This window comes from Tasmannia lanceolata, unplaced genomic scaffold (genome assembly GCF_043159265.1).
Source record: "Tasmannia lanceolata isolate RefF3 unplaced genomic scaffold, GAP_Taslan_0.1 ptg000023l, whole genome shotgun sequence".
NCBI lineage: Eukaryota > Viridiplantae > Streptophyta > Magnoliopsida > Canellales > Winteraceae > Tasmannia > Tasmannia lanceolata.
In genome coordinates this window covers 12,633,237-12,777,415 of record NW_027518700.1, presented here as the reverse complement: position 1 = coordinate 12,777,415, position 144,179 = coordinate 12,633,237, and the positions used below count along the sequence as shown (strand labels likewise).

At 39.3% G+C, this 144,179-nt stretch overlaps 5 protein-coding genes and 1 long non-coding RNA gene across 12 annotated transcripts in view; 2 read left to right on the top strand and 4 right to left on the bottom strand.

Annotated features, from left to right (window-relative positions):
• The window catches only part of LOC143856386 (putative membrane protein At1g16860), a 6,741-nt gene extending 6,577 nt beyond the window's left edge, over positions 1-164 (top strand). For all 3 annotated transcript variants that reach the window (XM_077366590.1, XM_077366591.1, XM_077366589.1), the window contains one exon: positions 1-164. This exon is cut by the window's left edge and continues 285 nt beyond it. The gene's annotated coding sequence lies outside the window, so the exon portion shown is untranslated.
• A 2,731-nt stretch (positions 165-2,895) lies between these two features.
• LOC143856321 (Tautomerase/MIF superfamily protein) lies at positions 2,896-9,698 on the top strand. The gene is made up of 3 exons (XM_077366515.1): positions 2,896-3,118; positions 4,632-4,832; positions 9,350-9,698. Exons 1-3 carry the CDS (start codon positions 3,008-3,010, stop codon positions 9,383-9,385), a joined length of 348 nt encoding a protein of 115 aa, XP_077222630.1. The 5' UTR covers positions 2,896-3,007; the 3' UTR covers positions 9,386-9,698.
• A 3,871-nt stretch (positions 9,699-13,569) lies between these two features.
• Positions 13,570-35,556, bottom strand: LOC143856174 (F-box/kelch-repeat protein At1g51550-like). 5 transcript variants are annotated; one of them, XM_077366280.1, is made up of 6 exons: positions 35,086-35,556; positions 30,136-30,162; positions 29,893-29,934; positions 14,878-16,669; positions 14,584-14,735; positions 13,570-14,257 (listed from the first exon to the last, which is right to left on the bottom strand). In XM_077366280.1, exons 1-4 carry the CDS (start codon positions 35,462-35,464, stop codon positions 15,705-15,707), a joined length of 1,413 nt encoding a protein of 470 aa, XP_077222395.1. In that variant the 5' UTR covers positions 35,465-35,556; the 3' UTR covers positions 13,570-14,257; positions 14,584-14,735; positions 14,878-15,704. The 5 variants fall into 5 exon arrangements, with proteins under 5 accessions (XP_077222395.1, XP_077222397.1, XP_077222396.1 ...); XM_077366282.1 differs by having other exon boundaries at positions 29,893-29,931; XM_077366281.1 differs by lacking the exon at positions 14,584-14,735.
• Positions 35,557-40,274: 4,718 nt separating this feature from the next.
• On the bottom strand, positions 40,275-44,043 carry LOC143855717 (uncharacterized). The gene is made up of 4 exons (XR_013238072.1): positions 43,559-44,043; positions 42,909-42,982; positions 42,732-42,774; positions 40,275-40,472 (listed from the first exon to the last, which is right to left on the bottom strand). It is a non-coding gene; the product is annotated as an uncharacterized LOC143855717 (long non-coding RNA).
• A 19,027-nt stretch (positions 44,044-63,070) lies between these two features.
• Positions 63,071-124,701, bottom strand: LOC143855674 (MAG2-interacting protein 2-like). Its single transcript, XM_077365740.1, has 11 exons — positions 124,362-124,701; positions 124,201-124,249; positions 123,828-124,001; positions 121,667-121,871; positions 120,922-121,145; positions 119,781-120,735; positions 108,397-109,969; positions 103,758-104,406; positions 102,874-103,473; positions 67,359-67,624; positions 63,071-65,707 (listed from the first exon to the last, which is right to left on the bottom strand). The coding sequence occupies exons 1-11, from the start codon at positions 124,443-124,445 to the stop codon at positions 63,632-63,634; spliced, it is 6,855 nt and encodes a 2,284-aa protein (XP_077221855.1). The 5' UTR covers positions 124,446-124,701; the 3' UTR covers positions 63,071-63,631.
• Positions 124,702-132,427: 7,726 nt separating this feature from the next.
• On the bottom strand, positions 132,428-133,376 carry LOC143855796 (uncharacterized). Its single transcript, XM_077365859.1, has 2 exons — positions 133,026-133,376; positions 132,428-132,907 (listed from the first exon to the last, which is right to left on the bottom strand). The coding sequence occupies exons 1-2, from the start codon at positions 133,374-133,376 to the stop codon at positions 132,428-132,430; spliced, it is 831 nt and encodes a 276-aa protein (XP_077221974.1).
• Positions 133,377-144,179: the final 10,803 nt, after the last annotated feature.

The window sequence follows — 144,179 nt, the reverse complement described above, 5'->3', positions numbered from 1 at the left end:
ACTTGGGTGTATAGCTTTCTGTGTTTTCTTTTTTTTCTTTTCAAATTTTAAGGTTTGAAAGCTTTTGTAACGAGGATGGCTTGATTGTTATAGTGGAGGGGATCTTTTTGTGTTTGAAGAGAAGTGGGGGTTGGGTTTATGTTGAGAAATGTTTTGGGTTGCTCTCTCTCTCTCTCTCTCTCTCTCTCTCTCTCTCTCACACACACACACACACACACACACACACACAGTAAACTGGGTGTTTGTCTGTGTCTTTGTCTGTGTGTGAGTAGAAATCTCTTCAATTTAGTAGAAATATGGGTTGATTAAGCTTTCATCGAGTTTGGGTAAAGTCCACCAAGCTGAGTAAGGTCGAGTCATACAAGAACTTACTAGAATTTTAGCTCAGTTGAGTCAACTCGATCGAGTCCTTGAGTCAGCACATAAATTTATTTCAGTTGTAGTGTCTATAATCCTTATCTTACCCATTAAACAATGTAAGTATATAATGGGGTTTTTGGCTTTCATGAATAAGACTTTTATGCTGAGTTGCCCTGTATTTTGGGTTGCCCTCTATTCTGGGATAGGTTGTTCAAGATATGTTTTATCTCATGTGCTTTTTATCCCTTAAAAGACTCTTCTTGAGAAAACGAGAATAATTGGAATTCCATTTTTTTTAGTTAGAATGATACTTATTCTCATTTTTTAAAGGCACCCAGTATTTTATCACGCGTCTGCTTCAGTCCTCGGAACAAAAACACCCAAGTTGCAGCCCTAGCTGCCTACACCTGTATTTGGCTTGCAGTCTAGTCAGGCATTGCCCAAACTCGACTAAATTAGTAAGGCTCCTTTTGGTTGCCTTCCCTACCCTTGGTGGAAAGGAAAGTGAAATTGATATACCTGTTTCCTTGTGACCATTCAATCTGGCCTTTTCCACTTTCCACCGAGGGAAAGCAACCGAACAGAAGGAAAAGGATAAATGAATGCAAGGAGATCAGGACTAATACGGTCATTCTATATGCGTTAGGAGTGCAACTCGGGTCGGGTTGAAGGCGACGCTAACCCATCCCAATCCAACCCGAGCCTTGGGTTTAGGATAGTCAACCCTAACCCAACCTGCCTCCAAATCAGGTCGGGTTGGTTTCAGGTTGAGTCGGGTTAGGTCTGGGTCAATCAGGGGCCAAACAGAAAATACAAGAAAAAAGCACATAATCCAAAGAAAATCATTGATAAAATTAGACGGAGGTTGGGGTCGGGTCGGGTTGCATTGGCCTCAACCCTAACCCAACCCGAAATTAAATCGGGTTGGCTTTTACCAACCCAACCCAAGCCAAAATCAGGTTGAACCATCGGGTTCGGGTTGAGCCCGACCCAAGTTGCACCCCTAATATGCGTCCCATGCTATGTTCACTCAAAATGCAGACCAAAGATGCGGACCATGGAGTAGCTATTTTGGTCCTAATGGCCTCACTATGCATCTCATAGCTAAGTGGCCTTAAAAGCCCAAGGACATAGCCCTACCTAGGTTCATTTGGAAGCTTAGTCCACCCATTCGAAACATAGAGGTGGGTTAAAATACGGCCAAAGTAAATCCTTGTACACTAAGCATGGAGTGGTCAAATACTCAATTGATGCAGCTTAGTAATTTGGTTGAAGCCGACTATCGGACACAGGAGAAGATCAGCAAATGAGAGGGCGGATCTGCTCACATAAGCCGGTGTTTTACGGGGATGCGATGTCCATTTTTGTTGCACCTGGTCCTTTGGTGATGCTAAATGCAGCGTCATTGTAATCTTGTTATTTTCTAGAATTATGCAGTGGTCTTGTAATTTCTGGGTAAGGGGACCTCTTGTCCCTGTTACACCTTTCAATAAAGTCATCTTTCAAAACAAAAGAAGTAATTAGTTGATGCGGTCATAACTCGGGAGAGTCACGAAAGAGTTTTTGATTGAATTTGTAGGCAAAACCCCAAAGTTGACTCAGATTAGTCAACCATGGCAAGAGGGAGTTTTGAGACCCCGATCGCCATAATTAGGGAGTTTTGAAACTCCTTATCTCCAAAAATGGACCTTCTCTACACAAAAAAATCAAAGATGAAGACATCATAGCCATATTATAAATAGGGAAATGATTTCAGCGCTCAGCTCTAGTGTTTTGATAAACATGCGCTCACTTGTTCGTCGTGAGCTCCGTTTGGTTGCCAGTAAAATTTTTATCCTTAGGAGCCTTTTAATCCCAACAGTGAAGTCAATGGGATTTGCTAGGTTTTTTTTCCCTACAATTTCTAAAATTCCCACCAAAATTTAGGGGTGTTACTACCAAATATGGGAATGGAGGAGAGAGAGAAAGGGAAGAGAGAGGACATCATTCCCTAGGAAAGAAAAAGAGGGGACAAGGAGTCCATGTCATACTCATAAGCAATCATTACAATAGTGGGATTAAAAAAATTCTAGTGCTAAAAGGCAACCAAACATGGGATGGGACGAAAATTTTACTAAAAACTTCATAAGTTATAAATTTTACCGGCAACCAAACAGACCGAGTTTTTTGAGAACCGTAAATACTACACGACAAACAAGTGGAGCGCATGTTTAGCAAAACACTGGCGCGCAAAAATCATTTCCCTATAAATAGTCTGTAATTTAGCACAAAATTACCAACGGTTGTGATTCAATGGGCAAACTTCGTGATTCAATGGGCAAACTTCTATTGATCAGATGATTACTATCATCAGGTTGGTGGGCCGTCCATTGTAGTGATCACAGAATGAAACGTTCTAACAACCGTACACATGGCAAGAGGTTAATGGAGATTCATGCGGACTACCAATTTTAGTAGTTTTGATGACCACTAAACCGACCCAACCCAACCCAATCTATGAATCTATCCATATCCATTCCCACTCAGTATTCACTTCAAATTCATTGTGAAGAACGCCTCGTTGGGATTTTGAAGCCTATCTTCTTTATCCTTCTTCACAGTTCCATTGCAAAACTAAAGACAAATAACAAATTGAAAGGTGGCCAAAATGCCCACTTTAAATTTGTTCACCAACGTTCCTGTGGATGCCGTTGTGACATCTGACATCCTCAAAGATGCAACCAAAACTGTTGCAAAGATCATAGGCAAGCCTGAATCTGTAAGTAACCCTAAATCTTCTCCTCATTTTTTTTTTTTTTTCATTATCCCCCTTTTCTTCTCTGTCTAGTAATATTGTGGTGTTTTTTGTTCTTTAGAGGTGAGTTTTGTTTGTGGGTCTTTTTCATCTTTCTTTTAGTTCGTGGGAAGTTGAGTTATGTGATGATTTTACTCTGCAGAACTGGGTTTCTGTTACTTATTTATCCATTTGTTTTGGGTCATTTTAGAAATGTGGAGATGGGTTCTCTTTTTTGTTGTTTATTTTTATAGCTGATTGTGAATTTAGTGTTATGTTTTTAGCTAATGTGTTCTGGTTTTTTAAATATGGTGATTGAATTTATTATGGTTTTAGTATGTGGGGATTTTCCCCGCTCTTTCTATATATTTGGTAAGGATTATTCTTAGTTGGAATGAGATTATACTTTGCAGAGATAGGTTCTTTTCCCTTTTTTTTCCGCGTGTTCAGTTTGTGAAATGGAAATGGTTGGTTTTTTTTTTCCTTTTTTTTTTTTTTTCCTTTTGGTGATTGTGGTCTTTATTCAGGTTAACATGTTACTCATTGGATGTGGTCTTTTTTTTTCTTTGAATGGTATTGGATGTGATCTTTTCTTTCTATTTCTTCTTCCTATATGGATTACTCCTAGTATATGATGGTTTTACTCAGTGAAGATTGTTACTGTCCTGAGAGGGGGCCCACCTAGGTATGGAACTGGGTGGGACATATCCTGGTATGAGACAGGTTTAAAGGGCCTTTCCTAACATGTTCCATAAGCTCTCTAGAGCTTTTAGAGGTACCTAACAGAAGATGGATGAGTTTTCACTTCTAATTGGGTAATGGTGATTCAGTTTTCTTTAGCTTCAGTAAGAGGTTGGTTTTTCTCTCATCTTTATTTTTGTCATGGGAATTCAGTCCCTGTCAGTTTCACTCTGACAAGGTGGATTTTTCTTCCATTTTTGCTTTTTTCAGGGTAATTCATTTTTATTTATTTTGTTTTAGTATGGTGGCTCCGTAGTGTTTTTCTTGCAGATGTGGGCATTGTTTCCATTTCCTTGTATGCAACTATTTGCATAAAAGAAATGGGCATATAATCCTCTGTTTTTGGACTCATTTGGGTTCTTTGTTTGGGGCATGTTGATTCAATACAGTATGATTGTACTCAGAATCAGATGGGAGTTATTCCTCCTTTTTTATGGTATTTGTGTGTATGGTCATTGTGAAACGACCAATTACTCCAAAAGCTTAAGCCATTGGAGATGGCATTATTTAATCTTTTATGCTTTAACACCCCCTCACGTGTGGCCCCTCTTTTTATGGTTGGCCTACACATGGCACATGTGGCCCCTCTTTTTGGGTTGGCCATTGCGTGTGGATTTTTAATATGAAGGAGTTTTGAACCCAGTAATACCATGTGAAACTACCAATTACTTCCAAAGCTTTAGCCGTTGGAGATGGCGTTGTTTAATCTTTTATACTTTAACAGTCATTATTTTTTTACTTTTGGGTGATGATTCAGTATGTGATGATTTTACTGAATGGAGGAGTGCCAATTGCATTTGCTGGAACTGAAGAACCAGCTGCATATGGAGAACTGATATCCATCGGGGGGCTCAGTCCAAGTGTGAATGGGAAGCTTAGTTCAGCCATTGCAGATATTCTTGAAACCAAGCTCTCAGTAGATAGCTCCAGATTTTATATTAAGTTCTACGATGTCAAGGTAAAGTAGTGCATGTGGGTGATTTCTGCATTTCATTTTCTATTTCCACTTTGTTTCATATTATTTCTGGTTGTAATCATCTTAGTTCCTCAAGGTTTGGTCAGTTTGAGATCATTAAATAGGGATAGTAGTTGAAAAGTTGCACTTAAAACTGCCCTAAATTATGTTCACTTGATATCTTTTGATGATCTGTCTAGTTTACTTCTAAAATGCCATGGTTTTTCATCTTTATTTTTAAAGGGCTTTACTCTCTTCCTGTACCAGTCTTGAACACCTACACCTCATGGCAATGATGAGTACTTATTGCCTCTTACCACTAGAGCATGTAGGAGATTGGTGGGTTTTCCATCTTTATTAAGTACAAATTGTGGGAATTTTGAACTCTACCATCTATTTCTATGATGTGAATATTTGTTTGTGTTAGTTCCACAAGTTCTGTTAGTGATTCAACATTTCAACCACTCCTGTTTCTATCCCACAAAATGATGGGTTATCACCAAAGGACCTAAAATGTAATTTTATTAGCCATCATTTCCATGACTTATTTTGGAACAACAATTTATCACAGTTAACAGGAACCATTTGTCTCTGAAAGTTTCCAGACCTTTAGAAAATAATAGGAAGATACTTGAAATTGAAAAGGTGAAATGCATGATATTATTCTCTTAACTAGATCTAGCTGGGTATGTTAATCATTATTTGTAAGTGGATACTTTTCATATTTTTTTTGAAGTGGATACTTCTTGTTAGCACAGAACTGTCTAAAATTGAATCCTTCTTATGGTGTCAGTGATGGACTTCTTTCATGCTATTAGAATTTAATTTGTTGGCTAGAAAATTGATCGCATGAGTACTAGTAAGCCATTCTATTTTCAGATCTTTGTTGTAGACTTACTTTCTCTGGATGTAATTGCTTCAATCCAATCAGTTCCATGGAGTAGTACTCCAAATTGAATTTGAATGTTTTCCTAACTATAAGGTTTTATGATAGCACGGTTTTTCCCTGCATCTTTGAGTATCACTTTCTTGAATGGACTGGGTTGATGGGAGGAGAATGTTCATTTTGGGACAGGGTAGTAATTTTGGCATTATTTCCAAATTCTATTGGGGATGCACGATCATCTCTGAAAAGGTTGATGATTTGTTTGTAAGGTGGAAGAGTTAACCTTTCACAGTCAGAGTCGGTGCATATTTTTTGGATATTTTTTCATTAGTGATGCTTTGGAGAATTCGGAAAGAGAGAGAACTGGTATTTCAACATGCATCAACTAGAAAGAAATTTTAGGATCTCAAGCAAGGTTTTAAATTTTGGTTTTCGTTTTAGTCATCACGGAAACAGAAATGATTTGGTTTCAGTTGGAAATTTCGATAGAAATCTTTTAAAATCACGGAAACTTACAGAAAGATGTGCAAATGACTTAAAGAAATGCTAGGACAAGAACTAATACATACTTAGAAACCATCACATAAGCAGAACAGCCATCCATATTGGTTTGATAACATCAAACACATACTGAAATGCACTGTCATACATATCGGATAATTTGCTACATGTCACATTACATGTAATTCATATAAATATTTACATATAATATATACACCACATATCATATGCGATTTCATATAATTATAAGGGATTTGCTAGGAATCATTGCAGAAGGCATTTCATGGGCCGGCTGTTGCATGAGAGAGCAGCCACCTCCGATGAATTAAATGAATATGACAAAATCTAAGCCTATGTGGGCTCAGATGTGGCTGCTCTTTCATGCAACAGCTGGTCCGCGAAATGCCTTGTGCGATGGTCCCTAGCAAATCTCTAATTATAATTATGCAACGCATTCTGATATAGTATGCCTCTAATACACTAATGATATTTTCAGTATGCGTTTCGAGTTCAGTATGCATTTCGGTGGGGATGGAAACGGGAAAATGTTGGTCGTTTCGTGTTGGTTTCTGTGGAAATTTAAAACAATAATCTCAAGTACCAAGATCTTTATCATAATTGGAATGAATGGTTGAAGCCTTAAAATTATTTGGTGGTTGTATAGTGGAGAGCATCTTTGGATCTTCAATCCCAACTTGATGGTAATTTAAAGGCTGATTGGAGGCCTACAGTGATTGAAAAAGAGACTATGGAGGAGAGGTTGTGCATGAATTTTGGGTTCATAAGTGCAAGAAACTGAAATAAATCCACTATTGTGGGGTTAAGGCTCTTTATCTCAAGATTTAGTGGAAGTTGTTGTTGAAGGCCACTCTTCAAATGCAATTACTAGACGTTGAATGGATGTAGGTGTCTATGGGCCTGTTGAGATTGCGATGCATAGTTAATGAGGTGAGGGATTTTATAATGGATATCAATATGTCTTTCATCCATGTATTTCATTTGGCCAATGTGGTTGTAGATGTTTTAGCCAGAGGAGGTGTAACTGATAATTAATGTACTGTACAATTTGGTTGTTCACTGTAACTTGTCACTTTTTCTTTCTTCACTAGTGTTATGTATCGAAGTACAGTAATAGTAGTAATAATAATATGAGTTGATCTAGGCTCCATTGCGTCGGAGTGACGTTGGACAAAAATCAGCCATTCACTGTGTGGGAATGGATGAGATTAATAACAAGAAAGGGAAAGGTTGTGTGACCAAGTTCATTTCGACGGAGGTTCAATCACCTCTAATAATAATCTTTGAGCATCATTCAGTACTAAACTAGTTGGAACTAATTGAATATTTGTATGAGAAAATTTCAACAGAAGATATATTTTACAAAATAAAAACGGAAGGGAAATGAGTCAGAAAGTGGACAAGGTGACTCACTATAGTCACACATAGGTTTGATGGAGCATGGCAATAACCAAAGCGCATGAAATTATAATTGGGCAACCTCTAGTGAGGAGATGTCACGGGCTTTAGTCCCATTCTTGTTGAGTTTTGGTCTCCCTGAACCCACTTATGTAACAATAATGGGGGAAAAATTCTACAAACAGCCCTTATATATGATAGTTTTGCTTCCTCATAGCATTCTATCTATGTCAGGTCAAGCCATAGCTTAGTAGGATGATGCTTTGTATCATAACCTTGAGGTCATGAGTTTGATCCCAAATTATGTAACAAGAGAAAAAAAAAATATAAAACCATAATAGGAAACATAAATTAGGATTATTCCCAATTGCAAACCTCATTGTTGATTCAAGACGGGTATACCATGTGCCCAATAGGCTGGGTGCATCGTAAACCTTTGGAGGCCCGACATCCACAAAGTAATTGCTTCTTAGTCCTCAGCGCCGGTGCGTTTGGAAATGGGCCCGGCCCCATTTCCTTTGCTCTAAGCATTCATTTTCTTTTCAGTAGTATCAGAACCATACCAAAACTTGAGGGATGATTCTAGGCAAGAGCTGATCTTTATGGCTCAGACATACTTGCATACTGAGGATATTGGACTGGAATACAAGTGGTTTTGTGCTTCATCTATGCATATATGTTGTTTGGTTAATGCTGAGTTACTTCTATACGGGTCCAGTACTTCCTTGATGGATGGCTAACCTTCGAGATCCCGAAAGGGAAGAGGCGGGGGGGGGGGGGGGGAGGGGGAGATGGGGTCCAATATTCTTCCTTGCCTCCTCCTTTTTTCTTTTTCTTTTTCTTTTTATCGACTATTTTTGCCTGAGTATCACCAGCAGTCATTTTACTTGGCCACAGAATGATCTGCATCAAACAAAGGACCTGATCTGTATCTTTAGGAATGAATTTGTTGGTTCAGATGTCCAAGCTAGTTAAAAGCCACATTACCTGATCCATATAAATTGAAGGGTTCATCAGTGTCTTCACTCTGATGACACATAATTGTTATACCAGAATAAGTCACACCATGAATAGGTTTGCTTTAGATTTTATTCTTGATCATTATTTTTCATTCAAGTTTTGAGAGCCAATACTTGGTGGACATTTGTCAATAAAACCTGGGGAGGAACTTTTCAACTCAAAAAACTGAAATGGAACTATGATCAGAGTTCATTCTTCTACTGAAAAGTGAGACATGAGATCTGGTGTGGCATGAGTATAGCTGTTCAAGATGCTCTTCATGATTGCTTATAGAGCTCGGTGTGCTTTGCTGTGGAATGTAATGGAGTGAGATAGATTCCAAGTTTCCATATGAAATATTAAGATTGATGTGGCGACCTTGATTAGTTTTATGTTCAATCTTCTCAATGCAAAGTTTAAGGATGTGATAACATTAAAGTTTCCCATATGCATTTCTTGACGTGTCTTTTTTATGATTAGTTGGGAGGAATAACATGCATTATATTTCTATACAGACTTATCATTGACTGTACCACATACTAATTGTAACCTTAGTGTGTCTGCATATGATCTTTTGCTGATTAACATCTTTTTCTCCTTAATCCTTTGATAGTAGTGACTGTTGACTTGGTATCATCTCTAGTGAATGATTGTTCTACAGCTTCAAAACTGCATACATTAATCTCACTATTGATTATTTTCATCTTTTCTTATGAAGGGCTCCTTTTTTGGGTTCAATGGCTCCACATTTTGAATGTGGGGTTAGTTTTCTGAAAATTAGTCTTCTGTTGAAGATGCTAGATGTACCCAAAGCTATTGGACGAATTAGTGCAACTTGAATTGCAATCTGCCATTCAGACAGGACAGACTTCTCGTAGTAATCTGCAGTGCATGAATTCATTTGTGGTTATTCCTTTGTTAGCTTTAATATGGGTTCTTTTTAAATGAAAAATGAAGGAATTCATTGTATTGTTATTGAATTTGGAAGAGTTCCTCTTAGTCGATCTTCCATGTAATCTCTTTAAATCTTCTTGAAGGTCTTATAAATTTGTCTCTGTTTCTTGTCACTGGAATAGTAATTTTCAGCTTGGTTTTGACTATTGAGGTTGGAACTTGAATGTAACACTGATATAAGTTAAGATGACTGAAAAATGTGTGCCCAAACATGTAGAGAGACTGCAACTGAGACTGATAAGAGAAAAAAAAGAGAATTAAAACCAAAATCAGACAAAGACCTGAGGTATTTTGTAAGAGATCCACTTGCAAGGCGATCTCATCTTGATGAATGAAAATGACCATGACTTGATGGTCACCGTACATGTGGCAGTGGATCCATGTGTTAGTGTGTCCCCGCCGTAGGATGATTGTTTTCCTTAGAGAAAACAATAAGGGCCCAATTGGATACCTCATATTTTGTATTTGGATTTGAAATTCAAAATTAATAGATATGCCAGCTCATGTAAAGGGAGACAGAGGGAAAAGGGGGGTACTTCCTACTGGAGTGGAGAGGTTGGGAGCAAAGAGGGTGAAGGAAACTGTCAGATCTGTGGATTTCCATTTACTTATTTCCACAGCATATTTGGAAATCTGATTTTTTCCAATGTCTAATCGCTGATTTGGAAATCAAAGGATTTGATTCCGATCCAAATCACAACACAAAAAGGGCTGCAAATGTGAGAAATCCAAATCTAAATCTTCTCGGCATCCAAATGGGCTTTAATAGTTGTAAAAGTTTCTCATTTTTCAATCTCAAGATATGGAAGAGATTGGTTTTGTTGGTCTTGGAATTGTGTACATGGGCTCCATTAACTGAGTTTATGACTGCTTGTGTTATTTTTATCCCCAATCCTACTGTCCAAACCCCTTTATGAAATGATATTTCCAGTCCCTTGTTCAGCATTTCTACCTCTTTTTGAGGAAAAGAAAAGCAGAAGCGGTGAAAATGCAATCATTTTTAGGAAAAGACAAGCAAAGGGGGTTGGAAATATTAAGGGTACAACTTGGGCCAGGTGGAGGCCAATCCTAACCCAACCCGTGGTAGCATTACCTTAACCCTAACCCAAGCCAATCCGAACCTCAGATTTAGGGGGATCAACCCTAACCCAACCCGCCTTTAAATCTCTTAACATTATCCAATCCCTCTATCCCCTTTTTTCAAGTCAGGTTAGGTTAGGTTGGGTTGGGTTTGTCTTGGTTGGGTTAGAAAAGAATAAGAAGAAAAAACACAACCATATTTTGATATTTTCACAAACCCAAGCTGTCATTTCTTCTGTATTTGGGTTGTGAGAGCTTTTTGGGAAATGTAATAACCTTTTGAGAGCTCTTCTAACACTAAAAGACAAGATAGTTTGTGCAAATATCAAAATATGGTTGTGCTGATAACATTTCCCAAAAGAATATCGGGTTTGGCATTAGGTCAGATCAGGTTCGGGTTGCCCATGGCCTAAACCCTAACCCAGTCCAGAATTAAATCGGGTTGCCTTTTACCAACCATAACCCAACCCAACCCAACCCAACCCAAGGGAATTCCAACCCAACTCAATCTGAAACCGGGGTTTAAACCCGTTGGGCTCGGTTTAGGCCCGACCCAATTTGCACCACTAGGAAATGTCATTGCCTCTTTATTAAATTAAATTCATCATTCTCATTTAATAACATTGGTAGTCACCCACGCATAGACAATTTCAATGAATGTTCAGAAATATCCCCTCTCATAATAACCAAGAGGATGTCAAGATTAAAACCCTTCATTTGACAATCAATATCAAAGTTTAAGGGTGTCATAGGCACCCATAAAATTTGGAATGACACCCATGCCAATTTGTCTTGTATAAAAAAACAAATGAGACAAATTGACATGGTGCAAAATCCCTAAACTTACAGGTATCAATTATCAATTCAAGTGGATTTTAGAAGACTCTCTCTCTCTCTCTCTCTCTCAAATTTTCATTATTTTTTCAATTTCAACTTGGGACATGTTAATCAGCACTACTGTATTTTGATGATCCTCAGTCCATCTACAGATCGGAGGGTTAGGATCAACCCATAGAAATGGTTCTAGGGGCACAACCTATTTAGGGTGTGGCCCATCTAATGGATGGTTTGGATCATCCTATGGTGCAGGGCCATACCGTACTTTTAATAAAGTGAGGAGTGCAATCATCAAAATACAGTAGTGCTGATAACATTTCCCTTTCAACTTATGGATCCTTTAGGGCCGGTTTGGATACCTCATATGTTGTATTTGGATTTGGAATTGGGTTTTGAATACAAAATGAATAGATCCGGCAGCTCATGCTGAGGGAGGGAGAGAGGGAAGTGGGTACTTCCTAGTGGAGGGGAAAGGTTGAGGAGCAAAGAGGGTGAAGGAAACTGCCAGATCTGTGGATTTCCAATTTCTTATTTCCACAGCATATTTGGAAATCTGATTTTTTTCACCGAGTTGCTGAATTGGAAATCCAAGAATTTGCTCCGGATCCAAATTACAATGCAAAAGAGCTGCAAATGTGAGAAATCCAAATCAAAATCTTCTCTACATCCAAAGAGGCCCAATGTTTTTTTATAATGAGGGACTGATTTTGGACGGCTTAAATGATTTTAAGAGTTGTTACACTTCTAGAACGGGATCGCGTGTTCGGAAAAAAAGAGGTGAGAATGACCATTCGACAAGCGTTATCTTTTTTGTTTGTTTGCACACATGCCACAATACAAGATCCCGTGCTTCGTTTTTTTTTCCGCACGGGATCCCGATTTGCTAGCAACCTTCTTTTCTTTAGTAAATCTATAGAAATGACTTTTGGGGAACAACCTATTTACGTAGTGGCCCATCACATGGACGGTTTGGATCATCCTATAGTGTGGTCCATACAGTACTTCTTGGAAAATACAGGACTGTAAGGGCTTACACCATATAAAATATCCTTTCTCCTTGTGGGAGAAAGTATATGGTGACCAACCGTCAAGTCCCATGAAGGTGGTACGATGGAAGTACAACCCCTGATATATTTGATCCAATAGTAGCCTCTTAAAAAGTGCGCTGCTGTTGAATCAAATATCATGGTGGTACCACTTTGATGGTCGGGGCACAATATAAAAACTCTTCTTGAGATGGTTCATTGCTTTACTAATGACACTACTCACTCTTCCTTTATGCTATTTTTTGGTAGCTAAGCTGGGATTGAACCTCCGACCTCAAGGTTGAAGAACAAAGCTTTAACCAATTAATCTAGAGGCTAAATCCCTAAAAAATACAATCATGGTTGGGCTCGAACGAAAAGATGACTCGAACTCTTCTTTTTTTTTTCTTTGGAAGAGAAGGCCGGGGGGGGGGGGGGGGGGGGGGGGGATGTTGAAGAACCAAGCCTTGACCATTGAGCTAGAGGCTCAATCCCAATATACATTTCTACGCAAAGATCAACTCCTCCTCACCTAAATTCAAGAGAAACGGTAGCAAAGAGGGACTACCGTGATTAAGTGTTAGAAAACCCTACACTTCACCAAGATGTTATAAGAGGAAAAACCTTCACTTCACTAGGATGCCGCGTCAGTTCACTTGGCTTTCTGTCTTTTTCTTTACTTTCACGATCAATGGTAAAAGGCAATTTTTGGGTCCCAAAAGAGCTTGGATCAAGGGCCAAGATCATCCGATCAAGGTGTTCCCAATGGCATTTGTTTGGACTTTACACGACGTAAAGGGGCCCAATAAGTGTCTTTTAGGAAGGAGCATAACATTGATTTTCTTTTTACCATTTTCCTCGTCTAAATGCGAGGGATGAAACTATACTTTCTTTCACAAGGGTGGGTCCTATAGAAATGCACCAATCATGATGAGTCTTCTATGGGTCTCGTGAATCGGCCTCTTACTCTTATCATTTCCCATTCTATTCTTATTATCACTATCTGTGCAACTGGTCCGATTGGATGCACATAATATAGAAGTAGAACGAACGGAATATAGATTCTCATTTCTTTACTTTCCTTCAAACAGTACGAAACAGCATGCATTTGGAAATTTTACAACCGATAAGAGCTGTGTTGTCAATGGTAAATGGCAACCAAACAATGCTGGGAAACGGAAAATTGTCCTACTTTGATTTTCCTATTTTTTGTGCACCCAAATGGACCCAAATGAAAAAGAAAGAGAAAAACAAGTTTTTCGGAGATAAGGATTAGTTCTTACCAAGTTTTTAAATTTCGGTTTTGGGTATCATTTCGGTCCACAGCAAAACTGAAATTTCAGCCGAAATTCAGTAGAAGCGCTCGAAATGTCAGTTTTTAGGCCGAAATTTGGTAAAAAAATAAAATTTTAATATTTTATCGAAAATTTTGCCGAAATTGCCACGTAAATTCCGTTTGCGGAACGTTTTGGTTTTGGTCCCGGCGAAATCCGAAATTTAAAACCATGGTTCTATGCTTCTTACTAGATCACTATTTACCATTCTTATAAGGCAAATAAGAGGGGCCCACCCTTGAAATGCTGGGATATATCTATGCTTTATGTGGCCCTTCGACTTCCCACCCACGAAATGGATCGCTCCATGGAGTATCAAACTGCTCTTCAAAATTTGTTCAATAGATGTCCGAGGGCTAGTGTCCACACATGTCCGAGAGCTAGTGTCCACGCATCCTGCACATGCTACTAGAGATAAGAAACTTATGCCCAGTTTGTATTGGATTTTGAGAACTGATTGTGAGTTCAAAACTGATTATTGAACCTAGGGCTGGCAATTTCACCCGTAAAAATGGGGATCCGCCCTGCCCCGCCCCACGCAGGGAGGGGATTCCCCGATTTGAGCGGGGAGGGGGACGAGGATTTGGAAATATCCCCGCAGCGGGGACGGGGATTGCTCTGAGGCCAGCCCGCCCCGATTCAATACCTTCCATTATGCCATTATAGTACATAATCTGCAATATAAAAGAAATAAATTTTAATTCCAAATCTGCCCTTTTGACCTTTTGTCTTTTAGTGTGCAGGTGGGGATGGGGGCTAGATATTCCCCGCGGGACGGGGATTTTTCCTTGAGGCAGGGACGAGGACGGGGAATGCAACATCTGGCCCCGCCCCGTTGCCAGCCCAGATAACAAAGTGCTCAATGTTTCCTTCCCTATAATCAAAGCACCATTACAATGAAAGGAACAGGTGTTTTGATCAGCCTATATGAAAATGCAGAGCAAATAACAACAGAATTTACGAGGGTTTGGGTCTCATTTTTTGGGGATGAGGTCAAAAGTTCAATTCCAGCTTACCCCATTAGAATTGTTATCACATCTCCATGTCACTGCAAATCCAAGAATATAATGAACAACGCATGGTGAATCTGTCACAAAAACAGATGAAATGACCCAACTCCCATATACAAGTTCTCCTAGAAAAGACCCAACTCCAATATTTTCTTAGATGGCACTGCAATTCTGCAAATAGAACAGTTATGTCTGATGTTATAATCAGTTTCAGAACGCAAATGCAGGTCAGAACGCGGCCAAAGCAAATCCCAGTCAACTCGGCACGACGTGGTTGAGTACTCGGCTGACGCGGTTGAGTACTCAGCTGACGCGGTCATAACTCAAAAGAGTCAAAGAAGTTTTTATTGACTTTGCAAGGCAAAATGCAGACTAAGACAAGAACGCAGCCAAGGTAAAACGGAGTCGACTCAGGGGAATCCAAGATGATGCTGGAGAGTTTTGAAACTATGGATATAAGTATGTCAAAGTATAAAGCTCCAGCGCCAAAATCTGTTAAAGATTTCAACCATTCAAGCAGTGGGTCTCATCTGAACAGTAGATTACACAGGAAAAGCTATTCTCATTTCTGATAATTTCCATTCATTGGGGAGGGGGCAGGAATTTGGCTAACCACTTCAACTATATCAAATAATACATGACATTGAGCCACACAGCATGGCTCAACTCAATTCAACTCAACTAAGCCTTTGTCCCAAACTAGTTGGGGAATGGCTATAATTTACAAAAGACTAAACCCACCGAGGTAACATTCTTAGCAGACAAAAATCCATCAAAATATCCACTCAAAAATAGAGCTCCCCCTTCTCTACATAACAGTTTTCTCTGTACAACTAAAGCACAACCTCCACAAGATAGAGCTCCCCATCAAACCTCAACCCAGAAGGTTCGGCCGGCTGAACCACACCATCCACCATACCGCCAAATATGTACACACGACATCCAGATCGATCGGCACATGCACTATGGAATGACCTACAATCCAGTTGATGCCCCTCGGCCTTGAGTCTCTTCCACACTTTCCCTGATAATCTCATCGGGTTTAGTGTTTGGGACCGCATCTTAATAGCCGGTACAACACTAGGATCAAACACCCAAAAGTCATTTTTCCTATGCCTATACGAATCTTCCCCTCCATAGATTAGCACTCTCCCCCCTAAGATAAGGGTTGCCGAGTGACCTACCCGTGGGAGGGGCACATCGTTGGGCAAGTTAGACGAGTCACATTTTAGCTCAACCCATTCGGGACAATCACCTCCCATGTCTAAGAGCCATATGTCATTGAGCACCTCATAACCCGTTCCCCTCCCTCCAAAAAGAATCATCTGGGTATCCCCAATCCATGTTAGGCTGTGCCCTGACCGAGCCGGGGGAGATGAAAGAGTTACAATCTCATGCCATGATGGAGATCTCCCACTATCCGAGAGATCCAACAGCCATGTGTCATTCAATCTGAGGCCATCTAGTCCAATCCCTCCATGGATCACCATCCTCTTATTGTCAATGCAACATCCAGCATGGGCTCCACGTGGTGGCGGTGCAATGCGACCCATATCCAACAGTCTCCATGAGAGTTTGATTTCGATCTTTTCATCACGAGTGACATGACCAACCCATGTATCATTTTGGCGAATTCCAATATCATTTATCCCTCCAAAGAGAACAAGAGCATCATCGATAACAGTACAGGACTGTCCAAAGCGTCCCGTGGGGGTGCCCGAATTGATCTGGTGCCACCTTAAAGCCCTCCTAATGTCATTTCCACAGTATGCTACCCACGTGTCATCCAGATGGCGTCCTACAGAAGAAAATTAGTCAGGTTTCAGAAAGATTAAACACAATAAATAGAAAAAAAAGGTATATGACAAGTTCAAAACAAGCAGCTTAGTTATATTGTCTTCACATAAAGTTTATCGAGTTAACGAGAAAGTTATGAAATCTGACTATGAACGGGTCAATTCAGGCAGTTAAAGTGGACCTGCGTGAGCAAATGTCTGCTTAGGTATTGGACATTCTCTCATTGAGTTAGAACTATGCGGGCTTTAGCTGCTATTTTATAAGCATATTTTCAGATATATTCACCTATCAAAAAAATATTTTAAGATATATTTGGATAATTATTTAAATATTCTTGTACTTATGTTAAGGAAATTATGTTTTTGGATAAGTCACGAAATAATATATATCACAATATCTAAAAACAACAATATCTTTCTATTAGTGTATAAAAATCTGTTTGAAAAAACCATTTAAATGGACAAAAATATTTCGTCTATAGAAATGGAAATAATTATGTACTAAATTTTATTATCTAATTTTACAATGTTATGCCATACAATGTAAAGAACTGCCAGAAAAAAATTGTAACTAGAGTAAATGACAATGAATTGGAAGTTAGAAAAAAATCATAAGTTTAGCAACACTACTATAAACCACTTTGGTGGTGGGGGCAAGCACCTTATAGGTAGGGGTGAAACTTGGGTCGGGTTGAACCCGAATTTGGGTTGGGTTTTTTTTATAAATCGGGTTGGGTTGGGTTGGGAAAAACCAACCCGAATTGGAAACCGGGTTGGGTCGGGTTGGGGTGTCGGGCAACCCGACCCGACCCGAAACCCGATTTCCAAATCTAATATGTATAAAATCTTTACTTCTATGTTTGTTTTGTCATTATATAACTCAAATCTAGAAAGAAATAAAAAATTTGGTGAAATTTGTCCTAATTAACCCTCTTGTTGGGGACTAGGATGAGATGGAAATACAAAAATAAAATGGACAAATCAAACAAATGGTGAAATCGGGTTGGGTCGGGTTGAGAAAATTACAAATCGGGTTGGGTCTGGTTGGGTCGGGTCGGGTTGGCCTCAACCCGACCCAACCCGACCCGAGTTGCACCCCTACTTATAGGAACCCTAGGAACCCATATGCTTCACCAAACAAACATGATCCTTACATTATTTCATCATTCATAATCCTTAAGGTGAGTTCTACCCAGGTCCCAACAAGTGGTATCAGATCCGGGGCGCGGTAACTCCCGTGTGTCCCCGAGGATGGGAAAAAAAATCCTCGTGGAAGATTTCGGTAACCCCAGTGTACCCTTGAGGACGGAGAAAATCCCTCGGGGAAGATCTCGTAAGTTCCCACATTGCTCCCGCGTGGAGGGGAAAGATTGTCCACGTTGCTTCCGTGCGGAAGAGGGGATTGCTGAGGGTTCAACGAGAAAGCAAAGATCCCACATCGGAAAAGTGAATGGATGTGGATGGGCTTATAAGGACTTGGGCACCCTCCCGTTAACGGCTAGCTTTTAAGGGTGAGTTCTAACCCCCAAAAACTCATCCAACAAAACCCCATGATCTTCGTCCAGCCGTCGGTACCCAAGCCATATACCATCCCTTCTTCCTCTCTCAGACCCAAACACCAACACAAAGCATGGCTTATTCTTTTTCTTTCTCCACTACATCTGGCGACCGGCCTTCCATCTCGTTGTATCCACTAAGAGCAGATATGCCGCTTGATCATCGACACGAGGCTTGCTCGCCGCCACCATACCTTCAGGTGCTCGTGGCCACAAAACCGTCAAACCGTCCTCAACCTTGCCCTCTAGCCCAGTCTTCAGCAACGCTCCTCATCGGCAAGGAATGCTGTAAAACCTACACCAGTTATCGGATCATTTTACCTTCTGAGGATTTCCTCTACAATTGCATATTTAGATCCTCGTGCCCTGCTTGGCCTTCTTGACACAAAATACCCAAACCCAGGTAGAAATCTCACACCAACAACCCTCCATCGATTGTGTTTGGTTCCAACGGAACCCGTTTTGTGAAAAGACATTAATAAGGGTTGGAAAAGTACCCCCAACGTTTGGAATAGAAGGGGGTGTGGTTATAACAATAGAAAAAAGCATTGACATTTTCCTCTTGAATCATGACATTTGGTTCTTGTTGAATAATGGTGTAGGGTAGTTTAGTCATTACTTAGTATTAGGGGTATTGTAGTCTTTGTACACCGTTGCCCTATATGGGGCCTATATATACATCATATGCATGAGGAGCTCCCTAGTGGAGACTCTCCATCGTCTCCATTCCTCTTCTTCTTCCTCACTTCTATCCCTAGACTCCATTTCTAAAGATCTTAAGGGAAGAAGTAAAGACGAAGAGTCTATCCTCCTCCTCACGCCATTTCCACCCTCTCTATCTCTCTCTCTCTCTCTCTCTCTCTCTCTCTCTCTCTCTCTCTCTTTCCGTATGTGTTTTGCACAAATGCGCAAAATCCTTTTTTTCCCTTTTCTTTTTGTTTTTTGCTGTATTTCTCCTCCTAAAATCTTCTTCCCAAATTCCTTTTGGCATCCACCAAAACCCTAGATCTACTCCCCAAAACCCCAAACCTAAACTCCAAATCCATTATTTTCTATTTTCTATATTTCCAGCAACTGGTACAGAGATGGTACAAGCATACAAGTAGGGTTGGCAAAATTGGCCGAACTGAACCGAAACCGAGCCAAAACCGAACCGAAAATTCAGTTTCGGTTTGGTTAAACCAAACCGATTCAAATTTCGGTTCGGTTTGACCCCTTGATGAACCGAAACCGAGCCGAAAATATATACTTGTTCAAAGTTAAAATTTGAAGCAATGGAAGAGAATCGTTGGATCAAAAGGAAAACAGGAGTTAGGATCAATTCTATTCTAACCCTAGCTATAAGAATCAAGAAAGATAGCTATTAAAGCTCTCTTTCACCATCTCTCATCTTCTTCCTCTCTTCCCTTAGCTATTAGGGTTGCTGCAAAACAAAAAGAGAGTGTAAGTGAGAGAGAGAGCAGAGAGAGAAGAAAGTGAGAAAGGGTGTGGAGCTCGAACTCCACTTGCGTCGGTCACGACGCCACCACCATCGCACAAGCGCCGCCACCGCAAGCCGCACCTATGGCCGCCGGATCCCTCACCCCTCCACTCCATTTCGCCGCTGTTAACCATCAACCAAAATCCACACCACTACCTACACTTCACCAAACTCAAGCCCACCGACCTCCATTAAACCTGTTCCAAAACCCCCTACTACCTCCTACCTCAAACCGCCAACTCCCTTCTCTAAACCCTAATCTTTCACACCCTTTGCAACTCAATCCTCTCCGAGCCAACACCATTGCCAACCACTCCCACAACCATGGCCACCACCACCGCGGCCACAGCCACCATCCCCTACGTCCATCAACAGCACCATTTTTCTGAACCCTTAAACCCACACCCTAACTAGCCACTAACTCCGGCAACCCCTACTTCCACCATCATTCTCGCGCCAAACAACTACCTCCCTCGGCGAGCCGCTACCACCATCCGCATCTCCCGCAGCCGCCGTGTCACTCCGGTGAAGCCGATCCAGCTCTCTCTCTCTCTCCCTCTCTCTCTCTCCCTCTCTCCTATTGATTCGGGTCACCACATGTAACCCTTTCTTCTTTTTTTCCCTTCTTCATATGCATTTGGGTCTTTTCCATTTCACTCTCAAGGTGTTCCTCTATCTCCTTGCCTTTTTATTTTCTTTATCTTTGACCTCTGGTATCATGGTTCATTTGCTTCATTTTATTTGATTTATGTGTTGTTTTCTGCTTGCCTATGAGTTCCTAGCTCAATTCTTGGATTTCTATTAATTTGTAGCCTCTTTACTATTTTTTTTTCCTATAATGTATCTTGGGTTTCCAATGGATTTATGGTTTCTTTTTACACTTGATAATTCATAAACGACGCATGGGTATTGATTTGCAGCGTCTGCTCTTTGCACTTTAGTGCTCTGCAATATCCTTGCAACTTTTCTTTCTTGTGAATCTCAGGATTGTTGTCCATGGATTTTTATTTAGAGCCTTTTACCTAACTTATGGTATTACACTTTCGTAAACTTAGCTTCCCCTTTGAATCTGATTCATCATCCCATGCTGGTGTTTGTGTGCACATTTGATCTGTTGGTTTGGTTTCAGCTCCCATGGAATCGGATTTATGCACGAATAGCTTGCATTATTTAATTAGATCCAATATAAATAAGACTTTCAGTAAATGGCTCTATAGAGATCCTTCTCTTGCAGTTCTGTTTTGTAGACTACATGAGGTTTATTAACCTTCACTAACTTTGCAGGAAGATGAGTTCGCAAAGTCCTCCCATTGCGACTAGGCTACATCAGAAAGCTGTTCGTAGCCCACGTCGTGCCTGTATCCCCGCCCCAAAAAAAGGGATCGATCTTCAAGCCAAGTATCTCCCTGGCAAAAAGAGAAAGATCAAGTATCTTCAAGCCAACCAGTGGCTAGGTATATAATCTCATTTTTTATAACCTTATCTTGCTGTTTTAGAAGTAGAATGACCCAAGAGTTCTTAGATATATTTGAAGAATCACATACATTTTCTCTTATTCCGGTCATTCTGGTTCTGTGGAAATAAATGTGCCTGTTAATGTTTTCGATGTTGATGAAGATGATATTCCAATATCTGATAATGTTGTCTCTGATAATGATCGAATTGGAGATCAAAACGGTGGATCGATTTTCGAAAAAAAAGGACAGATGGGTCTAAATGAGCTTATTGCAATAAAAAATACGCAGGGAGTAGTAAAGTTGCAACTAGTAGTATGAGTAATCATTTGAAGAAATGCATTGCTTATAGAAGATGCAAGAGACAATAGCTTGATGTGGGTCAACAGATTCTTAAAATGGGAAAGAAAAAGATTGATGGGACTGTTGATATTAATTGTTTTGAGTTCAATCGACAAATAAGCAGGATAATTTAACTAGGATGGTTATTTATCATGAGTATCCCTTTTCCACTACTGATCATGTTTTTTTAGAGTTTTTTCTCAGAAATCTTCAGCAGATGTTTAAGTTGATTACTCAGAATACTATAAAAGCAGATTGCTTGAAAATGTAGGAGATTGAAAAGAAGAACATTTATGAGAAACTTGAGAACCTTCCTTGTAAAGTAAGTCTAACATCGAATATGTGGACTTCAAGAACCATGGAAGGTTACTTATGCTTAACTTGTAATTACATTGATAATGATTGGAAGCTTCAAAAGAAAATTTTAAACTTCATAAATGTTAAAACTCCTCACAGGTGAAGAGATCTCTAAGGCAATTATTGCTAGACTTTATGATTGTAAGATGTAACATCGATAATAGTCTTTAGTATCACCTTGGATAATTGTACTACTAATGATGTCATTCGAGAGATGTTGAAAGTGTTCCACCCGAAGAAATCTCTAATCTTGAATGGAAAGTTTCTTCATGTTAGGTGTTGTGCACATATCCTAAACCACATTGTTCAAGATGGTTTAGAATATCTTCGTGACAACGTCCACAATATTCATAAAAGTATCAAGTTTGTTATATCTTCACAAGCTAGACTGGAGAAGTTCAAAAAAATTGCAAAACAAGTTCGGTATCCTAAAAGCTCTTTTTTTTATCATGTGCCTACTAGATGGAATTCTACATACTTGATGCTTGTTAACACTCTTAAATTCAAGAAAGCCTTTACTCGTATGCCAGAATGTGATACGAAGTACACTTATGCACCATCAGAATATGAATGTAATCTTGCAGAGATGATTGTTGGTTGATTGAAATTATTTTATGATGTTACCGAATGGATTTCTAGTTGTAGATATCCCACATCAAATCTCTATTTCAATGATATTTGTGATATATATCTTGCTTTGAAGAAATGTGATACTAGTGAAGTTACTTGTATTAAAGAAATAGTCGCGTCAATGCTTGAAAATTTTGAGAAGTATTGGGGAATTACTAGCATTATATTGGGGATTGCTTCCATTTTAGATCCTCGATATAAAATGAAATCGATTCAATACTTCTTTCGAGAAATTTATTCACATGAAGAGGAAAGAAAGATGAATATTGTGAATTTGAAAAATACATTATATCGTCTTTATGATGCATACGTGGAAAAATATGCAAGACGTGATATAATTCCACATTCACATGTTTCCACATCGATTGCATCTTCCTTGACATCAAATTCTGACTTGGCAAAACTTGCCTTTTTGTTATGGAAACTACCGAGGAGACACCACAAAAATCTGAATTAGAACTCTACTTAGACGAAAAAGTGTCCTTGGCAGAGATTGAAGATGGTACCTTCTATATTTTGTCTAGGTGGAAGTTAAATGGTCGAAAGTATCCAATGGTTGCTCAAATTACTTGTGATGTTCTAGCCATCCCGATCTCTACCGTTGCTTTTCAAAGTGCATTTGGCACGGGAGGTCGAGTTCTCGATGAGTATATGAATAGTTTGAAACCAAGAATTGTAGAAGCTTTAATTTGTACTCAAGTTTGGTTGAAGGCTAAAAGAATGGTAATGTTTTTTCTTTAGTTAAGAAGTTTTGATATGATTTATCTTTCTTTGACTATGTAAATTCTTTTGATATATTTATGCTTTATTTTTCATAGGGACAGCGCCCCTCGAGTCGATTGATGCATATTCAATTATTACCTCGGCTTCTACAATTGATAGTGAATATGATAGTCATGTAATCGAATCATTGGAAGATAAAGCAACGATTGGATGATGGTAGGTAATTTTAAGTAGAAGTAATATTGCATCTTTTCAACACGGAATGAAATGAAGACCTTTCTCTTATACTTTCCTCCATTGTTTGTAATACTTTTACAGGTATTTTGGAGGAAAGGAAGTTGCTGCCATGGATCAAGAATGCGTATAAATTTGGATTTGACCGATGGAATGTGTTAAGGGTGGGATGGAAGTGTTTATTAGTATAACTACTTCTTCTGAGGGAATGGAACATGTTCTTGCTTGACAGGTTGTTTGTCTAGTTATGAGAATGAAACTTTTTATGAGAATGAAAGACTTAACATGTTTTTTGCTATTAACAGGTTGTCCTCTTGTTTATTTAGTATTGTTTCATTCTCATATTGTTATGCTCTTAACAAGTTGTATTGTTCATTTGTTTGTCTTTAAGTGGTACTTTGCTTGAAGTTGACAAGTTATTGTGAGTGGCATTTTGGCATCTACAATTTCTTGAATCAGTTCAGCTATGGAGAAAGTGTTAACAAGTTTCTCCACATTTTGGACAAGTCATTTTGCTTATACTGTTTGGCATGATAGGTTTAGTTACTAGTGCGAAACCGAAAACCGAACAGAAACCGAAAGTCTTGAATCAGTTCGGTTTGGACATATATATGTTCGGTTCGGTTTGGTTTGGAATGTAAGCATGTTCGGTTCGGGGGTCAAACTGAACCAAAACCAAACCGTTGTCACCCCCAAACCGAACCGAACATGCTTACATTCCAAACCGAAACCGAACCGAACATATATGTGTCCAAACCGAATTGATTCAAAAATTTCGGTTTCAGTTCGATTTTCGGTTCCGTACGAGTAAATAAACCTGTCATGCCAAACACTGTAAGCAAAATGACTTGTCCAGATTGTGGAGAAACTTGTTAATACTTTCTCCATAGCTGAACTGATTCAAGAAATTGTGGATGCCAAAATGCCACTCACAATTACTTGTCAACTTCAAGCAAAGTACCACTTAAATATAAACAAATGAACAATACAACCCGTTAAGAGCATAACAATATGAGAATGAAACAATACTAAATAAACAAGAGGACAACCTGTTAATAGCAAACAACCTGTTAAGTGTTTCATTCTCATAAAAAGTTCCATTCTCATAACTGTTTCATTCTCAGAACTAGACAAACAACCTGTCAAGCAAGAACATGATTCATTCCTCATAAAAAGCAGGTATACTAATAAACACTTCCATCCCACCCATAACACATTCCATCGATCAAATTTATATGCATTCTTGATCTAAGGCAGCAACTTCCTTTCCTCCAAAATACCTGTAAAAGTACTACAAACAAGGGAGGAAAGTATAAGAGAAAGGTCTTCATTTCATTCCATGTTGAAAAGACGCAATATTACTTCTGCTTAAAATTACCTACCGTCATCCAATCGTTGCTTCATCATCCAATGATTCGATTACATGACTATCATATTCACTATCAATTGTCGAAGCCGAGTTAATAGTTGAATATGCATCAGTCGACTCAAGAGGTGTGGTCCCTATGAAAAATAAAGTATAAATATATAGAAAGAATTTACATAGTCAAAGAAAGATAAATCATACAAAAAACTTATTAACTAAAGAAAAAACATTACCATTTCTTTTAGCCTTCAACCAATCTCGAGTACAAATTAAAGCTTCTACAGTACTTGGTTTCAAGCTACTCCTACTATACTCATAAAGAACACAACCTCCCATGCTAAATGCACTTTCAAAAGCAACGGTAGAGATCTGAATGGCTATAACGTGACGAGCAAATTGAGCAACCATTGGATTCTTTCAACCATTTAACTTCTATCAAGAACATCACGAGCAAATTGAACAACCATTGGATATTTTCAAGCATTTAACTTCCACCAAGACAATATATCAAAGGCCCTGCCGGAGGACACTTTTTCGTCCAAATAGAGTTCTAATTCAAATTTTTGTAGTCTCGTCCGTAGTTTCCATAATAAAAACAAGTTTTGCCAAGTTAGAATTTGATGTCGAGGAAGATGCAATCGATGTGGAAACATGCGAATGTAGAATTATATCACATCTTGCATATTTTTCCACGTATGCATTCTCAATATTCAGCTTTCTTTTCTCTTCATAAGAATAAATTTGTCGAAAGAAGTATTGAATCGATTTAATTTTATATCGAGGATCTAAAATGGAAGCAATCCCCAATATAATGCTAGTAATTCTCCAATACTTCTCAAAATTTTCAAGCATTGACGCGGCCATTTCCTTAATGCTAGTAAATTCACTAGTATTCCATTTCGTCAAAGCAAGATATATATCATAATTATCATTGAAATAGAGATTTGATGTGGGATATCTACAAACAAAAATCCTTTCGGTAACATCATAAAATAATTTTAAACAACCAATAATCATCTCTGTAAGATTCCATTCATATTCTCATCTTGCACAAGTGTACTTCGTATCATATTCAGTCATACGAGTACAGGCTTCCTTGAATTTAAGAGTGTTAACAAGCATCAAGTATGTGGAATTCGTAACATATTTAGCCATACGAGTAAAGGCTTCTTTGAATTGAAGAGTGTTAACAAGCATCAAGTATGTGGAATTCCATCTAGTTGGCATATCATAAAAAAGAGAGCTTTTAGGAGACCGAACTTGTTTTGTAATTTTTTTGAACCTCTCCAATCTAGCTTGTGAAGATTTAACAAACTTGATACTTTCACGAAAGTGAGGATGTTTTCACGAAGATATCCTAAACCATCTTGAACAATGAGGTTTAAGATATGTGCACAACACCTAACATAAAGAAACTCTCCATTCAAGATAAGAGATTTCTTCGGGTGGAACACTTTCAACATCTCCCGAATGACATCATTAGTAGTACAATTATCTAAGGTGATACCAAAGACTTTATTATCTATGTTACAATTATAAAGTCTAGCAATAATTGTCTTAAAGATCTCTTCACCTGTGTGAGGAGTTTCAACATTTATAAAGTTTAAAATTTTATTTTGAAGCTTCCAATTATTATCAAAGTAATGACAAGTTAAGCATAAGTAACCTTCCATGGTTCTTAAAGTCCACATATCCGATGCTAGACTTACTTTACAAGGAAGGCTCTCAAGTTCCTCATTAATGTTCTTCTTTTCAATCTTTTACATTTTCAGGCAATCTGCTTTCACAGTATTCCGAAGAATCAACTTAAACATCGGTTGAAGATTTATGAGAAAAACTCTAAAAAAACATGATCGGCAATGGAAAAGGGATACTCATGATAAATAACCATCCGAGTAAAATCATCCCGGCTTATTTATTGATTGAACTCAAAACAACTAATATCAACAACCCCATCAATCATTTTGTCCCCCACTTTAAGAACATGTTGACCCACATCAAGTTGAGGTCTCTTGCATCTTATATAAGCAACGCTTTTCTTTAAATGATTACTTATACTACTAGTTCCAACTTTACTACGTCCAGCGTATTATTTATTGCAATGTTTGCAATAAGCACATTCAGACCAATCTGCCCTCTTTTCTTTCCTAAAATCGATCCACACTTTTGATCTCAAATTCGATGCATTATCAAAGACAACATTATCAGATATTGGAATATCATCTTCATCAACATTGAAAACATTAATAGGCACATTCATTTCCACAGAATCAAAATGACTGGAACAAGAGAAAATATATGAGATTCTTCAAATATATCTAAGAACTCTTAAGTCATTCTACTTCTAAAACAGCAAGATAAGGTTATAAAAAGTGAGATTATATTCCTAGCCACTGGTTGGCTTGAAGATCCTTGATCTTTCTCTCTTTGCAAGGAGGATACTTGGCTTGAAGATCGAATCATTTTCTCGGGCGGGGAATGCAACCACAATGTGGGCTACGAACAGCTTTCTGTTGTAGCCTAGTCGCAATGTGAGGACTTTGCGAACTCATCTTCCTGCAAAGTTAGTGAAGGTTAATAAACCTCGGGTAATCTACTAAACAGAACTGCAAGAGAATGATCTCTATAGAGTCATTTATTGAAAGTCTTATTTATATTGGATTTGATCAAATAATGCAAGCTATTCATGCATTAATCCGATTCCATAGGAGCTGAAACCAAACCAACAGATCAAATGTGTACATAAACACGAGCATGTGATGATGAATCAGATTCAAAGGGGAAGCTAAGTTCATGAAAGTGTAATACCATAAGTTAGGTAAAAAGCTCTAAATAAAAATCCATGGACAACAATGCTGAAATTCAAAAGAAAGAAAAGTTGCAAGGATAATGAAGAGCACTAAATACTGAAACCTATGGCCTATGCAAAGAGCAGATGTTGCAAATCAATACCCATGCATCGTTTATGAAATATCATGTGTAAAAGGAAACCATAAATCCATTGGAAACCCAAGATCCATTATAGGAAAAAAATAGTAAAGATGCAGCAAATTAATAGAAATCCAAGCATGGAGCTAGGAACTCAAAGGCAAGCAGAAAATAACACAGGAATGAAATAAAATGAAGCAAATGAACCACAATACCAAAGGTCAAAGATACTCAACTCAACAAAGCCTTTGTCCCAAACTAGTTGGGGTTTGCTAAATGAATCCTTTAGAAAAAATTCATGAAAAGATAAAAGGAATCTGCCCATCTCTAATCTTGGTTCTACTTGGGTTCTTCTACGTGGATCATTTTCTTCCATTCTATCCTATCCAAGGTCATGTTCTCTATTATGTTCCTAGCTATCAAGTCTTTCCTCACTGTTTCTACCCAAGTTGTTTTCGGTCTGCACCTACCTCTTTTTACTCCATCAATTTAGCACGAGTCACCTCTTCTCACCGGAGCATCCAAAGGCCTACGTTGGATATGTCCAAACGATCTTAAGCGGTGCTCTCTTATCTTCTCCTCAGTTGGTGCCACCCCCATCTTTTTACAAATGTCTTCATTTTTAATTCTTTCTAACCTTGTGTGGCCACACATCCATCTAAGCATTCGCATCTTCGCTACACTCATCTTATTCACCTTGAGAGTGAATTGGAAACGGTAAGGACATAAGAGGAACACCTTGAGAGTGAAATGGAAAAGGCCCAAATGCATATGAAGAAGGAAAAAAGAAGAAGAAAGTTACATGTACTGACCCGAATCAATAGGAGAGAGAGAGAGAGAGAGAGAGAGAGAGAGAGCTGGATCGGCGTCGCCGGAGTGACGCGGCGGCTAGGGAAGATGTAGATGATGGTAGCTAGGTGGTGGCCGCGGCTCACCGGGGGAGGTAGTGGTTTAGCGCGGGAATTATGGTGGAAGTGGGGGTTGCCGGAGTTAGTGGCTGGTTCGGGTGTGTGTTTAAGGGTTTAGAAAAAATGGTGTTGTTGATGGAGGTAGGGGATGGTGGATGCGGCCGCGGTGGTGGTGTTAGAGCAAGGGAGATGGTGGTTTGGGGTAGGAGGGGGTTTTGGAGCAGGTTTAATGGAGGTCGGTGGGCTAGGGTTTGGTGAAGTGCAGGAAGTGGTGTTGATTTGGGTTGATGGTTGACGGCAGCAAAATGGAGTGGAGGGGTGAGGGATCCGGCGGCAATAGGTGCGACTAGTTGTGGCGGCACTGGTGCGATGATGGTGGCGCCGTGACCGGCGCGGGTTGAGTTCGAGCTCCACACCCTCTCTCACTTTCTAATCTCTATGCTCTCTCTCATTTTCACTCTATTTTTGTTTTGCAGCAACCCTAATAGCTAAGGGAAGAGAGGAAGAAGACGAGAGATGGTGCTCTCTTTCTTGATTCTTATAGCTAGGGTTAGAATATAATTGATCCTAACCCCTATTTTCCTTTTGATCCAACGATTCTCTTCCATTGCTTCCAATGTTAATTTTGAACAAGTATATATTTTCGGTTCGGTTTTGGTTCGGCAAGGGTTCAAACCAAAACCAAACCGAGCCGATCATCGGTTTGGTTCCACCGAACTGAAACTGCACCGAAATTTGAATCGGTTTGGTTTAACCAAAACGAAACCGAATTTTCGGTTCGGTTTCGGTTCAATGCGGCCAATTTTGCCACTCCTAATTTTCCCAAAGGTTTAGGGTATGGAGCATGAGGTAATTAAAGAAAAGAAGAGCTCTTAGAGGAGATTGAAGATGAAAAAGTTAAGGACAAATAAGGATTCTTAAACCATTAAAAAAAACAAATAAGGATTCTAAAGCAGAGAGAAAAGTTAAGACTTACTTGAGAATGTGTTGTGAAGAAACCCCACAATAGCAATATGCAATTTCAATGGCAAAAAAATGAAAAAAAATAGCCAAAAAAATGAATTTTCAATAAAAATGAAACAAATGCTTTGTTGAGTTGAAAAAAAAATGAAACAAGAAAACACAAGCAAACACATGAAGACACAAAGATTTATGTGGTTCGGAGTCAAGTCTACATCCACGGCAGAGGCAATGAGAAAATCCACTATAAGAACAGCAGATTACAAGAGAAAATCGGTATTTCTCACCCAAACCCACCAGGACAACACCCCCCCTCTTCAAGCTCTCTGCTGAAAAAGACAAGAATATGCAATAAGCCCCAATGCCCCTTATACAAAGTGGGCCGAAACAAACCGAACTCACTCAAATAACAGGCCGCTTCCGGGTCACACACAATATTTCGGACCCAGGTTGAATTCAAGACACCCAACTCAACAGCATGAAATTGAAGAAAAGAGATCAAGGATTTTGGAAGATGAGAGGAAGAATACCTGTATAGGGTAAGGTCCAATCCTTATCTGCTCAAAACAAGATTTAATAATAAAAAGAAGAATAAGAAATGTCAAAGAAGAAGAGAACAATATTCAAGAGGTAGTAAAAAGTAGTACTCTTTTTGGGGGTGGACCATGTCAGTCTTCCCTATCTTTAATGAAATTTTTATTATTCAAAAAAAGAGGTAGTAAAAAGAAAATGGATTTGATCAATTAACTCATCATGAGGACAGACATAGAATATGTAAATATGTGAAGATGAAAGAATATATGCAAGACTTTATAACAATAACAGTCAACCCTTTTGAAACAAAACTTGTCCTCCAGTTGATATCAGAGGTGAGTCCCAAGTATTCGTTGGACCTACTATATGTTCTCTGTTAAATCGTCCTTGTTTTTTATGCTTCAAACCATCCTTTTTTTTTTTTTTCACACTTACGGAACTTAGACTGAAATTTTGGTAATTTGAAATTTATACATCCATAAAAACCCTATTTTTGAATGGCAAAAAAGCGTTGCCATCATGGAGAACAATTTCCTGTTTTCTTGAATGCTTGTCCATATCAACGGGAGTCATGAGAAGGAAATGTCAAAACAGTATGAAGCGCAATGTTTGCATCATTTTAATTTCTTTGATTGGATTATTTTGGTGGAATATAGATAGAGTAAGAATCAAAGTAGCAAAAACATGGAGAAAGCTTGAAAGAAAGCATCAAGTTGAAAAAGTACTTTCATGAAAATCTTAGCTTCAATCATCGGCAAGATGCTGGGATGGGACATCCATAACATGCTATTGGCGGGGACGTAATTGTCAGAGTAGGAAGCGAATGCGAGAAGCAACACGGTAAGCAATGGGTCTAAAAAAGAGAAATTGTAGGAAGTGGAAAGAGGAAAGCGGAAAACATTAAGGAAGAAATAGTTAAGTAAAATAGGAAATGTGTGGAAGTGTTGTGGAAAGTGAACATGAAGCAAGTAATAAGCCTCATTGGAAGCCAATGAAAAGCGAATAGAAACAGATAGAATTATAGTTGGCTGGGGAGGAAGAGTTAATGCATGTTGGGGTAACAAATAGTTAAAGAGAACTTCACAGATGATTAGAATTACAAGCTTTAGGGATTCAGAGTCTTATAATGTTGATTTTTTATTTACTAAGATTTAATGTTAATTTGTTGAAAAAAGTCATAAAGTTCTTTTTGAAACTTAAGATTGAGTTTTTTTAAGTTTTAAATACACTCTTTTGGCATTAGCAATTAGGGTGCTTCCAATAACTATGGGTGGGACAAGTGATACGCCTTTCTATTTTATAGGAGAGCTGGGGGCTTTGTGCAAGGGGTTCGTTTTTGTTCCATATAATGCCAGACATTTTCCGTTGAGGAATGTGAATTTGCTCTTTTCCTTTAGGAATGTGAATTTGATTTCCTTTAGGATATAATGCCAAAATTAGAGAATTAGAGACAACCAATGCATGGGAAGTTAGACGGATGAGAATAAGAAAGTTTACTGCAAGAAAATGTCATTGAAACTTGGAAAATGTAGAGAACTCTTTTCATAGAGAGTAAAACACATGATGATGATCATGTAAGGATACAAAATTAACCTCACTGGGAGGGCTTATATATTCTGTATGCGTAAGATCCAATATCGTAAAGTGCAATAGCTATGAATTAATAGAGATTAGGAATATCCACTTTCAAATAAGCTATAAAGTCTAGTGCATCAATCATGTCTCAGTCTATGTACAGATGTAAGGGAATAAACTGATAAACAATATTAAGTTGAAACATAAATACAAAACTAGAAATTACGAAGTTTACAGTTATCACAATGAAGACCAAGACAAGAAAATTAGTTGTTTTTGATGTAGGAAGTCATGGAATTCTCAAGAGACGTTTGGAAGCAGCATGAAGACCTTGGATCTCTATAATGGATTGCAATACAAGGCTTAACATTCACAAGATGAGGAGAAAATCCAGGGTCACATGATGGATTTTACTAGGAGATTCCAAAATCTGACTTTGGCTTTGAGATTGTTTTCATTTTTTATTCTTTTTGAATGGCAACAAAAATATTAGTAAAACCAAAAAAGGTACAAAGCCTAAGATCAAGATCGTCAAGGGACAACAAAAACTATAAGGAAAACAATAAACTATGATCAAAAGCTTCTTCCAACAAGATAAGACCATAGTCAAAAGTGGAAATCCTGGGGGGGGAGCTCCAACCGTGACATATCCACTCCGGATCGAGCTAATTGGTCAGCGTCACTGTTGACCGATCTCCACAATGCTAAAACCATGCCCTATGGCCCTCTGTGCATTCCATATCTTCTTCTATTGCATTTGCAAGTCTCCACGGATAAGAATTGTTTTTCATCCATCTGATTACATTTAAAGAATCGCTGTCTACAATAACATCTCTATAAACTCTAAAATAAACCAACCAGATTCCATGCAATATTGCCTGCACCTCAGCTTCATTTGAGTCTTCCTCGGTTACTCCACCTTAGAAGGCCCACTTAGTGGCTCCGCCATCGTTGCTAGGGATTTCCCACTCTCACTAGACCCGAATTGCCTAAGCTTGAACCATTGAAATTTTGTTTTAACTTCCCTGCTTTAAGGGGGGTCCATTAGGATGAGGTGACTGAAACTTCTGAATGTTGCAAATCACGCTCCAAAAAAGCCAAAAAAGCTAGGCAGGGACACCTCTAAAGCATGTATTCACTCCCGCCCATAAAATAGTGAGAGCTTGAGCCTTTATGAAAATATGTTGAGCACTTTTAGACTTGTTGTTAAAGATGTGATCGTTCATTTCTTTCCATATCACCCAAATGTTAGCTAGGAAGGTTAATCTCCAGAAAATTTGTCCTATTCTTCGAAGTTCCATTCTTCGAAGAGCTCATCTAAATGTGTTGGGAAGACCCACGAAATACCGAAGCAGAGAGAGAGAGTGTGTGTGTGCTGCTCCAAATCTCTCTGGAAGACTTGCAATGAATAAAAAGGTGGTCCACTGGCTCCCCTGCGTCTATGCATAAGGCATGATGATCAACTCAACTCAACTCAACTAAGCCTTTGTCCCAAACTAGTTGGGGTCGGCTATAAGGCACAATGATCAATAATTAAAAAATTTCTGCTTCGAAGGTGGCCCACCATCAAGATGTTGAGGATCGCAATCCAGACAAAGGCAACTACTCTAGGCGGGGCAGGAATCTTCCAAACCCTGTTCACAGGCAAAACAGGTAGAGTCGGTACCAGATTGTGGTAGAAAGATCTCAGTAAAGACCCTGATAGAATTCCATTTCCAAATCCTTTTGTCCTCCCCTGCATTCCTAATGAAAATTGGCTACAGGATCTCTATAAACCCGGCTACCCTGTCCATCTCTTGATTAGAGAACTTGTGACGAAAACGTATGTTCCAAGGAACCTTGCCATCAATGCAGACTGATATCTTGGATGGTTGCATCCCTTTAGCAAACAACTACAAACATATCAGGGAAAAGAAGTCTCCAGAATTGGATTACACCAAGGATGTCTCCAGAATTGGATTATATTGCCTTTGTACCTATACCAGATTTCTTTGTGAAAAGAAGTCTTCTAATTCAGGATATCTCTCCACACTGTGGTTCCACTGTGTCTGTAGTTGTCGCACGATGAACACCCATACCAATGCTCTATGTCAGAGGTCTATAACTGAGATCTTTCCTCCCTGAATCTCTATAGCCAATTGCCCAACAAGGCTTTAGATATTTCCTTAAGATTTTGGGTTTTTATTCCTATTTTTCATATTTTAAAGCAGCATAAAAGTCGTTACTGAAAAAGGGAAAACCATTGCAAGATAGAAAGTGATTGGCATTGGCAGACTGCCCCACCCTGAAAACATCTCTATTTGCATTCCCTATAAGTACTTTATTTTAAGCCAAATGACTTGTGTTTCTTCACTAGAGGTCTTGGTCAGCTATCCAAAGCATGCTTTTCCAAGTTGACCATGATGGCATTTTTCAGAACAACACAATGGCAAGAGTACATGTGTTAGATTTAGATTTTAGAGTCCAAGTTCATGCACTTGGGAATTAAAAGATTGATACTAAAATTACTGACATAGAGATGGAAGAAGCAAAAGTCCAGATACATAGACAGTTCTTTTTAATTTGTTTATCATTTCAAAAACACATACAAAGTGCATATACCAATTAAGCAATCAAGCATTGACATTTTTCTGTTTTATTCATGAGCCTATGCTTCTAGGATTTATCTTGGCTATTGCAAAATATGAAAATCCAAGACAACCCATGACCTCAAGCCACTCACTCCCAAAACTGAGGCCTACACTGATGCCAGTAATTATGCATTCAAAATCCAACTTTAATAATCCAAATCCACATATCTCAGATAGACCCATGATACAAGCCCCCGTCTAAACCATCATTCCACCTGTTCCCATCAAAATCCAAATTCTATATTCTGAAGTTTGCATGATAGACAGACCCCTGACACCAAACCCCTTCATAAAAATTCCAATCTGAGAAGCTCAATATGAAGAAAAGAGTGATAACTCATTCAAACATTTTAGAATCTACAGCTCCAAGAGAGGACCAGGATGTCTAATAACTTCATAAATAACACCCCTCATATTTTCCAAGCAATTCAAGCATAGTTACACATGAAACAAGTTTAAGAAACCCATCATATGGTTAATAGAAGAACTACTCAAATACTCCTTAAACTCTCCAAGTAATTCATCCATAAACCAAGTAAGTCATCCATAAAATTACCCATAATACTAATACTAATAATAACATCTTAATCAGTAAGAGAAACAGACCCACTTAGGAAAGACACTTAAGAACCCCCAACAATCCAAAAAGGGAATCTTTTAAGTATCTTTGAACAAAGAAACACAATTAGAAACCAGTCCAAAAAGAACCAAAACCAGAGAAGGGATAAGGAACAAACTGACCTCCTTCACAACCTCCACCAAACAAAACCAAACAACCAGAGATAAAATTGAGTGAGTGAGAAGCCCTAGGCCTTGGAAAAATCCCATCTTTACCAGATAATCTGAAGCAAGAGATAGAACATATTTGAGAAACCTTCTGGTAAAGCTTTTTCCAAGAGAGTTTCCTCTCTGGATAAGAGATTAAAAGCCCATCAACAGAGGGGTTTCCCCAGTCCCTCCTGCAGAGGGATTCCCAAAGGATATCAGAGGAGGCTAGGGTTTTGAATTTCTTACAGGTCATGGCAAAAGAGAGGATTGAATCTATGGGGAGAAGGTGGAGTATGGACAAGATATGGTCACTGGCTATGTGGGTTATGAAGGACCTGTACATATCTGCCATGGGAGTTGTTTTTTGGTTCTATGTTTGTGACTTGTGTAATGAGTTCATGTAAGGAGTGACATCTTTTACTTATGAGAAGGAAGAGGATGATGACTTAGAGAGAGAGAGAGAGAGAGAGAGTTTTGTCATTTTACTAGCAATACAAGGGTGGTTTAGTCTTTTGAATTAAGAGAAATGAAAAATTGACAGAAATTTTTGGACGAAAGGGGTGCAACTTGGGTCGGGTTCAACCCGAACCTGACAGGTTGAACCCGAGAAAGGGTCGGGTCGGGTTGAGGGTTTGGCAATCTGACCCAAGTGAAACCAGGCATTTTTTATTTTTTTTTAAGCTTAAAAACTCGGGTCAAACCTCGTCGGATTCAGGTTGGAAAAATGGATTCCTCGGGTTGGCCTCAACCCGACCCGAGTTGCACCCCAGGATTGCAACTGGAGCTGGGATCAGGTGGGGTTGAGGCCAATCCTACCCTAACCCAACCTAACCCAAGCCTTGGGTTAAGAAGGTTAGCCCTAACCCAAACAGCATCTACGGACTATGGACCAGTTCTTTTTAGGCCCTATTAGTTTGAGAGTGTTACAACCGATTTGATGCCCTAAACTGATTATAGGAATCAAAATTACGTGTAATTTTAACCCCAATAATAGGTTTGGGGCTCACAATTGGTTGGCACAGTCTCAAACGAACAGGGCCTTAGATTTTGAGAACAGATTGTTTGTCCTGGACCGATTATTGGACTCAAATTATACACACAATTTATGTCTCTGTTATGAAGTAAAAATGGGGTTGAGCCTCTGGCCTAATTGATAAACACTATTCTTCAACCCTGAGGTTGGAGGTTCAATAACAGCTTGCCTACAGAAAGAAAAAAAGCAAACAAACAAACGTACCTAAATCTGTCAACCCTAACCTAGCCTGTCTAAGCCCTTTTTCAGATCAGACCAAAATGGGTTCGGGTTGACCCGGGACAATATTAGAAAAATTTTATAAAAATATTGTAACACTAAGATTTTGAAAAGGGAAATGATTTCAACGCTCCAGTGTTTTGATAGACATGCGGTCACTTGTTTGTTGTTTGGTATTTTTAGGGTTTTAAGAGCTTTTTGAGAACCGTAAAATCCTCTTACATCCCTTTAAATACTACACGACAAACAAGTGGAGCGTATGTTTATCAAAACACTGGAGCGCATAAATCATTTATAAAATTAGGCGGATATGGGTTGGGTTTAGGTCATGTCAGGTTCCTCAGGGCCATAAGCTGCCATCAATGTCATGATGTGATGGTAACTTATTTAAGAAAGTAAAAAGAAAGTATATGTTGCAAATAAGATTTGGGCAATGATAAATTCACACCCCCTGTAGGATAATTTGCACGTTAAAGTCCGCCACAATTCACATTAATATGGGTGCAAATGATCCTACAGAGGATGCGAATTTATCATCCCCTTATGTTTTTATTAAAATAGGGAATTGCTAGCGTCCATCGCAGAAGGGATTTCACGGCCGGTCTGTCGCATTTCAGACCAGTCACCTCGTGAATGGAGACAGCAACTTTTGTCTCCATTCACGAGGTGGCTGGTCTGAAATGCGACAGACCAGCCGTGAAATGCCTTCTGCGATGGACCCTAGCAAATCCCATTAAAATAAAATATAGCAGCATATAATGACCAAGTTGGTTTCAAAACTATTATCCAATTAGTGTCGACCTACCAAGGACTATCGAAAACACCTTTCTAGGTGGGATTGATATCTTCAGTACCAGATTTTGACAGTGGCACTACACACTTGTCAATGGTTCCACTTGGAGTTGAATCCACGAATTTCTTATTCACGATTTGTTTGAATTCATTATCGTTTAAATCATTGTCAGAGTGCCTTTTGGATCTACCTTCCTAGTCTAGTCTCCATCCATTTCGACTCAGACTATTCATTAGTGTCATAGTTTCTACTTATGTTGTACATAATTAGGGCTTAGGATTATGAGAGAGAGAGAGACCATGGAAACGAAAGTACAAAGATAAAATGGTTTTTGTTATTGTTACAAAAATACCACTCATGAATAGACAAAAATGATTAAAAATAAGAGGGATTTGCTAGCGTCCATTGCAAAAGGCATTTCGCAAGATTGTCTGTCGCACGTCCAAGCAGCCACCTCGTGAATAAGACAAAATATGCTGAAAAGTGAGCCTATGTGGCTGCTCTGACGTGCAACAGGCCATCTATGAAATGCCCTCTGCGTGGACGCTAAAAAATCCTAAAATGAGAAGGATATTTTCATAAATTAGCGCCCTCCATCTAGGATGCTCCATCGGAGTTTGTGGTATCTTAGTATATGGATGCAATTTACACAGTTCAGACACAACTTATTGATGTTTGGATCGTTTGGATCCAACAGACCATATGGGTTCACTGGCAATCCTATTACTAGCTTTGTTTTACACTTTTTAATTAGCTTTTAACTACTGTTAACAATACTCGAGATGCTATCAATGCTCATCATGTCTTTTTCTTCGCAAACAATATCCATTGGACGCTTTGCGCAAGGTGATATTATATGATGAAAGGTGGTAAGATAAAAATAACACCCTTGATTTTGATCCAACAGCAGCTCCACAAAAAAAATGAGCTTTTGTTGGATCAAATATCAAGGATGGGGCCACACACACATAGGGCTCACATTTTCTACCCCACCGAGTAGATAACGTTATCTACTCCGTCGGCAGAAACAGAATGGGCCCACATTATTTGGATGATCCAAAGCATTCATTTGATAGCCCTAACATAGATAGCGTGTGCACAGAAAACAAGCTCCATAGGATCATACTAACTCTTCGATTTGTGGAGGTTAAAAATGGACGGATTTGCGGAGGTTTATACTCGTCCATTTTAACCTCCACAAATCGAAGCAGTTGGATGATCTTACAGAGCTGATTTTTTGGGCACACCCTATCTATGTAATATCCCATCAAATGAATGGTTTGCATCACCCAAACAATTTGAGCCACCATTGTATTTGTGGCCGATCGAGTAGATAACATATCTACTCGATGGAGTAAAAACATTTTTCCCGTATATGGGCTCACATTTTCTACTCGATCGAGTAGATAACGTTATGTACTCCGTGACAGAAACACAATAGGCTCAAATTGTTTGAATGATCCAAAGCATTCATTTGATAGGCCCTGACATATACACATATACAAGGTGCGCCCAAAAAATCAGCTCCATAAGATCATCCTAACTCTTCGATTTGTGCATGTCAAAAATGGACAGATTTGCGGTCCATTTTAACAAGCATGGTAGACCCATTTTAGTAGGGGTGTAAACGGATCGAATTCGAATCGGATAGTGCTATATCCGAATTTGAATTCGTTTACAAAATTCAATATCCGTATCCATATCCGAATTCGACGGATGATTAAAATTTGTTACCGAATTCGCATCCGACGGATATTATTCGAATTCGGATATTATCCGTATCCGTTTATCCGGATTCAAATCCGAATTTGAATTCATAAACGGATATCCGAATTTAAATCCGAATTCGAACGTATCCGTTTATCCGGATTCAAATCCGAATTCGAATTCATAAACGGATATCCGAATTTAAATCCGAATTCGAATTCAGTGTCCAAATCCATATCCGAATGTCTGAATTCTTATCCGAATTCATATCCGGATAAATCATATCCAATGTCCGAATTTGTATCCGAATTCGAATTCGAATAACCGAATTCATATTATCTGAATCTGAACACCTATTATAAAGAAGAATTAGAAACATCCAGTTCAAGTGTTTACAGATACCACTCTGAAATCATTTAAAAGAAATTACAAACATTCAGTTCAAGAAGAAATTAATAAAAGAGGAGGATTCAACCACTCTAAAAAAAAAAGAACAGATTACACCCCTACACCCATCACTTCCTTTAGTACAACATTGCATTCTAATCCAGTAATCCTCTATGGAAATCATCAAATCAATATAACAAAAAAAAGTAGCAGTTCAAGTGTTCAACCATCAAAACTCAAAGGGTCCACTCTCAAAACACATAAAGTTGCAAAACATGCTCATGTCAAAGTACTTGGATCTTTGCCTCATGGCCCTCATCTTTCGGCGCTTCTTCTTGAGCCTCCTCATGTGCTTCTTCTTCCACTGCAAAAATTATCAGATCCCACCATTAGAGAGATCAATGGGTAAAATAAATAGAACTTTTTCAATGAATGAAGACAAATCACAATAGCCATGAAGAAGGAACAGAGTTACTTATATATGAAATGAAAAAAAGGGACAGAGCAGCTAAGTTGTGAGTGTGTGGTGTGTGTGGTGTCTGTGTGTGTGTGTGAGAGAGAGAGAGAGAGAGAGAGAGAGAGAGAGAGAGATACCATCATTGATATGAAAAGGGACTTGATTGAAAAGAAGCAATATGAATCACAAGCCCACCATCCTATCCTCCTGGAAAATAGATACAAAACCTCTTCATCCTTTAAATTTCACCTAAGAGACCAAGACCAAACAAACACCTAACACATAAAATGAATCATGTTCCAAAGTATACAATCTCTTTAATCAAGATGCAAGCGTCATGTGTTACAGTAGAATATAATACATCGTAGCAATTTTATAAAATAACAAGTAAAGGTAGAAATGTAGAATATACCTGTCCAAATTCAATTGCAAAAGCATGGACCAAAACATCAATCAAGATTGAGAGCCTGAAATTGGTTTATAAAATAGAAAAAAAATCAGTCATTGTTAAAATTATCTTATAAACTAAGAACAAAAAACTAAATTAGTATTTTACTTACTTGCCCGTCTAGTTGTGGCAACCAATCTTTCGTATAAAGTAAGCTTTCCACCGTTTCAGAATTTAATGAGGCACGTGTATCCTCAATTACTCTACTTGCTTTACTGAAAGTTGACTCCGATGCAACTGTGGAAGCTGGGATTGCCAAAACATCTCGAGCAAGCTTTGAAAGTGTTGGAATTTTTTTTCCATAGTGCCTCCACCACTGCAATATATCAAATGAAAGAGCTTCGTCCTCGTTAAATGAAAACAAAGATTCTTCTAGATATTGCTCCAATTCTGTCTTTTTAGCAAAAAGATGACAAAGTGTAACGCTCTCTAACAAACCTCCGAAAATCTTCAAAATCCAAGCTTGATTGAGTAGAAACTTCAACTATACCGGATGAACGTTCAACTTGATCCCCAACCCCACAACCAAAAGGAGCTTCAAGTGAAGAGTCCTCATATTCTGAATAAAGTTCAAGGAGGACATTACAGACTTTATTTTTGTACACTTCAAAACAACTACCATAGATTTTCTCATAAAAATATTCAACAATATGCATCTTATACCGAGGATCAAGAATGATTGCAATTGTTAGCACCAAACTACATTCATCCCAATATTTATCAAACTTATCTTGCATAAAAAATGCCATCCTGCAAATGTAGTCAACATTACTCAATTGCCACTCCTTCAATGTTAATCGAATTTTGCACACCTCAATGAAGTAAAAGTTGGCAGTTGGATATTTAGTACCAGAAAGTCTTTTAGTCACTTCATAAAAGAGTTTCAAACATTCACATATATTCTTTCCCATTTCCCATTCATCCTCAGTGGGTAGGAGCTTATACTCATTATCTAAGTCAGCTAGACGCTCAAATGCCTCTTTGAGCTCCAAAGCATCTCATAGCATCTCATATGTAGAGTTCCATCTCGTCTCAACATCCAAACCCACACGTTTTTTGGTAGTTAACCGAGTTTGACTCAATGCAAGACAAAAATTTTGATCTCTGTATGGAGAGTGATTTATATATTTGACACTTTTTTCGAATTCCCTCAATTAACCCATGAATGACCTCCATCCCCTTCTTCACAATCAAATTCACGATATGGGCCGAACACCGAATATGGAACATGTCACCATAGTGGACAAGTAATCCCTTACCATTCAACTATGTTCTAACACCATCCAACATCCCTCCATTCGCACTAGCATTATCCACTACAATGCTAAATAACTTCTTGTCAATGTTCCATTCCAAAATCCAATTCTTCAACCAATCACATAATCGGTCACCACGATGTGGGTATTCAACAACATGAATAGAAATTAATTTTTTGTGCAACTTCCATTCCTCATCAATATAATGACAAGTCACACAAAAAATACCCACGGTTTTGATGTTCATCCGTCCACCCATCAGTAGTGAGACTAACTCTGGAGGATGTGTTTTCAATCTCTTTATAAATCCTTGCCTTCTCATCATTATAAACACCCACAAAATCAGTTTTTACAGTATTTCTTGAACGAAATTTATAAGAAGGCATGCAATATGAAATCCAAAGCCGAAAGTACTCATACTCCACCATAAGAAAAGGAAAGTCATGTTTCGCAATCATCTTAGTATACAAGGCCCTCTCAACTGCTGGGTTAAATTTATGTATTGCTAATTTGGGAGATGGGTCATTACTACTGCTAGTCTTTCCAAGATAATATTGGGTAAGGTCGTTCGTTTGCTTCTTTTTAGTACACGTTTTGAGATGATTCATCAAATGAGTTGTTCCTTTTGAACTTGACCCATCAAATTTTTTCTTACAATGCATGCAAATGGCATCAATAACTCCACCACCCTTTACTTCCCTAGTAAATTCTGTCCATACAACTGATGTAGTCTTTCGACGCTTTAGTTCATTTTTAGGATTGGGATTGGAATCATCAGTGGCAGGTGGGGGAATACTTCTACTAGGGGCATCAGTACTTGTACCATGATTAGGAGGTATGGTATTAACACCAACTAAACTAGGGGTCGTAGCATCAGCACTACTAGACACAGGAGTAGCCAAATTCTGAGGTTCAGACATTGTTATGCTGGGTAAGGTCGTTCTTAGAAGCCTAAAAGGCACAGAGTTGAGCACTACCCTGTTTCAATAATTGCACTACCATCAACACAATTATTACCACTCTTAAAGATAATGAGAAACTAATTAAGATAATAGAGACAAACCATCTATGGACAGACCTAATAGACAAGGACAGGTTCATGCATTCCTTGAGTTACTATTTTCATACTCGTTGCCTTTGTTCGTTAAGTTTTAAAAAACACAACTCCAAATATGCAATCAGTTTATAAAGGAGGACATTCTATATAAACAATACATAATTCATAAAGAAGGATCACATGTTTCGATGTCTTATTCAAAATAATGAACAGGAACACAACATTTATAATAGCAAAAAGGAAAGGTTATTTATAATGGTACCTCTCCAAATTTCAAATCAGAAGGCAGGCTTGTTCCTGAATCCCTGAATCAATAGGACCAATATTAGATGCTTGGCTTACAAAATATATAATGAAAATATTAAGGATTACAAAATATATAATGAAAATATTCAGTCAGATTCAAATTAAAATACCCACTCAGTTTATTTCGACATACCTTGAATCAACACCCTTGATGAAAGTGGAAATTTTTTTGCATTTTCCATCCGTAGATGTTGTTGCTACAAGAATCTGTAAACAAAAATGAGACATGAGCATTGAGAACAAAATTAAAACATTACCGACATATGCTGCACACAGGAAGAAGTGCTGAAATTGCAACGCCGGTTAACCAATAGATTAATGCTTAAGTAGTTTGAGTTAATGAAGGATAAATCATGAAAATTTCAAAACTATAATCTTGTGAAGCAAGGAAACAATGCTTTTACTAATTCCAATCTGCAACCAATCAGATTGTGATAGAAAAATTCAGTTACAGCTGCTCTATGATGAGAACGTCCAAGTTAAAAAGACATTTTATCATTAGCATCTAATTGTAAAATTTTAAGCTTCACAAAATAATAAATAGCATGTGTACCTACACATCCAAGAACTACTTGATATCGCGTGGTCAGATACAAACTCAATCACTGCTTTGGAGCTTGGAATGGTGAAATGCAGATATAGTAGTAGATGGTTGTAAAATAAGAGCTACAATTCAGTGTCTGTCAAGATGCCATTAAAAAAAAGAAAAGATGCCACAAATTTAAGAAAACTTTCAATCATCAATGTAAAAGATGTACATGTGTCAAATGATGTCAAAATTACCTCTTGAAATTGCCCCAAAAGCTCAGATCGGTTTGGAGAAGAAGAAGATCCTTGAGATCTTGGCCCCAAAAGCTCAGATTGATGCTCAGAAATGATGGATTCGAGACTAGCTTGTCTAGATCTGGATGGAAACTAACCAAAGTTAGCTAGGGTTGAACAGGTCATGTTCTAAGGTTTTCCAGAAGGGTTTTATGAAGAGGGTTTGAAGAAGAGAAGGAGGTTTGGATCTGATGGAGTAGAAGATGGAGATGGGATCCGTCGGTTTTGGTTTAGAGATATGTTAGACTTAGATCTAGGAGGGAGTTAGGGAAAGGATGAGGTGGTGGTGCTATTCGTGAGGCCGATGGTGCCGGATTCCGGTTATTCCGACGGAGAAGAAGAAGAAAATCTTCTTTGCCCTCTGCTCTCCAACCCCTTTTTCTTCTCTCCACGATCGCTCATTTTCTTCATCTTCATTGGAAACCCTAGCAGCAGCAAAAATCCTAAATGAGGGACCAAATGAAAAGCAAACTCATTTTAGGGTTTTAACTTTTATACAACCCTAAATGAGAGAAATGATTTGAGCCATTCATTTGAGTGAAAGTGTGAAACCCTCAATGGCTATGATTAACGGTTTTGGATCATCAAAGAACCCCAGTTCAAAAGCCAAATCGGCCCTAGGATCTTCTACAAAGTTGTCATTTGGATCTAAGGAAAAAATACATGGAAAAAATAATTACATGAAAAATAAAAACTTTAGAACTTAAATAGGAATCCGGTTTTCTTAGAAAACAGGGAAATTTTTTATTTTGAAAAAAAATCCATGAAAATGAATTAGCCAAATGCAAGAAAGTCATAAAAATTATGGAAAATAATTCCATGAAGAAAATATAGAGTTTCATAGGAATGTGTTATCTTAGAAAATAAGGAAAATTTTAATTTTGAAAAAAAAATCCATGAAAATGAACTAGCCAAATTAGGAAAACTCATTTTCCAATATATTCCCACCCATCAACCAAAACTTTCTAAGTGCCAACTTAGGGTTTGCCATTGAAATTAACCAAAATGCCCCTTCACATCTAAGAAATTAGATATTATTTTACATTGTCCAATGTGATTGATTATTTTTCGTGAAATGTTATCCGCACTATTGTATTTTGATGAGGGCACTCCTCACTTTATTAGAAGTATAGTGTGGCCCACAAAATAGGATGATCCAAACTGTCCATTAGATGGGCCACAGCCTAAATAGAATATGCCCCAAAAATTATTTCCATAGGTTGATCCTAACCCTCCGATCTACAGAGGGTTAGGATCAACACTATAACATTCAGATAGGAGGGTTATAACCTATGGAAATGATTTTTGGGGCACAACCTATTTAGGCTGTGGCCCATCTAATGGACGGTTTGGATCATCCTATAGTGCTGTCCATACCATACTTCTAATAAAGTGAGGAGTGCCCTCATCAAAATACATAGTGCTGATAACATTTCCCTATTAGAAAACTGAAAAACCCATATGGTATTCCGAGTTTTTATATGATGCCCGACCGTGAAGTAACGTCAAAGCGGTGCCACCCTTGATATTTGATCCAACAACAGATCACTTTTTAAGAGGCTGCTGTTGGATCAAATATCAAGGGTGATACCTCTGGCGTACCACCTTGACGTGACATCACGGTCGGGCATCAGATAATTTCTCTGGTATTTCAAGTTGGCTTTCTCTTAAATTAATTCTAATAAAAATGAAGGAGAAAAAGAAATGTAGATTTCATCCTCTGTTATAGAGAGAAATTTTTCAAAAGTATAAGTAGACTTTTGTTCCCTGTATTAGCATGATCTAGACCCTTCAACAGGAGGCCGCCTACTTGTGAGCGTCAAATACGTGGACCCTATTTCTTCTACTCAGTTTTTAGGAGTATTTCAGGAAATGTAATACCCTTTAAAAATTATTTAAAAATAATAAATGAATCAGGATATCCGAATTTGAATACATATCGAATTTAAATTCAAATCTGGATATCCGGATACAGATACGAATTCTGATATACGGATACAGATGCGGATATTCGGAATAAACGGATATACTTCTCGGATTCGGATGTTAAACGGATCGGATGTACCATTTACCAGATTCGCATCCGCTAAGATCCGGATATCTCCTAAACGGATTCGGATAATATCCGCTTGAAACGGATTCAGATAATATCCGCTTGAAACGGATTCGGATAATATTCGCTTTAAACAGATTCGGATGCGGACGGTAATCGAATTTTCGAATATCCATTTACACCCCTACATTTTAGATTATTCAATACCCAAAAATCATTATGATCGGATTGCCTCAACTTATTTCATCAAAATATACTGAAAACAAGAGAGAGTACTATACAAAATACAGATATTTTATATGGTGTACGGCTGTATGGTCCAATATTTTTTAAAAAGTAGTGTTCGACTGTTCGCTCCCTCTGTAAGATGATGCAAAACGTTCAATTGTTGGCCCACACTAACGTAAATAGGTTGTACCCTAAAAATCATTTACATAGGATGATCCTAACGCTCAGATCTATTGACTCAATAGATCTGAGCGTTAGGATCATCCTATGGTAAAAAAAAATTGGGGCAACATCTATTTACGTTGTGGACCAAGAAATGAACGGTTTGGATCATCTTGTTGAGTGAGCCGTACAGTACTTTTTGAAATATAATGGACTATACGTTCACACACCATATAAAAACTCGAAAATAAAAGCATTCAACATTCCATATTCAATGCCTAAAAAACCCACTAAAGAAATGGTTACAAAAATAGTTGACTTTGCGGCTATGACCAATCTAAGTTAGATCACGCCATGGGTTGATGGCTCGTCGACAGGAACCTCCCCTTACTCCCTTAGCATATGCTATTTAGTAACATATGGCATGTGTCAAAACCTTTATAGATCAGACGCAATTAAAGTAGATAAGTATTGGCATACATTAACTCGTTCACTAGAGAGAGAGATGTGTAATGTGTTTGTATCTAGGGAAAATTATTAAAAAAATACAAACATTTGCTGAAATTGTGAATCAAGGGTAGAGTTGTTAAAATCATAATAGAGGGGCTGTCAGGTACTTTTAGAGTGCTTTAGGACAAGAATACCCTCCTTGCTTTTCCCTCAACCTTTTAGCTCTAATCCCCATGCACTTTTCACCTTTTACCTTCTTCTTCCCCAAGCCATCGAAACGTGAGAAACTCCATTGAAGCTTGCATTGCCATACGTTAGAAAGGCCATTGCCATTACCAGTTGAAGAAAAAACTCTATTGGTTCTCTTTAATTTGCTTTGGGTGATAAACATATGCTCCGGTTGGTCCATTCTCCTCCATGTACTTAGGTTTTACATGTTGTTTTCACGTCTTTCTGTTTTTGTGATTTGGTTTATTTTCATCCTCTTTACAGTGGTGTCTTTGTTTGGTTACATGTATGTTTTGACCTCTCTCTCTCAATGGTTCAATGGTTGTAAACATTATCAAAGATAGGTTTAAACACTCAAAGCAGCCCATGTATACAGTTGGGACCATTATGTAGACATCGGAACCACAATTTCGTGGTTTCAATTGATTAAATAGTGGTCCAAGAGTGTAAATTATGGTTCTACGAGTGTAAATAGGGGTTCATACATTGTAATAATATTTCACTAGTTGTGTGATCATGAGTGTATTAATAGTGATTTAGGTACTCATAATCAGCATGTATACAATCGGAACCATTATGTAGACCTCGGAACCACAATTTAGTAGTTTCGATTGATTAAATAGTGGTTCCAAAAGTGTAAATAGGGGCTCATACATTGTAATAATATTTCAGTGGTTCCAAAAGTGATCATAAGTGTATTAATAGTGGTTTATGTACTCAAAATCAGTATGTATACAATCGGAACCATTATGTAAATATCGGAACCACAATTTAGTGGTATCGATTGATTAAACAATGGTTCCAAGAGTGTAAATTATGGTTCCAAGTGTAAAAATAGGGGTTCATACATTAAAATAGTATTTCATTGGTTGCAAAAGTGATCATGAGTGTATTAATAGTGGTTTAGGTACTCATAATCAGTATGTATACAATCAGAACCATTATGAGACCTCAGAACCAAAATGTAGTGGTTTCGATTGATTAAATAGTGGTTCCAAGGGTGTAAATTATGGTTCCAAGAGTGTAAATTGGGATTCATACATTGTAATAGTATTTCATTGGTTGTAAAAGTGATCATGAGTGTATTAATAGTGGTTTAAGCACTCATAATCAGTATGTATACACTTGGAACCATTATGTAGACCTCAGAACCACAATTTAGCGGTTTCGATTGATTAAATAGTGGTTCCAAGAGTGTAAATTATGGTTCCAAGAGTGTAAATAGTGGTTCATACATTGTAGTAGTATTCCATTGGTTGTAAAAGTAATCATGAGTGTATCATTAGTAGTTTAAACACTCATAATCAGTAAGAAAACACTTGGAACCACTATTTATACGTCAGGACCACACTTGGAAACACTCAAAATGTTGACCTTGAATCCTTGGACAAACTCACATTGTTTCGGGGACCCTTGTTGCTGCACATGATACTTACATTGGTAGAATTTAGACCTTGTAGACACTATTTGGCCGGAGGTGTAAATGTTTTCGAACATCAATTTTGATTTTGACACTCTTTTCATACTGGAACCTGTAGACACCCCATTTTGACCGTACCTTGAGCCTCCCGTGTTTGGGCAAAAACCCCATCAAATCAACTAGGTAGGGTCCCAAACTTCACCCTAAGCTAGCTTAGTGTCCCACTAAGGTCCCTGCAAAATTTCGTCGAAATCCGAGTTCGTTTGCCTAGCTAACGAGTCGAGCAAAGTCATAATGCAAGTTCGCAAAAGGGGGTGAATTTATCCTGTGGGAGACGTGCCTGAACCGAATAAAACAAAAATGGCGCGCGCGCTTTATCAATTTTTCCGCGCGCCCATCAAATAGAGGTGCCAATATCTGCACCTTATTTTTGATAAATATCGGTTTTATCTCATTTTAAGAAAAAAAAAGAAAGAAATCCGAGAGAGAGAACGAGATCTGTGCGAAACCCTTTTCTTTTCTTCTCCTTCTCTGATCGAATATGCCGGATTTCGGCATAGCTCCGGTCAAGCTCCAGCTATTTGCTGGCTCTTTCTTCTTCCCTTCACCCAAACCTCCATCTCTATCATCCTTTTCCCCCATTTTTCTCCTCAAACCCTAACTCCCCTCCGTACACCTTCTTCTCCGGCAGATCTTCATTTTCTCCGGTGAGTTGGACCTTACTTTCGTCAAGCTTAGGAATAACCTTCGATTTGCTCATGAAACTCCAAATTCAAACCCTAAAATTCTAGATCTAAACCTTTGCTCAAGATCCCCAAACCTTAGATACGTAAGTTCGAGTTCCTAGGCAAGATCTGAGCTTAGAATCCTTGATCCGTGCTACAAAACCTTAGATCCAAGAAGTTTCTGTTTGGATCTGTCCTATTTTGATTTGGATCTTTATTGTCCAATCTCGATTCATTTTGATTCAAGGAAACTCAGAGAAGAGGAATTGCAAGAGGAAAACAGAGGAGGAAGAGAGAAATCTAGGTTTTTCTAAATTATAGAGAGAGAGGGAAAAAGAAATGCCAAGTTGAAACCCTAACCCCTCTGCAATTTTTCTTCTCCGGCAAGGCTCGCCGGTGCTCCGGCCAAGGTCTGATCATCTCCACGAGACCTATGCCATTATCATCCACAATCCACGGTTTAGGCGATGCCAAAATTGCAGAGAAAAGGAGTGAAGAAGAAGGTAAATATTGCTTGACTTTCTTTCTCTAGTTTTCTTATTATCATAGTGCTTTTAATGAGAAATTTTACTCTTTGTGATCTCTGGCGTGTTGATGGAGTGGTATGTATGTTAGGAATTTCTCACTCATTTAAAGTAGATAATCAAAAAAATTAATTTTTACATCTTTTATTCCATTTCCTCTTCAGTGTAATCTGCTTGTAATTTAAAACCTTGCTTACTAAGTCTTATGAGATTCATCTTAGAAAGCATCACAGTGGGGAGTGATTTTGATCCATTTAGCACATGTTATGTTGTTATCAATTCTAGTATAATACAGGTTTTGTCCATTTCTCACTATTCATTCAACTTTCCAAGTGTTGAAGCTCTGTACATGCCCTTCTTTATTTTTGAGTCAATGTACATGATAGGTTTTGATGCAAAATTGTTGGACTTTGGGGCAATTGTTGCTTAGAGAGGTTGTCTTGAAAATCTAATTTCATGTTTGTACTCAGTACATGGCTTTGTGATTGCTTGATAGCACGAGCTTAAATCGGTTTGGTACATCTGTGGGGATAGAGTAGTGACTGTGTTAGAATCCTTTCTTCTTTTTTTGTGATGACCGTAGTGTTTGTGAGTGGTGTGCCTATCAAAAATCTCTTCAAATATCATGAAGGAGACAGTTTTATTGAACATGAGGCACCGATCTTCTATCTCTTTTTAACTGAATCCGTTCCATTTCGTGAGGGGCAAATGAACTCAGGGGCTGGTTTCTATGATACATTACATGAATACGTGATCCTTGTACCATGCAGTTCTCATGTTTTCTATGATTCATCTTGACATGCATTTTTTCATCTCACGTTTTCCCTGAAATCTGGTGGTTTCTTCATTGGTTTGGCCTGCATATGCTATGCGTATATTTCAAAAAAATGGTTACTGTATGCTCTATTGTTTTTACTATACCATATATCTCAAGTTTTAAGGGTTAGCACAAGAAGGTTCTATTACATGTATGACCCTAACTTGTTTATTAGTTCATTAATTGGTTTGTGGGAGATGTGCAATTTAGAGATCATGAGAAATCCACAACAATTTAGGGGAAAGGGCAGGGTGTTTATTATTAGAATTTAGATGGCTACAAAGTTTTTTTTTTTTACAAGGAGATGGTTTATCCTTCTGTTTGATTGAAACAATACTCATTACCATAGAGAATAATTTTCTACGCTCAGTTAATTCTATAAGACTTTCAAAGGCGTGTGTTAGATTCAGCATTACTAGCAATTACGCAAGTACTGATCAAATCCTTCCTTTAGTTTTGTGTATTATTAGGTTCTCATTTTTTTTAAAAAAACTAGATTGAAAATCCGATGTAGGGAGGTCCCAAGTTATACTAGATTGGCAACACAATGAGGAGGGAGAATATGGTTGTTTAAGAAATAGAATCTACCAATTTTAAAACCTTTAAACCGATTTTAAAGTTAAGAGATCAAGAATCAATATTCAAGCATACAAGTTAAATCTAATGGTGCAATGCAAATAAAAGAGCAAAGAGATAGAAAGAGTGCACCCGAGATTTAAAGTGGTTCGGTCCTCAAATCCGAGGCCTACTCCACTCCACCAACCAAACCCGTTGATGGCTTCACTATTTGATCTTCTTAACCTTGGCGAAGATCGAATGCCAATTACAATAGCTTTAACTTTGGTGGCTATCCTCACCCCAATAGCTTTAACCTCGGTGGCTATCCTTACCACGGAGAATGGGCTTCGCTTCTCCGAATACTCGCCCGAATACAACACTCGAAGGTTGAAAGAAAGAAATGAAAAATCCCTCACAAGGGTTACAAAATGGATGTACAAATTTGAGCCTATGATCCAAATCCTAAAGATGGTGATGAGAGGCACAATTGAAGTTTGATTCACTCTTGGATATTCAAATGAAGTTTTAGAGTGTTAGGATTGATAGTTTGTATGTTTAGAACACCCATATTTATAGGAAAACCAAAATATGACCGTTCAATGGCATTGAGGTAATTCCAGCAAAATTCCAAACGGCTCTTTTTCAGACCGTTGGAGTGTTCTCGGAGTTCCGAGAATAATTCTCGGAGTTCCGAGAAAAAATCTCGGAGTTCCGAGAAGCCACACAGAAGTTGGAAAAAGTCTGCTGGACCATTTCTCGGAGTTCCGAGAATAATTCTCGGAGTTCCGAGAATTCTCGGAGTTCCGAGAAAAACTCTCGGAGTTCCGAGAAGCCTATGCAGAGCAGATTTTCAATTCTGTTTTGGGCTTCCAATTCTCAACCAAGATGGGATTGCTATGAGGGTTCCAAGGTGTTGGAACTCCACAAATACAATCACTTGTTTATTTAGGGTGTGTGAGATTAACTTAATTATGCCTCTAAAAACCTAATCTAGGTTTGGATCAATTACATTCTCAAAGACAAAAAATGGTCTTCAATATGAATTTCTTCATGTCTTCAAGTCTTCATGACTCCTTGCTTGATGACTTTGGCCTTCCAATTAGTGGTCCAATGTGGGCTTCTTGGCCTTCAATAAAAGCATCCTTGATCTTATTTTATCATGATCTACAACTTAGACAATCAAACACATTAGTGATAAATGATCACTTGTGTATTGGAATCATCAAAACAAGATGGGAATGCCAAGGAAAAAACCATTGGGCTTACATTATTGAAGTGTCTGACCCAATGATATGAACTTAAGGATAAACATTTCATCTTGTTTCTTGTACTGATTGTTTGAATAAAAAAGAGAGAGAGAGAAAGAGAGAATCATGTTTCAGTTCTTGTAATGCATGAGATTGAGAGTGGTAACTAAAGAAGCATGGTTATGTCCAGATCCATTTTCTCAGGGTATATGAGGCTATTATTCATATGATGTGTTGGGTGGACCCTGTTTTGATGAGAGCTCCAAATTCCTCTCATGCTACCCTTGTTTGGATAAGTTTACCAAGCCCATCTTTGGAGGGACTTACCCGGTCGTGGTGGTACCCTCTTCCCTCTTATTCCTTTTTTCTTTAGGTAGAGACCTCTCCTCCTTTCAGGTATCTTAGATTGTAAAAACCCATTCATTGCCGAGGGCAATGATAGCGCTAGCTGGAGCCTACCCCTTTTAGGAGACAAGCTATGTCTCAATAGAAAAGCCCGTCATTAGGGGACTTGCTCAGTCCAAGTAGCACTCCCCTTTTCTATTCAAAAGACTTGCCCAGTCTTTTAGATAAGTATCCCCTAGACCTCAGTAGCCTTATCATCGCCAGGGCGATGAAGGCGTTAGCCCAAGCCCATTCTTAGGGGACTTGCTCAGTCCAAGTAGCATTTCCCTCTTTCTTTTAGAAGACTAACCCAGTCTTTAGACATGTATCCTAGACATTAGAATCCCTTCTCATTGCAAGGGTAATGATAGTGTTAGTTGGAGCCTACCCCTTTTAGGGAGACAAGCTATGTCCCAACATGAATGTCAAACCCGTTTAGAGACAGACTTTGTCTCATTAGAGCGCCAACCCCTTTTAGGGAGACAAGCTATGTCTCACGAAAACATGATCAAATCCTTTGGAGACAAGCTTTGTCTCATTAGCGAGTCATACATAGGAAACTATCCAAGTCTCAAATAGAACACCTCCTTTAGGATAAGGACCGACTTGGTCTGTTAAAAACCATACCCTTCTTATCATTGCAGGGGCAATGGAGCCCATCTCTGTGTTTAGGAGACTTGCTTAGTCTCACTAGCACCCTTCTTATCTCCTCTTCTTTTAGGAGACTCGCTTAGTCTCAATGGCACTCCCCTCTTAGGTTTGTGCACTAGGAGTCAGTCCTTTAGCATAGGATATCTGTCCTTAGCTAGAGAGTCCTTCTTTCAGGATTCAGTCCTATCGTCATAGGGGTTAGATTTCTGTCCAACTTCATCAAATCAACTACTTTTCTATCCGCTCCTGCAAGGTATAGGATGCTGTCCAACCCTTGCAGAGCTGTTATTCTGTTCATTCACCCGCAAAGCATAGAATGCTATCCAACCTTTGCGGAATATCAGGAGTCTGTCCTCCTCTTATGATGATACGAATTTGTCCTCTTGAGTCAAAAACTCTTGAAAATTCAAAAAACATCTAAAAATAAAAAATCCCAAAAATCTTGAGTCATTAGGAGAGTAGTTAGGAATTCTGTTCCGAACTACGTTGGCTTGATCCCTTTCCACAGGGTACGTAGTGCAGCTTGGGATCCACATCCCAGGTCCAGCCAAACCTTTAAAAATAAACATTTCAAACATTTTCCAAGATACAAAAATCTTCAAAACCTTTTCAAAAAGATCTTCCCCTAGAGTTAGGAGTCTGTCCTAGATATTTGGGGTGTTTTAGAGTTAGGAGGCTATCCTGATTTGTATTGATATGGTGTGTCCTGTCGTGTGAGTGTCCCTAGAGCTAGGAGGCATCAAGTTGATCGGTTAGATACTTAGTCGAACCGATGGCTAGACTAGGAAGCATATAGTCAGCCCATGGTTTTCTTTAGGATGCACAGCCTAGTTACACATAGGATGTAGGGCCTACCTGCATTAGCTTAAGGCTAATCAACTTGCATTAGTTAGGGCATATAGAGAGTCCTAAAAATTACAATTCACTTGAACTTAAGTAAATTGTGCAAAAAGTTTTAAAAATCAGTTGAGTCTAGTGGATTGAGTCTAGGATAGCGGTTCTAGATGGTTAGGCATCGTAGTTTAGAATATGTCATCGAACTACGTTGACTCCGATTCTTCCCGAGGCCGGGATACGTAGAGCACCTGGGATGGACGGCCATCTTGGTCCGAGTCAAGTCGCATTAGAGTTTTAGGATTTATCTTGTCCAGTCATATATAGAGTTGATTTGTGTTGTATGTTTTGCTGTGTTTTCTTACTTTCATGTATAGATCCTATACCTTTAGATGTAGCATGCATGTGTTTGCGCACCAGAATTTAGACACCAATTAGGTGTGACACTCATAATCTAGCTATTCTTAGGCGACACTTATTTCATTTCTTTTATGTGTGCTTATTATTCATCTCCGAGACATGCATGATTAGATAGACGTCTTCTCGGAGATATTCGTTCCCATTTCATATGATTTTTGCTCAAAACTCTTTAAAATCAATAATAAATGGCATAAGAGACCAGGTGTTTGCACTTGGGCGGACGAGGTGCTCTTCGGACCTTCCAAATTCGTAACCAGGCACGAACCTTATTTTATATCTCTGGTTATCCGTGGCAACAGAGCATAGTATGGGATCCATGGCCTACTTCCTTGGATGACGACTCTTCTTTGTTTAAGGTACGCCTCGAATCTGGGCTAGTCCCCGAATCGAGAGGTATCTCACCCTTTGTATCGCCACTCATGCTGTGAGAGGCACTTCTTTCGAGAGTTCCTTGGTAGAGCTCTCCATTCACGTAGATGATCCTGAGACTTAGCGTTGGGGGCACGTCCCCCCGCCTCTCTCGGATCGGGGTCCACAGAACCACACTTTTGATTATGGAACCACTATTTCTCACATATGAACTACTCTTTTCATACTGGAACCACTCTTTTAATACTAGAAGAATGACCTTTCGGATTTTCGATAGGAGTCCAGTAGTTTGTGATGGAAGTGGTACCCAATCGGGAGTCCGACTCGAACTTCCGATTATTTCCGTTGGACTCCCGATTGGGTACCAGTTCCATCACAAACTACTGGACTCCTCCAAAAAGTCATTCGGACTCCCGAACAAAATGGTTCCAGTATGAAAAGAATGGTTCCAGTATGAAAAGAGTGGTTCCATGATGAAAAAAGTGGTTCCAATATCAAAAGAGTGGTTCCAATATCAAAAGAGTGGTTGTAGTATGAAAAGAGTGGTTCCAATATCAAAAGAGTGGTTTCAGTATGAAAAGAGTGGTTCCTAAGTCAGAAATAGTGGTTCCGTTTCCAAGATAGTGGTTCCAAGATTTAAAAAGATGCTACCGATAGTGGTTCCATTAATCCAATCGGACCGAAACTGATACACATAGTACCTTAGGGTGCTCGTAATATTCCATCAAAATTTAGGAGTGTTTCTCAAACCCTAGTGACAAAATTTGAAACCCTTTTATAGTGGAAACATAGAGAACAACAACCTACTGATCTTGGATTGTTCTAAAAATTATACCATTACGTTCGAAATGCAGAAAAACTTTAGGGTACAGTTCATAACTTTTTCTATTTTTGATCATAAACCCAAAAAAGTTGGAATATCCAGTGCCCAAGAAAAAACATAGATTCGCGGAAAAGCAACCTGTAGGTCTCAAAATTGTTACAAAACCAGTACCGTTGCGTCCGAAACGCCGAGAAAAGGTAGGGTACAGTTGAAAACTTTTCTTGAATATCAGATTTAAGGGCCCAAATTTATGCTTGTGAAAAGAATCCGAGAAAAGGACAAAATACAAAAAGCATCACCATGACTAGCGTGTCATGGTGACGCGCCCATGTGACCCCAAGTCAATAACACACCTCCCTTTTATTATTTATTTATGGGAAAATTATTAAAAAAAGTTGGAGATGAAAGGGCATTGGGATTAGAGCCCTAAAAGGTGGAGGAAAAAGCAAGAAGGGTATTCTTGTTCTTAGGGAGCTTAAAAAGTACTTGACAGCCCCTCTTTCATGATTTTAAATACTCTACCCTTGATTCACAATTTCAGCAAAAGTTGGCATTTTTTTAATAATTTTCCCTTGTATCTATTTATGACATAAGTAGATTTAAAGATGACAACCTTAATAAGTTAATATTCGATTTTGCATATCGTAGAGAATATTAAATACCCTATATTTTTATGACGTGGCTCTCTTTAAACCTTTATAAAATTTAATAAGAAAAGCTATGAATTTCCCAGTGAATATGATTTTCAAAATTTTCAAAATTAAACCTAAGATTCTTGAAATTTTCAACTGAGATATAAAAAATAAGCAGATATGATCTGTAAGACCAAGATTCCCTAGGCATGGATGGTGCCTAACACCTTCCATCCATGTAACCTAGCAAGACCTAGTTCTTTGGTTTGATCTAAGCTTTAGATAGAGTCAGTTAAGGGTAGTAGGCCCATACCTAGGTGGCGAGTCTTAAATTCTTATCATAACTGGTTCTGAGAGTCATTTTTCTTAAATTCTTAACGTGTTGGCTGGATTTTCTAAAGTTTTTCTCAAAAATTTAGGATTTTGAGTCATTTTTCAAAGGATTTTCAAAATTGCAACACGTTAAACCATTTCTGTGGGGTTCTGGGAGCTCTACATTTTGTAACCATTGTAGATTCTAAATCTTATTCCAGCATCAAACTTGAACTTCTTCCTCAGGATTTCTCGCCACAATGTTAGCCCTCTAAATATGTACTTATAGTCAAATATTCAATTTCCTTGCATCAACCAAGTTAGGTGTGACCGAAGTTATTGATAAATCCTTGATTTTTGTAGTCCAATTCTCATGCATAGGATATTGGCTCGGGATGGGACCAACATCATGTGGGCCACCTCGTGATGTTCTACAAGATCAACGGTCTTGATTTCACATACATTCTCCCCGATGACCCTATGTGATAGAAAAAAATTTGCCTTTCATAGCAAAAGTGACTTCCTGTTTTTAAATTAGTGCAGGATCTGGGTCAAGAGATTGAAGAGGTAAAATTGATTATTTTGTTTGAAGAGTTCTAGGAAGACAATCCTCCTTTTTATCCACATACCCAGAGTACATTAGTGACTACTTTTTTTATAAGAATACCCCTACTAAAATCTCCTCCTTTTATGAAGTAACAGAGTGTACATATCTTATTTTATTATAGACGGCAGTATCTAGAGGGCGGTTTGTGACCTCCATGACACAAGTATGTCTTCGCATCATTTCTATATGCTAATGGGAAATGATTTCAGCACAAACATATTTTGATACAAGCACTCACTTGCTTGTCTTTTAGTATTTAAACAGCTGTAAAAGGGTTATTATGATTCCCAAAAAAGCACTTTCAAGCCAATAAAATACTAAAACGACAACCAAGGTGAGCTCATGTATCAAAACTTGGTTGTGCTGAAATCATTTCTCTTTCCTCTACATAGTTACATACAGACACACACACTCTCTCTCTAGAAAGTCGTTTCCTTGGAATTTTATGAAGGAGACACTCTCTTTCACTATTTCCTTTATTCTTTTGGCCTGCTTCATTTATTGAAGGATTGAAGCATTTTTTGTCTTATTAGGCTTGTTTGGCTGAAGGATATGGTGCAGTGGATAATGCCTTATCTTGATTGTACAATAATTTACTTGATGCCTCTATCAAGAGCTTTGTTTGTTTGGCGTTATTATTGACTTCGCAAACCTAAATCAAAGTCAGAAAAAGTAAAGAAAATAAAACAGAAACATAAAATACAATAAAATTTGGGTGGTGATCCCCCTCCCCCTTGTAGGGTTATGCAGCCCCCTTTCAGCATGATTTGACGTCAAAAAGCATTGAAGTCTGCCCACAATTCATGTTAAAAGGGGGGCGCATAATCCTACAGGGGGCGAAAAAATCATCTCCCTAAAATTTATGTGATTCAGCTATGTGCCTACACCTAGGAAGGACGAATGCTTCAAATCCATTATTTTTTTATAGGCCATGCTATGGATCTCCTATGGCTCAAAAACCACATCAAGCATACAATCCTACCATCCTGTAATGTTTATTTTTTGTCATTGAATGTGAATGGTTGCCCATATATAGCTTTTGGCCGTCCACATTTTATTGATTTTACGGTGAGATGATTGTCATGATTTTTGTGCAGTAGGATATCCAAAGCAAGGCCTATATCATATGGATGGTTCCAATATATTCTATTTATGTTTCAAATTCTATTCCATGTATGCTCCTACAGTCCCCTAAAATTAATATATATGCCCCAAAGGCCTACATGGGGACCCTTGAAGCAAAGAATATGGATTTTTATAATGCAAAAATTGCATATAGTATTTAAAGGGAAATAATTTATGCGCTCAAAGTGTTTTGATAAATAGGCGCTCCACTTGTTTGTCATATAGTATTTAAAGGGATGTCAGGGGATATTACGGTTCTCAAAAAGCTCTTAAAACCCTTTAAATGCTACACGACAAACAAGTGGAGTGCGTGTTTATCAAAACACTTGAGTGCAGAAATCATTTCCCTTTCCAAAAACATGTAATATCTCATGATTTATTGTGTTTGAACTTGATTTTATTTTCATTTTATCAATCCTAGATGAGTCATTTTCACACAACTAAATCAACCAAAGGTGGGATTGACGCTCATTTTAGCTGTCGAGTTTTGACTACCGGGACTAAAATCCAAGGAAGCAGGATTCTTCCCTGGGAGCCTTCGATTCCCGCTTCAATTCCTGTTTCGATTCCCGCTCTGGCAACCTTGAGTAGGATTCTTCGCTGGAAGCCTTCGATTCCCGCTCTGGCAACCTTGCTAAAATCCTCTTAAAGAACAGAACTGACCAGCAAGGACCTAACATAATAACATATTTTGAGAAATGGGTGTAATGATTCCGCTAATATATAAATGGTTAAATAACTCCAACTTTAACAGCTTCAGCTTTTGGAGTAATTTGTTGTTTCACATGGTATTAGAGCTATTGCTTCAGGCAGCAAGTACTGGGTTCTAAACCCAACAATTCTTTGGTACTAAGGGCATGTTTGGGTAACTGATTTTTTTTTTTCATGATAAACTAGCGTGGTGAGAGACGAGCCGGGCAGGTGAAGTGGCTAAAAACAGGAAACAAAAATAAGGAAACTAGTGTCTTCAAGTGGCAAGCAGGGGATAAAATTTAGCGAAAAGATATCAAAAGACTTATGCGATAGTTTCTCTAAAGAAGATTAAGCCCTCATATGAGAGGGCTGCAAAAAGATATCTAATGACCTGTGCGAATCTAATCCCCCACAACCAACTCTACAGCCGGTACATCTCTCTCTCTCTCTCTCTCTCTCTCTCTCTCTCTCTCTCTCTCTCTCTCTCTCTCTTCCCGTTGGTGGGCCCAACAATTAGTTTTTTGAAATCTTTGAACAAGGGAGGCCCCGCCCACATTTTTCAAAATGAACTGTACTGACCACACCATAAGATGATCCAAACCGTCCATTTGATGGCCCAGAACGTTAATTGGTTGTGTACCAAAAAATCATTTCCATGGGATGATCGCAACCCTCTATACAGGTTTCCATAATATGCAGTTTCTCTTTTGATCAGAGGGCTAGAATCATCCCGGGGAAATGATTTTTGGCGCACAACCTATTTACTTTGTCGCCCATCAAATGGATAGTTTGGATCATACTATGGTGTGGGTTGTATAGTAACATTAATGCCCAATTGTAGGCCCCACCCGTATATTTTCAAAATGAAGTGTACGTCCACACCATAGGATGATCCAAGCCGTCCATTTGATGGGCCGCAACGTAAATAGGTTGTGCCCCAAAGTCATTTCTATAGGATGATCGCAACCCTCCGATCTATAAGGTTTCCATAACATGCAGTTTCTCTATAGATCGGGGCAATGAGAAATGATTTTTTTGGGACACAACATATTTACGATTAGGCTAATTTCCAACTGGGGATACCTTTTTAAAAGCTTCGCATTTGGGGTTTGTAATACCCAGAAAGTTAAGAAACGGACAGAAATGCCGTTGTGGTAAAAGACAAAATGTTACTTTATCTTCTATCATTTCACACCCTTTTATTTTCCTTTATTTTGAAAGCTCGGGAAAATCATGAAAAAGGATATGAAACCCTTTTTCATCCTTCAAATTTGCTTTTTCTTATGGTCCACTATTTTTTCCGGTGATTGCCGGTCTTTTTCCTGCCAAAATCACGGGCTAGACTTCATAACCCCCTGTTTAGAGTTTTTTTTTTTAATGGTAACCCCCCTGTTTAGAGTTGATAACCCCTCGTTAGAGTTGTTAACCCTTTTTAGACTATAGTTTTTAATTTTGTTCAGTCTTGATCATGGTTTTACCGAAATCGAAATTTTTGCCGAAATCCTGAAATTCGGTAAAGGCGCATGAAATGTCGTTTTTTGGTTGTTGAAGCTTTACACTAAGTGGAAACAACCCAAGAATCACCTTCAGAAGAACAAGTATTTCTTTAAAACAGTAGTTTAGAAAGGCTAGTCAAGAGAGTATAATGGCTTGAAAATCAGTAGTTTGATAGTCCCAAAATGTATTTTCGTATTCTGTAATGAATGGGCAAATTCTGCTCTATTTATAGAGTAATTGGCAACCTTTCAGTTTGATTTGCACCCTTTCAGAACATCTATTAAGAGCGGGATTGATTCTGACCGTTAGATTGCGCCCATCCATGACTCTACGGTCCAGATCATCCTGGAGTGACTGTTGGTTTGCGTAAAACCTCCCTCCAGCCCCATAACCGCTAGATCTATCATCCATGGTGTGGATCAAACCCTATGGGCTCATAACCGTTGGGACAATGGTACACAATCCAACGAACGTCATCACACCCGATCACCACTAGCCGCTACACACGATCTGATGCCTTGGATCGCACCCGCTACCACACTAGCCATTGAAGTGCACTGGGCCGAACGTTCGGTCATCCCACGGGTCCGAGCTCTCAGGCTGTTCCGACCGTGCTTCTTGACCGACCCAACCCTAAGCCAACCGACCTACCGAGGCCGATCTAATCAACGGTCCAAATCTAATATGTAAAAATTTAAGTGGTCCAACTGCTCCTTGCGAAGTGCAAAGTGCGCCACTAACGCCCTATAGCCCACGGCGCACGTGCGTGTGTGCGAACGGTGCGTTGCACCGTCCTGCGGGTCCATTCAATGGCTAAAACCCATTGTGCATTAAAGTAATAGAGAGAAGTGAGAAAAGCTATATAAACCTCTCTTACTTTTGCCTAACGGAGATGTAGGACTATCTTTTCAAAGCTACTTTACTCTTTTTTCTAAAAGCAACCACTTTTACAAAACAAAGGCAATTTTATCTGAAAACACTTTTCAAAAGCTATTTTATTTTGAAAATACACTAACAAAATGTACATAACTTCTATTCACATATCAAAACCTGATTGACCAATTCATTTACACATCACAACATCAAAACATGTTTAACGTATAGAGCTCCTTTTCTTTTTAAAAAAGGAACGAAAATTAACCTAGGGGCATTTTGGTCATCTAATTTCATCATATTCCGTATTTTGACCCTACCTTATAACGTTGAAAAATGGTGGCTCCCGTTGGAAATTCCACCTTTTTGTAGGTCCCATTTGGAAAGTTTTCCAAATTTGTTTTGTACACGGCACATTCTTGGTTTCTCCCATCGCTTATCATTTTCCTTTTGTACTCCTGGACTGCGCTAAGGCCACGTGTATAACTCATGTTTTTGTATTTGGATTTGGATTTGGATTTGAGTTTTGGATACAAAATACATCAACCATCCTAATGTGAGAGAGAGAGAGAGAGAGGTAGAGAGAGGAGTGAGAGAGAGAGAGAGGTAGAGGGAGGAGTGTCTCGTTGCTGCTGCTGCAGCAAGGTCGAGGAGCTGCGTGGGTGAAGGTAATTGCCACAAAATTGATTTACAAATAATGTCTTGCAGAATAGATTTGGAAATTGGATTTTTTTTCTGTAGCTGATTTGGAAATCTAAGGATCTGATCCAATTCCAAATCTCAAGTGCAAATGTGCGAAATCCAAATCCAAATCTTGTGGGTATCCAAACTGGCCTAATTGATCAGCCTCAATTCCTCAGAGTTAACAGATCTCCAAATATATTGAAATTTAAGAAAATGACCCCCAACTCTATAACCTTGTTTATATTAGGCAATGCTTTGTATCTAAAATTTCAAATGGGACAATATTTTATAAGTATTATTAACAATATTTTATGGCGGCCCATAAGATCAATGGTCTCGATTGCCAATCTGATGGATCCAGATATCAGAACATTAATGGACAGGATTTGCGCACAACAGCCACATCTGGATCCAACCGATGTCTATTCAATCCATATCCTGAGGTTCTAAAAATATTTCCCATTGTGAACCACACATATCTACAAACTCACTCTGATGGACCGTCCTAGATCCGAAGGGCATCAATGCATTAAAACCACCCTTCATGGGGGCATTTTCATAATATTTAAAAACCCTACTCTACAAACAACAATCTCTCTCTCTCTCTCTCTCTCTCTCTCTCATGTGTACCACATAAGTAGGACCCAATACATAGCAATGGACAGTCCAATTCAAAATGGATAGTAACCTGGATTAAAAAAAGAAGGATCCGAAAATAATAAAAATAAAAAACGGTCCGATACAAAAAAAGAAAAAAAAAAGGTAGTAACCCAGAAAGGATCCGAATGGTAAGAGATCCTAAAGGGTCCGATCAAGACATAGGCCGATCCAATCCAAAGGGGATCCATTGACACTCCGGAGTGCTAGCAGGGCACTAGCACTAGCACCAGAGGAAGATTGGCAAATGGATATTAATATCAAGCCAAAGATGAAAAGAAAAAGAATAAAAAATCATCTACTATGAACTGAAATGAAAAAAAAAACATATTACCAATGGGCAGAGCACGGCCTGGACGGGCACATACATGAGCTACTCATAATTGGCAATCCGTTTTGGGTAGTATGATTCTCTGATGGCGGGGCTGGTGTTTTATCAGCCAATTCTGATATGTACATGTAAGCTCAGAGTTCTTAAAGGTACTCTCAATGAGTTTCAATCTAAATATTGGACTATTTTCCACAAACAGCATCATCTTGCAACCAAAAGAGAATAAAGTACCACCTCATTTCCCATTAATTGGAAGGGTTGACAGAGCGGCTTGAAGCAAAGTTCCCAACTTAACTCTTAAGCTGGAAATAGTGTTTACTAAGGATCTATACGAATCCATCTCTGAAAGACCTAGCTCACCATTCTGTTGTATGCGGACCTGTCCTTCCAAGTACCTTCTAAGACTAGCCTCCGCAACATTGATGAGACTAAGAGACCCATGTGTGTGCATGAACTGGCAAACAAGAAAACCTGCTAAAAGGAAATGTCTCGCAATCAGAAGCTCAGATACGAAGCACGTAAAGAGAATTCTGCCAAAAACAATGGACCCATGTGTGTCTGTTCTACTTCCTTTAGTCTCTCCGTGCTTCAGCAAAAATAACTGACTTTCGTGGAATAGATGCGAGAGATGCCCTGCTGAATAGCTCAAATAAGAAAAAGTGGAGCTGTAGGCAGGATTAGTGGCGATGGTGGATACAACTCCTGATGATAACATAAGAGCTAAAAGCTCCTAGTCTCCGCTTATTTTATCCAAATAGCCTCCGATTTTTAATTTAGCCTCGACCGAATCTAAGCACTTGAACAAAATAGCTTCATAAGGCAATAGCAATATTATTTTCAAAGCCATGAAGGAGTCAACCCCAATAATAAGCTGACTCAAGCTCTGGGCATCATCCTCGGCCAGCAAGACGCCTTTGGACTTAGACAATGAATTGTCAAGCAATTTCATCACAACAGAAAATTGAGACAGACCCACAAGCTTTTTGATAATCTCCATCCAACATAAATGGAGGGGATGTACAGGAATGGGTCCCACTTTTTTCAGTTCATTCTCAACTGGGTCTTCTTCGTCCTTAAAGTGTTCCCATCCCTCGTCCCAATCATCACTACTAAAATTATTGCTAGCAAAAAGCTTCTTGTCTTTTGTGCTAGTAAAAAGCTCCTCCCACTCTTCTAAAATGGCTCGCAGAGAGTCAAAATGTGGTTCAGAGGTAGCAAATTCAGATAAACGCAGAAAACAAGATACTGCTGAGTCAAGGGTCATAAGATCATCAGGAGTAATTTCTATGGTGGGTGAAATAGTTGAGACCACTTGAGTTGATTTAAGGGCAACCAAAGTATTAGTAAACCTCTTAGAAGTATCTAGTTGTGTCACCCCACCCTGAGCTGTCTCACGGCTTTCGGTACATTGTGACTCATCCCAACCTTCCCATGGATGAACATCAGATAAAATATCTGTAGGAAGACCTCCAAGGTTTCTCCCTGCAATACATTGCATAAGCTCCAAGATATAGACCCGTGTGTGACTCTGCAATTGCATGTTACCAGAAAATTCACTCAACCTTCCCCAAACCGCAAACCTAACCACTTTCAAATCATCTAAATTGCCCTCCAACTTTCTAAGCGACGAGAGTAAATGATGTAAACTGTGATGGTCACTGGAATCAGCGCCCAAGTCTAACAATGCGAACTCTAGTATGCTCAAATAAAGACGAGAGAGACTCTGAGTACCAACAGGATTTCCACTGCTGTCCACTTCTTCAGAAAATACCTCAGCAATGGCTCTAAACCGACAACCAGAAAAAGCCATGGCTCTGCAGAAAGTTGAAATGTCTGCAGTAAGTCCACCCATTACCCCAAGTTTGACATAAGTAGAGACAGTAGCCCAGCCCTGATTTGCTGAGACTTGATCCTCTACTACCAACTTTCTAAAAACCTTCAGACATTTTGATAGGCTTTCTGGATTAAACAAGCTATGTTTCTCTTCGGCTTTTTCATGGCATACAAATTCCTGGATATCATCGGTTAGTCGGACACAGAAATTTAAAACCAAGAGGAGACAATCCAGCCATTCTGATTCACTTGATGGATTTCCATTACTAATGTGAGGAACACTTAATTTATAGTACTTTCCCATAGTATCCAACATATCGGCTTCTGACATGGCTCTAATATAAATCCTGCAAGAGTCATAGTTCTGCTCAAGTTCACTTACAAAGGCACTCACATTGTCAGGGTTCAAGTCATGGAGCTTTGTTTTAATTCTAGTTGCTAAAGTTGTCAACAAACTTTGAACGTGATGTTTGTAAACAGCCTGCCAAGATATAAGACCCCCGGCCTCCAAATCTTCACAAATACCAACAAGGGTCTCAACCATTTTAGCTAGGGCATCGACACAGGATTCATGGATTTGATTGTAAACTTCATCGTTGAAATGCTCAAAGTTCAAACCACCTAATCCAGCAATATTTTTGAAGTTCAATGTTTTGATAAAAGAAACTCTTCTGCACTCTTGCTCGAGAACCTTGTAAAATTGAGATGACTCTAGAGGATTGTTGGGTATTTTTAGTTCTGGCTCTTCAGCTCCTTTCAATTGAGAGTAGAAGTCAGAGAGTATGCTATATATGTAAGCAAGACGCTGTTTGTTACACCCGTCAATTGTAGGGTAGACAATTGATGAAATCATATTAATGATTCCCACAGCACAGCTTAGAATTTCCTCTTTATAATCTGAAATTTCTGCTTGTATATCGTCATTTTCCCAAAGCTCAGAAACAAGAACAGAACCAATGAAACGCAGTAGCACCTACAAAATAACAACAACGGGGGCATGTCAACTGATAGCTCAAATTTCAAATTAATTGTGTGTGCACACTACAAAATAACAACAATGGGGACATGTCAATTGATAGCTCAAATTAATTGTGTGGGTGGTGGGTTTTCTTTTTTCTTTTTTTGAAATGGTGGAAAATGTTTAGACTTTAAACTTACGGGTGTCAATAACAATCTCATAAGCATATATAAACATATAAGACTGAATCCTATATAAGTCAATAAAATGTCATTTTCCTATTGGATGCTTCTTAGCCATACATGCAACATGTTGTCACCTAAGAGCAATGAGTAGGCCACATTGTGAATGGTTCATGGTCAAAATGTCTATCCATGTACAGACTTCCATTAACTCACAACAGAACTGATGGAAACTGAAAGCTTATTGCCATGTAAGGTGTAGTAGATCCACTGTTCTGATACAACCAACAAGAAAGGTGAACAGAAGGTGAACAGCCCAATCAACCATTACACAGATGATGTGATGGCTAGAAGGAACCAACCTTTTGCGTAGGTGGTAACCTATGATTTGTGGATACGGACACGAGTGTCGCGTGTCGAAACGGACACGGGGTGTCGGACACGGCAAACCCTCAAACTTTACAAACGGGGACACGATTTGTGGATATGGATTCGTGTGTCCAGTTTCAACATGGATACGAGTTGTCTAAATGAGGTAATTAGAATAATCAATAAAAAAACAGAATGTCACACTTGACACGGTACAAAAATATGTCCACACACCCACATTAAGTCTAACACTTCCAGCAATACAAGTAAAAGTGTCCAAAGGAGTGTCGACATGTGTGGACACACGTGTGAGTCGGCAATAAATTCGAAGTGTCGGCTGAATCATAGGTGGTAACAAAATTCAACTCAACTAAGCCTTTGTCCCAAACTAGTTGGGGTCAGCCAATGAATCCTTTAGAAAATTTTCATGAAGAAGGTGAAAGAACCCAAATTTTGGGTAGGTGGTAAATGATGGACAAAACCCAATCTTCATATAGCATCTGTGGTTGTAACCAATGATTTGGAATTTCCCTTGAGCAGTTTATGGGCCAAATATACATGAACTTGGTTTTGGCAATCCTATCCTAAATTTAGACATTTTGTACAGTTTATCTTTTTTTTTTAATGGCTTTGTACAATTTATCTTATTTGATTTGTTTTTATTTTCTACATATAGAACAAACTGACAAGGGTGTCAGCCTACATAGCGACAACTATTTGTCTCGAGATTTTCACATCAAACGTATATCTCATGACATTTATTATTTTTGGGTTATATCAGGAAAAAAGTGAAAAAAAATAAAATATTAAAATATGAACTTCAGAAAAAATACAAAAACAAAAAATCACAAAATTATTACAAGGTATTTTTTTGCAATATATAATAGAAAATGAAAATGTCATGGACTCCTGATATTTCTTGAAATTTGAGAAAATCACAATATTTTGAAATATTAGGAGTTATTTGTGACAAGCCTAATATTAGTGAATGACTATACCAGCCCCTAAATACGTGTGTGTATAGCAGAATTATATGTGTGGGTGTGTGCACATTATATGTACATATGTAGGTACACAAACACATACAAAGGAGAGAGAGAGAGAGAGAGAGAGACCTCATTGCGGTTCAAGCCATAGGCATTGGCTAGATTTAGCACTTCCTTTAAAATGGACTTCTTTTCCAGCTTTGCCGAATCAATAAAGGAGGAAACGACACTTTCAATGTACCTGCGATCTCCAGATAGAAAACGTGTGGTTTCCACCCCCGGGATTATTTGCTCCAGCTCCATTGCCTGATCGGCTAACCTTTTTTGCTCTTCTAATTTTGATTTCCATTGTCTCCAGAATGTGGGTTGTACTTTGTCCATTCTTTCTATTGCATCTGACCAGTATGTGGAAAAAATAAAAGAGAATGTTAGCTCGGAAGATATCCACAATGGAAATATAAAAAAGTTGGATTCCTAGAATACTATAAGCATATACGCATTTTCATAAAAACGTACAATCATAAAATCATTAATAACATGCTTTTGGCCCTAGAGAAAATATAGGGATTTACATGCATCATTTCAATGAACTAAACGTCAATATGAAATTGATGGAGATCAAGGGCCCGTCATACCCAAAAATCTCACAAACAAGAGCTCTTATTGATGTATTATGAAATTAATGATGTGAAATTGAGCCCTATCCATCTTGGTTTTTTCTTCCATTTTTCAAGAAACAGAAAATCTGATGCGCTTCCCTAAAAAAAAGAATTCAATGAACTTATCAAACTAACCACTCATTGATGCATTGTTTCATCGTGATTCAAATCAAGATGTAATTTTCTTGTTCCTAAATGGGCCCGCCTTCCTTTCCAGGAAGATTTTCGGTTCCCTTTGCTGATAGAATCACTTGTCTCAAAAACCCTTTAGAATCTGCCAATCTACTATCTCTCCTTTAAAAAAACATGAATAATATTTTTAGGTGTAGTTGTTTCCCATGTCGAGTAGAATTTTCTCTCTAATTATATTAAGGAGTCATTAGGTCTAAGAAAGGATTTATTTAAAGGTTTAAATGGATGGGATTAAAAGACGATGAATGGCTACGGATTTGTAGTAGACTTTTTGGGTTTTTGAGTCATGTATAGTTGTTTTAAGAGAATTTTTTAGGAGGTTTAGTTTTGCTGTCTGAGAATTATTGAATTTGAAAAGTGGATCCTCTTTACAAAAATGTGAATAATATTTTTAGGTTTCCAATTTGGAGTACTACTTTGTCTCTAATTCTATTTAGGAGTCGTTACATCTGAGAAAAGATTTATTTAAAGGCTAGGATTTTATAGCAGACTTCAGGGATTTTTAGTCATGTATAGGTGTTTTAACAGTTTTCTAGGAGGTTTGGCTTTCATGTTTGAGAATTATTAAATTTGAAGAGTGGGTTCTCTTTTCTTTGGGCGTGCATTCTCCATGCTTCGGGTGGGTGGTGGGAGTGAAGGTATACCCCATCTTTAAGTTGATTTTTCCCTGTAGCTCTCTTTTGTACTTCTATATAATGTGATTGCATCTATCCTTTCTTTGTTTTCTTGCATCTCTAACGCAGTTGGAGGATTCATTCTGATCAATTTGCATCTAGTAGTTGAGCGCAAGTTCATATTCGAGAAGTTATTTGAGAAGCCGTGATGCCACCGAGGAGAATACCTAGACTGATTTTTGAACAAGATCAGCAAGTTGAGCAAGCAGTGGTAGAGATTAACCAGAAGCTTGAAAAACTCACGCAAATCGTATTGTTTGTAAGGAATTCAGCAAAAAACAATATAATTCTGGGACGATCATTGACATCAACCCTTCAACTTTGAGGAGAGTTGGAGACCCAGTCAAAATCATAAATGAGATGGAGGTCGTGATCAAGCTCAAAATGATATAAAGATTGGGATCTTATCATGATAGAGTTCGAGGTTGCGACCAGGGTAAAAACCATGATAGACTTGGAGATATGGAGTCAATCCATGAGTGGGGATGGATCAATGGTAGAATGAGCCACTAGATTCAAACGACTTGAATTTCAGGAAAATTCTCTCTAACCATGGGAGAATAATGTAGATAGTGGGCCCTATCATACTCATAATAGTACGAGATTAAGTGATGTGATCCGTCATTAGGATTTATTTGTTCATGGACAGATCTTGTGTTTTTTATTATATTTAGGCTTTATTTTGAGTCATGATTCATGTTTTATTAATCCTATTCTTAGGTGTGGCGGATGCCCGCATCAATCCCATGGCCCACTTTATTTACTTATTACCAATGACCCAGTATCACTTAACCTCACTTATTGTTCCTTTTATCCCCATTTATTCCTTTAGGGGGGTCCACCACTTTCTTTTAGCCCTTGGAGCCCTTTTCGGGCCCACCACTTATCCCTCACTTATTTTTCCTTTTATCCCCATTTATTCCTTTAGGTCCACCACTTTCTTTTAGCCCTTGGAGCCCTTTTCGGGCCCACCACTTGTCCCATCTCCCTATTCAATTTTGGAAATCATGGAAAAGCACCCTCCCTTTAGCTGCAAAGTAGCCATCTCTCTCTCTCTCTCTCTCTCTCTCTCTCATTTATAATCTTTCATTCCTTTTATTTTCTTCCTCAATAGGCATTTCACGTGGATTTATAATAATTTTCCTAAATTTAGGCACTCAACATAATTTTCTCTTTAAAAGAATATTCTATATGCTTCTTTCAAATGGATGAATTTTGATCTACTTCTAGCTGTTTGTGTTTTCCCATGGCTGAGTATTTGGATTGCATGCGTTTTCCCAAGGCCCAATTTCAATTGCAGGAATTTCCTAGAAATGTTTGGAAAGGATAAAAATTTAAAAAATTTCTTACTTTTTTACACACATAAAAAGATAACTTGAATGACCCTAATTTAATTTTTACGTAATAGCTCATTTTATTTACAAACCTATTGAGGGTTTGCCCAAAAACTTTCCCAAGGCCCGGTTTCAATTGCAGGAATTTTCCTAGAAATGTTTGGGAAGGGAAATTTTTTTAAAATTTTCTTACCTTTTAACGCATTTAAAAAGATTACTTGAACGACATAATTTAATTTTTTCTTAGAGGGTGCTTCAATTCATGATAATATCCCTCTAAGTGGTTATTGCACATTTTATTCCTGTATGTGAATCTTGCTCTAGGATGGTGATCTGGTTTTCCTGTATGAAATATAATTTTTCCTCATAGTTCATGCAAACTGCTTGAGAAATTGACGCTCAATATTGCCTGCAACGCTTTAGATCTGCTCGATTATAGCTGATAAATTAATCACTATACGATTAAACTTATGTTCAGTTTATACACATTCGAAGTGGCTGTTTACTGACTAAATTTTGTTTCGTCTCAATTCTTAGTAATGCGCAGCTTTTATCGAAACCTTATTAGCATACTGCCAAACCCAAATTATTTAAGTGGGTTGGTTTCTTTCCCATTTTTTAACATGCAGCTATAGATGGCATTAAGCTGTTCCCCAGAAAATGGGTTTGAAGGCACTAGCATTCACAAACTCTGCTTATTTGGTACTAATTATTACTTGATTTTCTTTTCATTTATGCATAGATATATGAGATTTGTTTCCTTACTGTATGTGATTTATGAAGAGGGTTGATGGAGTCACATTTGAGTGTAAAAGACAAGAGGGTTTTGTGGGATAGATGTTGGGAAAAGGAAGGGGCTCATATCTTAAATCCATGGTCATGTCAACTATCATTAACCTTTGTTTCACATCATACTTTCAACGAATTCGGTTATCCTCATAAGTGTCAGTGAAATGTAAAGAGATCTTACTTGGAATATATTTCTGGCTTATACAAATAAATTCAGTGTATAGTATTTGGAAATTCGTTGTATATTCTATACAATGTTTTTGCCATTCTATTTGTTCACATACTACATTGATCTAGACCATCTGATCTATTGGAATGTCTTTCTGACTTACACACAGAAATTTAGTATAGTGTGTCACAATTCAGTGTATATACCATAAAACTTATTTTCCATTCTATTTGTTCACATGTTCCATTGATCTAGACCAATTTGATCTAATGGGTCCATAGTATAAGAGTTCCACTGATGTGATGTTCATGACTCTGATTAATAGTGCACTTTTAGAGAGTCATGATTCCACACCTACCCTCATTTTTTGGATTGTATATGCATAATGATAGCTGTTGCGGTCAAAATTTGGTTATGGCTGAGCTGGAGGTGAAAAGCGGATGGACGGTCTCGATCTGTCCTCGCTCCTTTGTCTTGCACACGAGAGAACGGTTAAAGACAAATGCGGAGGGTATCCTCCGCGAAGACCCTTCGATACTTAAGTCAGTGACCACAACGGATAAAGAAAACCCAAATGGAATAGTAAGTTCTTGGGAATCGTGTCCTTTACCTTTTGGGTTTTACCCCTATTTATAGTGGTTGGGTGTGCTAGGGCTAATTCGTAATTTCCCTTATGGTATGATTACCACACTGCCCTTGAGCCGTAAATACCGCTTCTTATAGGGGTCTTTTGTTGAATGCGGGGAATTACTTTTTTGCCCTTTTGGCATCTGAGGGCTCTTTTACATGTGGAGCTCTCTGATTGGGTGGTTATTTTCATCCCCATCAGTTGCCCTCCACTCCTTCAGGTCGTTTTTTAAGGTCTGGGGGAGTGTAGTTTTTTTTTTTTTTTTGGTCTTTGATGACCTCCTTGGGCCGGGCTCTTTTGAAATGCCACAAATTGGGGAGCTCATCCGATTTTTTAGACGAGCTTGAGATATTAGACAACCTCCAAGTATTGGACGATCTCATTGGGCCGGGCTCTTTTGAGATGCCACAAATTGGGGAGCTCATTCGATTTTTTAGACGAGCTCATTATTTGGGCGTCCTCCAACCGTAGCTATCAGACGAGCTCTTTTGTACGAGCTACAACTTAGGATTTTTTTTGAAATCCTTTCAACATTGCAAAATACCAAGCTCGGCTGATTTTTCGGACGGGCTCCTTTTTGGGACGTCCTTCAACCGTTGTTCGTCAGACGAGCTCTTCCGTACGAGTTCTTCTGTACGGGCTCTTTTGTACGAGCTACAACTTAGGATTTTTTTGAAATCCTTTCAACGTTGCAAAATACGAGGCTCGGCTGATTTTTCCGACGAGCTCCTTTTTGGGACGTCCTTCAACCATTAGTCTTCCGTACGAGGTTTTCTGTACGGGCTCTTTTGTACGAGCTACAACTTAGGATTTTTCTGAAATCCTTTCAACGTTGCAAAATACAAGGCTCGGCTGATTTTTCCGACGAGCTCCTTTTTGGGACATCCTTCAACAGTGGCTTCATGACGAGCTCTTTTGGCCGGACTCGTCTTCGTCCCGGGGTACTTGTGATGAGAGCAGAGTTTATGGCGGTTTGGAGCCAGGGAATCCAATCGTGACACGTGGGTGGCGCCGATTTGCAGGATCGAGAGGGTGTGGTTATGGCCATGATTTTCACCCACCGCTTATATAAGGCTAAGGTGAATCAACATTTTTCACCTTTACCTTGTATTTCTACCCAAGGTTTTTCATTCGGGTGCCTTTGGGAGTTCGGCATTTTCTGTTTTCAGGATCGGAAAACCCCGTTTTTCTCCTTTTCCGAGTAGGTATTCTCCACTTGTAGGTTATCACCGTGCATGTTTTGAATTGGTTTTTCTTCCTTTTTATGTCTTCCGACCTTGGATCTCCTTCGTCCACTAGGGGGCGTGTCGCTGGTGAAGTACGGGCCGATTTCCCGGGGGAGGCCTCGGTCTTAGATGAGCGGGAGGGCCCCCATATGATAAGAGCCGAGGCCATAATAGCCGCATCTGAGGCAAATAGGGTCGTCGCTGATCTTGAGCGTAGCTTGCTGAAGTTTATTGATTTAGAGTCCATTAGGGAGGAGTTTCACATCCCTTGGGAACTCCAGCTAAGCCCTTCCCGGTCTGCGGAGCGAGCGAGTTCGCATTTGCTCGATGTTAGTGTGTACACAGAGACCTTGAAGGGTGGTTTTAGATTCCCCGTCCATCCCTTCATTATAGAGGTCTTGAATTACTATAGTCTTGCCCTAACCTAGGTAGTCCCGAACTCCTGGTGCGTGCTCGTCGGTTTCATTTTTGTTATGAAACGAAGAGGTGTAAATCCCACGATCACCTTGTTCCGCCGGTGTGTCTCTTTGAAGAGGCATAAGGAGTATGGCTGGATGTATTTTAGCCAGTGGGTCGGTGTGGGGCTCGTTTGCCGAAGAACGTGAGTGCCCATAGGCCGAGCTGTGACTTAAGAAATTTCTCTGTTTAAATTCCTTGTTTTCTTTCTCACATGGTTCTTTTTTTGTTGGCAGAGATGGATGCTGCTGATCAGGCCAGCATGAAGAGAGCTTTACAGAAAAGAAAGAGAGGCGCGGCCTCCTCGTCTGCCACGCTACCTGCGAGGCTAAATCCGCGTAACACCCCAGTCCAGATTCCTCGTATAGAGGTGCCCCCACGACCTACCACAGCTGGGAAGTCACCGGCGGCCATAAGGGCTTTGCGCGAGTCCCAGATAGGATCTGGAGCTCGAACTTCCCCTAGTAGGGGCGACACAGCCGTACTGGCTCAGCCCGCTCCTGGGGGCAAGTCGTCCCGTCCAGCTGGAGAGTTTAATGAGGTGTTCGAGCCGGACTGGAATGTCAATAAGATGGACACCGGCGTCAGGGATACTTACGTTGCCTATGAAATTGTTGCCAAGGTTCGCCTTCCGCAGTATATCGCCATGGTGAAACATCAGCCCGTGGACCTTCTTCGAAGAGGATGGGCCTCTTCTATGTACAGTGTAAGTTGTGGTTCGGTTTGCTTGTTTTTCTACGTACAGATCTTTTGCTCGGCCTTTGACCTTTTTGAACTGTTCAGGCAATGGTCTACGGTGGTTCTTTGATGGACCAATCTTTTTTGGTCGGTGAGACCATCACCGATCTAAACAACAATGTTGCTTCTTTGGAGTCAAAGAAGGAGAATCTTGAAGCCGACGTTCGGGCTCGGGATGAAATGATCAAGAAGCTTCGCGATGACCTTAAGGCAGAGACCGAGAAGGTAGTCCGCGAGAAGGAAGGACAATTCGGGAGACCTCCTGCTGCGAGCTGAAGAAGCCGAGGCAAAGTTAAAGAGCAAAGGGGACCAGGAGGCCCGGGTAGTAGCCGAGGCCTTAGACCGGTTCAAGGCATTGCAAGAGTACAAGGAAGCCATGTACAATTTAGCACCCTTGCTTATGAGCAAGGTTTTAACGATTGCAAACGGAAGGTGGAGGAGAAGTATAATGATCTTGGATTCCTTATTGACGATGTCTTCATTTCTGGGGATGAAGGTGGTGAAGAGGAGGCTGCTTTGGTAAACTCTCCGGCTCGTACTGATGGTGCCCAGGAGGTTGGCCAGGACTTGCCGATCTCTCCGACCCGCACTGGCCCTGCTCCTGTTATTCATGACCTTGATGCCTGAGTTGTACTGCCGGGCTGTAATTTTGTTTTTGTAACTTGGCCTAGAAGCCCACTATGTATCTTTTCAGATCGTCAATGAAAATGACCTGTGTCATTAATTTGGTTGATTCTTAGTTCATCCTTTCTCATGGCTGTGCATTACCAGCGATTTAGAGGGTTCAGCTAGATTTGCGGACAACCTTACGTTGGCCGTCCTCCAACCATTGATACGATGAGTTCGTCCATTGGGTGGACGAGCTGATCCATACGAGCTACAACTTGGGATTTTTTGGATTCCTCAAACGTTGCGTCATATAGGGTTCGGCTAGATTTGCAGACGACCTTACATCGGTCGTCCTCCAACCGTTTATACAATGAGTTCGTCCATTGGGTGGACAAGCTGATCCATACGAGCTACAACTTGGGATTTTTTGGATTCCCTCAAACGTTGCGTCATATAGGGTTCGGCTAGATTTGCGGACGACCTTACATCGGCCGTCCTCCAACCGTTTATACGATGAGTTCGTCCATTGGGTTGGCGAGCTGATCCATACAAGCTACAACTTGGGATTTTTTGGATTCCCTCAAACGTTGCGTCATATAGGGTCCGGCTAGATTTGCGGACGACCTTACATCAGCCGTCCTCCAACCGTTTATACGATGAGTTTGTCCGTATGTAAGTGAAGATTTGAGCGTTCATTCTCATTGTAAAAACAAAAACTGATTACACAACTGGGTCAATTACACCGACTACACAACTGGGTCAATTACACCAACTTCCTCTTCTTTCTTACTGGTGGAACCTCCTGAGGTTCTTGGAATTCCAGGCATGGGGGAGCGTTTGGCCGTCCAGTGTTTCCAGCCAGTAGGTCCCTGTCCTGATGATCCGTGCTACTTTGTACGGGCCTTCCCAATTTGGGGCGAGCTTCCCCACCTTTGTGGGCAGTGAGATAGCGGTTCTTCTTAACACCAGGTCTCCTACCCGGTGTAGCCTTTCCTTGACCATAGTATCGTGGGTCCTGGCTACCCTCTGCTGGTATGCTGCCATCCTGATTCCCGCCCTTTCTCTTGCTTCTTCCAGTAGGTCCAGATTACTCCTTAATCCTTCTGGGTTGAGATGCTCATTGAAGTGCTCGTTTCTAAGGGTGGGAGCACCGATCTCTACTGGAATCAGCGCCTCCGTTCCGAAGGTTAGATTGAAGGGTGTTTCTTCTGTCGCGGTTCTTGCTGTCGTTCGATATGCCTAGAGAACATGATACAATTCGTCGACCCATCGCCCCTCGTGGTCGTCCAATTGCTTTCTTATTCCTTGCAGTAGGATACGATTGATTACTTCGGTTTGCCCGTTAGTTTGGGGATGGGCTACCGATGTGAACCTCTGCTCTATCTCAAGGTCTGCGCAGAATTTTTTGAACTTGGCATTGTCAAACTGTCTGCCGTTATCGGTGATGAGGATTTTGGGGATACCAAATCGGCAAACTACCGCTTTCCAGAAGAAGTTCGTGATGTTCTGTTCAGTGATTTTTGCCAAGGGCTCCGCTTCGACCCACTCTGTGAAGTAATCGATTGCAACGACTACGAACCTTCTTTGCCCGCTAGCTGGAGGGAAAGGTCTCAAATTGTCCATTCCCCACATTGCGAAGGGAATTGGGCTTAGGATCGGGACTAAGGATGTTGCGGGGAGGTGGTCCGTTACGGCGAACTTCTGACATTTCTTACATTTTTTTACAAGCTCCGACGCGTCTTTTCTGAGAGTGGGCCAGTAGTATCCTTTTCGGAGTATCTTGTGAGAAAGGGTTTTTCCGCCTAAATGCTCCCCACATATGCCCTCGTGGACCTCTCGAAGTGAGCGGGTTGCGTCGGTGGGTCCCAGGCACTTTAGGTAGGGCCAAGAAAATGATCTTTTGTACAATTCGCCTCTGTGCAGAGTGAAACGAGCAGATCGTTGGATGATCTTACGAGATTCCTTTTTGTCTTCAGGCAATGTCCCGTTCCTCAAGCACTCAACAATGTCGTCTATCCACGAGGGTTCTTGGTTGATATGTAGGACCGTTTCCTCCTTGGCATCGACACTTGCCTTCTTTAATACTTTTATGTGCACTGCTCCCAGGTTTGTGTTCCCCGACGAGGCCAATCTTGAGAGGGCGTCGGATTTTGTATTCTCTGTCCGAGGCACTTTGACAACTTCGAATCTCTTGAACATCTGGGCGAGGGTCTTTACCTTCGTCGGGTATTTTGACATCCTGGATTCTCTGGCCTCATATTCTCCGAGGACTTGGTTGGTGACTAGCTGGGAATCGCTGTGAGCTCGCAGGTCGTCTGCTCCAACCTCGAGTGCTAACTTCATCCTCGCGATGAGGGCTTCGTATTCGACCTCATTGTTGGAGGCTTTAAAACAGAAACGAAGCGCGTATTCGATTGAGAGTCCGCCTGGACCGGTAAGTATTAGCCCAGCCCCAGACCCTTGTTTGTTCGAGGAGCCGTCAACGAAGAGGCTCCATTCGGGATCGCCGAGCAGTTCTGCAGAGTCCGGCCTCTGGGAGATTATTGCTTCTTTTGCCGTGGCTGGTTCGCCAAGCGCTGGTTCCTCCCCTCTGTCGGGTTCACCTGGTATGCTGCATTCAGCTAGGAAATCCGCCAATACTTGAGCTTTAATGGCGGGGCGTGGTTTGTAGCAGATATCAAATTCGCTGAGCTCTACAGACCACTTTACCAGCCTCCCGGAGCTGTCTGGCTTGTGTAGTACCTGCCTTAACGGCTGATCTGTTAAGACATCAATAGTGTGCGACTGGAAATATGGCCTCAGCTTGCGAGCTGCCAGCACCAGCGCGTAGGCTATTTTTTCAACCCGTTGATACCTGAGTTCCGCGTCATGGAGTATCCGACTGACATAGTACACCGGTTTCTATTGTCCACTGTGCTCTCGTACCAAGACAGCGGCTAAAGTGTTTGCTGTGATGGCCAGATAAAGAATGAGTTGCTCTTCGGGCTCGGGTTTACTTAGCAGAGGCGGTGAGGTGAGGTACGCTTTCAGCTGGTCAAAGGCTGTCTGGCATTCTAGGGTCCATGGGGAATTTTTAACTCCCTTCAGAGCTCTGAAGAAGGGGAGACACTTCTCCGCAGATTTCGAGATGAACCTTCCCAAGGCGGTGATCCGCCCAATGAGCCTTTGGATTTCTCTGATCGTAGTTGGGGGACTCATCTCCCGCACGGCCTGTGTCTTCTCAGGGTTTGCTTCAATGCCCCTTTGGCTGACCATGAATCCTAAGAATTTTCCCGCCTTCACTCCGAAGGCGCACTTGGTTGTATTTAACTTCATGTTGTTTTGCCTTAAAATTTTGAACGATTCCTCCAAATCGTCGACGTGCTGGCTGGCTTGAAGGCTTTTGACGAGCATGTCGTCCACATATACCTCCATGTTCCGTCTGATTTGCTTTTTGAACAGCTGGTTGACTAGCCTTTGATTCGTCGCCCCAGCATTTTTCAGACCGAAAGGCATGACTTTGTAGCAGTACAAGCCTTGGTCCGTGATAAACGCCGTTTTGGGGATGTCCTCTTCGTACATTCGGATTTGATTGTATCCTGAGAATGCATCCATGAAGCTGAGTAATTCGTGTCCTGATGTGGCATCAATGAGCTGATCAATCTTCGGGAGTGGGTAGCTGTCCTTGGGGCATGCTTCGTTAAGGTTGGTGAAGTCAATGCAGATCCTCCACTTCCCGTTTGACTTTTTGACCATGACGACGTTGGCGAGCCAGTCTGGGTAGTGTATTTCTTCGATGAATTCGGCTTGGAGTAACTTTGATTTCCTCTCTTATGGCTTTCTGCCTTTCTGGTGCGAAACTTCTTTTTTGCTTCATCGGTTTGCTGGTAGGATCGACGTTTAGCCTATGGACGCTCAATTTTGGATCAATTCCGGGCATATCTGAGGGTGACCAGGCGAACACATCCGAATTTTGTTTCAAAAACTTAATGAGGCTCGTCTTGAGGTCGCCTGGAAGTGAGGATCCGACTCTGATGACCTTCTCTCCATCTCCGTTTTCAAAGAGCGGAATGTTCTCCAAGTCTTCGAATGACTCGTTTCTCATTACCTGGGCCTCATCTCTCAGGTCGAACATCTCGATTGGGAGTGATTCGGCCGCAGGTTTTCCCCTCAGGAGCGTTGCATAGCACTCCCGGGATTCGATCTGGTTTCCTCTGACTTCTCCGATGCCCTCGGGGGTGATAAACTTCATCTTTTGGTGGTGGGTTGAAGTGATGGCTCTTAGCAAGTTTTGCCAGGGCCTCCCCAGGATCGCATTGTAAGTGGACTGGGCCTTAACCACTAAGAACTCTATCATTGCAAAGCTGTGGCGAGGGGCGTTGCCGATCCAAACAGGGAGCTTTATAAAACCTTCGACTGGTACGATGTTGCCTGAAAAACCGTATAAATGGGAGTCGAAAGGTTTTAGGCGATCTTCTGGAATCCCCATTTGCTTGAACGCATGATAGTACAAGATGTCAGCTGAGCTTCCGTTGTCGACTAACACTTTCTTCACCAGGAGGTTGGATATTATCATATTTATTACCATCGCATCGTTGTGAGGCATTAGGACCCCTTCGAGATCTGCGTCTGAGAAGGATATGATCTGGTCTGTTTTCGGCTTCTTGCTAAGGACATGGGCCGAGCTGATTTGTCTGGCATATGCTTTCTATTTTGAAGTTGAGACTCCTCTCGCCGTTAGGCCGCCCATGATCGTATTGATGACCCCAGCAGGACGAGGGGGATGGCTTTCTCTGGTGGGGCTTCTATGCTCCCGAATGTTCGACTGCTCTGGGCTCAACTGTTCTGGGGTCTTGCGAGATGGTTCTCTCTCCACTGGACGATCTTTCTTTTTCAAAAGTCTCTGAGGTGGCCTCTTTTTATCAGGTCCTCGATTTCTTCTTTGAGGTTACGACATTCGTCAGTGTCGTGCCCGTGGTCTCGATGATACCGGCAGTATTTCGATTTATCCCTTTTACTTCCCTTGGTGAATAACTTGTCAGGCCATTTGAGGTATCGCTCGTCCCTGATGGCCATGAGTATCTGACTCCTCGGCGCGTTGAGGGGGGTGTACCTGACTTCCCTCTTCTTGGGGCTTTCGTCTCTTCTCTGACTTTTGTCTTCTTTGTGGCTCCTATGGTTTGGAGTTGAGATGTCCCTCTCTTCTTCCCGAACTTTGCGCTTAACATTACTTTTAGCTTCAGGAATAAGGTTAAGCGCAGACAGCGTCTCTTCGGCCGTTATGTACTTCTCAGCCCGAGTGAGAAGGTCTGCAAGGGAGGTAGGGGCTTTTTTCACGATGGACATTCTGAAGTCCGCAGATTTCACTCCCGAGAGGAGGGCGTTCATGGCCGCAGATGGATCTAAGTTTGGTATTTGCAAAGCTTCACGATTGAATCTGGCGATGAATTCTTTTAATGATTCTTCTGTATGTTGTTTTACCGTCATTAACGACGAAGCTGTCTTTCGAGTTCGCCGACTACTGAGGAAATGTTTGACGAGTTGGTCTCCGAATTCTTCGAAGGATTTGATTGAGTTTGGCCGGAGGCTTGAGTACCAATCTCTGGCCGCTCCGACCAGCGTCCCTGGGTAAGCTCTGCAGATGAAGTCGTCCGACACGCCGTGTATCAACATCATTGTTTTGAAGGTTTCAAGGTGGTCCACGGGGTCTGTCGTGCCATCGTACTGAGGTAGTTGTGGCATTTTGAACCCCGGCGGTGCAACAGCGTGTATAACTTCCTCAGTAAACGGTGGTTTGTTACTGAAGGGCCTCCTGTATCCGGAGGAGGACTCTTTAACGAGGTCCTTTAGGCGATGATCAAACTCTTCCAGCTTCCGGTCGACGCTGTTGGGTCGGGCGTGACCTTTCTCGGTTTTTCTTAGAGGCTCTGTGCGGAGCTTGTTAGAGGTCGCCCTGACTGACTGTTCGGGGTTCTCCGAGGATAATGATTCTGAGGTCGTCCTCGAGAATGCGCCTCTTCACGAGGGTGGCGTTCTGCTGACCTTGACCGCTGTCTTTCATTTCTTTGTGAAGAAATCATGGAGCGTGCTGATCTTCTCTGTCGACGCTCCGACGTAGGGGAGCGGTGGTCCTTCGTCTGGGTTCCTCTGCTCGCGCGCGAGATGTCCTTCGCGATTGTTGAGGCCCGTCTCCCGGCCTTGTTTGGGCGGCGAGGTTCTCGGCCAGGCTCTGGTATTGACCTGCTAAGGTCGTCATTTGCTGGACCAAAGTGTTGAACTGCTCTGCCGTTGGGGTGGTCGTTGGTGGAGATTGAACTGGTAGCTGTCCGGATCGGTCCTCTGCTGGAGGTATGACGATCTGAGATGCCACACGTCTCCTGGTGTTCCTGCACCCCAGATTAGACTGTGCTCCCCGGGCAGAGCTGGAGCATGCGCCCCTCTGAGCTCCTGCCATGTCTAGACCCTTAGAGACTTTTATGCTCGGGTCCCATGGATGGCGCCAATTTGTTGCGGTCGAAATTTGGTTATGGCTGAGCTGGAGGTGAAGAGTGGATGGACGGTCTCGATCTGTCCTCGCTACTTTGTCCTGCACACGAGAGAACAGTTAAATACCAACGCAGAGGGTATCCTCCGGGAAGACCCTTCGATACTTAAGTCAGTGACCACAACGGATAAAGAAAACCCAAATGGAATAGTAAGTTCTTGGGAATCGTGTCCTTTACCTTTTGGGTTTTACCCCTATTTATAGTGGTTGGGTGTGCTAGGGCTAATTCGTAATTTCCCTTATGGTATGATTACCACACTGCCCTTGAGCGGGTGGCATTGAGCCGTAAATACCGCTTCTTATAGGGGTCTTTTGTTGAATGCGGGGAATTACTTTTTTGCCCTTTTGGCATCTGAGGGCTCTTTTACACGTGGAGCTCTCTGATTGGGTGGTTATTTTCAGCCCCATCAATAGCCATTATCCGTGTCACCTAGATGAGTAATAATAGAATACGATGCTACGAAAAGATTAGGTAAAGTATCTTATTTTCTACGCTTCTTTGTCACATTCACATATTTACTTTCTTCTACGTCATTTTTTATTAAAATTGATTCTCTGAAATCTTTTTTATGTACACTTATATTCGAACAAGCACCTGTTTTTTAGCACGGGATCCCTTTCAGAAGTGTTTTCCTTACTCTTTTAATAAATTGTTAGAAAAATGCTTTAATTTTATCTCTAACGCTACTCATCTAACACATTCTATGAATTTCTTTCTTTGCATTTGTCTTTATTCGGAGTCATTTCAATCTCCTCTTTTTTTTTTTAAGATTTTAGAGATTAAAATTTCTGATTTGATGAACTTTATGTTTTTTATCGCCCCATGCATAGCACGGGGTTTTCTACTAGTTGTTACAAAGGCCCGGTTAGAATTAGAGAAATCTTCTAGAAAAGTTCGAAAAAAGAAACACTTTATGGAATTTTCATTTTATATTGGGATATGCGAGGGATCATCGCATAATGCATTTTGCGGACGAGATGTTGCATGAGAGACAACCACGTAGGCTCAGATTTTGTCTTATTCATTTAATTCGTCTTAGGTGGCTGCTCTCATCCCCCTACCTTCTTGGTTGACATCACCCCATATCCTCTCCTCCCATCGATTCACCTCACGCCCTTTCCTCCATCTCTCTTTATTCCTCTTTTCCCCACTTCTTTTTCCTTCCCACCGCCAGCTCCCATAGTGTCACGAGTGGTGTGTACAAGACCTGAGAATGAATTCACCATTGTATGGCCGGCAGTGATTACTAGCGATTCCTGCTCCATGCAGGCGATTTGCGACCTGCAATCCGAACTGATGACGGGTTTTTGGAGTTAGCTCACCGTCATGGGATCGCGACCCTTTGTCTCGGCCATTGTAGCATGTGTGTCGCCAAGGGTATACGGAGAATGAAGACTTCATGTGATCCTCACCTTCCTTCGGCTTATCACTGAGAGTCTGTTTAGCGTTCCAAACTCAATGGTGGCAACTAAACATGACGGTTGCACTCGTTGCGGGACTTAACCCAACACCTTGCGGAACGAGCTGAAGACAACTATGCACCACACGTGTCCCCGTTTCCCGAAGGCACCCCTATATCTCTATATCTCCAATCAGCCTCTCTTCTTGGTTGACTCTCTCCCCTCTCCTCTCTCCCCAATCGACCTACCTTCTTGGTCGACATCTCCCATCTCCTCTCCTTTCATCAATTCACCTTACTCCCTTTCCTCCATCTCTCTTTATCGTTCTTTTACCTACTTTTTTTCCCTTTCCACCTTCCCCCCTCTATTACTTACTTGTCCCATTTTTCACTCTTCTTATATACTACAATGTAACGACCCGATCCAACAAGTCGCTACGAACAAGAACCAAACCTGTCCAACTTACCATGAAATCTTTTTTTTTAAAACGTAATCATTCTAACTTCAAACACTACCATCTACAAATCTTCTTTTTTTTTGAAATGGCAAATTTTATAAAAGAATCAGAAGGGACACTCGAAAGGGAATACCCAAAGATACAGAAAAAAAAAACAAAAAACTAATTACACAATGAATAGGACATCTAATAGGAAATTGATCAGACCAATTACACAATGAATAGGACATCAAATACCATCTACAAATCTTATTCCATGACTCAGAGAAAATTCCATTACAATTATTCAATGTCTAAAATAAAAGCATAATTAGAAGTTCATAAGCGTTTCTCCAAATAAAAAAACTTTAAACTGTAGAGATCGGCGTGGCTCATCTCCAAATCTTTATTCGACTCCATTTCCTTGCCCAACGAACTAAATGTCATCATCCGCAACCACTCCTCTTACTTTCTCTGACTCTGAGATGAAAACTGAGTGAGAACAACAAGATTATATGGCTATGCTCAACAAGTATTGATTATCAATGAAATGAGACAGGTTCATGAGAAATATCTATTGACAAACAAGTGCTGGAAATAAAACTTTATGAAACCAGCAACGATAATTAACTGTAAAGCTGAATCCAACAAGGATGATTAATTGTAAAGCATGAGATACTAAATATAGATTACCAAAATTTTCATTATCTCTTCATTTAAGTATCCACATTACCCCAAGGTACTCCAGCTCCCATTTGCCTGTAACCTTGGCCTACACGGTCGGTTCCGTGCGGACTTGTTACGGTAGATCCTACAACCTAGAGACTCATGGTCTTCAGAGGATTCCATCATCAACAGGGGTTGCGCATGACACCCATGTTGTCTAGTCATTTATCGGGGATAGCTCCTGGACTCCCATCATCCGTACGCATTAACGATTTTATTTATTCCTCTTCTTATATCGGTTCTAATCACATGTATTTTGGTGGCTGAAAATTTCTATCTCACATCGTAAAACCAATAAAGCACTACTTTATTTTAAACCTCATGATGGCACACAACGATAACTCTTAAAGTCTCAGAACAAAATTGCATTAGATTTGAAATGAAGTAAAAATAACAAGATACTTATCACATTCCCAATCACATGTCGGTTCTAATCACATGTATTTTCATGGCTGAAAATTTCTATTCACATCGTAAAACCAATAAAGCACTACTTTATTTTAAACCTCATGATGGCACAAAACGATAACTCTTAAAGTCTCAGAACAAAATGGCATGAGACTTGAAATGAAGTAAATATAACAAGATACTTATCACATTCCCAAGCACATTAATTGATAATTATACAAGCTGAGTCTAGATATCACCTGCCTTTTTAACTTACGAACGTGAAAGAATGGAAAGGCTCCTGTAAGGGAGTAGAGTGCAACGGCCCTGGAGTTAAGTGATAGCGTGTAAACATTGTCAAATGTTGTTTATGTTTAAGTTTTCCAAACACGCACACAACAAGTCTAGATTTTTGTCCTGAGATGGGACCCAAAATACCCACCATTTTACAATATAGTGCACTCCATTTTGGGGTTTCAAAAACAAGTATAATTAGTTTCCCCAACTGCCCTATTTTTGGGCACACAAAGCATGCACATAAGACACCACTTGCTGCCCTGGTTTGAGCACAAAAATACACATCCATAATACACTAACTGCTGTCCAGATTTGTGCATAAAAATGCACAATCACAACTACTAACTGATGCCCTGTTTTGGGGCACAAAACATGCACTCAAAAATCACTATGTTGTTGTCTAGTTTTTTGGGCATAAAATACGTACTTACACGACTAACAGATGCCCTCTTTTGAGGCATAAGAACGCACACACAGACAGCGCTACTGCTGTTCAATTTAAGAGGTTAAAAATACACACAAATTGACCCAAGTCTTGTCCAGATTTAAGAGACTAAATCACACAAAACTGATCCAAGTGCTGTCCCGGTTTGAGATGAATCAAAATACTAAGTGTATATATACTGACTGGTCAACATTTCATTCAGAATCTTATATTTATATCTTATTATATTCAAAACACTAATAACATGTATACATACTTTTGAGTCTAGGTTTTATGTAAAGTCCTTTGCATATACAATTTTTTTTCATCAATCAACTCAATTCTCAATAATAGATGCATGTACTGTTGAGTTAGAAAAAAATCGTTCAAACTTTAGATGCATGTACTGTTGAGTTAAAAAAAAATTGTTCAAACTTTAGATGCATGTACATTTGAATTTTTCTTCCTTTAAAAAAAATATATATATAGATCGGTTGAGATCTAAATCTACGAAAATTTCCTTTAAGCCACCTATAGGCACGGATTTGTCAAAAGCGAAGTTATCAAAAAAAAATTATTTATCTGATATGGCTCTACCTCTTAAAGTATCAACTGATAATATTGAAAACCATTGGTTTAAAATGCTTTTATAACTACATTTACACATGTATAATACATACATATATATATATATATATATATATATATATATATATATATATGATAGAGTGTTTACAAATCCAACATTATCACAGATCAATCTCGTTATCATGGGTTACACCCTAACACGTGTATTTTAGACCAAGAAGGAGAAAAGTATAACACTTGTGATTCCAAAAGGTTTGACAATGCCTAGGGATCTTTTCTTTCCTCCTCTTAACTTCCCCTCCCTTCTTTTCCTTCTTTTTCTCTTATTTTTATCTGGGGTGTGTAAATGAATGTGAGAGCAAGGGAAAATTAGGTGAGAGTTAGAGAGAGAGAATTGGGCGTGGGTTAGAGGGAGAGAGAGTTGGGCGTCCCACCTTTTTTGGACGTGATTTGAGGGAATCCAATATATTCTTTCTGTTTTTTTTTTAAAGATTTCAATACTAGCTAACTTTCCACTCTTGTAAATGTTTCCCTCCAAGCATATCTTTAGATTAGTTGAGTTTCCATAATGTTTTTAGGATTTATTTGCTTTAAAATTCCTTTAGTGAGCAAGGCAACTATTATCTATAAAATCTCCTTCCATGTATGTTATGTTTAGTTATTTCCTTCCATATGTATTGATATTTTCCCTTCTCAATGTTTTTATACTTATCTTTTAAGATTTGCAAATCCTTTTTGAAATATTTAAGCCACACAGTGGGGCCCACACGATTTTGGGAGGGGAGATATGCACACGTTTTCCCATGAAAGGAAACTGTGGGTCACTCCCTATTAACTCCTTATTTTATACATTTTCCTTAGTCTTGTTCTTTCCAGGAAAAATTGGCTTCCAAGGAAAATGATTAGCCATTTACATATTTGGATTAAATAAACAAGAGCCCTTCATTTCTAGATCACTTGATCCGAGATAATCAAGGAAGAAATAAAGGAATAAATTCGAGATTGGGAATCGATCTTAGGTAGATCGATGATCTCGACCATTGAATTACGATCGAGTGGTCAAATTATTAGATTTTTAAGATTAACAAGAGAAATAGTTTTCAACCAATGAATTATGATCAAGTGGTCAAATTATCAGATTTTTAAGATTAACAAGGGAAATAAAAGAGTGGTCTTTACATTCTACCCCCCTTAAATGAATTTCGTCCCTGAAATTCTGCACTTCAAGTTGAATTTGATTTTACCTTCTTTTTTTTCTACCCTTGACATAATCAGATGAGAGTTTACGAATTGTAACTACATTAATATCATAGGTCCAAATTTTTAACCAAAATACCAAAGTTTTTAAAGATACCTTCAATGCTCGAATAGTTATTGCCTACTGACTCTCCTTCAATAACCTCGATCCTTGGCCTCTTTTTCTCATTGCACTAGTGACTTCTTCATCCGAGTGAAGTGATACCTGACCTTCCCTTTTCCAAGAACTCTCGGGATCGGATGAGATAATATGGACAATCCATTCTATTGACGCTTTTCGTTCTAGTTCGGGAATTTCCTCCTCAGGTTCTTTTGGTTCCTCTTCCGGTTCTTCTTCCGGATCCTCCTCTGGTTCTTCTTCCGAATCCTTCTCTGGTTCTTCTTCCGGACCAAAAGAATCATCATCATATTTCTTTTTTAAGGGTTTAGCATTAACTGGGATTTGCATCTCTTCCTCGGGCTCTGTCTCTTCGGAAGAGAAATCTCTGAAGTGAGTCGTATTGGTAGATTTTCTTGCGGTAATCTTTGTGCGAGCCATCCTGAATTTTTAACAATTTTATGACAAGATCGTCAAATATAGCAATATATTATCTCTAAAAATACCACCATATGTAGAGGAAATCTTCACAAGTCAAAAATTCTTTCATTGATAAGATCTTGGTGTATGTTCATTCTCATCATCATCAAATTTCATAAACATACTCATATATTTTCATCAACAATCTTATAATCACGTAGAAATCAAACATCAAAAATTATCTTTCTAATATCATCGCAGCTCTTAGTACATTAATATTAACCATCCAATAGCGTGACAAATTAAAATCAGTCCCTCTACTTTGCCAGCTCCAATTATGATTAACCATAGACTTCCTATGAAATCCATTTAAATCTTCAACTCTTTCAGGTTATCTTCAAAATCCCATTATAAGGTGATCTTAGGCGCAAAGGTTTAATCCTTCTTTCTGACATTAATGAAATCATTTTTAAATTCCCTAAGCTCCACAGATCCCTCTTCCTTATGAATCCTACTACCTCAAATCCAAAATTCCGAAGTACTGATCACGGACGCAAAAACTCTACGAATTCCTATCCTAGACCAATACTCTACTCTTATGATTCCCCCAGAATCAAGATTTATCGCTACTACTCCAATGCTAAACATAGCTTGTAATTACAACAAGAATAAAATTACAAAGGAAAGCATTAATTAAAATCCTGACCTTCAGCCGCCGCATCTGATGCCTCAGCATTGTCATTAACGAGTGTAAAGAAACGCCTCTCAGCTCCCTGAGGCGCATTTTTGTCTTGGGTCAGAGGACGATACTGATTTTCCTTCCCCTGGTTTTGCTGCTAAGATGATGGGCGAGGCTGGGCATACTGCGAGGACTTTGGGCAGTCCTTCCTCCTGTGGTTAGGATCTCCACAATGGTAACATACATTTAGATGCATGTACATTGGAAATTTGATAGTATAACAAACTTCACTTTAAGAACCTTTTCTCATATTACTGTTAGAATACGAGATCTAAATCTACGATAGTATAACAAACTTCACTTTAAGATTTAACTATACAAAAATCTTCATTTTCTTCCTTTTAAAAAAAAAGAAAAAAAGATAGGGTCGAGATCTAAATCTACGAAAGTTTCATTTAAGCCACCTATAGGCACGGATTTGTCAAAAGCCAAGTTATCCAAAAAAATTATTTATCTGATATGGCTCTACCTCTTAAAGTATCAACTGATAATATTGAAAACCATTGGTTTAAAACGCTTTTATAACTACATTTACACATGTATAATACAGACACACACACATATATATATATATATATATATATATATATATATATATATATATATATATATGTATTTATACATATATGTAAATGATAGAGTGTTTACAAATCCAACATTATCACAGATCAATCTCGTTATCATGGGTTACACCCTAACACGTGTATTTTAGACCAAGGAGAAAAGTATAGCACTTGTGATTCCAAAAGCTTTGACAATGCCTAGAGATCTTTTCTTTCCTCCTCTTCACTTCCTCTCCCTTCTTTTCCTTCTTTTTTTTCTCTTATTTTCAGCTGGAGTGTGTAAATGAATGTGAGAGAAAGGGAAAATTGGGTGTGAGTTAGAGAGAATTGGGCGTCCCACCTCTTTTGGACGTGATATGAGAGAATCCAATATATTCTTTCTTCTTTTTTTAAGATTTCAATACTTGCTAACTTTCCACTCTTGTAAATCTTTCCCTCCAAGCATATCTTTAGATTAGTTGAGTTTCCATAATGTTTTTAGAATTTATTTCCTTTAAAATTCCATTATTAAAGAAGACTTGGTGAGCAGGGCAACTATTATCTATAAAATCTCCTTCCATGTATGTTATATTTAGTTATTTCCTTCCATATGTATTAATATTTTCCTTTCTCAATGTTTTTATACTAGTCTTTTTTTTGAAATGGTTGTTTTTATACTTAAATTTTAAGATTTGCAAATCCTTTTTAAAATATTTAAGCCACACAGTGGGGCCCACGCGATTTTGGGGGGGGAGATATGCACACGTTTTCCCCTGAAAGGAAAACGTGGGTCACTCCCTATTAACTCCTTATTTTATACATTTTCCTTAGTCTTGTTCTTTCTAGAAAAAAAGAGTTTCAAAGGAAAATGATTAGCCATTTACAGATTTGGATTAAATAAACAAGAGCCCTTGATTTCTAGATCACTTGATCCGAGATAATCAAGGAATAAATAAAGGAATCAATTCGAAATTGAGAATCGATCTTAGGTAGATAGATGATCTCGACCATTGAATTACGATCGAGTGGTCAGATTATCAGATTTTTAAGATAAACAAGAGAAATAGTTTTCGACCATTGAATTATGATCAAGTGGTCAAATTAACAGATTTTTAAGATTAACAAGGGAAATAAAAGGGTGGTCTTTACACTCCCTCATCTGAAAGCAGCTTGGTATTTGGATCCATGGGAACGCCAGCATATTTCATCCCCACTGAACCAGTTTCTTCCAATATATTGAGCACATACTTCCTCTGAGAGAGGAAGAGACTACTGCCAGAATAGGCTACCTCAATCCCTAGAAAATACCATAGGCGCCCAAGGTCTTTTGAGGAAAATTCTGCCTGCAAGGTCTTCAACCTCTATATGCCAAATGTATCACTGCCTGTAATGATAATGTCATCCACATAGATTATGAGAAGGACATGTCCAACATCGAAGTGTCAACTAAAAACAGAGTGATCAACTGCACATTGCCTGATTCCAAACCGCATGATAGCATTACTGAATCGCCCAAACTATACTCTAAGAGATTGTTTGAGCCCATACAAGTATTTGCGAAGTCTGCATACTAAGGAGGACATCTCCCCCTGAGCAACATATCCAGGAGGTTGCTCCATATAAACCTCCTTAGTCAAGTCACCATGAAGAAAGGCATTCTTGATATCAAGCTGATAGAGAGGCCAGCCTCGGTTAACAGCAAGTGATATAAAGATCCTGATAGAAGGGATTTTGGCAACCAGTGAGGAAGTGTCAGTGTAATCAACCCCAAAAGTCTATGTATACCCCTTGGCAACAAGCTGCGCCGTAATGCGCTCAATGGTGCCATCTGGTAAATGTTTGATGGCAAAAACCCATCTACAGCCAACAGCCTAAGCCCCATGAGGAAGAGGTATTAAATCCCAAGTGTGATTAGCCTGAAGAGCGGCCATCTCAGCCTCCATAGCAGCACGCCAACCAGAGTGAGCTAGGGCCTCAAGCACCAACTTGGGTAAAGAAATAGAAGACAAGGACGAGACAAAACTGCGAAACATAGGGGCAAGATGGTCATAAGAAACAACAGAAGACATAGGGTGAGCGGTTGTACGAGACCGAGTATGTGATGCAATCAGGGAATCTGTAACAGTATCAAGAGAGACAAGAGAAGGTAACTGAGAGGTAGAAGTCGGTAACTCCGGCTGAGAAGACGATGTCGCAGGTACCTCGGGTGCTGAGCCACTGACTCCGGCTCCCCTTCCTCCTCTAGCTCCGAGGAGCTGAGACCGGTAATGGTGCAGAATTCGACACAGGAGGAGCCACTAAGACCTCCAACGGTGGAGAAGAGGACACAACCGGGTCAGGTAGGACCGGAAGGGGAAAAGGAACCTGAGAGTCAGAAAGAAGATGGACACCCTTAGCAGGAGTCGTAAAGAAGGAAACCGACTCAAAGAAGGTGACATCGGCAGAAATAGACAAACGTCTCAACCGAGGGCTATAACATCTATAGCCCTTCTGGGTACGAGTAGCCCAGAGAGACACACCTCTTTGCCCGAGGATCTAACATATTCAGGTCAGGTGAGAGGTTGTGTACAAAGCACACACAACCAAAGACCCGGGGGATAAGAGGAAAGGGATCCCCCTCAGGATGGAGGATCGGGTAAGGAGAGGAGCCAACCAATACGGAAGAGGGAAGGCGATTAGCAAGGAAGCACGCTGTAAGAACCACATCATTTCAATAAGATTTAGGAACGTGCATCTGAAAGAGGAGACTGCGAGTGATGTCAAGAGGATATCACAGTTTCCTCTCAGCTACACCGTTTTGGTGGGAGGTGTAGGCGCAAGAGGACTGATGAACAATGCCATGAGTGGATGAGAAAGTGCTAAATGCAACAGAAAAGTACTTGCAAGCATTGTCAGTGCGCAAACATTTAAGATTGCAATGATATTGGTTAGTTATTTCAGCATAAAAGGTCCGAAATGCATCAAAGACTTCAGAGCGGTCTAAGTAAAAATAACCAAGTCACACGAGAAAAATTATAAACAAAAATAATAAAATGTCCATATCCATAAAGCGACATAGTCCTCGAAGGACCTCATACATCAAAGTGCACTAAATAAAAAACAGGACAGCAACATAGTGATTTTTGAGTGCATGTTTTGTGCCCCAAAACAGAGCAGCAATTAGTAGTTGTGAAATTAGTAGTTGTGAGTGTGCATTTTTATGCACAAATCTAGGCAGCAGTTAGTGCATTATGTATGTGTATTTTTGTACCCAAACCAGGGCAGCAAGTGGTGTCTTGTGTGCAAGCTTTGTGTGCCCAAAAATAGGGCAGTTGGAGAAACTAATTATACTTGTTTTTTAAACCCACTATGTTGTAAAATGGTGGGTATTTTGGGTCCCATCTTGGGACAAAAATCTAGACTTGTTGTGTACGTGTTTGGAAAACTTAAGCAAAATTTGACAATGTTTACAATCTATCACTTGACTTTAGGGCCGTCGCACTCCACTCCCTTACAGGAGCCGTTCCATTCTTTCACGTTCGTAAGTTAAAGAGACGGGTGATAGCTAGACTCAGCTTGTATAATTATCAATTAATGTGATTTGGAATGTGATAAGTATCTTGTTGTTTTTACTTTATTGCAAGTTTAATCCCGTTTTGTTCTGAAACTTTAAGAGTTATTGTTTTATGCCATCGTGAGGTTTTAAATAAAGAAATGCTTTTATGATTTTACGATGTAAGATAGAAATTCTCTGCCATGAAAATACATGTGATTAAAACAGACAAATGGAAGAGGAATAAATAAAATCGTTAATGCATACAGGTGATGGGAGGCCAGGAGCTATCCCCAATAATCAACTAGACAACATGGGAGTCATGCATAACCCCTGTTGATGATGGAATCCTCTGAAGACCATGAGTCTTTAGGCGGTAGGATCTACCATAACAAGTCCGCACGGAACCGACCGTGTAGGCCAAGGTAACAGGCGAATGGGAGCTGGAGGACCTTGGGGAAACGTGGATACTTAAATGAAGAGATAATGAAAATTTTGGTAATCTATATTTAGTATCTCATGCTTTACAATTAATCATCCTTGTTGGTTTCAGCTTTACAATTAATTATCTTTGTTGAAAGTTTTATTTCCAGCACTTGTTTGTCAACAGATATTTCTCATGAACCTGTCTCATTTCATTGATAATCAATACTTGTTGAGCATAGCCATATGATCATGTTGTTCTCACTCAGTTTTCATCTCAGGGTCGGAGAACGTAAGATGAGCGTTTGCGGATGAGGACATTTAGTTCGTTGGGTAGGGAAATGGAGTCGAATAAAGATTTGGAGATGACGAGCCACGCCAATCTCTACAGTTTAAAGTTTTTATTTAGAGAAACGTTTATGAACTTTTAATTATGCTATTATTTTAGACATTGAATAATTGTAATGGGATTTTCGTTGACTCATGGAAGTTGACTAATTATGCTTTTATTTTAGATTTGTAGATGGTAGTGTTTGAAGTTAGAATGATTACGTTTAAAAAAAATTCATGGTAAGTTGAACAGGTTTTGTTTTTGTTCGTAGCGATTCTTGGATTGGGTTGTTACAGTTGTGGTATCAAAGCTAGGCCAGGTTTAGTCAGTGAGGAACTTGGATTGAGTCTTGGGTAGGTATTAGGAATGTGTTACGCATCACGATTGGATACACCTCCCTTATACGTATGAAATCACACACCAATGTAGATCACTAGGATAATATTAAATAGAATGTACCAACCCACCCTAATTTAATGCCAGTTGCATTAAGAAAGATATCTTACATATTAACGTATGATTGAAATTATTTATCAGATGTTTCAGAGGAGGAGAGCAGCTAGCCAAGGTAATGTCCCAGAAAATGATGGACCTGATCCAGCTCCAGCTCCGGCCCCTAATCAGGATGGGTTGCAGATGCTTGCGACGATCCTACAGCAGAATCAAGCTACCAATCAGGCTTCCCTTCAAACTATTACAGCTTGCCTTGCAGCTCGCCAAGAATCGAGGCCTCGTGATGATGCCTCTCAAGTGCATCGCCGGTTCCAAGACTATCAGCCATCTGAGTTCACTGGATCAGGCGATCCCTTGGCGACAGACCATTGGCTTATAGAAATAGAAGGGATCTTTGCCGTGATGGAGTGCACCGACACTCAGAGGATACGTCTTGCTTCCTTCCAACTGAAGGGAGAGGCGGGTGTCTGGTGGCGGAATGTGGTTCAGAACTATCCCGCAATCAGGACTGAGACTTGGGAGCAGTTCAAATCCCGCTTCAACAATCAGTTCTTTCCTGCGCGTGTCAGAGATCAGTTGGCAGGGTAGTTCGCAGATTTAAAGCAGGGGCGTAGTCGATGGCTCAGTATGGGGCCAAGTTCAGGGAGCTTTCACGTTTTGCACCTGGGTATGCAGCGACTGAGGCAGATCGGGTTCGAAAATTTGTTAGTGGTCTTCGCCCTTCCATTAGGGCGAGTATCATTAACCTGGGTTCTCGGACTTTGGCCGAGGCCTGTGAGAAGGCAGAAGTGACTGAGGACAACGAGAAATAAGTGCAGGTAGCCATATCGCAATCATTTGCTAGCAAGAATCAGGGACCCCCGCCAAAGAGGCTCAAGACTGAGGTTAGGTCGAGGCAGTCTAAGGTGTTGTGCCCTCATTGTGGGAAAGTTCATGTCGGGCACTGCTGAAGAACGTTAAATGTATGTTACCATTGTGGAGATCCTAACCACAGGAGGAAGGACTACCCAAAATCCTCGCAGTATGCTCAGCCTCGCCCATCACCTCAGCAGCAGAACCAAGCGAAGAGAAATCAGTACCGTCCTATGACCCAAGACAAAAATGCGCCTCAAGGAGCTGAGAGGCGTTTCTTTGCACTCGTTAATGACAATGCTGAGGCATCAGATGCGGCAGCTGAAGGTCAGGATTTTAATTAATGCTTTCCTTTATAATTTTATTCTTGTTGTAATTACAAGCTATGTTTAGCATTGGAGTAGTAGCGATAGGTCTTGATTCTGCGGGGGATCATAAGAGTAGAGTATTGGCCTAGGTTAGGAATTCGTAGAGTTTTCGCGTCCATGATTAGTACTTCAGAATTTTGGATATGAGGTAGTAGGATCATAAGGAAGAGGGATCTGTGGAGCTTAGGGAATTTAAAAATGATTTCATTAATGTCAGAAAAAAGGATTAAACCTTTGCGCCTAAGAGCACCTTATAATGAGATTTTGAGGATAGCTTGAAGGAGTTGAAGATTTAAATGGATTTCATAGGAAGTCGATGGTTAATCATAATTGGAGCTGGCAAAGTCGAGGGACTGATTTTAATTTGTCATGCTATTGGATGGTTAATATTAATGTACCAAGAGGAGCGATCATATTAGAAAGATAATTTTTGATGTTTGATTTCTACGTGATTATAAGATTGTTAATGAAAATATATGAGTATGTTTATGAAATTTGATAATGATGAGAATGAAAATACACCAAGATCTTATCAATGAAAGATTTTTTGACTTGTGAAGATTTCCTCTACATATGGTGGCATATTTAGAGATAGTATATTGCTATATTTGATGATCTTGTCATGAAATTGTTGAAAATTCAGGATGGCTCGCACAAAGATTACCGCAAGAAAATCTACCAAAAAGACTCACTTCAGAGATTTCTCTTCTGAAGAGACAGCCCGAGGAAGAGATGCAAATCCCAGTTAATGCTAAACCCTTAAAAAAGATATATGAGGATGATTCTTTTGATTCGGAAGAAGAACCAGAGGAGGATCGGAAGAAGAACCAGAGGAGGATTTAGAAGAAGAATCGGAGGAGGAACCGGAAGAACCTGAGGAGGAAATTCTCGAACTTGAAAGAGAAGCGTCAATAGAAAGGATAGTCCATATTATCTCATCTGATTCCGAGAGTTCGTGGAAAAAGGAAGATCAGGTATCACTTCACTCGGTTGAAGAAGTCACTAGTGCAATGAGAAAGAGGCCAAGGATCGATGTTAATGAAGGAGAGTCAGTAGGCGAAAACAATTCGAGCATTGAAGGTATCTTTAAAAATTTTGGTATTTTGGTTAAAAATTTGGACCTATGATATTAATGTAGTTACAATTCGTAAACTCTCATCTGATTATGTCTAGGGTAGAAAAAAATAAGAAAAATCAATTCAACTTGGAGTGCAGAATTTCGGGGACGAAATTCATTTAAGGGGGGTAGAATGTAAAGACCGATGTTTTATTTCCCTTGTTAATCTTAAAAATCTGATAATTTGAACACTTCATCATAATTCAATGATCGAAAACTATTTCTCTTGTTAATCTTAAAAATCTGATAATCTGACCACTCGATCGTAATTCAATGGTCGAGATCATCGATTTACCTAAGATCGATTCCCGATCTCAAACTGATTCCTTTATTTCTTCCTTGATTATTCGGATCAAGTGATCTAGAAATCAAGGGCTCTTGTTTATTTAATCCAAATCTGTAAATGGCTAATCATTTTCCTTGGAAACCAATTTTTCCTGGAAAGAACAAGACTAAGGAAAATGTATAAAATAAGGAGTTAATAGGGAGTAACCCACGTTTTCCTTTCATGGGAAAACGTGTGCATATCTCCCCTCCCAAAATCATGTGGGCCCCCCTGTGTGGCTTAAAGATTTTAAAAAGGATTTGCAAATCTTAAAAGATAAGTATGAAAACATTGAGAAGGGAAAATATCAATACATGTAAGGAAATAACTAAATATAACATACATGGAAGGAGATTTTATAGATAATAGTTGCCTTGCTCACCAAGTCTTCTTCAATAAAGAAATTTTAAGGGAAATAAATCCTAAAAACATTATGGAAACTCAACTAATCTAAAGATATGCTTGGAGGGAAAGATTTACAAGAGGGGAAAGTTAGCAAGTATTGAAATCTTAAAAAAAAAAAAAGTACATATTGGATTCTCTCATATCACGTCCAAAAAAGGTGGGACGCCCAACTCTCTCTCCGTTTAACCCACGCCCAATTCTCTCTCTCTCTCTAACTCACACCCAATTTTCCCTTGCTCCTCTCACATTCATTTACACACCCCAGTTGAAAATAAGAGAAAAAGAAGGAAAAGAAGGGAGAGGAAGTGAAGAGGAGGAAAGAAAAGAACCCTAGGCATTGTCAAACCTTTTGGAATCACAAGTGTTATACTTTTCTCCTTCTTGGTCTAAAATACACGTGTTAGGGTGTAACCCATGATAACGAGATTCATCAGTGATAATGTTGGATTTGTAAACACTTTATATATATATATGTATTATACATATGTAAATGTAGTTATAAAAGCGTTTTAAACCAATGGTTTTCAATATGATCAGTTGATACTTTAAGAGATAGAGCTATATCAGATAAATAAAAATTTTGGATAACTTGGCTTTTGACAAAACCATGCCTATAGGTGGCTTAAATGAAATTTTCGTAGATTTAGATCTCAACCGATCTACGTTTTGTTTTTTTTTTTTTTAAAGGAAGAAAATGAAAATTTTTGTATAGTTAAATTCTAACAGTAATACGAGAAAAGGTTCTTAAAGTGAAGTTTGTTATACTATCAAATGTCCAATGTACATGCTCTAAAGTTTGAACGAATTTTTTTTATCTCAACAGTACATGCATCAATTATTGAGAATTGAGTCTATTGATGAAAAAAAAAGTATATGCAAAGGATTTTACATAAAACCTAGACCCAAAAGTACATATGCATGTTATTAGTGTTTTGAATATAATAAGATATAAATATAAGATTCTGAATGAAATCTTGACCAATTAGTATATATACATAGTATTTTGATTCATCTCAAACCGGGACAGCACTTAGATCAGTTTTGTGTGATTTTTATCTCTTAAATCTGGACAGCACTTGGGTCAGTTTGTGTGTATTTTCAACCTCTTAAATTGGACAGCAATAGCGTTGTCTGTGAGTGCGTTCTTATGCCCCAAAAGAGGGCGGCCATTAGTCATGTGAGTATGTATTTTATGCCCAAAAACTGGACAGCAACATAGTGATTTTTGAGTGCATGTTTTATGCTCCAAAACAGGGCAGCAGTTAGTAGTTGTGAGTGTGCATTTTTATGCACAAATCTGGGCAGCAGATAGTGTATTATGTATGTGCATTTTTGTGCCCAAACCAAGGCAGCAAGTGGTGTCTTGTGTGCATGCTTTGTGTGCCCAAAAATAGGGCAGTTGGGGAAACTAATTATACTTGTTTTTTAAACCCCAAAACGGAGTGCACTATGTTGTAAAATGGTGGGTATTTTGGGTCCCATCTCGGGACAAAAATCTATACTTGTTGTGTGCATGTTTGGAAAACTTAAACTTAAACAAAATTTGACAATGTTTACACTCTATCACTTGACTCCAAGGCCGTCGCACTCCACTCCCTTACCGGAGCCGTTCCATTCTTTCACGTTCGTAAGTTAAAAAGACACGTTATAGCTAGACTTAGCTTGTATAGTTATCAATTAATGTGATTTGGAATGTGATAAGTATCTTGTTGTTTTTACTTTATTGCAAGTTTAATCCTACTTTGTTCTGAAACTTTAAGAGTTATTGTTTTATGCCATCGTGAGGTTTTAAATAAAGAAATGCTTTTATGATTTTACGATGTAAGATAGAAATTTTCTGCCATGAAAATACATGTGATTAAAACAGACAGAAGGAAGAGGAATAAATAAAATCGTTAATGCATACGGGTGATGGGAGGCCAGGAGCTATCCCCGAAACACGACTAGACAACATGTGAGTCATGCGCAACCCCTGTTGATGATGGAATCTTCTGAAGACCATGAGTCTCTAGGCGGTAGGATCTACCGTAACAAGTCCGCACAGAACCGACCGTGTAGGCCAAGGTAACAGGCGAATGGGAGCTGGAGTACCTTGGGGTAACGTGGATACTTAAATGAAGAGATAATGAAATTTTGGTAATCTATATTTAGTATCGCATGCTTTCCAATTAATTATCCTTGTTGGTTTCAACTTTATAATTAATTATCTTTGTTGGTTTTATAAAGTTTTATTTCCAGCACTTGTTTGTCAACATATATTTCTCATTAACATGTCTCATTTCATTGATAATCAATACTTGTTGAGCATAGCCATATGATTACGTTGTTCTCACTCAGTTTTCATCTCAGGTTCAGAGAACGTAAGAAGAGCGTTTGCGGATGAGGACATTTAGTTCGTTGGGTAGAGAAATGGAGTCGAATAAAGATTTGGAGATGACGAGCCACGTCAATCTCTATAGTTTAAAGTTTTTATTTGGAGAAACGTTTATGAACTTCTAATTATGCTTTTATTTTAGACATTGAATAATTGTAATAGGATTTTCTTTGAGTCATGAAATAAGATTTGTAGATAGTAGTGTTTGAAGTTAGAATGATTACGTTTTAAAAAAACAATTCATCGTAAGTTTGACAGGTTTTGTTCTTGTTCGTAGCGACCTGTTGGATCGGGTCGTTATAGGGAGACTTAATAGATGACCCTAATAGGTATCATCAACTGTTTGGGAAGCTTATTTATCTTACTGTTACTTACCCAGATATCACATACGCAGTTGGCGTAGTTAGCCAGTTTATGAGTGGCCCACGTACCTCCCACTGGGTAGCAGTGGTTCAGATCCTTCGTTATTTGAAAGAGGCTCTAGGGAAAGGCCTGCTATTCAAGAAGCAAGAGCATACCAGGTTGGAAGGATTTTGTGATGCAGATTGGGCAAGATCCCTAGCAAATAGGAGATCCACCACTGGCTATTGTACCTCTGTTGGTGGCAACTTAGTGTCCTGGAGAAGTAAGAACCAGGGTATAGTTTCCAAGTCTAGCGCCGAAGCAGAGTACTGGGCCATGTCTCATACGAGTGGAGAGCTTATTTGGTTGCGCTCTCCTATCAGAGATTGGTTTCTCTTGCTCTTCTCGAGCTCAGCTTTATTGTGACAGTAAGGCTGCGATTTACATAGCTACCAATCATGTCTTCCATGAGAGAACCAAGCACATAGAGATTGACTGTCATTTCATTCGCCAGAGAATACATAGGGGCAAGATACACGTTTCATTCATTCGATCCGTGGACCAGCTAGCTGATATCTTTACCAAGTCTTCGAGTACAAACAAATTAAATGACATTTGTAACAAGTTTGGAATGTATAATATCTACATTCCAGCTTGAGGGGGAGTGTTAGAAGTGTAAGTGTGTGTAGATTAAGGTTTTAAATTTCGGTCGGAACTCTTTCTTTCTCTCTCTCACTCAACAACATACACCACGATGTCATCAAGATATACTACCACAAACTTGTCAAGAAAGTCATGGAACAGCTCATTCATCAAGGTGCAAAAAGTTGCAAGGGTATTGGTAAGGTCGAACGTCATCACCAAAAATTTGAAGGTGTCGTATCTTGTCACACAAGTTGTTTTAGGCACGTCTCCCTCGGCCTCTCGTTTTGGTTGACTCTCTTCTATGCTCTCTCCAATCGACTACCTTCTCGGTCGACATCTCCCCATCTCTCCTCTCATCCATTAACCTCATTCTCATTCCTCCATCTTTCTTTATTCCCCCCTCCTACTCCTCTTCCTTCCCACCTTGGCACCTCCCCTTCTCTATTACTACTACTCTCCATTTCTCCCTCCTTACATTCTACATCCATTCTGTTCTTTCTTCTTAATTTTTACATTCATTTTCTCCCCGTTCCACTCTCCCTTTTCGATTGGGTTTATAAATTGTTCACCTTTTCCTCCTTATCTTTTCTTTCTCTTGTTCATCAATCCCCCTTTTCTTGTTCTTGATCTTCTATGGATCTTAATCTCCTTTTCTTAATATTGATCTAGATCTATGATTTGTGGACACAGACACGAGTGTCGCGTGTCGACACTAACACGGAGTGTCAGACACGGCAAACCCCCAAAATTTAGAAACGGAGACATGGCTAAAATAGAAAGCACATATATATATATATATATATATATATATATATATATATATATATATATATATATATATATATATATATATATTCATAGTTTGTCAATATGGATTTGTGTGTCGTGTTTCAACACGAATATGAGTTGTGTAACATGGCAACATCTAAAAAATTAAAAATCTAGAAATTGTGACACCGGCGTACACATAAAATTATTGATTATTACACATATTTGTGTCAACACGCTCACATTAACACTCCTAGCAATGCATTTAAAAGTGTCCAAAGGAGTGTCGAAATGTGTGGACAAGCGTGTCGTGTCGGATACGGCAGGACACGTTTGTCAGCAATAAATTTGAAGTGTCGGCTAAATCATAGATCTAGATCTTTCTTAATCTTAATCTTTTCTTAATCTTCCTTTCTCTTCCCGATATCAATCGTTTCTCAATCTTGATCTATCTGAAGTTGATCTTTCCTGATCTTGATCCTTCTTTCCTTCATCTCTCCTTCTCTTGGCTGAGATCAGCACATTTTCGTCTCTCTTTCTTCTCAGAGGTTACCTACATCTGGATGACCAAGGTCGATGCCCTGTGCACTACCCGGCATGGTTTTAAATTTCGACAGAAATCCGAAATTTCAATCTGAAATTTAGGTTTTCGGTGCAGACCGAAAGTGAAATCCCTAATACCCGAAATGTTACTTTATTTTGACCGAAATTTCAACGTTTTCGGTCCGAAATTTAAGGAATATCACCAAAAACTCTGGAATTTATTCATTATTTCATATTTTCCCGAAATTTTGTACGAGATAAAATATTACTCTATTTGATTTCGTTGGATTTCGTCCGAAATTTAGAAATTTCGGTTTCGGTGAGGACCGAAACGCATTCCGAAACCGAAATTTGAAACCATGCTACCCAGTTATAGATTTTCTCTCCTTTTTTCCATTATAGCCTACAATATTTTACCCTTTGAGCCTCTTCTATTATTTTACAGCTTTTTTTTCCTTTACCAACCAAACCCCTTGTTACCCAACCTATACCACACAACCCTCACCTTTTTCCAGTAACCCTTCTAGATTCCTTTCGGGCCATAGTTGGTAGTTTGTTTTGTCACGTAGATCTGATTTGTTTGACATACCTGTTTAGAGACTTGGTTATTATTGATTAGTGAGCCAATTTCCTTAATTTGGGATCTTTGGAACTCACTTGGCTGTTTTTTAATTTTTGGGAATGCATGTTGCTATTGAATTGAACTAAAAACCATTTCTATGATCTGAAGTTCCCACAATTTAATCTGTGAACCTAAGTTTGCACCACCAAGCCACCTAATCATAGCAACAATTCAGCATTTTATTCTATGTTGAACTGATACCAGCTGCAGCAAACAAAGAGGGCACCTTGATGCCAATTGGAATCCACTCCTCTTTAGGTTTTCTTGGACCAGTAAGCCCATGGAATCGATGTGCAGGGTCTTTTGGGTGGTCAGCCTCTTTGTATGAGCGTACAAGAAAGAGGCCAGTATCAATTGTAAGTGAACTGTCCGGATGATGGTGTCAATATTGGGCCCTATCAATGTGATTTGAGCTTAAACAAAGAAGTCATGGTCATTGATAGTTTAAAAGAATTTTATTGAACCTTAATTGAATTCAACAGTGAGTTGGGGTTTGTTTTAAGTGGGGTCAATCAACAATAACATAAATACGATTTTTCAGTTTTTAGTCTTTAGGTCTGAGAAAGGGATAGAGGTTTTCAATCATTAAGATTAAAAAAAAAAAAAAACAGATGATTTTGTAGGAGGTTATGGGGTTGTTTAGTCTTATATATGGAAATCTCGAGAGAATTTTTTAGGAGGTTTTTTTTAATGTTTGAGAATTTTTGAATTGGAGAAGTGAATTTTCTTTTATTTTGGATTGGATATTCCATGCTTTGGGGTGGATTACCTTTGTCTTTACATTGATTTTTCCCTCTTGATCTGTGTGCCTCACTTTGATGTGATTGCTTCTTCCTTATTCTTGTTTTCTTGCATTTTGGACTCAGGTGGGAGAGGATTCATTATGAATTCATGAGTAATTTGTATAAAAAATCCAGTGGTAATTATGTATTGTCAGATTATGTTTTCAATCTGCTACTTTATTGTTAGGGTGGGCCCCTCCATATTGTCCTACATAGGCATTAATTGTTATCAGGGCAATCATGACTAGTTTCCATGAAGAACCCATACTCAATATTGTTCTCTTTCTGATAAACTCCCATAAACATCATCTCAAAAAAAGATAAACTCCCAAAAACCCGGTGTGTTGTGCAAATGAATGAATCAAATAACTATGGAACAGTACAAACAGTAAGATAGAAACGCTGATGTGTAAAAGATCACCCGAACTACCATTCAAAAAAAAAAGATCACCTGAACTCAAGGATGCATGTTTCTCTTGAAACGTCTCCACCAGCAACTTCCTTCTCTGAGCGGGACTTGAACATCCAAGGCTGGAGTTGTGCAGTGAACTATATGCCATCCCTATGTTCATAATACTGCAAATTTCTTGATGTCCTTCCCTTGTTCTCAGCTGCTCCTCTATTATTTTTACTCCGTGAAAAGCATCTATGAGATTTAACAAAAAAGAACATCCAAGAATATCTTCCTCTTCACTAACAGGCGGTTCCATTATTGACTTTGCAAGAGAAGCAATCACATCATCACTGGGAGCTATATCATTCCTAGCCAACCAGGATAGGATACTCACTATTGCCTCTGTTCTCACACTCACAAATTGTTTTCCACGAGTTTTTGAACCCAAAGTTGTCCTTTTGCCATATTCCGCTTTCTTACTCAGTTCAAGCAGCCAAGGAAGTTGCAAAGCGGCAAAAGACAATACTTTTCCATTTCCTCGCAAAAGAGAATCCCAACTAGTCCCAATTGAGGTCTCTTTTCCAACGGTAGAGAGTATATTTTTGATGCGGTTAAAGTGAACTTCTTGATCATCATTACCTTCCTCACCGATCGTACCTGTATAAGAATAAAAGATTAAATAACGGCACCTCCAACGGTTTAAGCTTTTGGAGTAATCGGTTGTTTCACATGGTATCGGAGCAAAGGTCCTGAGTTCAAGACTCCTTGTTATAAAAAATCCACATGTAATGGCCAACCCAAAAGAGGGGCCACATGTGCCACGTGTAGGTCAACCCTAAAAAGAGGGGCCACAAGTGAGGGGGAGTGTTAAAGTATAAAAGATTAAATAACGCCATCTCCAACAGCTTAAGCTTTTGGAGCAATCGGTTGTTTCACAGTACCTAGTACCATTTCAGAGCGATCTCTTAGGCATATTATGTCTTGAATACTGTTGGCGGGAAGTAAGATAATTGACGATCCTTGAAAAGAGAAATTCGGAGGATTTGTTCCTGATAATATCATTAACTTCTCACACTGAATTTGTGTATCTAGATCTTTCCATGCATGCAATAATTCACCTATGGATTCATCGTCACAATGACTCAAAGCAAACCCTAGAAGCTGCTTTCGAGAACTTATATCCATATTGTCAAGGACAGGGCCTCTTGCTATGGCAGCACATAAGTCCCAAATGGATCCATGCCCCTTTTTAGCCAAGACAAGACACAGATCAAAAGCCAGCTGGAGATCACCAGTAACTGCAGCTTCTCTCGCCACGGCTTCTTGCACGGCTGCTATATCATCCCAGGAATTCAATCCGAGAACTTTGGCGATTGCAATGAGTTCGTCTATGTCAAGATAGGGCCCACTTTGACTTGTAATAACCATATTAATAATTTCCATTGGATTTCTTATTTGCCTGAACTGCATTGGCAGAAGAGTGACTCCAAGGTTTGGAAGTTTAACGGTGAGAGCATCAATGATATCAGCCTCTGCTTTAACATTTTTGCTATTTGGGAAGAGGTTCAAACACTCCTTAGCCTTCCAGATCTGTAACAAGCCAAACAATGTTCTGTCAGAAGATAAATATTAGCTTTTACAACGCAGATAACAAAATGCTACAGAAACAACAAGATAAAAGTTCCAAATTAACATTGAGAGTACAAAAAATTAACACATGTAACTATATTTTTTTTAACCTTATATGGGATATATTAAATAGCATTCAGAAAGTCAATGTAAAGCTTTTACAAATGCAAACTTTGCAGAACGTGGAAGGACCCAGCACTCAAAATCAAAGAAGCGCAATTGAAAAAACATAAAGGCCACCGAACTTAAAGATTTTGATGGGGCGCCAAGCTTGGAGAAAAGGCCTCTCTCTCCAGGTGTAGCTTCCTTGGGTCTTTTCGGAAACGTAATTTATAGCCAAATTCACGTTGTTCTTGGATAAGTACGAACTGCTTTTATTAAGCTAGATGCATGTAAGGTCAGCTTTCTTGAGAAGGGTGTCGGAGGTGAGGAACGAGTATTACCTCTTTTTGCTCATTTAGGTTGTTCCAGCCGCCAACTATTGGCGGTGGGCTCTTATACCTAGCTCCAGGTGTAATGTTAAGTCTCCTTGATTGCTTTTTAAGTCAAGGTTTAACAAGTAAGGTTTTAGGCAACCTTAGGCTGAGAATTTTAGCGGTGAATCTTGGGCTTTGCTCTCTAAGGCGACTTTTGAACAAAGAAAAGAGGAATGGATAATGAAGAGCCCCTTGCATCATGCCTTGGTAATCGAGGACACAATCTTTTTATAGAATTAATGGTGTTGCACTCCATTATCGACAAGATGAGAGGAATGACTTACGTTGATGAAGAGGCAATTGCCAATTCTTTCCTCAACTGTGTTGGTCGCCAACCAGAGGATAGAAGGCATCGAAGCAACGCTTGGCACGCCGTTAGGAATACGGCCCTAGCCATAGTACAAAACATGATTGAATCCCGCTCATCCCCTGGATTTCTGGAAAGGTCAGTGGGAAAAGACGAAGAGGTTTTTCCTTCCTCTTTTCTTCAGGGATTTCTAGAGGGGCTTCAAAAAGCTTCGTGCTAAATGAAGGAAAGGATTTACGATCTTTGTTGAAGATCGCAAAGTTTGGCATTTTGTTTTGCCTGGTAATTTGAAGGGAAGATAAGGGGGAATAAGTTTGGTTCTTTTGTTACGACCTGTAGCTATCTCATAGACCTTCAGACGATGTAATTTCATGGGGGACTCCTGGTCCCTTTCTTATGTAATTCTCGTATAATCTATCAATATATTTTGTCATCTTTCAAAAAAATAAAGGCCACCGAACTGGTTTCTTCTTTCCTCAGTCAAGATCATTTCAAAGGAGTGTATTGACATCAATACATGCTTGGTGCGTAGAACTAACATCAAACCTAAGTAACCCAAACCAATTGTAGTTCATGGGATTTTGAAGAGGTACCCTGAGCCTTAACTATCTTGGCATTCTACTCACGTTGGGAGGTCTGAATGGACATATCGAGAGCCAGTGGTGGAAGGACCTGAAACTTGCTTTGACGCGTAGAAGATAGATCTCTCAGTCTCTAGTGAATCCAACTTGTCGGTGTATTGTGTGGATCCATTGAGTACTGGTATTAGTTAGTTGTTTGAAAATTAGAGAAAACTTCCTTCGGAATGGGATAATGAAATGGTTGACTGGAAAGAGTGCAAACATAGAGAGGAGTATGGTCTAGAGTCTAGATTGGAGACTAAAAGCCTGCATGGCTTTAATCTAGACCTACTTGGAAAGTTGTTGTGGCAAACACCGGTTGCTAAGGCCATTAATATCTAGGGCCTTATGAAAGGGGTCGTTTGTCAGGATCTGATGTAGCAATTGGAATAAAAGAGGTTTTTGTTTCAAACTGGCTCAGTCCATTAACGTCTAGGGCCCTAGCCCATTCCCAGTGTGCTTTATCTTCTCGTATGCTCAGATATAGGGCTAAGGCTCTTTGACGTAGATAAGTTAGAAAACAACAAACATCACAGGCCAGTGTGCAATGTGCAGGAGCATGGACGAAGTTATCATTGTTTGCTCGCATTGGTGTGAATAGTATAATCAAAGATGATATATGCAAAGGTTGTCGCATTGTGGATAAGGGATAAGCTCACAGCCAACTTCTTCAGTTATGATAAAAAGTGGATGGGATCATTGAACTCAAACCTGAGTTTACATGCAGAGACAATACCTGCTAAGCGCTTCTATTTCAGATTTCAGAAAAATCAACATATCTTCTCAGCATTTGTTGTGAGAAAAATATCACAAGGAAAATTTCAAAGTTGATCACTTCACAACAATGTTAATTACTATCAAACTACCAGTTACTCCAAAATCTGAAGCTGTTGGAGAAAGGAGTTTTTAATCTTTTGTACTTTAACAATTACTAAACCTAGAACCCAAAGGAATTACATACATACATACACACACACACACACACACACACACACACACACACACACACACACACATATATATATATATGAGGAAACTGTTGGGGAGCTAGCTTGCCCAATCACATGGGTCCCACATTTTGGGGAGACAAGTCTGTCCATTTTTGTCCTCCACAAATGGAGGGGTTAGGATGATCCTATGGAGCTGATTTTTGGTACACACCCTATCTATGATAAGGCCTTGCAAATGAATGGTTTGGATCACTCCCCAAAATGTGGGACCCATGTGATTGGGCAAGCTAGCTCACCAACAGTTTCCTCTATATATATATATATATATATATATATATATATATATATAGAGAGAGAGAGAGAGAGAGAGAGAGAGAGAGAGAGAGAGAAAACGGTTTCTACACACATGTGTAGATAAGTTATCTACACACTAGCTTAAAATAAAGTGGAGGCCCACATTGTTTGGGTGATCCAAACCATTCATTTGATTGGCCCTCACATAGATAGGGTGTCCACAAAAAATCAGCTCCATAGGATCATCCTAACCCTTCGAACCGTGGAGGCAAAAAATGGACAAATTTGTTAAGGTTTATACACGTCCATTTTACCTCCACAAATCGTAGGGTTGGGAGGATCCTATGGAGCTGATTTTTTATGGACACCCTATCTATGTGAGGGCCAATCAAATGAATGGTTTGGATTACCCAAACAATATGCCCTCCACTGTATTTTAAGCTAGTGCGTAGATAACTTGTCTACACATGTGTGTAGAAACCGTTTTCTCATATATATATATATATATATATGAGGAAACTGTTGGTGAGCTTAAGCTCACCAAACTTATGGTGAGCTAGCTTGCCCAATCACATGTTAAGCATGTTTATAAATGATAACTGGCATTGAAGGTGGAAGCAATGGAGTCGGTAGGCGACGGGAAGGAGAGAAGTTTCCACTGTATGAGAAACCAATGGGAGCAGGTGCCGCACCCTGGGTGGGTAGAAGAATCCTATCACTAAAAGTGAAGTTCAATTCATGATGTATTTATGCAATCTTAGAAATCTTGTAATGAAGTTGTAGCAATATCAGCTAGTCGCTAAAAGATCATGATAACAAGTGATTCAGAATATTAGAAGCAAACAACCCCAAAATCCCGTCTTTAAGTACTTTTGAAGCACTGGTCTGCACTTTGTCTGTTCTAACTGATAAATGTCTTAGTACTTTGTTGGCTTTAGAAGTGTAATTTAAAATTACAAACATTCCTTAAATTTTTTGAAGGTTGCACTTGTCAGAGATTCTCCAAAAGATGTAAAGACTAAAAACTATAGGTGTTGTTTTGAATTTTCGGGAAGCTGTTCATCTGCTGAGTTCAAGAATTTTTGGAATATTAAGAAGGTTCAGAAGTCTGAAATTTTAGAACAAGATTTCTAGCTAGATGCTAAATTTTCGTGGTATTTATTAGCATGTTAAATTCAATTTACAACCCTTGCTTGCATCAACAAGGTTAGAAGGCATGAAATTTCTTGACATGTCTTCAGAATTCAGATAATAGTTGTATGCATAGAAATTAATATGATGGTAGAAAGTAAAAATATACTCACTTCTGAACAAGCAAGGCTCGAAGCTGAGAAGAAATATTCCCTTGCCGCTTGAATAACAAGATTTTCTGCTTTCTCTGTTGCCAAAGCAATGTTACCAGTGCCCTTTAGATAATTCCGGGCAAGAGAAAATTTGCCAGCCTTTAGTAGTCCTCTACAGAATTCTATTAACATATATTCTATGTCTAGAAAAGGAAAAGCCTTTTCCTGAAGGCACAGCATATCATGCCACATAATTGCCCAGTCATTATCTGATCTGCCAGGCTGGCGACGCCCAAATTTTGACAGAATAAGACGAAGAAGCTGTTTTACACCCTTTTCATCTGCAGAAGCTCCTAGAAAGAAACTCATTGATTTTGGTACCTGGTAGTATGCCAAAAGCCTTCCTGCTTCTACGTGGTTTTCGGCAAGCTTAACTCTTTTCTCTAAGCTCTCAACAGATATATCCGTATCTGTTAGGTCCAGATGTTCTCCAGTAATTCCTGATGCAGAGATTGTCTTATTCACCCTTAACTTATCCTTCTGTGTATCTGACCTTCCAAAGTAATTATTTCTGTTAAATAATCTCGGAGATCCAAACCCAAGCCTTGGACTGAAATTCTTATCAGTTGGAGTGGCTTTACCTCTTAGGGTTATCGGTGGAAGCTTTGACAAAATGGACGCCATTGTGTTCCACTTATCGGTAAGTGTGCACGCATATATGCAGTAAAGGGCGATTTCTATAGCTTCAACTTCGTCCTTAAATATCCCATCAATTTGGAAATTCCCGCATCCATCCTCAATCACCTTCAAACATATGTCTAACTTATTCACTGCAGCAATCTCCTTTAGCCATCTAACAAGAAAAGAGTCCGTAGAACTCTGATCTTCCATCATCTGATCTTTAGAAGACCGGTTTTGCATAAATGGGATAGTTTTTTCTCGCAATCTTGTCACTATTGTTTCCTCATTAACTCCCTTGAGCATCATCTTAAACTTTTCATAGTCAGACAGTTGTTCCCAGGCAGCAAGACTCATGGAAAAATTCATTTCTTCATCACATACATCAGAATAAATAAGCTGCGACAAGTACGAGATATCCTCATAGTACCGCTCCAACTCCACAATACCCTTCTGGCAAGCGATTTCCACCATAGAGAGGCAGTTATCCAGTAGACCACTTAAGCTATCAATATCTCGAGCTCTATTCTTGTACCACAGAGAAAGTTCGGCAACTGAAGGCCAAACAAATCCTGGGCTGTGCTTCATGATTAGTTCCGTTCTCACTTGGACACTGCTCTCATTGTTCTTTGAATTTCTGTCAAGGAAATTTATCATTTCCTCACATTCTACCCAATCTTTGTCCCTCAGAGTAACAGTACTAGGAGGAGACCTTCCAGGAAGAAGCTGTCCATAAGTTTGAACAGGGATTGTTTCAGGAATGGCAGCTAAAATGACCAAAATGAAAGGAGACAGCGAATATGGATGACGCTTGAAAAGGAGGTTAAGGGCTCCAATCTTTCCACTTTCAGCAAGAGTGACAGCAGCTTCATTGAGAGGCACAATCCGGAATTTACCGTATTCCTGTGAAGAAAACCTGCACCAAAAAGTATCACTATATTATAATATGATACATAAAAGCAGTAACCCCAGTTGCACCCGAGGTTTTAAATGTAGGTTTTGGTGTCGGTTTCGGACACAATCGAAATTTTTAGAATTTGGGTGGAAATTTCGGTAATTTCGGTGTAAATCTTAAAATTTCAGTATAAATCATAAAATTTCGGTGTGGAACCCGGACAAAATCCGAAATTTCGGTGTTTCGGCAGAAATTTAAAACCACGGTTGCACCATATAAAGAAAATAGTCTGTTCTGAAGACATATATAAGATACAGCAATGTTTGTCCCAGATGACTAAAAGAAGTATCCAGTTGCACATCCATTTATCAATCTGAAAGGCATTCTTCTATATCTAAAATTCACAGTGATTCTCTTCTGTTACCAAAATAAAGGTCACAGATTTGTATGGAAATGAAATATCTCACGTTAAGGAAATTAAATCATGTATAACATCAATTATACATCAGAGGATGCATAGTCTTGAACACTATAGGTAAAATGTTAAAAGTTATGGAACTCATTTTGTAAAGGTACGTCAGAAGCATCATTTACTCTGCGTTGTATTGAGAAGTAGTGATCCTCTGTTCGAATGTGACATACAGGGTGAATGTGGTACCATATCTTATTTGCCAAATCATGGTTAGCTGTACAAGGATGGGTTTTGTAAACATGTAAGCATGATAGATTTAAAGCATAGTTGAATGCCTAGAGCTGGAGTTTAAGTGGAATGAAAAAACATTAGCAATAGTGTAAAAGTTAATGCACAACTAGGATAAGTACCCAGATAGAGTCCAATACTTCAATAAAGTGTTTAAAGCAGCATACACACACCATATTCATGCTGCATTTCTTGTCTATCTGGGGATTGTAGAGGCTACTAGGAGATGAAGCAAGTCAATGAGTCTTTAGACTTTTTTTTTCTTTTTTTGGAACTAAAGCTTTATTAATCAAGAAATAACCAAGATGGCCAAAATGAGGCTTTGGCCTTTACAGCCGGTTATATGGCATTTGATAATTTAACTGGTTGGTAGGTTTTATAATTAGAAGATCTAAGAGAAATTTGCACTTATGGATGATGCAATTCTTGTTTATAGGATATTTTCAGTATATGCGTCATTTTGTGCACGTTAAGCATGATAATGCAGAAACTCGCTCAAACTACAGAACCTAAAACATGTTTGTTAAAGTATAAAAGATTAAATAACGCCATCTCCAACAGCTTAAGCTTTTGGAGCAATTGGTCGTTTCACATGGTATCAGAGCAATTGCCCCGGATTCAAAACTCGTTGATATTAAAAATCCAGATGTAATGGCCAACCCAAAAGAGGGGCCACAAGTGCCACGTGCCGACCAACCCTAAAAAGAGGGGCCACCCGTGAGGGGGAGTGTTAAAAGTATAAAAGATTAAATAACACCATCTCCAACAGCTTAAGCTTTTGGAGTAATTGGTCGTTTCACAATGTTAACATGTGTACAACTGCAGCTTTTGTACAATTGTCAAGTGCCATTTTAGTCACTTCGATGATTATGAGTTTATGACACTATATGGAGATTGAGTAACTTGGATAGTGAAAAACCATTCTCTCGGAGAAACTGTGCGCTTAAGACACTATTGCTTCTTCCCTAACATGTTTAATGTTATTGGAGGTTAACATTGAGGACTATGCTCAATTTCAAAAAAAAACATTGAGGACTATGCCATTCAAAGACAAAAAAAAAAAGGCCTTCAAGTTTCAAGAAGAAATCAACCACTTTAAAAGAAAACAAATAAATTTCACTTCAGATCCACACTTTCTTTCTTTCTATATCTATGTGATGTGAAGCACTGAGACAGGCTATGTCAGCAGTTTGTTTACAGATCAATTGATCCTAAAGGTCTCGAAGAATTTCAGATATTTAAATACTTTTTTTTTAAATATCAGAGATTTAACTACTGGGATTGGAAAATTACAAATTGAAAAATTCAGTTGGATCACTCTCTCGCATGACCGTGCGCAATATTCTTTTTTTCTTCGAAGGAAAACCAAAATGCAAAAAATATATAATAGAGGCAGAGATTGCCCTACGAGAAGAGAACTATAAACATCATGCTTAGTCAACAAATCAGCAATATTGTTGACCAACTCTCAGGGTGCGTTTGGATTGCCGGAATCAAGAATCGGAATCAGCATCACATTCCAATCCTACTCCAATTCCCACTGTAAATGGAATAGTGATTCCGATTCTAGTGTTCGGGTAAGTACTGTAATTCATCAAGCGAATCAATAGTGATTCCAATTCTAGTGTTTGGTATCATCTAGACCAACCTGGAATGGAATCAAAATTTCAATTAAGTTTTTGTATTACCATTCAAAAATAACTAAATAAATAAATTTTTGCATTATTCCTAATCAATATGATTCAGTATTTTCATAAGCATCAATAAGACTTATTAAGATCGTAATATACCGATCTCAATTCTAATAAGACTTATTAAGACTTTCCTATATTGATCTCAATTCTAGGATGGATGGATAACATTTTGTTATGGCCAAGGAACATGCCCCATCAATCATCTTCATGGATAGAATTGACAGTATTGGATCTGTTCGCATGGAGTCAGGGACTGGCAATGGTGATGGCGAAGTGCACAGTACCATGCTTGAGCTTCTCAACAAAACATCACAGCTGAATCTGCTGGCCATTTATGTTGATCATTGAGCACTGTGCCATGTGCATTGGAGCGGGTGATTCAGTACATGGTTTTAAATTTCGACCGAAATCCGAAATTTCGGATACCGGTGGGGACCGAAACCGAAATTTTCCGAAATTCAATTTTTCGCCATTTACCAAATTTCGGATTTCGGTCGGTAATTTCGGTCCGAAATTTCGGTTTAATGACATTATTTATTAAAAAAAAAAAAGTGTTACAAAATTTCGGAATTTCGGTCCGGAATTTGGAACCAAATTACCAAATTTCGGTTTTTGGTGGGGTCCGAAACGGTTACTGAAACCGAAATTTTAAACCACAATTCAGTAGACCATTTATTTTTACATTGTTCTGTAGGCAGAGAGATTTGGTGTGGTATTTTGCAGTGCTTTGGAATATCCTTGGTATTCCCTAACTCCCTTGGCTCTCTCTTGGAGTGTTGGCAACTGAGCCTTTGGAGGAAGAAGGGAAACATTCTTTGGAACATTGCCCATTTGGCAGTAGTTTGGGTGTTGTGGAAGGAGAGGAATGTCAAGATATTTAAAGGACGATCTAAGAGAGCGCCTTTATGCTCGATAAGGCTATTGCCCTCACTATATCCTGGGCTAAATCTATTCCTTCCTTCATATTCGTCTTGGCCTTTGAGCTATGGTATGGTTGGAGGGAGGTATGCTTTAGCTTGGAACAAAGACCATCAGTTGTGAAAGAGTGGGAGCCGCCACCCCCTGGATTCTTAAAGCTAAACTTTGACGGTTCCAGTATTGGTAACCCGGGGCCGGCTGGTATAGGGGGTGTTCTTAGAGATGAGGGAGGAGATGTGAAGTGGGCTTTTGCAGGCCCAATCGGAGTGGCGGACTCAAATGAGGCGGAGGTCCGTTCTGTGCATCAAGGCATAAAGTTTTTAGGTAGCGAAGATTTGAATATAGTGCTGGTAGAAGGTGATTCCATAAATGTTATCCGTTGGTTGTGCAGATCTGAAGCTTTCCCTTGGAGATTCGCTGACTACTTTGAGGAGATAAAGGACTTAGTGTGAAGCTCTGCTATTTCCTTCCACCATATTAGGAGGACGACTAATGGGGTTGCGGATAGGCTAGCTTGAGAGGGGTTGCACTTAGAGGATATTGAGCAATTTGATTTCCTCCCGCTCTAGATCGGTGTTGTCTGTGTATTTTAGCTTTCTCATCATATTATACTTTGTTCCCTCTTTTCTTTCATTTGATTTTGTACTCTGACCACCTCAGTCTTCTTTACTTAACGATATCTTGGTCATTCTAAAAACAAAACATTATAACTAAATCATTGAACACTCCAAACATAAAAAAGTAGAAAAAAACCCAATTCCAATCATAGAGAAGAAAATCCCCAAAACCCATCTGGCATCTCAATTGAGGCAGAAAATACAAAAGCAAATCAAACCAATAATCTAGATCAAGCCCTCCCTTGGGATATCCTAAAAATATACTAGATAAGAATGAGTTTGATACATAGAATCGACTTGAAGAAAATTGCAAAAAAAAAAAAAAAAAAAAAGGTGCATATGGTGCAGAGCTTAAGGTGGCGTGCACGAAAGCAGGAATGTTTGCCCTGAGGGGGAGTAGGGTTCACATAACACAATAAGTGATGCAGATTGTAGGCCAAATAAGAGGCATATTTGCCCATTAGGATTTTTATTTCCATGTTATTTAGTTGCTAGGATTTATATTTCCATGTTTTTAGTTTTTAGGACTTTTATTTTCCATGCTATTTAGAATTAGGGAATTTATTTATTTTTCATGAAATTTTAGTTTAATTGCCAATATAAAGGCCTCATTGTATTAGAGATTTTAACTTTTGGATGATTAATTGAATTGAGAGCTTCTCCCCCAGATTTCTTTCTTCCTCTATTCCTCTACTCCTCTTCTCCTATTCTTCCCTCTCTTCTCTTCTTCCCTACTCTTCTTCTATTCTTCTCCTTCTATTCTCTTCTTCTCCCCTTTCTTCTATTTCTCTTCCCGGTTCTACATCAAATTTGGTATCAGAGCAAAAGATCCAAGAGCGAAAGATCGCATCCGAAGCACCACCGGTAACACGCCACGCAAAGTTTTCCGCAAAACCTTCCCCAAAAGGTACGCAAACCAGTCCTTTAAATATCACAATCAGCCTATGCCTCATCTCCACCCGCCTCTGAATAAAGATTGATTGGCTTCTCCCCTCATCTCCACTCGCCTCGATCTTCCAAATCTAGCCGTGGAAATTCTTCCACAATCACAGACCCTACCATCACCCCCCTTCTTCCCTTCATAGCCAGACCAATAGAAACCCAAACCAGCCACCTTTCCACCTTTTCTTCCACCCAAAACTCCCTTGAATTTAGGCCAAAGCAACCACCTGAGAGAGAACCACCTGCAATACGTAAACCTACAGCCCAAAATAGCCTCTAACTGTTGCCGAGGGTCCTCACCATCCTTGTTGACTTGTGCTACAGACCCTCATTCCGCTTTTCCAACAATTTTTTGGAGGAAGAAGTTGTACCAAGGTTGCCAGAGCGGGAATCGAAACGGGAATCGAAGGCTCCCAGGGAAGAATCCTGCTCAAGGTTGCCAGAGCGGGAATCGAAAGCGGAAATCGAAGGCTCCCAGGGAAGAATCCTACTTCCTTGAGCTGTACTAGGTATTCTCGGATTACACGTGTGGCTAGCACGACAAGCAATTTTCTAGAGAAAGGATATCACGTGCTGCACTGTTTTGGGTAAGTAATAAACTTTAAAAGAAAAAGTGATATTACTACTCCTTGTGGGACCCACTACTATTTACATTAGCTGGGTAAGTTACGTGTAACTTACCAACTCTATTAGAGGGTTGCCAAGTTAGGTATATGTGTTTAAGTGGAAAGTGGAAAGTGGTATCTCTTGGAAAGTGGAAAGTTGTTTCTTGATTTTCCTAGAAATCCTGCTCTTGCTTACTTGTTGCTGACATCATCAGAAAAGAAATAAAAAGAGCAAAAATAGAGAGGTCTCTAATAAGCATAAAGGGGATAGTTATAAGAGATTCCCAAGATAACTTTCCTACAGCTGTCAAGAGCAATAAAGTTGAGTTGTATCTTACCCATTTACTGCTTTAAATTGTCATTCAAAAAGGAACGTGCCCAGCTTGTAGAGACAAAAGTGACTTACAGCAAATTATTTTTGGTTTTAGAGAAAGTTACTTTTACCTTCTTTACCCAACCCAATAACTTGCACAACAAGTTTCCAAAGAAGGGAAGAAAGATACGGCAGTAAAGTTGAAAATAAAAGCACTGTTTTATTGGTAACTTCCACCTTACTTTTTGCAGCAGTCACTTGCCACTTGTCACGACAGTGAGTTTGGGAAAAAAATAGCCTATCACATCCCCCATTCTTCCCTTGGACACCCCTTCCTCACTTAGAAACACCAATTAAACCCCCTCTTTTTACCTTTAGGCACCCCCCTCCATAAAAAATCAGGAAAAAAAAGAAAAGAAAAAAAAAACAGAAGTATAACTTTCTTTTTCTCTCAATCCGAGTCATCCGGGAGTCCGATTTGAGATCCGAGACAGCCATTGTGTTCCTTTCGACATGACTGACAGACAAGACGGTTGAATTCATTTTTTGAGATTGATCCCAACGGCTCCACCATTTGTTCCATATTTCTATGGTTATGATGCCCACCACTATCCCTATAGAGATGTCGAGGATACGTTTCTAGAATGGATCACGTCACTTGATGCATATCATAAGTACTATGGTTATAATCATGAAATAACCATTCGTTGCGTCAAGGATACAGTATGCAGAGACGCCAAGTTAAAAAGGCAATTCTTTGTGCTAGAGCGCAATGATTTAGGAAAGCCACGATTCCGTCTATGAGAAGAAGTTCGTTATGAATTTATGAACATTTATGTATATCATTATCAACAGAGATTGAAACGTGAACGAGCAGTGTATAAACAAAGATTGATGCGTGAAGTAGTCGCTCGACGAGAAGTTGCTCGATTTGAACAAGAAGCTGAATTTCAGGTCATATTGGAATGGATAGTGCGTGACTTTGATGAGAGGAAATTGGTACGCGAGGAGGCAGCTCGCCGTGAACGTGAAGCCGCCGCCTGTCGTGAACGAAACGTCGCAGCCAATCGTGCACGAGAGGCCGAAATTAAAGCAGCGAAGGAATTTGCTATCACTATTGACAAGCCAGACACAGATGGTGCTCTTGATCCGACCGATGATATTGTGGATGACATCATTATAGTTGTTGAGCCCATGATTATGTCAGATACTGAGTCCATGATGGCAGATACTGAGTCAAAGATGTCTGATATAGAGCCAGAGAGTCCAGTGATTGATGAGGCCGACATCGACGAGCATGGCGATTCAGGGATTTCCCTAGACCGATTGTCGAACATCCAGAGAGACCCCTTGACACTTCCACAGGTATTGTGTTAGAACCACGAGAAGTTGTTTCATTGATAGAGTCGATCGAGCACCGCCATGAGTCAAAGGAGAGTGACTTGACTGTTGAGGCATTGCCAGATCATGTAGAGCACAAGCAGTTCATTGAGGATACTGATTTCATATCATTACATGAGCGCAATGACATCATTGCTTCTCCAATAGATGTCTCGATAGAGATATTTTGGAGATTGAGACCGAGGATTTCAGTGCACATGATGATAATCAGAAGGATTGTCAACCTGACATCACTGAGCCTGATACAGGTCTAGCAGATGGTTTTATTACTGATTCCATTGAGCCGGATTTGATACCAGCAGGTGATCTCCTTATTGAGGCTGGTCATGGATTGGTACTGCCCATAGCTGTTATTTCAATCCCACCAATCCAGGAGGAATGCGTTGCCATTTTTCCAGCTTCATTACTTATCAGGAAAGGTTCGCGTATTTATGATTCCACATGGGCGATTTCTTTACTCTCATTTCGTCGGCATTTTAGATGCTTCTCAGAGTTATCACGCGCTTTATACATGAGAGAGTTTGATGTGTTACTACTACTATTGCTCGAGTTGCTCATCTACATATTTGATCCAGGTGGACTAAAACTCGAGGTCGAGTTCTTTTCAAGAGGGGGAGAATGTTGCAGATTGTAGGCCAAATAAGAGGCATATTTGCACATTAGGATTTTTATTTCCATGTTATTTAGTTGCTAGGATTTATATTTCCATGTTTTTAGTTTTTAGGACTTTTTTTTTCCATGCTATTTAGAATTAGGGAATTTATTTATTTTCCACAAAATTTTAGTTTAATTGCCTATATAAAGGCCTCATTGTATTAGAGATTTTAACTTTTGGATGATTAATTGAATTGAGAGCTTCTCCCCCAGATTTCTTTCTTCCTCTATTCCTCTACTCCTCTCTTCTCCTATTCTTCCCTCTCTTCTCTTCTTCCCCTACTTGTATTAGAGATTTTAACTTTGGATGATTAATTGAATTGAGAGCTTCTCCCCCAGATTTCTTTCTTCCTCTATTCCTCTACTCCTCTTCTCTTATTATTCCCTCTCTTCTCTTCTTCCCCTACTCTTCTTCTATTCTTCTCCTTCTATTCTCTTCTTCTCCCCTTTCTTCTATTTCTATTCGCTTTCTTCTATTTCTCTTCCCGGTTCTACATCAATAAGATTTTGAGATGGTAGTGGCTCACTCAAGAAGAAGGATGTGGTGTTCAGCCAGATGAATGTTATTGAAAAAAATTGAAAAGCAAGAAATGACATGAGGGAGAGGAGAGGAGATAGGGTCGTCAAGAATCGCGTGACTCAGGTGACGAGAGTAGAAGGTAATGCGCCGTTTTATTTTAATTCCCGGAATCAGAATACCACATCTTCGGTGGGTATAATGTTCCGCCAAAAGTTCCAGCCCAAATTCTGCTAGGGGTCTTTCCATTCCCATCACTCGTTGCACCCAAACGCCAGAATAGGTGGGAGAGGTATCATATGCTGATTCTCATTCCCTATTCCGGTATACCAAACGCGCCCTCAGGGTATCGACAAAACATAGCATTCCTCTCCCTACAAAGATCTAATATTGTGTCAATCTAGAGTGGCAAACTCCACGATCCTGGGCTTTGGAGATGAGCCCAATAAATGATGCTGATCGAGTCATTTCCACCTGTTAAGAGTATATATACCATAGTGTTATTGTTTTTCTACACATATATCTTTTTAATTTTTCAATTCATTAAAGGCAGTTGTAATTATGATCCTTTTTCCTGTGATTCATAATAAAAGAGAGATGAGGATCCCCACACAGAAAACTATCTCACGAACTCCCTCCACTCTTCTTTTTTGTCCTCCACTCTTTATTCTTTAGTATTCCAGATGGTATCAAAGCAAGATATTGAATACTAGAGGTGAATCATAAAATAAAGAAAATGTACACAGATTTATGCTTTTGCTTTAAAATAAGCCAGATCAAAGGATTTTTTATCGCGTCTGTACGGGCGTTCAGCTAATGTCATCAGCCATGCAGCCACCAACCCCTGCAGGGAATGCTAGTAACATGTCCAGGATGGAATCAAGAAACTACCCAATCATTTTTTTCAAGTCTAGTGGGGATACTCTAAAGAATACATCTAGGCCGCTGATCAGACATAAGGTAGAGTTTATTGAGAATAACCATTTTACAAAAATGTGTTTCTATTTCATAAAAGTATGTTAAGACAATAAGGGAGTAGTTTTTTTTTTTTTGTAGGGGTGGGGGGAGGAGAGAAGTCGTTACCATTCCTGGATGTTGCAAGGAAGCAAATCAAAAGAACAGTTCCGCAGTATTATCATGCTACATGTGTGTGTGTGTGTGTGTGTGTGTGTGTGTGTGTGTGTGTGAATTTGCTAGGCAATTTCGCGGCTGGCTTTTGCATGAGAGAACAGCCACCTCATATGAATTAAATGAATCAGACAAAATCTGCTAAAAAGTGAGTCTGTGTGGCTATTTCCTCATGCCAAAGTCAGCCGCGAAATGACTTTCTGAGAAATGGCCTAGGAAATCCCTATGTGTGTCTGTGTGACTGCTGAGATCATTAGGCACATCCATGTGAAATACGCATGAGGAACTTTGAACACTTCAAATTTGTCATCTACCAAGAATAAGATAAAGAGATGTTACCAACCTGCCCATGTTTATCCCGACAAAAGTCTCCAGCCTGTCTCTACATTGCAATAACTGAAGCCTCACCATCCGAAACTTCCAAATTAGGCTACACTGGCCATCTTTAGATTCTGAAAATCTGTATTTTTCAGTGATCAGAAGCCCATACGAAAGTAAAGCTTTCACAGCATCTTCAGTTGGTCCTATTCTATTGAGACATTCGGATAGTACAAACAATTGATCCTCGATTTTTGATAGAAACATTTTTATTTCCGCAGTTCCTTGATCAGAATGAAGCCACTGTGATTTGAAAACTTCATCCTTTTCCAACCCATGACGACTAGCGAAGTCTAAGGCAGCCTGGTATTGTTGATTGCTGATGAAAACATTATACATTTCAGAAACAGATCTCTCTAAAAATGACAACAAACTCCATCGCAATCTAGTAACGCCCAGCTGATTTTGCAGGTCACTTGAGTGTCCTCCCTCGGACGATTTAGTCTCCAAAACAAAAGTGCATCCTTGGGACTGTCGAATATTTCCTAAAATAGGCATGGAAAATACTGGATCATTCTCTAGAAGTTTCATACCGCTAAGAATGTCGAGCATGGTGATAACGCCACCCCTCTTCGCAAGAACAATAATATGTTCAGACCACCATGTGAAATCTACAATATCATGCAGGCTTTTCGTTCTTCCAGGTGACAATTTATCAGTTATTCGAGAGTCACAACTCTTGCCGAAATCAACAATGGAAAGAGAATGTGTTTCACCATCCAGGTGGAAAATATCTAAGCTTCCTGTCAAATCTAAAGTAGCAACATAATTGCCCTGTGATGAGAATAACACTTTAGGGGTTGTGAGGGTTCCTGTATAACCTTTTGCGGTGGAAAATAAGCCTTCAAAATGAGGAGTGGAGAACAAATGCACTAGTTCTGAATTGCTAGTTATATGCCAAATGGAGAGACAATAGAATCCTGACAAAAAATCAGACACCTGTCAGAAAGATTTCCATTTCCACTAACCTGCTGACAGGAAATTTTCCCAATCAAATAGCTTGAATTAGATAAATACAAACATTAATAAACAGCGTTGTTTGAAAGAGAACCAAGGAAAAGGATCCAATTGCATGACCAAATCAAAGTAAGAGTGAAAAGTAGTACCAGAATTATCTGCCGAGTTGTCTGAGACAGTACCAGCACCAACAACTAGGACTAGCAAGGAAAGATCTGAATAAAAATCCAGGCATGACACGTTCTGAGGGAACTGCCTCTCTGGTGTCAAGCGAGTATTTGAGTTGGGCAGAGAGGAAATGATTGCATTTGGGTCCTGACCAACCTCAATATCATGAAGCAACCCATCTGATGTAAGAATGGTGAAGCTACACCTGTAGAAAACTCCATTCCCTTAATCAATCACTATAACCTCCTCCCTACCTTCTCAAGCATAATTACAAGGTTTTAAATGTCGGTTTCAGCCACCACTGGTGAAAATTTTGGCCCAAATCATGTAAAATTTTGACAAGAATTTCATTTTTTTTTTTTTGTTTCCACCAAAATGTATAAAATTTCGGTGGAAATCTTTAACATTTCAGTGGAAATTTTGTAAATAAGGCTGAAAAATGAAATTTCAAATGAAATTTCGGAATTTCAGCAAATAACTGGAAAATTTAGGGGAAATCATGTAGAAATCCGATTCAATGGACCGAAACTGAAATATTTCAGCTGAAATTTTGGATTTCGGCCGAAATTTAAAACTATGCATAACTAAACACACAACAAGGATGTGACAAAAGGCAACTTTTGCTATGTCTCTCCCTCTTGGTGTGAGAGTCCCATGTTCAAGTTGAGATGCCACTCTATAGGATTTTTGGGTGAGTGAAACCAAGGGGGAAAAACCAATACTTACAAGTAAGAATTTTTTGAATTGGGCTCATCCAGCACAATCAAGCCAATAATTGCCGCAGATAATTTAAACTGACTCTTTGTTATCCTTGTTATCTCCTCCCCATTTGATTTTATAAAATAAAGTGTATCCATGCCATCAATAACTCCAAGAACACCGTGGGAATCTGACCAAGCTCCATGAATGAAAATAGTTGACCTTGCATTACCTGCTTACACTGAATCCATGTTAAACAATATTGTTTCACATCTGATGTTGTAAGAGACAGTAAAACTTGGAGAAGGATAACCAAGAGCACAAAGCTAGAGTCATGTGACTTATCATACATTGCTGAACAGAAAACTAGCAAATCCCACCTTATCTAGTCTGTGGATTTATTGCAATTATGATCACAGCTCAAAGTATAGAGTGAAATTCCAAAATGATTTTTTTTTTTGAATGGTTGATTACAAAATGATTTTACTGCAGATTAGACCAAGAATAAAAATTCTCCCATCAAGGAAAAGAAAAAACCGAACCATGTCCAAACCATCAGAAAAATGATCCTTCAAACCAAACCATGTCCATACTATTAGTATGAACCAACACTGAAAGGAAAAGCATCAAATCAAAGAAGGGAATTTGTGACGAAAAGGCAAACAGATGGTCAACCTCATGGTCACGAATGACAAGAAGCTATTAAATAAAAAAACGCTAGTTCAAGAAGCTTCTGACTCCCATTGAGCTGTTAGAAATAAAAACCAATGTAGTGATGACGGCACTAAGACCATGCTACCGAGAGACAGGTCACTCCTGTACTGGATACAAGAATGGGTACATGGTACACTACTTCCCCAAGTATACATTATGGTGAGCATAGGTTTATTTGGCTCATTGCTCCGGTCTGTAATACATTGAAGGAGGTTCATAATATTAAGTATACGTACACTAGCAGAGTTATACATATAACTATGTACAAAATGATATTGTCAGTTTGGCATATTTTCGTTTCCTAATTACAAAATTAGAAATACTCCTTAAATTTTTTGGCCCATCCTGAATCACAAATGACCCATGATTTGGAATCATTTAAAAAATGGCCATGATTTGGAGCAATCAACCCAGCTTTTGGAATGAAAGGGGGGAGTGCTTTCCAGTACCCCTGCACCAATGATTTCAGCTCAGACGCCTTAGTACCAAAAGATGCTCTGAGGATTCAATACCAAGCACTTCCCTTGGTAGTTAAATCCGGGGAGTATAAATAAAATTAATGTGGTTTAGTTTTAGGGAAATGATATGTGCCCCCCCTCCCTTCCCTTTTAATGTTATCCGTTAAGTTTTTAAAGGAAAAGAAAAAAGTTAAAGGGGGTGAATTTATCCTCAATCAGTGAGCCATTCTCACAGAAACCGTTAAAGTGAAGGGGGGGATATCATTTCCCTAGTTTTAACTATTGCAACGTACAGGGGAAATCAGGTCAACAAAAAAAAAACATAATTGCAAAGTCGCAATACCATTTCATTGGGGTAACTTGTGCCACTGCCGCACTGTATGCCTCCATATTAGTAAGTGACAGGGAAACCAAGACAGTTACGTCCTCATTAATGGCTACTTTAGCTAGAGAAAAATATTACAGGAGGAGACCAACGACAACTGCAATTAATATTGATGCTTCATCCCTGGAAACTAGGGTTGAAGTACTCCCCCATCTATCACAAGTAGTGTTTGCAACTTTTTAACTATAATAATACAACTTTATGTTGTTAACCATGTAATGATTACACCATGTTCTTGGTCATATAACTCTTCCAATTCCCACAATTTGGTTGTTCAAAACATGTTTAATCAACCATTTACAGCATAAAACATAAACACATCATTATGCAAGAGTTACCATCTTTTGGATTAGCATCATGTGACAATATCAAAAACCTCTCTCTACAAATTTATACCCTTTTTGTAGGCAAACTGTTTAACTTTCAAGCTATCAACTAAAGGGAACGTCTTGAAGCTTAATTCCTCTTGTAGCATCATTATAATTTGGATTTACTAGTAATTTCTCCTATTATAGTAATAAAAATCTCAAAAAGTTCTTCCTACCAATAAATAAAACAATATGATTGACATGGCAATTTATACCGATAATTTCATATAATTCTCCAAGAAATCATTTGGGGTAAACCTTACTGGTAAAAATCCCACATGGCTCCATGTAGTTATCATCTTTACGCAGGATGGTTATCTGATTTCTGGAAACTACAGCAATATAATCGCCCCGTGGGGAGATAAATAGCGACTCGGACTTCCTCAATATTCTCGGGCGTTTATATTCGTTCCATTTCTCTTTAAGCTGATTTATACCTTCATCACATAGGAAAACACATCATTAAAAAAAAAAAAAAAAAAAAAAACTAACAGTCAAATTAATGAACCATAGGAAAAATCACAAAAAGGAAATTAATAGCACACAATCCATGCCTTTTACAAGAAGATTAGAATTTAAAGAATAAAACAACATAATTTGATTTTTTGCACACATTTTAGATAAGATAAAACATACCTTGAGCTGAAAGCAAAGTGAAAACACTGATTTTTGGATCTTCATTTGTCTGAATTTCAAAAGAAAAAGACAAAGATATATCAAATTAAAGAGAAAAGAGGCTACAAATTATAAATGTAAGAGGAATGGAATTGAGATTTAAGAAAAGAAAAGATTTTTACTTGTTTGTGAGAAAAATCCGTAGGAAAAGTTCTGGAAGCGTGATAACAGGTCTCGTAAAGCACTTCTCGAACGGTTTCTTCCATTGGGAATTTTTCTCTGTTCGGGATTTTAAAACCCTCGAACTGCAATTTAGAACAAACCCAATAGAAATTTATAGGGTTGAAATATATTGTCTAATATCCTTTTGAATTGCAGGAAACCAATCAACAACAACAACAAAAAAATGAAGAATAAAACTTTCATCACAAAGTGCCTTCCCATATCACTCATTCGATTTTTAGCTTTTCTATAGAAACTCTGTTGAATACGGTGGGCAGGGGTGCAGCTCGGGTTGTGATCACAACTCGATCCCAACCCGAGGAACCATTTATTCAAGTCGAACCCGACCCAACCCGACTCGAGTTCCAACTTGATGAGGTTCAACCTGATCCAACCCAAGGAACCCTTTTTTTGTCCAACCCGAGCTCCAACCCGACCCGACCAAAGTTTTTAAGCTAAAAACCTAAAACAAGGGAAATGATATAATCACACCCATATTTTGATATTTTCACAAACCATCATATCTTTTAGTATTTTAAGGGCCGTCGAAAGGTTATTACATTTCCCAAAAAGTGTTCAAGGAAAGACAGCTTGGTCTTTGCAAATATCAAAATATGGTTGTGCTGATATCATTTTCCAGAAAAAATGATTAAAAAAATGTCGCGTTTCACCCGGGTTGCCCAAGCCATCACATGAACCCGACCCGAACTCAACCCACGTTAAGAACACCCAATGTGAATCTGACTCGAAAGACACCCAACCCGACCTAACCTTTTTTTCAGGTTGAACCCGACCCGAGTTGCACACCTAACGATGGTGGAATCAAGCAAGGAGATTTCCATCCGAAATGTAATAGGGAGTTTTTATATGGTGTAAGCACACGTAGTCTAGTATTTTTCAAAAAGTATTGTACGGCTTACACCATAGGATGATCCAAACCATCCGTTTGATGCGGCAAAAGGTAAATAGGTTGTGCCCCAAAATTCATCTCCATAGGATGATCCCAACCCGTGAGATCTATAGAGGTTTCCATAATAAACGGTTCCTTTATAGATCGGATGGCTAGGATCAACCTATGGAAATGATTTCTGGGGAATAACCCATTTACAATGTGGCCCATAGAATGGATGGTTTGGATCATCATATCCTGAAATTTAGGCGTCATGTCCCATCCGGCATATAAGTGCAAAGATTTAAACTTTCATTGATTGTGGCATATAAGTGCAAAGATTTAAACTTTCATTGATTGGATGAAGTAGACCATTGATTGCATGTAGATAAAACATAGATCTTTAACAATGAAAAGCGCTACAACCTTGGGCCCTACGCAGGCCATGAGGAAATGATCATCATGTCCATTGATCCAGCGGACAAACATGTCTGGAGGGATTCCGTTGCCCCACCTTTATCTGATGATTCTATCACCTTGATCTATACTCCCAAGACTCACGATTTAGCAAATCTCTCACATTCTGTGGTTTCTCTCTCAATCTCCTCTCCCTTTCATGGCCACTCCACGGAGGTGAAATGGGCTCTTATGGCATCATATTCGCTCCCCTTTTACCGGTTGTGAAGGGTCTTTGAACAATGTAGGCCTCACTGTGTTTTAAAATTGTGAAACAACCAATTACTCCAAAAGCTTAAGCTGTTGGAGTTGGCTTTATTTTATCATTCATACTTCAACAAAAAGATGTGTAAATGTGTCATATTTAAAAAAAAATATCATGTAGGCTAACCATGTTCAAAGATCCAAACCTTCCATTTGTTGGGCCCTAATGTAAACAGGCCTTATCCCAAAAATCCTCTCCTTCGGATGACCCTAACCATCCAACCTAGAGAGATTTTGATATGGCGTCTGCAAATTAGAGGGTTAGGAACATCCAAAACAAATGATTTTTGGGGCACACGTACTTACATTGATGCCGAAAACTCTGCTTCTTACGTGATTGGGAGTTTATGCATATAGGAAGAAAGTAGTAATGCCAAGTCATATTGAAGCCGGATAGGGGGATTGTCCACGTCATTGTGAACAGTGAAACCCCCGTCCTGCTATATTATAATAGATCAGCTCCTTGGAGTTAGGGTTTTATAACTTTCGATTAGGGTTAGGGTTTGCATTGGTGAGGGATTAGATTGCTGATCACCGTACACGTGTTACTCTTATTTGGCGATCGGGTTTGTTTGTTCTAGAGGGCCACAATTTGGAGACAATCCTGACCGCTTGTTAGATCTTAATCAGGCCATTGATCTGATGGCTTTGTGGCTGAGATTGTCCAATTAAAATGGTTCATCCAAATGGTGGCTTGACCATCTGAGTGGGCCATAGCCTGAAATTGATGAAAATTGAATGATCCTCATCATTAAACTAGTATGATCTTTCACCCGTTGAATACTAATCAGATTGTTGATTGCATGGCAATATGACTACACAGTCCAATTACCACGGTTCATCCAAATGATGGCTGACTTGACCAATGGCTCAACCCACTAACAAGGTTCCACGTGGACACTCAAGATTTAGGGTTGCAACTTGGGCCGGTTTTACCCAACTCGAATCAACCCGGCTCGAAAAATCCATGGGTTATTCAGAATGAGTGGGTTTTGGACGGGTCGGGTTTATGTTTAAAAAACGCGACTGACTCTCGGGTCGGGTCGGGTATGGTGTGAATCTAGTGCACAAGAAGTAGAAGAAGAAGATGATGATGTTGAGAGGCTACGCTAGCTATTTGTTGAGAAAATTGAGGGTACTGTTGTTGATAGAAAACAGAAACTTGTTGCTTCAAGGCGTGATATCACTTTCCTTAAGACAAGATTCGCCCCCACTAGTAATGTGCAAAGGGGATCCGCGAATTGCCTCGAAGATACAATGAAGCCTAGTAGGGAAGCCCTACTAATGTTTGATGACGCGTAGCACTAGCGGAATCAAACCCGAAATGCACTTCCAAAATTTCAAGCCTTAGAAAAATTTCTAGATAATGTTTTTGCAGAAAAACAGTATCTAGAACAGTAAACAAAAGAAAAACAGTATGTAGAAATACTTGGGGATTTTGTAGGAGTGTAGAAGAGAGTGTAAAGTCTGTTAGAGTTTTCAATTCGTTTTTTCTATATGAAATGACCGAATTCTGCACATTTTGTAGACCACCTGGTGTCTTTTCAGTGTGAAAAACACCTCTACAGGACACCTTTCCAGAATGTTTGAAATCTGACCGTTAGATCGCACCCATTGATATTGAACGATCCTGATCGATCTTAGATGTGACTGTTGGTTTGAGTAAAACCTCTCTCCAACCCAGTCATCGTTAGATCAATCATCTATGGTGTGGATCGCACCCCCTTGGCACTTGACCGTTGGGGGAAGGGACACAACCCATTTGATCACACCCTTTGACCGTTGGAGTTATGGGCCCGTTGGGCCAACCATTAGGCCCGAACCGAAGCCCAGCCCAATCGGTCGGCTTGATGGGCCTACGAACCATTAGACCCACCCATCCAACCGGTCCACCTTCATCTTGATCCAACGGTGCAGATCAAATCTGGAAAAATTAAAGGCTCTAATCGCTCCTTGCGACGTTGCGTACGTGCGAAGTGCAAAGTGCGCCTAAAAAGCGCCACTATGCGCCCTATAGCCCATTGCCCACGCCGCGCGCGCGCGTGCGAACGGTGTGTTGCACCGTCCCGCGGGTCCAACCATGGGTTCAACCCAATGTGCAATCAAACAAGTAATAGAAAAGTGTAGTGCTTTATAAGCCCTTCTATTTCTTTTCTCTCATCCGGTACGGGACTATCTTTTCAACTACACTTCTACATCCTTTTGTAAAAGCAAATCTTTCCAAGAAAACATTTTCTTTTTCCCAAACACTTTTTATAAAACATTTTCCAAAACACTAGTACATGATTTTGAAAATTCAAAATCACAACAATATTTTGGGGAGTTTACTTGGAGATTTTGGGGAGTTTACTTGGAGATGGCACACATGGGTTGATTATGCGTATATTTATAGATAAGAGAATATAATTGTAAACTCCAACTGAACAAGCCATATCTGCCAGCCTATTGCTACGTTGCATGGCTAGCATCCCCCAGACAGATAAAGGCCATGGCGAGGACTTTGCCGCACATACTGCTGCTAACTCCCAATGCAATCGGATGAGGCCATATGTCCACTACTACACATCTCCCACTTTGCCCCATTGGCCGTGTGAATTTCTAATGTGTTTCCTTTAATTCTGCTTGGGATATTCTCCCTAGCAATTTTCTCATCAAGCTAATTTGCTCGATAAAGTTTCTGTTGGAGCAAGCGGTTGAAAACAATGGATTTATTAATGAAAAACAGTGCAAAAATATAAAATTATACTGACTTGAATGGAGGATAGATTAATAACAATCGTGATTGCAATACTGTCGTGCGTCCTTGAACGCCCACCTTAAAGTGTTATTCGGCCCAACTCCAGTGCAAGGATCACATGACCGAACCACCTCCAGGAACAGCAGGAGAATGGATTGTTGTAATGCACCACTCAACAATCCTATAAGGCAAGCTCTCTATTGAATACTTTCTATTTTTCTTGAGGCTCTTGAGTAGTCTCATTTTCCTTTTCTTGGATGCTAGAATGAGGGCTCTATTTATAGAGTTCAAATAGCAACCCAAAGGTCTCATTGAAAAACCAGGGGACTCCTTGAAGAGATACACCCATTTAATGTGACAATTAATGGATTCATAGAATTCTAGATGACTCTTCGTAGATTCAAAGTCTACTACGAGTCATACATGAATCTCTAATTAATCCCAAGAGTCATCACTAATGGGGGTACTCAAAACCAAGAGTCACCATTAATGGCTAATCCAAAGGTTCATGGAATGTGAAGAGTTGCTCACAAAGAGTCAAAGCTTTCATGAACTTATTAATGTGAGCCATTACATAGATTCATTGCTACAACTCATTCACTTATCCATGACTATGAAAAGCAACCATTAAAGCCTCATTAATTTATTTTTATAATTTGAAACTAATTAATTGGAACAAAATCCAACAATCCCCCACAAGTTTCAAACTTATCAACCAAGTATTAGAGAGCACTAGTCACATTGTGCATAATGAAAATGTCTGAAAACTTGAATTTCCAAATAGATTATCTGAATTGTAGTTTAAGTACATGGTGGACTTAGCCTTGAACCAGCACCTTTCTACTTTCAGTAATCACATATGACTAGATCTAACGTACGTATGCATAGTGGACCAAGCCTTGAACTATCACACTACTCACAAACTTGCCTGAAATAAATAACAAACACACAGTGCTTGTCTTGGTTCTGCGAGGGCTCTAGGAGTATGCCAGCTCCATAGAAGACACACAATCTCCATCTTAACATAGGTGTGTCCTTTAGTGTGTTCCTGTCAAACACCCCGTACCCGTAGTACTTCAGACCACATTAAGGCTTAAAAGCCAACCTCTTTATCATGACAGGTTTATGTGTGGGCTCTAGCAATCCTTCATATTACATAGGAGATGGCAAATCTCCGCCCACACATAGGTGAGCTCCTCAGAGTATCCACAATACTCAGGACTCATTAAGGCAGTAAAGCCAACCTCAACTCATTCATGTTTCTGCATGGGCTCTAGCAGTCTTGCCTACTCAGACCACATAAGATGTGATATGCCTCTACCCATACATAGGTGAGTCCCTCAGGGCATGCACCTGTCATGCATCCCACACACAAAGTGCTTTGGGCTCATTAAGGCTTATAGCCGTCCTCTATTCCGACAGGTTAAGTGCACTAACACAGGAATGGTCTCAAACAATTTATATTAAAGTGCACCAAAACAAATCCATTCGTATTTCATTCTTTGAGCCATGAACTATATTTGATGGTAGACTAAGCTTTGAACCACTAATATAGTTTAATGGTAGATACAAATACATTACCGAGGCATGAGACCCATTCCGACGAGTGAGATACTATTTTTGCAACAAATGCATATAGTCCTTTTTGCAACACATGCAATTAGACCCTTGTGCAACACATGCACTTAGTCCTTTGTGCAACACATGCAAATAATATGATTTGCAACACATGCAAACAGTCTACTTTGCAACAAATGCAAGCAACCATGAATCAGTCTATTTGTGCTTTATTCTTTGAACCATAAATGCCATAATTTGGTAGACAAGTTTTTGAACCATAAATGACATTACAATGGTAGATATAAGCACAAATGACCATTTCCAAATGCAAATGACCATAATTCAAATGCAAATAACCACACCTCAAATGGACATAAGTCCCATTCTGGAGGATGTCTGCATGACCTTTTGTCATAGGATCAGCAACATTCTCTAATAATCGAACATTGATCACTGCAATGATCCTCGACTCATCAAATTAGATATATAGATGTGATGCACCCAAACTGTCCTCTTTCTTTCATTGAATAACGAGTTCTCAGCAACAACACTAGCAGCCTGATTGTCACAATACACTGTGATCGCAGTCAGCTTCTCCTTCTGTAACGGAAGATCCAACAGGAGATCTCTGAGCCACTCTGCCTCATCTCCTGCGCTTGCAAGGGCGAAGAACTCAGATTCCATGGATGATTGTGCTATCATAGTCTGTTTTTTAGACTTCCACAACACGACTGCACCACCCAGGGTGAAAACAAATCCACATGCCGATCTGCACTCATCCGGCTCTGAACACGAACTAGCATCTGAAAAACTTTCGACCACTGCAGGATATCTAGAATATAGTAATCCATAAATAAGGGTAGCTTTCAGATATCTCATTAGTCTCTGAATTCCATCCCAATGTGTCTTTCCCGGATTACTAGTAAACCGACTCAACATCCGGTCTTGTACAGCTCATGGCATACATCAGACTGCCAATCACCGTTGAGTATTCCAACTGTCTGATCGTCCTACCAGTGTTGGGTCCAAGCTTCTTGTTGTAATCATACGACACATGCAGCTCTGGTAAGTCGAAGTAGCCATACTTCTTCAGCATCTTTTCTATGTAATGAGATTGAGATAAAACAATCCCAAACTTAGTCCTTAAGATCTTAATCCCAAGGATTGTGTCAGCAGCTCCAAGATCCTTCATGTTGAACTATGTTGAGAGAAACTTGCCTTTGTCAACTCTGCTATAAACGTACTTATTTGCATTGGCTCCAAGCTTTGGCCTTCTAACATCTGGCACTCGAACATATGCCAGACACCCCTACACTTTGAGCATTCCCAAAGATGGTGGATACCCGAACCAGAGTTCATGCGGAGAGATCTTCATCTTGGCATAAGGAACTCTGTTCAAGATGGCGTCTTACCCCAATATCAGGTTGGAAGTCCAGACGTCAGGAGCATAGAATTCACCATCTCGGTCAAAGTCCGGTTCTTCCTTTTTGCTATCCCATTTGACTAGGAGAATAAGGGGCAGTCGTTTCAGCGACAATCCCATGTTCTTTGAAGTACGCCTCAACATCTTTAGAGCGGTATTCACCTCCTCTGTCGCTTCGAAGTCTTTTCACTGAACATCCCAACTGCTTCTCGACTCGAGTTAGAAACTCAACGAACTTATCGAAAGCCTCATCTCTGGACTTCAGTAGATAGACATGACAGAACCTTGTTCGGTCGTCGATGAAGCTGATAAAGTACTTCATGCCACCTCTCGTAACAAAACTTTTGAAGTCACATGTGTTAGAGTGAATTAGGTCCAACACCTCTGTACTCCTAGTGACACTAGGGAAAGGCTTCCTTGTGATCTTGGCCTGTGCACAGACCTCACATTTGCATGGTTTCACATGTCATGTAACTTTCTGTACTCCACAGTTGGGTAGAAGACCTAGCTTACACATGTCATGCAACTTTCTGTAGTTAACATGACCAAGCCTATTGTGCCACAACTCAAAGGAGTAAGTAGAAACTTCATTTATTAATTCAGGGGCATGAGTCACAACGCTCATCTTAAACATACAATTAGTCTTGTATGCCTTTTCAAAGTACAAATTCTTAAAGGATAGCACCGCCTTACTGCCTTAAAAATCCAGGCGCATTCCAGCATCACAAGGAAGACTCCCTGATATCAGATTCTTGGCGATTGAAGGAACATGCTTCACATCTTTCGGTGTAAGAGTTTTGCCAGATGTGAGCTCCACTACCACAGTTCCTACCCCGAGAACAGCAGCAGAAGACCGATCTGCCATAGCCACTGATTCTGATCGTGCAGTGTAGGTAGAGAATAGGGACTTGTTGGCACAGATATGAAATGTAGCACCCGTGTCTAGCCACCAGTCTGAAACATTAGAGGGATCCACAGCCTTTAACACCATTGCCACAAAATTCTCCACTACAGCCACAGACTCTTTCTTCGGTGCCTTGCAGGCACTAGCATAGTGGCCAGGCTTTCCACAGTTGTAGCAGTTTTCCTTCTTGAAAGTCTTCTTCTGAACATTTAGGTTAGACTTCTGTTCTACCGCTTTTTCTTCTGGAACTTGGTTTGCTTCTTCTTCTTCTGGCTTTCACCAATATTCTGAACTACCAAGTTTGCAGTTGCTTTTTTATTAGCAAGCAATTCGTTTTGGAACGAATCCAAGATTGAGGCAACTTATTTATAATTGCTCCAGCGACAAAGACGTTGTCGAGCTCCACCTTCTCTTCTTTCAACTTCTGAACAAGTTTCTCCAACTCCTTAACTTGAGGTAAAACCTCCTTGTCATCTTCAAATTCCATGTCAAGAAATTTGTTGATAAGGTGGGTTTTGGAGAGCTTCTCATCATCTCGGTACTGCTGGACCAAACCATCCCAAATCTCCTTAGCAGACTCCTTTTGAGTGTAGACATCTACTAGGTGGTTAGAAATGCTATTTAGCAAATAGCACTTGCAGAAGTCATTGTCACGCTCCCATTGGGCATCTTCGGCAGCATCATCCTCACCAAATGTAGGTTTGGCGTCGGTCACAGTATAATAAATTTTAAGCAATTGCATGCCAAAACAACTTTTCGGCGCCAAGCATTAAAATTAGAACCATCAAACGTTTTCAATTTCAAGTTGCTAAAACCCATAGTAGAAGCATCCATTGCTTTCCAATGAATAACACTTTAAGATTGTTGGAGCAAGCGGTTGAAAACAATAGATCTACTAATGAAAAACAGTGCAAAAATATAAAATTATACTGACTTGAATGGAGGATAGATTAATAACGATCTTGATTGCGATACTGCCATACGTCCTTGAACGCCCACCTTAAAGTGTTATTCGGCCCAACTCCAGTGCAAGGATCACATGACCGAACCATCTCCAGGAACAGCAGGAGAATGGATTGTTGTAATGCACCACTCAACAACCCTATAAGGCAAGCTCTCTATTGAATACTTTCTATTTTTCTTGAGGCTCTTGAGTAGTCTCGTTTTCCTTTTCTTGGATGCTAGAATGAGGGCTCTATTTATAGAGTTCAAATAGCAACCCAAATGCCTCATTGGAAAACCAGGGCACTCCTTGAAGAGATACACCCATTTAATGTGACAATTAATGGATTCATAGAATTCTAGATGACTCTTCGTAGATTCAAAGTCTACTACGAGTCATACATGAATCTCTAATTAATCCCAAGAGTCATCACTAATGGGGGTACTCAAAACCAAGAGTCACCATTAATGGCTAATCCAGAGGTTCATGGAATGTGAAGAGTTGCTCACAAAGAGTCAAAGCTTTCATGAACCTAATAATGTGAGCCATTACATAGATTCATTGCTACAACTCATTCACTTATCCATGACTATGAAAAGTAACCATTAAAGCCTCATTAATTTATTTTGATAATTTGAAACTAATTAATTGGAACAAAATCCGACAGTCTCCACACGAGCTCATTTTGTCAAAGGATCGGCAATGTTACATAAAAGATTCCCGTCTAGGATATTCTTCCAAATAATTTTCCTTTGACTGAAATATCCTTTAGTCCCATCAAGCTATATGCTTAATGGATTCCACACAAAATCCTTTCCACCAAGGGTCAGTAATTTCCACACGAACTCTTTTTACCAAGGACCGGCAATAATACTGCCTTAGATATTCTCCTAAACAATTTACCTTGACTCAAATGCCAATGAGTCCCATCAAGTATCGACAATTATACCACCTAGGATATTCTCCCAAACAATTGTTTCCTTGACTTAAACACTTCTAAGTCACAGCAAGCCCGCTTGCCTGATGAAAGTTTCCGCACAAACTCTTTTCTTCAAAGGATTGGCAATCATATCACAGGTAGGTATATAACTTAACTTCAATTCATGTTTTTCCACTATATCTCTTATATAGTGGTATTCCACGAGTTTAGGTTTACCCTTAGAGCTATTCACTCCACTATATATCAAGTTTATTGATGTCTGATTATCACAATACATTTCAATTAGTCCATCAACATGACCAAGGTCTAAATCGATAAAAAATCATCTTATCCAGACAGCATGAGTAGTAACCATACCACAGATTATGTACGCAGCTGTAGACATGGCAAGAAGTGACCGGACCCGTGGGTCGACCCAGCCCGCCCGTATTTTCTAGGGTCCGGGTCACTCATTCTTGACCCGTTTGAAAACGATCCGTGGGTCCACCCGACCAGTGAAAACTGGGCCGGTCCGGGTGGACCCGCGCGCCAGTGCCTGTATAAGTGAAACAAGGTTTTATTTTGGCCTTTTTCCGTAATTGTCATTTTTTTGCATTTGCTTTGTAGTTTTTTCCGTAGTTGTCATATAAAGGTGCCTTCTTTCCGTATTTTTTTAAATTGTTTTTCTATTTTGTAGCCATTTTTCGTAATTTTCCTCCAAAAGTTATTACCTTATCGGCATATATTATTGAGAAAAGTACAGAATGTGGGCTCATGTTTCGAGGAATTAAAGGATTTTGGGCACCTTTTAAAACAAGAATGAAACACGGGCTAATCTTCAAAATCGGGTTGTCAAAAGACCCTGATACTCTTCTGACATCGGCTAATCTTCAAAATCGGGTGATCAAAAGACCCTGATACCCTTCTTACATCGACAGAGTCTTCCTTTTTCATTACTGCCTCTTAAATTGGCACGCTTCACGAGGCTTCTTTTGGTTCGTTTGAATGTGTATTTGAACTGACAGAACCTTGGGTTCATTCTATCTTGGCCGTCGGAAATAACTAGGACGGATGGATGCTTGACACGTGTTGGAAAACTTTTTGGAACGCTGACGTTATTGGATACTTTTTGGAATGCTGACGTTATATTTTCTCACTTCTCTTTTGGCTTAGAACGGTAACGTTATTGAATACGTCTCTTTTCGCTTAGAATATATTCTCTTCTCTTTTGGTCCTCATTATTTACGCCGGCGTACCCATTATTTATACCGGCTGTGGACCCCGATATGAGAGGACGAGTGCCGAGGGATGCGAGATTCCCCTGCAATCCTCTGAGATCTCCACAATGTGAAGGAGAGGTCTATCAAGGAACTCTCGAAACGGATGCCACCCTCATAGCATACGAGTGGCGATAAATGAAAGAGATACCTCTTGATCCGGAGCCAGGGCTCGAAACCAAGACGTACCTAAAATAAACTCAGAGTCGCCATCCATGGATAGACCATGGAACCCCAAAAATAAATCCTCTGTGCAATGGTGTGGGACCCGATCCCGTGAGAGGGGGTGGGGCGCTGTGGGACCCGATCCCGCGAGAGGGGTGGGGCGCGAGCCACCACGCCTTCTCTTGGTCTCTCGTACCCACGCGATTGGCGTGTGCTCTTTTATTATTGATTTTAATTCATCTTTTATGTGAACTTGGGACCACTAAGGCAATCCGAATTCCACACAAAAGAGACTGACAGAGTCGCCACCTAGATGTGCGATCTAGGACCCATAATTAACCAGAAATCTAGACTCGCTACCTGGTTACGAGAATGGAAGGTATGGGGAGTTATCCACCACATGCACCATTCCTGCCCGATAATCGGTCTTCGATTCCAAAAGCTAACTCTTTTAAATTTATTTTAAATGGCTCATTCAACTCTCTGTTAATGTGCGAACTACGGGACATGCATCCTATGATCTAATTTCAATGTGAATCATAAATGTGTATCTTGATTTCTTAATTTGTCTGGATTCAATCTAAGTGCAAGTTCTCCTAAGATTCTAATTTCATGGGGAATCCTAAGTGATTTAATTAAGAATTTACAAGAAAATTAATATACAAAACACCACAATTTGTTGTAGTGCCGACTCGCGGTTGGTATGCCATCAGACATCCAAGCTGCCTACGTACCCAAGCCTCACTGGGATCAGAGTCGACGTAGTTCGGTGCACCTAAGCTAAGCTACATATGCTTAACTCAACTAAGACACCGACTTAGACGGATTTGACTGTTTCAAGAGTTTTAGGAGAAGTTATTTAATTCAAGTTGAGGATTTTATTATCCTAAGATTTCATCTAAGATGCTATATGATTCTTATCTAAATGCAAGTGGTTCCTTAGACTAATGCAGGTTAACCTACATCCTAGTTTACTAGTCTTGTCTTAGGGAAAGAGTGGGTGACTAGTGTAACTAGACCTAAGGCACGGTTGCTATCCATAGCAAACGTACGTGATGAGGCTGGGCTCCTAACTCTAGGACTCCCTAAAACCTAGGACACGACCTGACACAAGTGTTCCTAAATTGGGCTCTAATGGTTCTTATGACGGAAACCGTGATCCAACGGTTCCGAAAGACACAAAGTAAATCGATTCAAGTTCTTGAGGTTAATTAATTTCAGATTTCAAGGATTTTCGGTTTCTGGATATTTAAGGAATACCAATGGTTCTAGGGTTCACCAATTTCAGCCTCGAATGGCATCCAAGGAAGGGAATCGTGCGCTCTTTCCTTGTGCAATTTAATACTTAGGTTATAGCATCTTATTGCCTGGCATATCTCAGGATTTCCGTGGACAGTGAACCTCGGAGCCAACAACATGCTATAGCTTAAATATTCAAATTGTAAAAGATCGAGTGCAATTGGGATACGATTATGGATGCACTGGCCATTTTTCCAGGGAAATCTAAAGACTCTAAAATTTCTATTTTAATGGATTAAGGAGTTAATATGTGACAGAGATTTAAGGTTCTTTAGAGATTTTCAGATGATTTTCAATTAATTTCGGATTTTCAATGAATTTTATCAATTTTAAACATATGAGTGATTTTTACAAGTGAAACTGTTGCAAACGAATTCAAAATGAGTTAAAACTTCTACAGCAGCAAGATATGATGAAATGTAGCTTACTGGAAGATTTTTACAGATTTTTACATTAAGCTCATATTTAATTTTGATTTAACAATTAATTGACCAGATTGCAAAAATAACACAGAAACTACTAGAAATAGAAATTTAAATTCAATGAAATTTCTTCAAAAAAAAGATATGAGTAAATATAGGGTTCTTTGAGATTTTCATGAATTTTGGAAACTATTTACTATCAGTTTCGGATTTTTCAATTTTCAGACCAGATTATGAATTAACACTACATCCCATATGAAACAAGATCTAAATCACTTGAAAATTTTACAGAAAATATAAATATGGAATATACGACTAATGTAAAAATTTTGGGAATTTATCTGTGATCTGATGTCTGTAAAAAGTCTCCAAAAATCTAATAAGTTTCAAAGAAAGCATAAAATAATATACCAAACCAATTCCAAAAATTCTCAAAAATTCATGGTAGAATATACCAGTATTATATTATTTTTTCACGAAATTTCATTAATTTTCGAATCCGTTTAGTATATAATTTATTTTTCTTCGTCAAAAAGATATTTTTGAAGAGTTTTCTATTTTTAAAACACGATTTTCAAGAAAATTACGACTCCGGAAAATGTCCTTTAATCTTGTTCTGATATGATGAACACAAGAAAAATTTTAAATTCCAAAAAATAGATCATCCTAAGATGGCTATTTTTTCGAATTTTGTAATTTCTCAGCCATTATTTTAAATAAAATTCCACTCATCACTCAAATTTTTGAAATCCTTTTATTCAATGTCCGATCCAATCCGATGGTTATTTTAGTATATTTAAATAGATCAGTGTATTAAATTTCGGGACGAATCGGAATTGAAACACTCATGTAGATAGTGATTTTGAGCACACACATATAATATTGAATTAAATTCAATTAAATGCTAAAACTCGTGCAAAAATACATAAAAAAATATCAAATAATCCTGAAAAAATCTGAGAATAGTGCACCTACCTGTGATGGAGATTTTGGGTATCCTTTGAATAGGACAAGATTTGAAGGCGGGGGATATGGAGGATTTCTCTAGTAGTTTTCTTTGAGTCTTCTTCCTCTTTTTTTCTCCTTTTTTGAAAGAAGATAGCATGGGTATTTATAGGTGAGGGATGAGCCAGGTTGCCATCTTTAGGGCCTAGAGGTGTAGGGTGGAGATTGAGTGATGGAAAAAGGAAGGGGAAAGAATGGCCAAGATCGGATTTTTCTAGAATATTCTCCCTCTTCTTTGGCATCTTCCATTTAAGCCATGGCTATGTTAAAAATGGCAGGCACTTATGCGGCCAGGATCAAGTACTAAAGATTTAGGAACAATTCAAGGTCCAAGATGATGCCATTTGTCCTTGGAATCTTTGTAGATTTTGGAAGCAAATTTCAAGGTAAGGGAAATGTCCAATTTGGTTGCCTTTGTAGAGAATGGCAACGATTTGGATGGTTGCGATTAACTGCAATCTCCATGTGATCGAAAGAACAGACGAGATCGGGTCTCCAAATATCCTGAAATCTTTGCAATGATATGTAATAAGATTGGGTGGTTGAGATCAATTTCGATCGAAAGAATGGACGAGATGATGCCTCCAAATCTCCTAGAATCTTGTAAAAGATTTTTCAAATATTTTGAATGTAAAAATCGAAAAACGCGGTTTTCAGGAGATTTTGAAGTCCGATTTCGATAATTCTTTCGCCATTAAAATCGTTGATTTTTCCTCTTTCATTTAAGCCCAATGTTGCCATAGAAATATTATTTCCAGAATTTTTGACCAATGCGAGCCGTCGGTTTTTAACAGCGAATCGTTTTTCCAACCGTTGATCAAATTGACGATTCGATTGATCCAACCAACTTAATCAATTTTTGATGAATGATCATAACCTTTGAAATATGAATTTTGACAACAATTAAAGTACTGAAAGCACTGTTGTTGATAATTTGGTTAAATTATTTCGACGGCTCTCGTTCACCCACATTGATCCGTGATTTTTCACTGGATTTTTGCTCAATTAAGTGACACAATGTTTAACCTGAATTTGAGATTAACCTTGATCGATCTTATTTTAACTAAATGATCACAAATTCTTAGTAAGGAAAGACACCCAGGTTAAGATCTGCCCTTGATCTAACGATTTAAGGAAATCGGGTCTCGGAATGGAATCAGGTCCCGGGTGTGGGACATGATCCCGCGAGAGGGGCGTGGGGCGCGAGCCGCCGCGCGCTCTCTCTTGGTCTCTCGTTCCCACGCGATTGGCGTGTGCATTTTAATATTTGATTTGAATTCGTCTTTCCTGTGAACTTGGGATCACTAAGGCAATCCGAATTCCACACGAAAGAGATTGACAGAGTCGCCACCTAGATGTGGGATCTAGGACCCATAATTAACCAGAAATCTAGACTCGCTACCTGGTTACGAGAATGGAAGGTATGGGGAGTTATCCACCACATGCACCATTCTTGCCCGATAGTCGGTCTTCGATTCCAAAAGCTAACTCTTTTAAATTTATTTTAAATGGCTCATTCAACTCTATGTTATTGTGCGAACTAAGTGACATGCATCCTATGATCTAATTTCAATGTGAATCCTAAATGTGTATCTTGATTTCTTAATTTGTCTGGATTCAATCTAGGTGAAAGTTCTCCTAAAATTCTAATTTCATGAAAAATCCTAAGTGATTTGATTAAGCATTTACAAGAAAATTAATATACAAAACACCACAATTTGTTGTGGTGCCGACTCGCGGGTGGTATGCCATCAGACATCCAAGCTGCCTACGTACCCAAGCCTCACTGGGATCAGAGTCGACGTAGTTCGGTGCACCTAAGCTAAGCTACTTATGCCTAACTCAACTAGGACACCGACTTAGACGGATTTGACTGTTTCAACAGTTTTAAAAGTAGTTATTTAATTCAAGTTGAGGATTTTATTATCTTAGGATTTCATCTAAGATGCTGTATGATTCTTACCTAAATGCAAGTTGTTCCTTAGACTAATGCAGGTTTGCCTACATTCTAGTTTACTAGGCTTGTCTTAAGGAAAGATTGGGTGACTAGTGTAACTAGACCTATGGTACGGTTGCTATTCATAGCAAGCGTCCGTGATGAGGCTGGACTCCTAACTCTAGGACTCCCTAAAACTTAGGACACGACACAACACTAGTGTTCCTAAATTGGGCTCTAATGGTTCTTAGATTGGAAACCATAATCCAATGGTTCCGGAAGACTCGAGACAAATCAATTCAAATTCTTGAAGTTAATTAATTTCAGATTTCCTGGATTTTCGATTTATGGACACTTGAGGATTACCAATGGTTCTAGGGTTCACCAATTTCGGCCCAGAATAGCATCCAAGGAAGGGAATCGTGCGTTCTTTCCTTGCGCAATTTAATACTTAGGTTATAACATCTTATTGCCTGGCATATCTCAGGATTTCCGTGGACAGTAACCTCGGAGCCAACAACATGCTATAGCTTAAGTATTCAAATTGTCAAAGATCGGTTGCAATTGGGATACGATTATGGATGCACTGACCATTTTTCCAGGGAATTCTAATGATCCTAAGATTTCTGTTTCAATGGATTAAGGAGTTAATGTGTGACAGAGATTTAAGGTTCTTTAGAAATATTCAGATGATTTTCAATTAATTTCGGATTTTCAATGAATTTTATCAATTTTAAACATATGAGTGATTTTACAAGTGAAATTGTAGCAAACGAATTCGAAATGAGTTGAAATTTATACAGCAGCAAGATATGATGAAATGTAGCTTACAGGATGAGTTTTGCATATTTTTACATTAAATTCACATTTAATCTTGATTAAACCATTAAATGTCCAGATTGCACAATTAACACATAAACTAGTAGAAATATAAATCTAAATTCTATGAAATTTCTACAGAAATACTATATGAATCAAAATAGCATGCAGTGAGATTTTCATGAATTTTAGAAATTATTTACTACCAATTCCGGATTTTACAATTTCCAGACCAGATTATAAATTAACACTACATCCCATATTAAAACAGATCCAAATCACACGAAAAGTTTACAGTAACAAGTAATATGGAAGATAAGACTACGGTAAAAATATTATGAATTTTAATGATGATCTGATGTTAGTAAAAATTCTCCTAAAATCTGATAAGTTTCAAAGAAAATATTAAATAATATACCAAATAAACTCCAAAAATCTTTACAAATTCATGGTAAAATGAATCAGTAACATATTATTTTCCCACGAAATTTCATTAATTTGAGAATCTGTTTGGTATATAATTTAATTTTTCTTCGTCAAAAGATGTTTTTTGAAGAGTTTTCCATTTTTAAAACACAATTTGCGGAAAAAATCAGAAAAATTCGGAAAAATACAGAAATATTTTGAGAACAATGCACCTACCTGTGGTGAAGATCTCCGCCCAATCCAAAAAAATATAAAAAATCCTGCCGCCGCCGATCCGCTCCGCCGTCTTTCGCTTTCTCTGGAGTGTTTAGAGGGAGTGATTGAGGGAGTGAAGAGATAATGGAAGAAGAATATTAGGGAGAGGGATGGAAGAATATATTGAGGAAAGTGATTGGAGGGAGTGATTAGAAGAGATAATGGAAGAGAAAGAGATAATGGAAGATAAATTTCTTTTTTTTTTTCCTTCTCTTATGGATGGGAAGGGAGATATATATAGGGAGAGAAAGAGAGAGAGAGAGATATGTTGGTGGAGAGCTCATCATGTTGTCCCTCTTAGTGGAGAATCCATCATTATTGTTCTTAGTGGAGGGCCCATCATGTTTCTTAGTGGAGAGTCCATCATTATTGCTCTTAGTGGAGGGCCCATCATGTTTCTTAGTGGAGAGTCCATCATTATTGCTCTTAGTGGAGGGCCCATCATGTTTCTTAGTGGAGAGTCCATCATTATTGCTCTTAGTGGAGGGCCCATCATGTTTCTTAGTGGAGAGTCCATCATTATTGCTCTTAGTGGAGGGCCCATCATGTTTCTTAGTGGAGAGTCCATCATTATTGCTCTTAGTGGAGGGCCCATCATGTTTCTTAGTGGAGAGCTACCATCATTGATCTTCATAAGAGGCCTCACAAGAGGCCCCACTGAGGCCCCACAACGCGAGCCCCACAATGTGGGCCCTCGGTTGATTCGATTTTAAACAAATGTTCAATGCGGGCCCACCAAACGAGTCCAAATTTAATCAAAATGCATCATGCGGCCCCACCAAATGGGTCCAACTTTCTCGATCCAAATTTAATCGAAGCACCCAATGCGGGCCCACCAAACGGGTCCCAATTCTCTCTGGTTTAGATTTTTCTGAATAATCATTCTCAACATTTAGCGGGAAAATACGAAACACGACGGAAACGACCAAAAATATTTAGAAATGTAACAAACGGATGCGGGAAAGAAAGACATTGGAAAACCGACGGAAAACAAACCCTAATTTCTTTATCGATTAAGGTAGAGCAAAATGGGGTGTCTACAGATGCCCCTCTTTGGTAGAGATGACGTAGTCATCGAATACCAAAGTCAAAATGACAGAGCCATTTTGCGTAGCTTTAATCGACAAAAGACTCTACACAAACGGAACTTAGACGCAAACATTTACTACCTAATGCAAGGCCCTAAATGAAATCCTAGAATTAGAACATAATAAGAAATCCTGATGCGGTGCCGTTCACAAACGGGCAACGAGAGAATGAGATACCACTTTCGAATGGATTCCGAACAGAAAGAACAAAGATCGTTCTCAAGCGGTTTTTTTTTTTTTTTTTTTTTTTTTTTTTAAAAAAAAAGAAAGAAAATGAGACATCTTTCACAAGCGGGCTCAAGGAGGATAAGAGACCATTCACAAATGGATTCAGAAAATGAGGTACCGTTCACAAACGGGCTCAAGGAGAAGACGAGACCATTCACAAATGGACTCGAAAATGAGGTACCGTTTACAAACGGGCTTAAAGAGAACACATGACCATTCACAAATGGACTCGAGAAACGAGGCACCGTTCACAAACGGGCTCAAGGAGAACATGAGACCATTCACAAATGGACTCAGAAAATGAGGTACCATTCACAAACGGGCTCAAGGAGAATAAAAGACCATTCACAAATGGGCTCAGAAAATGAGGTACCGTTCACCAACGGGCTCAAGGAGAAGACGAGACCATTCACAAATGGATTCGAGAAACGAGGCACCGTTCACAAACGGGCTCAAGGAAAACATGAGACCATTCACAAATAGACTCAGAAAATGAGGTACCGTTCACAAACGGGCTCAAGGAGAATAAAAAGACCATTCACAAATGGGCTCAGAAAATGAGGTACCGTTCACCAACGGGCTCAAGGAGAAGACGAGACCATTCACAAATGGATTCGAGAAACGAGGCACCGTTCACAAACGGGCTCAAGGAAAACATGAGACCATTCACAAATAGACTCAGAAAATGAGGTACCGTTCACAAACGGGTTCAAGGAGAATAAAAAGACCATTCACAAATGGGCTCAGAAAATGAGGTACCGTT

Coding starts and splice junctions, on each gene's coding strand:
- LOC143856321 (XM_077366515.1), top strand. CDS start 3,008: ATGCCCACTTTAAATTTGTTCACCAACGTTCCTGTGGATGCCGTTGTG. Junction 3,119..4,631: donor TCATAGGCAAGCCTGAATCT/GTAAGTAACCCT, acceptor GTGATGATTCAG/TATGTGATGATTTTACTGAA. Junction 4,833..9,349: donor TTAAGTTCTACGATGTCAAG/GTAAAGTAGTGC, acceptor TTTCTTATGAAG/GGCTCCTTTTTTGGGTTCAA.
- LOC143856174 (XM_077366280.1), bottom strand. CDS start 35,464: ATGGCAGATATGTACAGGTCCTTCATAACCCACATAGCCAGTGACCAT. Junction 29,935..30,135: donor TTGGACCTTACCCTATACAG/GTATTCTTCCTC, acceptor TGTCTTTTTCAG/CAGAGAGCTTGAAGAGGGGG. Junction 16,670..29,892: donor TGTTGTCCTGGTGGGTTTGG/GTGAGAAATACC, acceptor TTTCTTCTGTAG/GACGCCATCTGGATGACACG.
- LOC143855674 (XM_077365740.1), bottom strand. CDS start 124,445: ATGGAAGAAACCGTTCGAGAAGTGCTTTACGAGACCTGTTATCACGCT. Junction 103,474..103,757: donor TCGCTCTGAAATGGTACTAG/GTACTGTGAAAC, acceptor ATTCTTATACAG/GTACGATCGGTGAGGAAGGT. Junction 65,708..67,358: donor ATGGCTTGAACCGCAATGAG/GTCTCTCTCTCT, acceptor GTTATTTTGTAG/GTGCTACTGCGTTTCATTGG.
- LOC143855796 (XM_077365859.1), bottom strand. CDS start 133,376: ATGCAATTGCTTAAAATTTATTATACTGTGACCGACGCCAAACCTACA. Junction 132,908..133,025: donor AGAAGGTGGAGCTCGACAAC/GTCTTTGTCGCT, acceptor TATTGGTGAAAG/CCAGAAGAAGAAGAAGCAAA.